This window comes from Hemiscyllium ocellatum, chromosome 11 (assembly GCF_020745735.1).
Source record: "Hemiscyllium ocellatum isolate sHemOce1 chromosome 11, sHemOce1.pat.X.cur, whole genome shotgun sequence".
Classification (NCBI taxonomy): Eukaryota; Metazoa; Chordata; class Chondrichthyes; order Orectolobiformes; family Hemiscylliidae; genus Hemiscyllium; species Hemiscyllium ocellatum.
In genome coordinates this window covers 93,800,135-93,944,313 of record NC_083411.1, presented here as the reverse complement: position 1 = coordinate 93,944,313, position 144,179 = coordinate 93,800,135, and positions in this window count along the sequence as shown.

The window sequence follows — 144,179 nt, the reverse complement described above, 5'->3', positions numbered from 1 at the left end:
GTGCTGAATATGTGGGGAATGAGTAAAAATATCTCAAGCATCACTGAGCTAAGGACCTTCATGTGTTGGGGAGATATAGAGGACCTGGTCAATGCTGACCAACTTTCCAAACCTTCTTACAAGTGAATGCTGCATATTCTCAAGATTGTTTATCCCAGAGAGTAGTAGAGGCTGGTAGCCCTAACTCTTCAGACACAGCTCTGTGTGATGTATATATGCTTGCCTAAAGTGATGAGCACCCTTCATGGCTGGCTGTGAGAGAAATAAAGTGAATCAGAAGCCTTAATGGGGAGAATGACACTATGGTACCATAGCGCAAAGTGCTACATTTGTGACCAGCATCTTGTTTGGCATAACTACACCCACATATCTAAAATAAATCAATGTTCTTTCACTTTTCATTGCCACTGCCACATCTGGGTCCAACTTCAGCAGCAGCAGCAGTGTTGGTTACAGCCAATCACTCTGGTAGTCTGCAGCTCTAAATGACCTGCGGGTACAACCATCAGTGGTTGAGATGCTGCTGACTTACAGAGGGCGAAAGGCTATTTCGGCCACCATATAAATATTCACCTACAAGACACCAAAATTGGAGGTGTAGTGGACAGCGAAGAAAGTTACCTCAAATTACAACAGGATCTTGACCAGATGGGCCAATGGGCTGAGACGTTGCAGATGGAGTTTAATTCAGATAAATGCGAAGTACTGCATTTTGGGAAAGCAAATCTTAGCAGGAATTATACACTTAATGGTAAGGTCCTAGGGTGTGTTGCTGAACAAAGAGACCTTGGAGTGCAGGTTCATAGCTACTTGAAAGTGGAGTCACAGGTAGATAGGATAGTGAAGAAGGCATTTGGTATGCTTTCTTTTATTGGTCAGAGTATTGAGTACAGGAGTTGGGAGGTCATGTTGTGGCTGTACAGGACATTGGTTAGGCCATTGTTGGAATATTGCATGCAAATTTGGTCTCCTTCTTATCAGAAAGATGTTGTGAAACTTGAAAGGGTTCAGAAAAGATTTACAAGGATGTTTCCAGGGTTGGAGGATTTGAGCTACAGGGAGAGGTTGAACAGGCTGGGGCTATTTTCCCTGGAGCGTCAGAGGCTGCGGGGTGACCTTATAGAGGTTTACAAAATTATGAGGGGCATGGAATAGGATAAATAGACAAAGACTTTTCCCTGGGGTGGCGGAGTCCAGAACTAGAGGGCATATGTTTAGGGTGAGAGGGGAAAGATATAAAAGAGACCTAAGGGGCAACCTTTTCATGCAGAAGGTGGTACGTGTATGGAATGAGCTGCCAGAGAAAGTGGTGGAGGCTGGTACAATTGCAACATTTAAGAGACATTTGGATGGGTATATGAATAGGAAGGGTTTGGAGGGGATATAGGCCGGATGCTGGCAGATGGGACTAGATTGGGTTGGGATATCTGGTCGGCATGGACAGGTTGGACTGAAGGGTCTGTTTCCATGCTGTACATCTCTATGACTCTAAGTTGAAGCCTGGGAAGGCCCAGCAGACTTTAAAACTTCCTGCTTGTTCGATTCGGTATTCTATTTTCACATCTATATGCAGTGAGTTAAGAAGAACGAGATCACGTTAGACAACCCATTTCGCCCAGGAGTGGAGCTATCTTCTGAATTTAGGTCAGAAGCTGTACTTAGTCTGAATGAAACAAGATTCTACTCTTGGCGTCCTCTCTTGATCTGGTATAAATGAATTGATGGCAATTGATTACCACGATGACTCAGCAAGCTGTACGTGCAGATCAGCCATGGTTTGTGTTTTGTTTGGTGTTAAAAAGGAAGTACTGGGTTTGGTTTTAAATGTGGAAAACAGTTGGAGGGTCATGCAAATCAAACTCATTGTCCTATGTTTTAGCTCCAAGGGATTTAACATCATGTGCTGCCAGACCCACCTAAGGCAGTGTGTAGTGGCTGGTGTCAGGGAAAGACTGGAGAGCTTTGGCCAATTCCTTGAAGATTCAGAAGGACCCTATGGAAAAGAAGGGTGTATGGCAGGTGTAGCTACTATTTTCCTTTATAGACCAGAAGAACCTAGAAAATATCTTATGCCATAAACTTGCTTCAGCCTGGTGGGAAATCTATGTGATTTTCCCCAATTAGGCACAGATTAAATTTTAATTAGGGTTCTAATGATGTAAAAGAACTGCAACGTGCCTTTATTCAACAATCCTCCTACTTACTTCATCCACTTACAAAGCTCTTCAGTTGAAAATTATAAATGTAGAACTGGGTCAGATTCTGAATGGGAAAGTAACATATTTTGTTTTTAACTCCCACCTCCCCAGCATTAACATGCAGGAAGAGTTAAAATCAACGCTCTGGCTATACTCCACATTCATAAATGAAAAGCACACTAAAAAGCCAAGAACAGCAGAGAAACCTTCTCAGCTTAAAAGTATCAGTATCTATTTCCTCAGTGCCACCCATCTACAGGAAATGTACACCATGAAACTTAGACACAATGAAATAGTATTATAAAAAGACAGAGTTTGGGCAATGGTTGACTTTGGCATTCCAAAGAAAAGCATGTTTCTATTTTGAGCCAAACACTTAAACTGGTGTGGTTATAATCAGAGACTTTTATTTCCAGACCATTTAGAATAATCCCTCAAGGAATGACCAAGTAGTGCAAGGGAATGTATTCAGGCAAATGTTACAAAGTGATTACTCCCATTTACAAATTACAATACCACTATGCATCTACCAAAAACATTAGATGGGAGGTATACTATGGTGAAGGCATAAATACAAAACTGGGAAGCACAAGGGACATTTATTTCCTCCTACTACAGAAATAAACTTCCTCATTTCATAGCTAGGTGTGAGGCAATAGCGTGTCAACATTGACTGAATCAATTATCTTCTTTTATACAACTCATGGCTGGGAATTTAGCTGAGGCTGGACTTCAGCCCTAGGTGGGGTTACTATCCTTGACTAAAAGCCTTAGTGCAGCATTTCAATATACTTTCAAAAGGAACAATATTATGAGCATCTTGATAAATTGAGAGTGGGAAGGGGGACTGGTGTAGGAGTGGGGGATGCAAGCTGGTGGTGTTAGTATTGTTACAAGCATTTGCTGTGATGGAGCCCATTTCTACCTGAGGCACCTCCATACAACACCCCTCAAGGAGGGCCTCTCAGTACAGGAACTCACTGGAAGCTTCCAGATTTACCTGGCAGTTTACCCTCTTGTTTACGGCTGCCCCCATTTGAGCAACTTGCCCATGGAGATGGGAAAATTCGACCACTGGCAAGCTGGCATGGTGGCAAGAAGAATGACAGAATCCCCTTTCCAAATGTCTTCTCCACCAGATTGCCAATCTTCCTGCTTTCCAGCCCATCTCCATTGCACTGGGAAAATTCTGCCCAGAGTTCTCAAGCTTGCAAATTCAGGAGTAGTAACCCTGCTGTTCCTGTTTCAAAAGGAATTTTCTCAAAAAAAGCCATGACTGGGATCTTTCAGTGTAAGTGTATGCTTTTCCCACTGCTGAAAAGGTGGTAAGATATCTGTGTTGATTTTTCCCAGAAATACTTGCCATATTTTCCTCTAATAAAGCACTCAGGAGGGCAGCAACAGGTCTTTCCTTGAAACCAAGACCTTGAAAATAGATGTTTTGCCAGTTGATCAGAAATGGTCGCACTTGATATCGACAGTGCCTTTGCAAAGAGTCTGACAACTGAGGGAACACTCAACGTGCCAAGGACCAAGGTACCAGGTCAGTGCTTTTGTTTGGAGGGATGGATTTCTGAGGTTGGAGGTTGCATGGAGAAGGTGCAGAGGGTTCAGAAGCAAAGGTTTTCAGTGACCACCTCCCTGGCCTATGTACAGTCCCTGAATTGTGTGCAAATTTATGCAACTTGGAAAGCTCTACTTCCCAACTCACCAACAATGACAGCCTGCCTTCACTAGTTTATCAGTTAGGTGGGCCACCTCTTCAGTTTTGTTCCTTCTCGAGATGAGATTATTATAGCCCAGGCAGAAATCAGTCTTTAAATGTTCTTTATTTAGTCATTATGAGATAACTTAAGGACCTTAATTAGCAATGTAGTAGGAAAATCAAGTTTGGGTCTTTCTGCCCAAAGTTTAATTCAGACAAAGTTGGAAAAGCATTATGGTAACGTATAAATAAATTGGATTCCCACTTTCAGGTCTGTCCCTCCCGGGACTGGAAAACTCTGCCTCAATTAGATTTTTATTTTATCTTGAGCTATTTATCTTGGTTGAAATAAATAATGTGAAGACACTCAGTTAAAAACTAAACTGAAAAATATTTTCAAGACAAATTTAGAAGCTGTAATCAGTCGTGCACCAGTGAAACAGTCTCTTCCTATTGGCCAGTTCATGCCACAGGAACTACTACGCTGAAATTGAGAGGCTGAGAAGCCTTTGAAAGCAAAACTAAAGAGCCCCAGCCACAATAACACGAGAGGCTCCTGCTCACACTATCTCTTCTTGGAATGTATTTCAGTGCTTAATAGATGATTACCAACTTACATGTCATGTCACCTAACATGCATTTCATTCACCGACAGTCACATTTTTCTTCTGTTGACCCTCACCATGCATGGAGTTGCTTATGTAGTTCTATATTAGACCTTTGATGAAGGACAGAGAAGCACCAAAACTGAGCCAGTAACAGCAAGAGGAGAAGGTGGTACAACGGCAAAAACACCAGCTCCCTTCTCCTCAGCCATTTGTTGCTTCACAGTGCAAAGGGGATAGAGATAGACCTAGCTTCAAGGACATGAGATTATTGACATGGGATCTCTTGAAATGTCAGAGCACAGATGCCTCAGGAGGCTCTGGCATTTTGGGCAGTTGTGTACTATCTTCTCCAATGAGAGAAAGCAGAGAGTAATGAGTGCCATAAATGGCTTGTGTGGAGAGAAGGGAAGGGAGATGTGAATGTGAGAAAACATAGGATGAGCGAGAGTGTAGTTGTTGGCTGTTGAGATGGTGTTATGAGAAGGCTGTGAGGGATGTGGAGAGAGGGCAATGAGTGCAGTTACAAGGTATAATGCTCTGATGAGTGGTCTGAGGCACAATGTTGGAAAAGTCAGAGTGCCTGCCCACATGAGGAGCTGGATTCTCTTAGTGTACTCTCTCCAGGTTGGAGAGAAAACACTCCTGTTGCTGCTTCCTAAATAAATGATCTATATCTCTTTAATGAGATTAGTTCAGCTGGGTGAATTCTGGTGGAGTCATAAAAGGGCATATCGAGAATATAATGTCTTGTATTATGAGTATAAAGTTCAGACATTTAATGATGTCCCTGCATTCATGTGACACTCATAAATCTAACTTGAACCTATACTAACATGAAACTATTAACTATTTACTTCAATAATGTTGTAATATTTATGAGTGTGCTAATTATATTGGAATGCAGTGTACATAATACCCGTTCCTTAAGAAATGTAAGAATCTGTAACTGCATTCCAATATTATTTTGAAATCCATAAATCTTTCACCTCTGTATTTCTCTTGTGACCAAGGAAACAAGCTAAAACCCTGCTTCACTGTCAGTACTTGTACTGACGCTATTCTGTGGCCCAACACCACGAATCATACAAAATCCTGACAATTTCTTTTGATTATTCTAATTTATTCTGATTATGTTAATAAACCATTTATCAGAAATCAACTGTGTCCCAGCATGTAACAGCTATCTGTACTCCTGCAACAATCATTTTCCTATCAGAAGATCTGGGTTTTTTTTTTGCTAAGCTTTTTTCAAAAGGCTCTTTTATTTATTGGGTTATGGTAACTAACTGGTTGAATGTATAATCTTGTGTAGAATTTCAGAACTGCTGCCAATAAGTTGGAGTTTGGTGCATCAGAAATAAAATTTGAATTTGAATCCTGGTAAATTTCATGATCAGACTGAGTTAGATAGATTGCAAAAGTTACTTAAATAATTTAGCTTGTGGCTACAAACCATTATTTTTTCATCCAAAAGATGTATTTTTTTATAAGATAAAATTCCATCACATGACTGTTTAAATTTGACGTTAACGTAAGGGCAAACAGATTAAATCTCTTCTAGTATTGTATGTTCCTCAGTCCATTTACACAATAGTTTATATTTGCAATACTGTTAAGTCTGTTTCCTGGTGATGGTCCCCAATTTGCTGTGATTCAAGGGTGAGGAGGTCGGAGCTGGTTCCTCTTCTTCATTCAGCTCCCCACTCTGGTGATGCTTCTGACGGCATTGACTCTTGCAGTTGGTTTAGTGATTCTGGGTTCTGCAAATTAGCTGAAAGGAATTGCTCACTTTCCTATTTGACAGTGGTTTTTGACCAGTAACTTCCTTCTAGCAATCAGAGACAGCATGAGAGACTTTCTGTGTGGGTGGTGAACAGCCGAGTTGCTGATTGTGGGATGAACCACAATATTTAGTTCTTGGATGTTTGAGGGTGGTTTGACCCACCTAATCGCAAGCACTGAGAAGATCTAGTGCAAGTCTTTGCATGCCATGCGTGCTTGTTAAAACACACACCAGAACCAAGTGCACCTTACCAATTAAGTTGCCCACAAATCAGAAACACGTGCTCTCAAGTTCATGCTACATGTAGGATCATGCAGCCAGCAAGATGGTGTACCTACTGCATTTTGAGTGAGGAGCAAAATAGGTTTTACTCCCCCTAATTTTTTCTGGCTATCTATTGAAGCCAGTAAGCTGAAATCCTCTGAAGTCTCAAATCCAGCTCACACTTGAGATTTCTTCTGGAAGATTTCTGACATTGGGTAATAGCCAATTGGAAGTTTTAATTTCCCAGTCAATTCTCATGAAATCAACTGTGTTCCAGCATGTAACAGCTATCTGTACTCCTGCAACAATCATTTTCCTATCAGTAGATTAGATTCCCTACAGTGTGGAAACAAGCCCTTCGGCCCAACAAGTCCACACAAACCCTCCGAAGAGCAACCCACCCAGACCCATTTCCGTCTGACTAATGCATCTAACACTATGGGCAAATTAACATGGCCAATTCACCTAACCTGCACATCTTCGGACTGTGGGAGGAAACCCACGCAGACACAGGGAGAATGTGTAAACTCCATACAGACAGTCGCTCGAGGCTGGAATTGAACCCAGGATTCTGATGCTGTGAAGCAGCAGTGCTAACCACTGAGCCACTCTTAAAAGCCTATTGCATCTGGTATTCTCAGGCAGTCTTCCATCCAAGTACTAACTAGACCTAAGTCTCTTAGCTTCCGAGATCAGGCAAGATCAGGCGTCTTCAGACTAGTATGGCTGAAGGCAATTGAGGTATTTTTTTGCTAAGCTTTTTTCAAAAGGCTCTTTTATTTATTGGGTTATGGTAACCAACTGGTTGAATGTATAATCCTGTGTAGAATTTCAGAATTGCTGCCAATAAATTGGGGTTTGATGCAAAATTTGAATTTGAATCCTGGTAGATTAGCTGCTGATACATTGTCTGTGTTCTTCAGGTTTTAACCAGCAGATGGTAGTATGGCACAGCATACCAGTAGTCAGGCAGCTTCCAGTTCCGCCAGGTCAGTCTGTCATTGAGTACAATAAAAAGGAGGTTGGATAATATAGCTCGTAACAGTTAAAGCTTAATTTCTTTTAATTGTGTTTTCTGTATTGGTTTTAACCCATTAATAAGGTAAAAACAATGACTGCAGATGCTGGAAACCAGATTCGGGATCAGTGGTGCTGGAAGAGCACAGCAATTCAAGCAGTATCCAAAGTGCAGCGAAATCGACGTTTCGGGCAAAAGCCCTTCATCAGGAATAAAGGCAGTGAGCCTGAAGAGTGGAGAGATAAGTTAGAGGAGAGTGGGGGTGGGAAGAAAGTAGCATAGTCTCCCCACCCCCACCCTCCTCTAACTTATCTCTCCACTCTTCAGGCTCACTGCCTTTATTCCTGATGAAGGGCTTTTGCCCGAAATGTCGATTTTGCTGCACTTTGGATGCTGCCTGAACTGCTGTGTTCTTCCAGCACCACTAATCCTTAACCCATTAATATTCAACAACAGTCAGCAATTCTGGTGAGCTCCTTGTATTTGTTGGACTTGAGGGTAGAGGTTTAAGAAGGTGGTTGGTTGTTAAATGAGAGTTCTGGGCTTATGTTTGCTGATGATGATCCTGGTATAGGGGCCTGTTTGTCTCAGAGGAGTATGTGGCCCAACAGAATTTGATATAATTCAGCATGAAATTGTGTTTAATGACTAAATCTGCTAACTGCCTGATATCTAAGCTTGTCTTTGTGGACACAAGGAGCTAAGGTAGATTCTGTACCAAGGGTATAATCAGGATGGGAAACACCAAGGGCTTTACTAAAGGAAGTGATGAGGAAGGAATTCAGTAGATTAACAGACTCATAAAATGATAGTAGAAGAGTACGATCAGGTGTACACTCAGGTGAATGAACATTAACAGGATTCATCGAACATAACTATATATACACACACATACATTTATTTATTGTACAAGTACAGGAGGACATCTCACTAGAACTTTCCAGATCCAGGTTCCAGGCCATATGGTCTGACATCATGATGACATCATTCACACATACTCAGTTGTTATTCTAAAAGGTATAGCAAACCATTACTCCAAAACATATGCAAGTTCACTTTTCCCAAAAGCCAATAACCTCATAAACTACTTACATAATGTACAGATTGATGCAGCTCTGTGGCTTTATGTTAGCCTGTGCAATGTTCATGCATGTAGTTGACTTCTTCTTTAGTCAGGTGAATTGGCCATGCTAAATTGCCCGTTGTGTTAGGTAAGGGGAGTATGTAGGAGTATGGGTGGGTTGCGCTTCGGCGGGTCGGTGTGGACTTGTTGGGCCGAAGGGCCTGTTTCCACACTGTAAGTAATCTAATCTAATCAGCTGGCCTTACTTACAGCGCAAGCTATTTATAAGACTATAATCACACAGACTTACAAATTTAGTTTGAGTTTTATGCGTAGTAATGTTACTGTACATTGCATACAAATGGCCAAATAATGGAATACAGTACACTGACTCTGTGACACAGAAAATGACTGAAAGCGAGGTGGTGCCTTTATACCGAATGTCATGTTTTTATATCATGTAATTGTCTTAAAGATACAGGTCTGTCTGTGGTCTGGATTCTATGCCATAAGATAACACAGACTTGCTTCACACTTTCTTTGACCCCAACACAAACTCATTGTGCTTTACAGAGCGAATCAGCAGGGGGTTTCACTAACATCTCTGAAGGAGTGTAGAGTCTCTTTGGAGGTTGTGGCAGATCAAGCTGCTTCTCTGGTGATCTTCCGCCCCCGTCGGTTGGAGTTGCTGGATTGTCACAGTTTCCTCATGAACATACGTAGCAATAGTATGTACCATCTATAAGATACACTGCATAAATTTACCAAGGATCCTTAGACAGCATGACCTTCCCAACATGACCTTCTAAAAGGACAAGGAGAGCAAATACATGGACCACCGCAACCTGCAGCATCCCTGCCAAGCCACTCATCATCCTGACTTGGAAATATGTGATCTTCCTTCGGTGTCACTGGGTGAAATTCCTGGAATTCTTTCCCTGACAGCATTGTGAGTGTACTGACAACAAATGAACTGCAGCAGTTCAAAACAGCTGCTTATTACGACCTTCTGAAGGGAAACTAGGGATAGGCAAAAAAGTTTGGCCCAGCCAGTGATGCCAACATCCCATGAATGAATAAAAAGTAACACTGGCTTCAGCAAACAAAATTATGCTGTTTATAATTTTTATTTCCTAACCAACTTGTTCAGAATTGCTATGACAGACCTCTGGAGCAGGTGGGAGTTGGACTTGGACCTCCTTGTTCAGTGCTATGAACACTGCCACTCATACACCAACCCATAGTGGTAACCAATAGTCCAGTATGCACCAGCAGCAGTCTTAAAACAGCAGGGGACAACTACATCAGAAGTAGTATGCTTTGGGTTAAATTTATGTTGTTAAAAATAACTGCCACAAAAATGTTATTAATTCAAACTTTTCCTGAAAGCAGTTGAGAACAACGCAGCTTCTTAAAGTCTTTTACTGGATGTGTTGAATGTGATAAATCAGGAAAACATTGTTGAGTACAATAACTACTTGAGGAACAGGAGATTCGACGTTTCAGGCATCAGCCCTTCTTCAGGAATTTTGGCTTATGCCCGAAACATCGAATCTCCTGTTCCTTGGATGCTGCCTGACCTGCTGCGCTTTTCCAGCAATACATTTTTCAGCTCTGATCTCCAGCATCTGCAGTCCTCACTTTCTCCTACAATAACTATTTCTACATTACTTACATTTAAGTACTCATTTCATGTTTAAAATTCTATGATTTAATCGGTTTGGAAATATAAAACATATGACTCCTGATGGTACTAGCTTATAGGATTTGAAATAATCAGCTACTGCAGATATGTCAACAGGCTATTTGTTGTGTCTATGTGCGGATCAAGGCCCCTTAGCCCTTTATTGGATTATGTTCATGTAATAGGATTACTTTCACTTGCCCTAACTAATGTCTCACTGTGCTCTTGAAGCTGCATGGTCTTAATTCTGTTGAGAATTTAATGTACTGCATGGGCTAAAATTTCAATTAGGCCTATTAGTGGGCATTAAATTCAAGATGCGTGATAACCCATGTCTTGTCGATGAAAATCAAGTCACCTTCAAACTTTGTGCTACATGCTTCTTTCAACAATTGTGCTTGCAGCCTAGCTTGTTCACTGGCTGCCCATTCAGCAGGAGGGCACAGTTTGCAGCACAGGTAGTACAATTTTTAGCTAGCTAATGAGCAGGTCTTAATGCCCATTTATCTCTCTATCCCATCGGTTCACAAGCCTCATTCCTCATGAAGGGCTCTTGCCCAAAATGTCGCTTCTCCTGCTCCTCGGATGCTGCCTGACCTACTGTACTTTTCCAGTGTCAGACTCTCGAACCTGATCTCCAGCATCTGCAGTCCTTACTTTCTCCTGGGTCTTAATCGTAGCCTGTTATTAATAAAAGGGAAGGTGCATTCAGGTTGCAGCAGCTGGTTAGACATGTGAAAGAACCTGGAGGAAAGGATTCAATTGGTAGAGCATCACAGCAGCAACAGGGCTCTGGACACAGCATTAATATTCCCGGGCGTCAAAAGATGAGAGGCTGTTTCTATTTCAATTGAAAGACAATCCTAGTGATGTGACCTCTGCCGTGAAGCACACATACTGTTGTGGTTCTGTTCGCCGAGCTGGAAGATTTTGTTGCAAACGTTTCGTCCTCTGGCTAGGCGACATCGTCAGTGCTGTGGAGCCTCCTGCGAAGCGCTTCTTTGATGTTTCTTCCGGTATTTATAGTGGTCTGTTCTTGCCGCTTCCGGGTGTCAGTTTCAGCTGTCCGCTGTAGTGGTTGGTATATTGGGTCCAGGTCGATGTGTTTGTTGATGGAGTTTGTGGATGAATGCCATGCCTCTAGGAATTCCCTGGCTGTTCTCTGTCTGGCTTGCCCTATGATAGTAGTGTTTTCCCAGTCGAATTCATGTTGCTTGTTGTCTGAGTGTGTGGCTACTAGGGATAGCTGGTTGTGTCATTTCGTGGCTAGTTGATGTTCATGTATGCGGATTGTTAACTACAGGACTTGTGCCTCACTACACACTTTACATTCAACAATCAGATATACGAACAAATCAACAGAGCACCCATGGGATCACCAATCTCGGGACTCATAGCAGAGGCAGTTATGCAAAGGTTAGAACAAACAGCCCTACCACAAATTCAATCCAAACTCTGGGTCAGATATGTCGATGACACGTTTGTAATCATCAATAACACGGAAATAGAAAAAAACACACCGGATCATCAACGCCACACTCACAGGAATCCGATTCACGAGAGAAGAAGAAAGGGATAGCCAACTCCCATTCCTAGACGTGATAGTACAGAGAACACCGAACGGAGAATTCATCACAAGGGTACACTGGAAAACAACACACACAGACCAAGTCCTAAACTATGAAAGTAACCACCCCAACACACACAAACAAAGCTGCATCAGGACACTATTCAAAAGAGCCACAACACACTGCAGTACACTAGAACTGCGAAAAGAGGAAGAGGAACACCTATACAAGGTATTCGCCAAAAATGGATACCCGCGCAACTTTATCAACAGATGCCTAAGAGATAGACCACGGAACGAGGACATGCCACAACCAAAAGGACTAGCCACACTACCATACGTCAGGAGCGTTTCAGAACTGACAGTCAGACTACTGTGACCCTTAGGACTCATAACGGCACACAAACCAACAGCCACGCTCAGACAACAACTTACTAGAACAAAGGACCCGATACCCAACATGAGCAAAACTAATGTAGTTTACAAAATACCATGCAAGGACTGCACAAAACACTATATAGGACAAACAGGAAGACAGCTAACAATCCGCATACATGAACATCAACTAGCCATGAAACGACACGACCAGCTATCCCTAGTAGCCCCACACTCAGACAACAAGCAACATGAATTCGACTGGGAAAACACTACTATCATAGGACAAGCCAGACAGAGAACAGCCAGAGAATTCCTAGAGGCATGGCATTCATCCACAAACTCCATCAACAAACACATCGACCTGGACCCAATACACCAACCACTACAGCGGACAGCTGAAACTGACACCCGGAAGCGGCAAGGACAGACCACTATAAATACCGGAAGAAACATCAAAGAAGCGCTTCGCAGGAGGCTCCACAGCACTGATGATGTCGCCTAGCCAGGGGACGAAACGTTTGCAACAAAAACTTCCAGCTCGGCGAACAGAACCACAACAAGGAGCACCCGAGCTACAAATCTTCGCACAAACCTTGAACACATACTGTAGGCAGAGTTTACTTAAATAAAACCTCAATGTGCAGTCAAAACATTATGTCAGAAGAGTCACTGGGATTAGTGATGCAAATCCGTATGAAACCACAGCTACTAACTGAGATGCACATGTACACGCAGAGCTGCGAGCTGCCAACAGAAAAAAAAACTTGAAGATCAACAACAGTTAAAACAATGGTTAAATGAAAATGTCTACAGCTTTTCTCATATCCTCTCTTGTTCAAATGACAAGAGATATGAGGCAAAATTGGAAATTATTCCATGAACAATGACAAAATTATAGAATGGCTAGTGATTTGATGAGCAAATCGGAACAAGTTGCAACACCGTCATCATTTTTGTTTATTTCAAAAACACACTTTATTCATAGAAAATACATCTTTGGTACATGGGTAGTTAATGAACCCACTCAGATCTATGCTCTTCCTATGTACAGATGACAAATTAAGTCTTTGATGTCCATTATACACTATATTTACAGACGATCTCTTGACCTATGGCTGAGGTGACAGCAGGGCCCAATTACTGAATGGGCCACCTTATTCTTTGGCAGAGGGACCTTACGCGGTGATCTTTCCCCACTATACCTTGGCGGCAGTTTCCCCAAGCTTCAGCGGGTCCCTCATCACATAGTCCTGGACCTTGGAACGTACCAGTCCGCAACACTCAGTCACCTGGATGTCCAGCAAATTTTGGGCAGTCCAAAGAGTGTCTTTTACTGAGTTGATGATCCTCCAGGTGCAGTTATGTTCATCTCAGTGTGCGTCCTGGAGAACAGACCATAGAGGACAGGGTCCCGAATCATGGAGCTGCTTGGACGAACCTCGACAAACACCACTGCATTCCTCTCCAAACTTCCTTTGCGTAGGCACATTCCAGAAGGAGGTGTGTGACAGTCTCGTCCCCCCCGCAGCCGCTTCGAGGGCAGCGTGTGGTGCGGCAGAGAGTCCGGGCGTGCATAAAGGATCTCACAGGCAGAGCCCTTCTCACCACCAGCCAAGCCATGTCCTGGCACTTGTTTGCAAGTTCTGGTGAAGAGGCATTCTGCCAAATGGCTTTGACAGCCTGCCCGACAGCATCTGCCCTCTCTTTTTCCCGAAGGGTCTCGAGGATGCTACGTGCTGACCACTTCCTGAGGGATTTGTGGTCAAAGGTGTTTTTCTTCACAAATTTCTCCATTAAGGACAGGTGATACAGAGCGGTTCAACCACTTAGAGCGTTCTGCGGCAGCGAGGCCAAGCCCTCCTTCACAACACCAGGGACAAGTAGAACCAGACTACGTAGTGACATTTAGTGTTTGCATTCCAGGGATCCATACACATCTAGATGCAGCTACACACAAAGGTGGCCATCAGGATGAGGGTACCATAGGATTTGTTTTCTCCCCCTTTCTCCAGATCTTTATACATTGTGTCCCTTCAGATATGGTCCATCTTTGATCTTCACATGAAGTGTAAGATGGCCCGGATGACCGCGGCAGTGTAGGTTCAGGGAATAGGCCAGATCTGCGCCAAGTATGACAACACTGAGAGTACTTCACACCGGATGACCAGGATTTACCCGTGATAGAGAGTGACAATTGCTCCTATCTGCCCCAGTTTTTGCTTCACTTTGGTGACACGCTCCTCCCACGTCTTGGCGCATGCCCCAGCCCCTCCAAACCAAATACCCAGCTTCTTCAGGTGGTCTGTCTTGATGGTGAAAGGGATAGAGGATTTATCAGTCCTGTTTCAGAAAAGCATGGCCTTGTTCTTGGCTCGGTTTACCTTGGCCCCCAGGGCCTGTTCAAACTGGTCAAGGATGCACATAAGTCTGTGCATGGATAGTGGATCTCAAGAGGGTTGGAATATAAAAGCACCATTATGCTACTGAGACTTTATAAAGCTCTGGTTAGGCCCCATTTGGAGTACTGTGTCCAGTTTTGGTCCCCACACCTCAGGAAGGACATACTGGCACTGGAGCATGTCCAGCAGAGATTCACACGGATGATCCCTGGAATGGTTGGTCTAACATACGAGGAACGGCTGAGGATCCTGGGATTGTATTCATTGGAGTTTAGAAGATTAAGGGGAGATTTAATAGAAACTTACAAGATAATACATGGCTTGGACGCTAGGAAATTGTTTCCGTTAGGCGAGGAGACTAGGACCCTTGGGCACAGCCTTAGAATTAGAGGGGGTCAATTCAGAACAGAAATGTGGAGACATTTCTTCAGCCAGAGAGTGGTGGGCCTGTGGAATTCATTGCCGCAGAGTGCAGTGGAGGCCGGGACGCTAAATGTCTTCAAGGCAGAGATTGATAGATTCTTGATGTCACAAGGAATTAAGGGCTCCGGGGAGAATGCTGGTAAGTGGAGTTGAAATGTCCATCAGCCATGATTGAATGGCGGAGTGGACTCGATAGGCCAAATGGCCTTACTTCCACTCCTATGTCTTATGGTCTAAGCAGAAAAAGGTAACGTCAGCCATATATAGGGAGGCCTTAATCTGTAGGTCCCTGCTGCCAGGATTACTCAGCCCTTTCAGGTTCCCATCCTTCCTGATGGACTCAGCAAAGGGCGCTATACAACACCCAAACAAGGCAGCAGAGAGTGGGCAACCCTGCCTGACTCCAGATCTGATTGGAAAGCTTTCAGATTCCCACCCATTGATTGAGACTGCACTAAAAATGTTGGTGTAGAGCAGTCGGATCCCATTGCAGATTCCCTCCCCAAAGCCCATTTTGGAGGAAACATCTCTCATGTGCGTGTGTGATAGCCTGTCAAAGGCTTTCTCCTGGTTCAGGCTGATGAGGCATGTGTCCACCCCCCTGTCCTGCACGTAGGCGATCGTATTCCTGAGGATTGTGAGACTTTCAGAGATCATTTGGCCCCTGTACAGAACAGTTTGGTCACAGTGTATCAATTGACAAGATTTTGTAGTCCACATTTAACAGGGAGATTGATCAGCAATATCTAATTTCCTCCCTCTCCCCCTTCCGCTTCTGGATGGGGGTGATGATGCCTTTCCTCATGGATTCACTCGTGGTACCTGCCAGAAGCAAACTGACATACACCTCCAGCAGATCCTGGCCAATCAAGTCCCACAGAGCAGAATAGAGCTTGACCGGTAAACCGTCGCTTCCGGGGGTTTTATTCTTTGCAAAGTATTTGAGGGCCTTGGCCAGCTCATCCTGAGAGAGCAGCTAGTCCAGCCTCTCCCGCGTGCTGTCGTCGAACGCCATCGTAATAGAGGACAGCAACAACTGGGAAGCCGTGCTGTCAGTTAGCTTTGAGTCATACAAACTGGCATAAAAGGATTTGCTGATCCTCATGATGTCAGACTGAGATGATGTTATCGAGCCATCTTCTTCCTTCAGGCTGCTGAGCAGGAAGCCGTCCTTGTGCACCTTCTGGAAGAAGAAACGTGAGCATGTCTCATTCTGCTCCACAGATGTTCAAAGATATATTCCACCCTATATCTCTCAGAGTTAAAAAAACACTTGGCAGAAATTTTAAATGTTTTGAAGACTTGCTTTGCAACTCAAGTGAATGTCACATGATGCGTATGAGTTCAATCCTAAGGAATGGGTGGAAGAGTCTGCTAATCAGTAGTAATGTCATTAACTCTGCCCTCTGAAACCTGTACTTTTGTGCAACTAGACAATCACTATATATATGTGTATGATTTTGATGAAGGAACTAAGGAACTAGATACAATACCACAAAATTTGCAAATGACTCAAAACTGGATAAAGGGTGAGTTGTGAGGAGGATGCATAGATGTTGCAATGAATTGGACAGGCTGAGGGAGGGAGCAAATGCATGGCAGATGCAATATCATGTAGATTAATGTTAGGTTATCCACTTTGTAGCAAAAATTGGAAGGAGCAGATAATTATTTGAATGGCTGTAAATTGAGATGGGGAATGTTCTAGGAGGCTTGGATGTCCTCATACCAGTTGTTGAAAATAAGCGTGCAAGTGCAGCAGACGCAAAGAAGGCAAAGCCTTCATAGCGAGAGGCTTCATGCACAGGAACAAGGGTATCTTGCAGCAATTGGTAAGGCCCATATTCTGTGCAGTTTTGGTCTCCTTACTTGCAGAAGAATGTTTTTGCTATAGAGGGAGTGAAGCAAATTGATTTCTGGGATGGCAGACTGACATATATGGAGAGATTTAGTCAATTTGTATTGTATTCACTGGAGTATATAAAAGATGCAGGGGGGACTTTCATAGAAACCTATAGAACTCTAACAGGATCAGACAGGTTAGATGCAGGCAGGATGTTGTCGATGGTGGGGGATTCCAGAACCAGGGGTCATAGTTTAAGGATAAGGGATAAATCGTTTAAAACTGAGATGAGGAGACATTTTTTTGCATCTCGAAATTGGTGAGTCTGTGGAAGCCGCTACCACAATGATCGAGGCCAAAATATTATGTGTTTTCAAGAAGGAAGTAAATGTAGCTCTTGTAGATCTATAACTACAGGACAAACAAGGGAGAATAGATGGATTTGCCCACAATGTGGATAAGCAGCCCAGACCCATCCACTATTTGAATAGGGACTTAGACCCATCTAATATATTAAAAACTAGCCTACATCTTACATCTGCAGCAATGTGGAGAGAAAAAAAAGTATCTCTAGAACATCCCACACACAATCAAGGTTGAAGGATAAGTTGCCAATATTTTTGAGGTCATCAGATTAAATAAAAGAAAGCTTGTCCAGCATGGAAGCATTCTGGTTTGACTGCCCGAAGCTAAAACATTTTGCATGAAAGTGTGTAACTATGAAACAGACAAACAAGACTTTTTTTTGACAAGTACCAAAAACAGAGAATGCTGGAGAAACTCAGCAGGTCTGGCAGCATCAGTTGAGAGAAAAACGGAGTTAATATTTCAAATCTGGTAGGACTCTTCTTCAGAACTGAAAGATGTCGGCAAGTTTTTTCGGTATGTTTCTGACAGATGCAGAGGCCTAACGCAAAAGGCTACAGAGTTGTTAATGGTGGAGAAACAGAAAAAAAAATGATATGCATGGAAGAGAGGGAATGGCTCCTTTTCACTGAGAGCAAAATACACGAGATACTAAGAAGACAAGGTAGTGATGGTTATTGAATTCAGTGTTGAGACTTCCCGGCTGTAAGGTGATTGTCTGTTGCACTGAGCCTCTGCCTCCATTAAATATGTAATAATACCTATTTTCCAATAGCTTTCAGTTCTGAAGAGGTGTTATACCAGACTCGAAACATTTACTCTGTTTCTCTCACCACAGACACTGCCAGACCGACTGAGATTCTCCAGCATTCTGTGTTTATTCCAAGTCCCATCATCAGCGGTATTTTCCTTTTATCCAAGCTACAATCTACGATTACTACAAATATATCAGACGATTCAGATGAATTAAAAGTGGCTATTAGAGATATGTCAAGTGAAGATTTTAATGATTCAATCTATACCATACTGAAAATTTGAAACCCAAATCTGAAGAATTGGAATTCCAGATAGTAGACAGAAAATTAAAGGTGTTCATCTTAGTAGAAGGAATGCCAAAGCTTGGATTAATTGCCCTAAATGCCCGAGAAGAGAGTTACAGTGTTTCACGGACCTCATCGACTGACAAAGAGACCAGCAAACAGCATTAGACAGAGATAGTTCAACTACAGGAACACAAAAGAATCTTCATTTTAAAGTCACAAAATGAAAAGATTGCCTTGTCAGACACAGCTAATGCAACTTAAAGGAAAGAGGTATAAGACAACAGCACAAATCAGCAGTCTATTGAGAAGATTTTGAATCCAAATCAGACAGCGTGTTAGTCCTACCAAGATGTTGGTAAAAATGCCAACCAATCCATATATGTACTATCAAAATATACCCACAATTTAAAGATCACGTATATCATGCATGTAAATAAATACACAAATTGGGACTAGCTGGAGCAACAAACAATTTTTAACACATGATAACAGTTCTTGCATACAGTTGTAAACTTGCAAACTAAAAATGTGCATCATGTTGCATGCCTTTTTTTGGATCAAAAGAGGGATGAATGGATTGAAAGGCAATGATGTACAAATGTCTAGTCTGCTCTAGTCATGTGATTCTATCATGAGGTGCACAGATGCCTTGAGATTATGTTAATGAAGTTCTTGTGTTAAGACGCTGCTGTGTTGTTACACTCAATATAGGTTCACACAAGGTCAGATGACTTCAAGCATCCTCTACAAACTGAATGGGAGCATGTAGACCTGAGGACATAGCTGAAGAACTTCAAACACTTCCTGTGAATAGTTCAGTGAATGTGTCTTTCAACAGCAGCTCCTACTCACTGCACCACCAATCTTTCATGCTGCTCAATACATCTCAATCCCATCCCTTATCCATCAGCAGTAGGAGTTATTCTCAATGTTTCAATGCTTCACCTCATCCTCATGTGTTTGACAAAGCTCCCAGCCTTCCACAATCATATCTTGAAGCTTCCATGAATTTCCAGTCATTCAAATTTGGCAGGAACATCACCTAACCTGTAACAAAGCACTCATTCAATGAAACGCTTTCCTCTCTTGCATACCACGAAGCTGGAATTGCATGCTGCAACTGAGTGAGGGCATACAAAATAGGTTGAGTGCCCACCCTGCCATCTTCCTGCCCACCCCTGAGATCACTCCCATACTACAAGGTTGGATGATAATTAAAATTGGCAGTGTGCCCAGCATCTATATATCAATAATTATGGACTAATTGAGCTGGTTAAAAGTCCAATTGATACCAACAATGTTTGTCAAATGCAAAATATAACTGGCCTGGGCAGACAGACAGGATTTTTTTCAAATGCCCACAGGAATAAAGGCAGGAAGGAAGAGGGAGCACTTTATTCAGGGAGTACCCTGTGGAAACAACACTCCTTCCCCCAAAAATGGCACCCCACCCTCCTTTCCACACCAACAATGAAGAAACACATTATTTGTCCATAAAAGCTGATTTCTTTTGCATGAATAAACAGCCAATACATAAGAGCAAGTTTTCATGTAATGCGACTCATGCTGTAATTTGTACTTAAATTCTTATTATATATCATGTTGTTAAAAAATAAAGCCCCAGAAATAGGATTAAAGGCAGATTATAGCAGTAAACACCAGGAGGGTTGAGATAGGCGGAGAAATGTCAGGTGGGGTTTAATCCAGACAAATGTGAGGCGATTCATTGTGGAAGATCTAATAAAGGAAGGAGGTATGCTGTAAATACAAAATCCTTCCGAGCATCAATATGCAGAGGGATCTGTGCTGCAAGAGGAGGTAGCTGAGGGAGATACAATAGCAACATTTAAGAGACATCTTGACAAATATGTGAATAGACAGGGAATAGAGGGATACGGACCATGAAGAGGCAAAAGGTTTTCAGCTTACAAATGCATAATGTGTCGGCACAGTCTTGTTCCTAGGCGGTACCGTTCTTTGTGTCTTTGTCACTTGCAACCATGAATTTACACAGAAATGTGTGAAGAGATATATGTTTGCAGGGAGAATGAGGATCGAAAACACACGCTAAACAGTTCAGTTTAAAGAGAATGGAAGAAAAGAGGGACATTGCTGGTGTGCAAAAATTTGAATGTGGTGGGACATGTTAACAAAGAAATGAATAAAGCTGTGAGATCCTGGTCTTTATAAAGTGAGGCATGAATACCAAAGGAAGTTAAACTAAAGCAACATTAAAGACATACAAACTTACAAATCTCAGCTGGAATATTATTTCTAATTGTGGGCACCACGCTTCTGGAAGAATGTGAAACCTTTCAAGGGAGTACAGAAGAGATTTCTCTTAAGGATGAATGATTGCAGTTATACGTAGAGGATTGAGAAGCTGCGTTTGTTTCCCTTGGAGCAGAGAGGGCTAAGAGAAGGTTTAGTGGTGGCTTTTAAAGTCAGGAAAGGTTCCGACCAAGAATTCCAAAACTGTGGATCACATGCTCCATTCGGATATTGGGATGATAATTTGAGGCCATATGGTCTGTGCCAGCAATGATGATTGTCATGATTTTTTCTGGTTTATTAAGGAGACAGCTTTTCAATCCCCTAATTACTCATTCTTTCTGTGTCCTGATTCAGCGTTCTGATTTGCTGATCAGAAATGCCTGTGGATCAATTTGGAATGATGGAGGTCTTTTGAATGTGCATTGTGGTGAATGGCTGGACAGTTCTTAGATCAGTGCCAAACGTTGAAAACTTGTGTGTAAGTGATGTGTAGATCCGAGGCCCCAACAGAGCCATTGAAACAATTGTGGACAAAACCATTGATCCCTGCTGAACAACTTTCCCCCATCACCTAACCCAAACTCTTTCCCCCCACTGCCATTCAAAAACTCCATAACAACTTTCACCTCACTTCTGCAACTTCACCCACATTCTCAATCTCCAGCCACACCAATTTATTAATTAAAATGGGTCACAGTGATACAAAGTTTGGGAAGCATTGGTTCAAATAAATAAATAAAACTGTCCTCACTTCTTGACGGTTTTGTAGCATACAGACACAGATTTAAGGTTGAGATTAGAGTGGTGCTGGCAAAGCAGAGCAGGTCAGGCAGTATCCGAGGAGCAGTCCTCACTTTCACCACAGATTCAAGATGACTGGCAAAAAAAACCAGGAGGTGGTGAGGAACAATTTAAAGAAACAAGTAGTTTGAATTTGAAGCAAAAGTCAAAGTTGCTGATGTAATGGAAAGCGCTAGCGCAACTATGTGGTAGGAAATTCAACTCAGGGTCAAATATTAAAAAATGCTTGTGGAGAGTCCAGTTTAGATTCAGACAGTTGCTGCCGAGAGGATTAGAGATGGGAGTGTGGCAGCAGAAGTTGCGATGGGCTAAAAAAACCAATCACTTCCGTTTTGCCAACATTTAATTGGAGGAAATTTCTTCTTGTCCAGTCATGGATATTGGAGAAGCAGGAGAGCAGGTTAGACACAGGGGAAGGACCGTGACAAGTGGAGTTGGATGTTTACAGTATACATCTGGAAACGGATTCAGAGGGATTTCAAAGGGATCAGCTATTGGGGTAAATAGTAAAAATGATTGAATCTCTTCAGAGCAGAATGGGTTTGCTTGTTTTTTAAGTAAGAAAAGAATTTGCCTGAAACGGCGCATTAAAAGTAACAGAATCGAACTAGAGTTTAATATCAATCCAAAAGCAGAACCTTTCAGGTGTTCGATCTGTCATCTTTATTTGGCTGAGATACTTATTCACATCAGTGCACTCATGAAGGAAGTTGACGTTCTGAGATAGAAATATAAAGAGCTGCGGAAGAAAACAAGCTGGCAGAAGAGAAGAAGGAATGTTGACAAAGGTCAAACAACTCTTAATTCTTAATTCTTTTCTCTGGAAAATGCCAGCCTATCATTTCTCTGGTTAGGAAATGTGTAGTTGCCTCTATCTGTTAAATAAAGGGTGAAATCTCATTCTAGCTAAAAGCATATATGTTCACCGTCATTAGGAAAAAAAAATTGCTTTGAAACAAACCTACTGAAATTAAGAATTCAAATGTGTCTGCAAATTTTTTACAATTTGTGATATGAATGCATTGCCGCCTGCTGTGGATTTGGACAACATTGAGCTGAATCTTACTTTTCTTGTCAGTTTAGTTGAGTTTCATGAAAGTTTCTCTCTGCACCCAGACAAACATTGTCAGTCTGGAGCTGCTCTGACATTTTGCTACAGACATGGGAAAAGCATTACTGGACTTTATGGGCAAAATCTTGGTGGTCCTGCTGGATGGGTTGATAGAGGTGAGGGAATGTCTTTTTCCCACAGGAATGGCAGTAGAAGACATGATGCTAGATCATGCCATCTGATCTGAGGCTATCACCTGGGTCAGTGCATTCTCAGCTGTTTGGAGGAGCGCACAGCAATTGTGTAAAGAGATGGACCTTCTCCATTTCAGTAGCATATGAGGCACCATCCTCTCTTCAATATCTAAAATACTACGATATCCACCTTCCACCAAGGCACATGCATTACCACACTCATTATTCCTGCAACACCTTTCTTCAGTCACTCTTGCTCACTCCCTACATCACTGCACACTTCTACATTTAGGATACCTCTTCACCTGCATCAAAGTAACAGCTGTGCTACGCTTTTTCACTCCCCTTAATATCTGCCCCTTCCTTGTTCCAGAAGGAAAGCAAGCCACAATATGGCAAGAAGAGTCACGATGGGTGGTGGGCTGCTTCACCCCTAATGAAGAGATATCTGCCACCTACAGCAGCTGTCCAACTGTGTCTAAGCCCCTGGACCAGTTTCACAGGCTGCCCTTGATGTATTGGGCTGGGACTCTGTGACTGAAGGCTGTCTATATTGACTGTCAGCTATGCAATAGTGAGTAATAGTGAGCAATAGTAAGCAATAGTAAATGATAGTAAGCCTCTTACCTGATACTAAGGGACAAAGCAAGGCAAGGATGAAGCACTGTGAGCATCTAGGTAGGTTCAAAATGAATGAGCACTGAAAGAGAATGTGAGCAGCCTAGTCCAGAGCATGAGTCCTGTCTATGAATTGGAAGGGTTTAGAGGGATATGGGCCAAATGCTGGCAAATGGGACTACATTTCTGTTGGATATCTGGTCAGCATGGATGAGTTGGACAGAAGGGGCTGTTTTTGTGCTCTATGTCTGAATGACTCTATGTCCCTGAGCACAAAGTGTATGTGTTGAGGCACTACATAATAGTTGACAGTGCAACCCATACTGAAAATGTTTACTAGATATGCTATAGGGATATTTAGAGGGTAATACTTTACAGATGCCAATGCCTGTGGACCTGGAATGCATGTGGTTAAAGCCCGTTGGGATGTGCTCTGAGATGTTGGTGCTTAGTGTTCAACATAGAGGCCTTTTGGAATAGGTGGTGAGTTGAAGTCAACAGATATTCTCTCTGACCTCCTTGCAGGAAATTCTCAGTATTCAATTTATTTGCACTGGGTGGTACAATAGAAAGCTGCAGATTAATCAGGTGAGACGTGCTGTTAATAATGTTATTAACAAGCAGCAATCTTCTTTAATAGGCAATTTTCCTCTATGTAGCAAAAATCTTGCCTCGATGTCCAGATCTTAGTTAAATGATGCAATGTGTAGTTTCCAATGTTGAGGTAGACTTTATTGGTCATCTCATGTGAGTCTATCCCATACTCACCATAGCCTTTATCCTTCAGGCCTTCATAAGATTCCACATTTTTGTTTGTTTTAGACATACGAGCACATCAGTTTGGAGCAGGAGTAGGATATTTAGTCTTTGAGCCAGCTTACCTATTTGATAAGATCATGACTGATCTGTTTGTGACCTCAGATTTCCTGTCTACCTCATACACCCTTTGACTGCCTTTATCAGTCAAGGATTGATACAATTCATGCTTCGAAATGGTCAATGATACTGGCTCCGCTGGGGAATATAATTTCAAAGAATTAGGACATGCTGAGAGGAAATCATTTCTCCTCATTTATATCTTAAAATGGCAGAGCCTTTAAAACAAATGCCCCTAGATTGGCTGTCAATGATGATTACAAATGTGAAAACATTCTGTGTCCAGTAACAATACCGCTAAACTCTTTGATTGTGCTGAGTTAAGACAGGTTGGGAAAAACAAATAAAGCAAAATTCCCATGCCTGATTCCCATTCATTGATGTACTGCAATGTTTATTTAATGGGAACAGATAGGATCAACATTGGTTATGGGGTCCACGGTGGTTCCATCGCATCTAACATGGAGAATAACTATTTGGGCAAAGTCCTGGAAAAATATTCATGCATGTAGAGTATATAACAACAAAGATCAACAATTTTGTAGAGGAGGGTAGAACAACTTCAAAAATTGATAACAAAAGTCATTAGAGAAAACAGTAGACCAATAGTTTTTGTGAAATCAGATTCTGTAGGTCTGCTGCTTTATGCAAATGTGACTTATTTAGTGACTCATGGCCTGTAGAAATAGTTATTGCACTTTAAATATGCTGACTGTGTCACAACACTCCATCTTGAAATACATTGAAAATTATCTCAGACTTTGTCATTGAAAACAAAACTATTTTAAAAGTGTCACAATTTATCTGCTGTACCTGTTGGTGCACATTATTGCCATTTCAAGGACTTATTACATAATCTTAACACAAAACTGGAATTATAGCCGTAAAAATCAGTTATGTGTCTAAATGACCAGCTCATTAAAATCCACTGGGTGGCAGTGCAGAATAAATATTTGTACAGAGTAGATCCACCCATATTATCAGGAAATATGCTGTGAATATCTCTCAGTGTCCTCTAATGGAGGACGATGTCAACCAACTAGCTAACAAAGCCAAAATGTTATAGATTCAGTCTCCTCACCTCATCTCTCCAAAACTGACCAAACTGATCAGAGTTTTCTTATCCTCCATGCTAACATACCACATTTCCAATGCAGGTCTGAGGAAAGGCCAAAGACCTGAAACGTTAACTCGCTTTCTGTTATTATGACCAGACCCCAGGTGAAGTTCCTCACCTCATTACAGTTCCAGGTAGGATACCCAAAACTGGCTTCCTTTCTTTATTCACGTATCCCCTTGGTAGCTTGCAACAATTTAAAAATGATGTCTTCTCTTCCTCCTAGACCCAAATGAACTAAAGTATTTAAAGTAACAAATTTTTACAGGGTGTCTTGCCAAAATGAATGCATTTATTAATCATTGCAGGGGAGAAAAAATATTAATGCAACACCCATACACACAGATTATAAATAAGAGGTAAGTCGGTACTGTACATAAATCAATCTCTGAATCATTTGTGAAGATCAGGAGTTGAAAGTTGCAACCAGCCAATGGAGGTTACTGGTAGTGTTGACATTGATGGTTAACATAAAACAAAGGAGCAGATATAAGGTAATTCAGCCCATTAAGTCTGCTCCACCATTCAATCATGGCTGATAAATTTCTCAACCCCATTCTCCCGCTTTCTCCCCGTAACCCTAGATCTCCTTGACATTCAAGAATCTATCTACCTCAGTCTTAAATATACTCAATGACCTGGCCTCCACAGCTTTCTGTGGTGGTGAATTCCATAGATTGACTACTTCCTGGCTGAAGAAGGTTCTTCTTATCTCCATTCTAAAAGGTGTTCCCCTTACTGTATGGGCTATGCCCTTGGGTCCTAGTCCTACTTACCAATGGAAATATCTTCCCAACATCCCAAGCCATTCAGTATTCTGTATGTTTCAATTAGATCCCCGTCATTCTTCTAAACTCTATCAAATTGAACAATTGGTTTCAAAATCCTAAGCTTTGGAGATTGATTGTGATTCTTTAGTTCTGATTCCTTTATTGAATGTTTTGCAGCCTTTGGAGAAAGAAAAAGCTTTACCTGCAACACAAGGGTGAGTAAGGGATAGTTCATTAACTGTGACCTTCACAGCATACATAAACCCAGGCTGGTACACACAGGAATGTTCAGTTCTACTCGTATATTCCAGTAGAGTTGAAATTGGCACTTATGTATTCTTCAAAGGGAAAATCAGAAACGATGCCTGTAGTTTAGGAGCTAATTGGCAGAAGGTGACTCTGTGAAACATTTATTTGTAGACATTAGAGATTACAGTCCAATCTCTTTTGCTTTGCCTCCCCCTCCATCCCCCACAATCACCACCATCATCTGTTGTTTGATGTTCCCTTTTCATCCATAGTTGTGCTATTCTGTAGGTTTGTTTTTCTCTCTTCAGTCAGCCACTTAATTTACATTTGCATCAGCCTTGTTTTAAAACTTTCAAATGTCCACCTTACTTCTGCATTGTGGTCATGTCTCCAAAATTTCTACCAGACCTGCTGAGCCTTTCAAAAATGTTTTGTGTTTAGTTCATAATTTCACAATCTGCACTTTGTGCATTTGTTAATTACTCCCTGCCCTGCCACGTGTACCATTTAGCCTTCTGCTGTACATTTGGGCCAACCCCCTCTCCCCTCTACCTGGAGATGAAGCTTTAGGTCTTTCCACCCTCGTCCTACTTTTTGATACACATCCCCTAACTTCTCTCATCTTCCTCAAATATTCTTTACTCATCCATCTCCTCTCCCTACTCTTCTGTCTCTCCCCTCTGTTTGGTCTCTTTATTTGAAAAAAATAAATAATTGTGTTAGAAGCAGTTTAGAAAAGATTTTTAAAAAATCTATGCTTGGGATGAGTGGGCTTATCTTTGGTAGAAAGGCTAACAGATTGGGTCCCTATTGAAGTACAGAAAAAGTGAGTGGTGACCTTATTGAAATGTAGAAGTTCTTGAGGGGACTTGACCTGGTGGATTCTGAGAGGGTTTTTCCCATTCTAAGAGAGACTAGAATTGGAGACACAGTTTAAGAATGCGAGGTCACTACTTTTAATCAGTGGTTTTTTTTTATAAGAGTGTTACTAATCTGTGGAATTGTTTTTACCCAGAACAGAGTGGAAGCTGAATCACTGAATTTATTCAAAGCTGAGTTTGATGTTTGAGGGACAAAGGAATCAAGTTTTATAAGGGTCAGACAGGAAGGTGGGAACTGAGGCCACGACTAGATCAGCTATGATTTTGTTGAATGGCAGATAAAGTGCAAAGAGTTGAATAGTAAACTGCTGTTCCTAAGTCCTATGTTCCTATGTTTTCTCTTTTCCATTCACCTTACCCCTCACCTTCACATTTTCTGGTTCCCTTGCTCGTTCTCGGTTTCCTTTCTAAACCACGTTTTCCTTCTTCTTCACACAGCACTTATCCTTCCCCCTCTCCACTCGCCAAGAAATGTAAGAAAGGCACCAATGTTATGATGTATGCAGCCTGCTCTGCTATTCAATCAGGTCATGGTTTATCTGGAAATGGCCTTAACTCCACTTTTCTGCTTGCCTCCTCCTATAACCACCAACACTCTTTTCAATCAAAAACCCATTTAATTTAGTCTTGGTTAGTTCCAAGTACACAGCCTCCACTGAATACTTCTTCTTGAGTTCTCTTCCTGGAAGCAGATCCAATCCACAGTGCCGTCATGGGTAGGGCAAGCAGCTTGGTCTGGAATCTACCCCAACTACTACAAGGATTATGTTGTTGGCACCAAACTGGTCAATATTGGCATCTGACTGACAAAGTCAATGGCCCCCACAATAAGTCCAAGTTGCTGCAGCAATATGTAAGAGAATGAAAGTAGAAGCTCCAATATTCTTACCATCAAATGGCTGCCCAGGAATCTCTCTGGTTATTACCACCTACCATTGACGTATATTGGAAGGAATTGTGGGGTGATACCTACTTGACCATGTTCGAAGCAGACTTCCTTAGTTGAAGAGTGTGGTGCTGGAAAAGCACAGGCAGCATTCGAGGAGCAGGAGAATCGATGTTTCAAGCCTAAGCTCTTTATCAGGATGAAGAGCTTATGCTCGAAATGTCAATTCTCCTTCTCCTTAGATGCTGCCTGACCGGCTGTGCTTTTCCCGCATCATACTCTTCAACTCTGATATCTAGCATCTGTAGTCCCGACTCAGGCGACTGACTGTGTGGAGTTTGCACGTTCTCCCCGTGACTGCTTGGGTTTCCTCCGGGTGCTCCGGTTTCCTCCCACAGTCCAAAGATGTGCGGGTCAGGTGAATTGGCTATGCTAAATTGCCCGTAGTGTTAGGTAAGGGGTAAATGTAGGGGTATGGGTGGGTTGCGCTTCGGCGGGTCGGTGTGGATTTGTTGGGCCGAAGGGCCTGTTTCCACACTGTAAGTAATCTAATCTATCTTTATCCTAGACTTCCTTTGTCATCAAGTTTTTGTATGAGACTTGAAACTTAGGATGTAGGATTTAACTGCAACTAAGAAACTATGCTTTGTCTCTGGATGAATTCACAGATTCATTCACATCAGGTCTGGCACACAATTCTAGTAAAGACAATTTGCATAATAAGATTGTTTTAACATATGCACCTTGAATAACAAAGACAGGCACCAACAGGAGGACTCCAAAGAAGATTTTATATTGGACTTGAAACATTAACTCTGTTTCTCTCTCCACAGATGCTGCCAGACCTGCTGAGTTTCTCCAGCAGTTTCTGTTTTTATTTCAGAGCTCTAGCATCTGCAGTATTTTGCTTTTATTACAAGAGGAGGATTTCCAGTGGAGAAATGTATTGGAATTCAGTACAAGGTAAGTAGCACATACAGATCTCACCCGGTCAGGATTTCTGCCTTCCTAACAGCACTTGGGAATGTGGTTCAGAGTATAAACAGTACAACTCTTTAGGACTCATTCATGAAAGTGCAAACATTTAGCTCATGGGACATTGCTCAGTTAGAGTTCTTGCAGAGTGTTTTAGGCATTTCTTGGGACTGAATACAGAGTTGGAATGTTTCTCCACTTTTCTGCTCAAGAAGTCTCCCACACATTTTGTTTCACTCTGGGCAGGCTTTTTTTTATTATTTCAATTGAATTATTGAGTTCAGATTTAAGGGTTGCATGTGGATTTCCCAATAGAATTTCAATTTCTCGTGATCTAGATGCTACATGAATCGAGCAGCAAATGTTTGCAAAATAGGCTAGATAAATCAGGCATTCCCAGAAGATAGTCATCTCCTGCTATCCTTATGTATATTATACTTGTTGAGTATATCATGCTACAGTTGGTACCTTATACTCCACAGGTTTAAGTCCAATGCCAACAGTCCAGTGCAAGTGCAAATTTGTCATGAATTACTCATCTATCTCTTAGAGTTTACTATACTTAATTTTGAAATACCCTATGGTATGACCTCTAAGAAAATATGATAATTCATGTAAAATATGACCATAATAAGCAAATACCGTGGTATTAGTAAGAAATTTAAAATGCAACTGTTGCTTAGTGTCATAGAGATGCACAGCATGGAAACAGACCCTTCAGTCCTACCCATCCATGCCGACCAGATATTCCAACTCGATCTAGTCCCACCTGCCAGCACCCGGCCCATATCCCTCCAAACCCTTCATGTGCCCATCCAATTGCCTTTTAAATGTTGCAATTGTACCAGCCTCCACCACTTCCTCTGTCAGCTCATTCCATACACGTACCACCCTCTGCATGAAAAAGTTGCCCCTTAGGTCCCTTTTATATCTTTTCCTCTTACCCTAAACCTATGCCCTCTAGTTCTGGACTCGCCCACCCCAAGGAAAAGACCTTGTCAATTTATCCTATTCATGCCCCTCATAATTTTGTAAACCTCTATAAGGTCACCCCTCAGCCTCCGGTGCTCCAGGGAAAACAGCCCCAGCCTATTCAGTCTCTCCCCATAGCTCAAATCCACCAACCCTGGCAACATCCTTGCAAATCTTTTCTGAACACTTTCAAGTTTCACAACATCTTTCCGATAGGAAGGAGACCAGAACTGCACATAATATTCCAACAGTGGCCTAACCAATGTCCTGTACAGCCACAACATGACCTCCCCACTCCTGCACTCAGTACTCTGACCAATAAAGGAAAGCATACCAAACGCTTTCTTCACTATCCTATCTACCTGTGACTCCACTTTCAAGGAGCTATGAACCTGCGCTCCAAGCTCTCTTTGTTCAGCTACACTCCCGAGGACTTTACCATTAAGTGTATAAGTCCTGCTAAGATTTGCTTTCCTAAAGTGCAGCATCTCGCATTTATCTGAATTAAACTTCATCTGTCACTTCTCAGTCCATTGGCCCATCTGGTCAAGATCCTGTTGTAATCTGAGGTAACCCACTTCGCTGTCCACTACACCTCCAATTTTGGTGTCATCTGCAAACTTACTAACTGTACCTCTTATGCTCACATCCAAATCATTTATGTAAATGACAAAAAGTAGAGGACCCAGCACCGATCCTTGTGACACTCCACTGGTCACAGGCCTCCAGTCTGAAAACAACCCTCTACCACCACCCTCTGTCTTCTACCTTTGAGCCAGTTCTGTGTCCAAATGGCTAGTTCTCCCTTTATTCCATGAGATCTAACCTTTCTAACCAGTCTCCAATGGGAACCTTGTTGAACGCCTTACTGAAGTCCATATAGATCACAGTGGTCACTCTGCCCTCATCAATCCTCTTTGTTACTTCTTCAAAAGACTCAATCAATTTTGTGAGACATGACTTCCCACGCACAAAGCCATGATGACTATTCCTAATCAGTCCTTGTCTTTCCAAATACATGTACATCCTGTCCCTCAGGATTCCCTCCAACAACTTGCCCATCTCCAATGTCAGGCTCATTGGTCAATAGTTCCCTGGCTTGTCCTTACCATCCTTATTGAACAGTGGCACCACGTTAGCCAACCTCCAGTCTTCCAGCACCTCACCTGTGACCATCGATGATACAAATATCTCAGCAAGAGGCCCAGCAATCACTTCTCTAGCTTCCCACAGAGATCTAGGGTACACCAGATTGGATCCTGGGTATTTATCCACCATAATGCGTTTCAAGTCATCCAGCCCTTCTCCTCTGTAATCTGTGCATTTTGTAAGGTGGCACCATCTATTTCGCTACTTTCTATATCTTCCATGTCCTTTTCCACAGTAAATACTGATGCAAAATATTCATTTAGTATCTCCCCCATTTTCTGCGGCTTCACACAAAGGCCGCCTTGCTGATCTTTGAGGGGCTCTGTTCTCTCCCTAGTTACCCTTTTGTCCTTAATGTATTTGTAAAAACCCTTTGGATTCTCCTTAACTCTATTTGCCAAAGCTATCTCATGTCCCCTTTTTGCCCACCTGATTTCCCTCTTAAGTACACTCCTACTGCCTTTATACTCTTCTAAGGATTCACTCGATCTATCCTGTCTATATCTTACATATGCTTCCTTCTTTTTCTTAACCAAACCCTCAATTTCTTTAGTCATCCAGCATACCCTATACTTACCAGCCTTTCCTTTCACCCTAACAGGAATATACCTTCTCTGGATTCTTGTTATCTCATTTCTGAAGACTTCCCATTTTCCATCCATCCCTTTACCTGCGAACATCTGCCTCCAATCAGCTTTTGAAAGTTCTTGCCTAATACCGTCAAAATTAGCTTTCTCCAATTTACAAATTCAACTTTTAGATCTGGTCTATCCTTTTCTATCACTATTTTAAAACGAATAGAATTATGGTTGCTGGCCCCAAAGTGCTCCCCCACTAATACCTCAGTCACCTGCCCTGCCTTATTTCCCAAGAGTAAGTCACGTTTTGCACCTTCTCTAGTAGGTACATCCACATACTGAATCAGAAAATTTTCTTTTACACATTAATCAATTCCTCTCCATCTAAACCTTTAACACTATGGCAGTCCCAGTCTATGTGCAGAAAGTTAAAATCCCCTACCATAACCACCCTATTATTCTTACAGATAGCTGAGATCTCCTTACAAGTTTGTTTCTCAATTTCCCTCTGACTATTAGGGGGTCTATAATACAATCCCAATAAGGTTATCATCCCTTTCTTATTTCTCAGTTCCGCCCCAATAACTTCCCTGTCTGCATTTCCAGGAATATCCTCCCTCAGCACAGTTGTAATGCTAAAACTTAACAAAATAGTGAACAGAATAAATTAAATTTTCAGGCACACTTCAAAGTAATTGTAGATTTTGATGACAGTAGATCATACTGGTGTTTCACTGTGACTATAGGGAACTGAACTCACCTAGATGATTTCCAAGTTATTATAGTTGCAACTAATTGGGCGTGTCACTTGTCAATGACAAGTGTAACAAAAAGAAGTAGATTCCTGAGGCAGCCTGTTTATTCTTGAATGAATAATTTCAAAGTATAGTTAAGGGATTTCAGCTAGTGTTCAGACAGAGATTAAGCATTTTGTGACTGGGTGCATTGAATTCCATTGATCAGGGAGGTACATTCCACTGCTCTTTGTAGGCTAAACAATAAGTGAGCCGCACTCAAACATTCCTTGGCCCTGATTTTATTAAAGGAATGTTCTTCCATCCATCCATTCACATGGTGAGTGAATTGAGACCATGAAAAGCCTTCACTATCATTGTCATTACACTACAAAGTCTATTTTATGACCAATAATAAACAACAAGCTACTTTAATTCGAGAATTTGGTTCACATTTGCTTTTCAAATTACACCATTAAAAAAAAGTCAATTGAACAGCAATGAATTTCTAAAGGCTAGATATGCAAGACATGGCTTCATCCCTTAATTTCCAACACAGGTTTAACCTATTTGTGGATCTACAGCTGTAATGCCACTCATTTATTCATTGTGTAACTTCTTTAAAGTTACGGTTAAAATAATTACTTTTATTTTATTTATCATGACGCTGGCCTTATCTGCAAACCTTTCATGTATTTCACTCTTAGTACAGAGTCTTCATTCATTGTGCTTCAGCAAATTAGAAACACAGGAACAGGAATAGGCCATTCAGCCCCTCAAGTCTGTCCCACCTGAATTGAGATCATGGCTGATCATGGCATCCTGGAGTCTTCTAACTTTTTCAACTTCAAAAAAAATCTCTTGAAAACCAATCTTTTCAATAACCTTCCATTTAATATCCAACAATTACTTTCAAACTCACCTAGACACTTCACACTAGGCCTCACCCACCTCAAGCAAAGGTCTAGACAAATGGGGGAAGGCAAGGTCAAGGGAGAAAGACTATCCAGTGAATATTAGAACTTTCCCCCAACAAACATGTGACTGGCTGTTGGAAAATTCTGCCCTGTATTATGAAATGGAAATAGAAACACTTGAGAGAGTGATGGAGATGATTAAAAGGATGATATCAGAAATGCATTGATGTACATATCAGGAAAAGAATGATAGATTGAGTCGCTTTTTTTTGCAAACCAATAAAGAGGCATTACTTAATGGAGCTCTTGAAAACTATGGAAGGTGCTGGTAGAGTGAATACAAATTAAATATTTCATTTTATGGGATGGACAGAACTAGAGTCTGCAATGCAAGATCATAATCAAGAAACCCAATCGGGAATTCAGAAGAAAGGTTTTCTCCCAAAGGATGGTAAAAATATGGAACTCACCACCACGATGAGTGGTTGAAGCAAATAGTATTTGTACCTCAATAGAGAAACTATACAAGTATAAAAGGGAGAAAGGAATACATGATTACAGTGTTCAATGCAGATGAGAAAGGATGGAAGGAGGCTCAAGTGCAACATGACCACTGGCATTGCCTGGTTGGGCTGAATGGCCGGTCTTACTGCTGCACACCCAATTTAATATTATGTAATTATTGAAAAATGAGTTTGCCAATCACAGAGAAAATTATATCCATGCTTAATGTTGTTCCTAGATAATGTCTACACAACTTTCAAGAAGTGGTAGTAACAGACTAATAAAGCATAATGAAATATTGCACCCATCTGCACCTTTGTAACGGAGGGGTGCTGTGACCAGTTGCATTGTCATATGCCCATAATCATCTTAAAGAAAAGAACATGTTGGCAGTAGAAGATAGAAAATGAAACTTCATGTCCAGCAATCAACTTTCTCCAGTGTTTATTATATACAGCTATCAGTTTAATACAATCTTAATGTCCATTTAACCCTGTCTACCACATGGTGGTGTTTTTCTGCAGAATGAATGTGACATAATGCTCTCACAATAAACTGATCCATGCTGACCTGATTCACTGTGTTTAACTGGTATTCATTATACAAAGGGAATGCATTTTTCAATGACCGTTTAATGCGAAAGTATTGAATCTCTTAAAAATTATGGACACTTGTGAACATGCAAACATAGAATTAGGAGCAGGAATAGGCTACTTGGCGTTCGATATGGTTATGACTGATCTTATTATTCTACTCTGATAACCTTTCAATTGTTGTTTATCAAAAATCTATTAACATCTGCCTTAAAAATATTCAAACACTTTGCTTCTACTGACTTTTTAGAAAGTGTGGTTCCAAACACTCATGATCCTTTGTGAGAGAAAAAAAAACCTTTATCCCGATCTTTGAGACTCTACTCACTGGAGTTCAGATGAATGAGAAGTGATCTCATTGAAACATAAAGGATTCTTAAGGGGCTTGACAGGGTAAATACTGAGAGGATGTTTCCCCTTGTGGGAAAGTCTAGGGCTAGTAGACATAGTCTCAGAATAAAAGGGTGGCAATTTAAGACTGGGATGAAGAGGAATTTCTTCTCTCAGAGCATTGTGAGTCTTTGGAATTACTTGCCACAAAGAACTATGGGGGCAGAGTCCTTCTGTATATTTTAGGCTGAGATAGGTAATTTCTTGATCAATCAGGGAATCAAGAGTAAGAGTGAAAACACAGGATAGTCTACGTGAAGAATGTCAGAGCAGCCATGAACCTATTGAGCAGCGGAGCATGCTTGAAGGGCCGAATGGCCAACTCTTGTTGCTCTTTCTTATGATCTTAAATGAGCAACCCCTTATTTTTCAACAATGACCTTATTCCTCGATTTTCCTACTAGAGGGAATGTCCTTTCTGCAAGTACCCTGTAATATGCAAAAATCTTGCATCGAGCCTTTCAGGGAGAATAAGATGATATTTATATCAGTTCAGTAATAAAAATGATATATGTACACTATTTGTGATAAATAGCTGTTACAAAACCTTAGATGCACATCATATGGAATTCGTGTCGGCCATGCCATTTATGAATCGCAGCAACTTATTTCCTACAAATCGCTATCATTGAACAACAAAATTCAAGCAGTTGTGCACTGGTGCCTAGCAGCAAGCAGCCAGCTGTAGCCATGGCAACTTTAACTGGAGAACATCCACTGAGGTTTCTGCATAAACCGAGATAAAACTGGCTCTAAGGCAGCTTTCAGTGTCCAAAACTGCTGCAACCATTATATAAACCATGAGCAAGGAAAACATGACAGAAGGTGGAAACATTCACTAAAAACAATAAAACCGAAACCTCGAGCAGCCAAAATGTTGAAGAGGAAATTGTTGAGTATGATATTTTCTCTTTTTAACTTTTCCCCTGTACCATTTTCCTCTTTTTGTTTGTATTGACTTTTTGAAGTAGGGTCTCAAACATGTTTTAGCCCTCTGATACCTCGCTTAAGTGATCATTGTCAACATATGAACCCAGAGGGTAAGAATCAACAGGCTATTCTACTGAAGGAGCATTACAGCCTAATTCCTTCTGAAAATCACTCACAAGCATTTTACAGTAAGACTTACTGAATGACCATCAAGAAAACTGTGAAGTGCAGGATTTCAACTTAGGACAATTGAAGGTGCTATGATATTCTATTAAATTAAGAAAAAGACCCGTAAAATGCACTTCTGACATTTCTATTCATGACTTATGCAGTCTCCACTAGTACAGTGAATACTATATTCAACAATTTTTTGTATTGTCAATTCTGAATAAGAATAATTTCTGCTTGGCAAGGAACAGTTTTGCTTTCCTCAGGATTTATTTTGTGGATCAACACTATAGTGAGAAAGCTGTTAGCACTCAATTAAAAATTACAGGAGGGATTTAATATTGAAATGTACTGCAGGTCAGGTCTGAAAAAGAAAGATAATTACTGGTTACAGCAGGGCACATCTCAAATGGGAACTTATGTTTCATACATTACACAGACTGGCTAACCTGCTGTATTCCCTGCATTTCTTGTTTTTGTGTAAGAAGAGAAACCAATTACATTTCTAAAGCAGTAGCCATCGAATCAATCCAAATTTTCTTTCTACCTTAGGTTTTCCACTGGATGAACAAGCAGCTTGTAAAAACAACTAGAAGTATCTGATGAGAGTATATGCCTAGAACACTGATGTTTGCTCTAAAGCATACCTTGCCTTTTTTAAAACTACTGACAATAGCCATATAGATATCTAATCATCTACCCATTTACCTGTAGTTTCAATCATCTGATTGAGAACACCATAAAATTAGATCAAGATGTCACTGGTTGATGACAAGTAACAAAAAAAATCTTCTAGTCTTCTCGTGCCGTTCAGAACCTCAGGATACCTCAAAGTATTTACAGTATTTTTTTTAACTCTGTCAATTGAAGTGTAGTCACAGTTTCAGTGAAATGATCATTTTTCTTTAGTGTTGTTGGTTGAGATATAAATATTGGCTTAGATAATTCTTTTGCTGTTCAATTAATTCCATAGTAACTTTCGCATCTACCTGAGAGAACAGATGGAACTCAAAGAACAAAGAAAATGATATCAAAGAACAGGCCCTTCGACCCCCATGAACCTGCGCTGATCCAGATCCTCTATCAATGTCACGTATTTTCTGAGGATCTGTATCCTTCTGCTCCCTGCCCTTTCATGTATCTGTCTAGACACATCTTTAGTGACACCAACTTTACCACCTCCACTGACAACACATTCCAGGCACCTAGCACCCTCTGCATAAAGAACTTTCCACGCATATCTCCCTTAAACTTTTCCCCTCTCATCTTGAACTCATGACCCCTAGTAATTGACTCCCCCACCTTGAGAAAAAGGTTCTTGCTATCCACCCTGTCTACACCTGTCAAGATTTTGTTGGCCTCAATCAGGTCTGCCCTCAACCTCTGTCTTTTTAATGAAAATAATCCTAATCTACTCAATTTCTCTTTATAGCTAGCACCCTCCATACCAGGCAACATCCTGGTGAACCTCCTCTGCACCATCTCCAAGCCATCCACATCTTTTTGGTAATGTGGCGACCAGAACTATATGCAGTATTCCAAATACACTTAATGGTAAAGCCTGAGGGAGTGCTGATGGACAAAGAGACCTTGGAGTGCAGGTTCATAGCTCCTTGAAAGTGGAGTCGCAGGTAGAAAGGATAGTGATGAAGGTGTTTGGTATGCTTTCCTTTATTAGTCAGAGTACTGAGTACAGGAGTTGGGAGGTCATGTTGCAGCTGTACGGGACATTGGTAAGGCCACTGTTGAAATCCTATGTGCAATTCTGGTCTCCTTCCTATCGGAAGAATGTTGTGAAAGTTGAAAGGGTTCAGAAAAGATTTACAAGGATGTTGCCAGGTTTGGAGGATTTGAGCTACAGGGAGAGGTTGAATAGGCTGGGGTACATTTTCATTGGAGTATCAGAGGCTGCGGGGTGACCTTATAGAGGTTTATCAAATCACCAGCAGAATGGATAGGATAAATAGGCAAAGTCTCTTCCCTGGGGTGGTGGGAACTAGAGGGCATAGATTTAGAGTGAGAGGGGAAAGATATAAAAGAAACCTACGGGGCAACTTTTTCACGCAGAAGGTGGTACATGTATGGAATGAGCTGCCAGAGGAAGTGGTGGAGGCTGGTACACTTGCAACATTTTAAAGGCATCTGGATGGGTATATGAATAGGAAGGGTTTGGAGGGATATAAGCCGGGTGCTGGCAGGTGGGACCAGATTGGGTTGGGATATCTGGTTGGCATGGACAAGTTAGACCGAAGGGTTTGTTTCCATGCTGTACATCTCTATGACTCTATGTGGCCGAACCAAAGTCCTGTACAACCATAACATGAACCTGCCAACTCTTGTGCTCAATATCCTGTCCAATGATTATCCCTGCTACCCTTCTTAAACAAGGGAACAACATTGGCAATTCTCCAATCCTAATGTCCAGTGAAGGAAAGCATGCTGTATGCCTTATTGACTACTCTATCGACCAGCATTGCCAACTTCAGGGTACAATAGACCTGAACCTGGACATCATTTTTCTCCAGGGCTTTTCCATTTACCATATAGTCCGCTTTTGAATCGGATCTTCCAAAATGCATCATGTTCTGCAGCCAATCTGAGACATCCTGAACCATGCACCTGGGAGACAACATACCATTTGGGAGTCTCATTTTCGACCATAGAACTGCCTATCTACTCCCCTTACAATTAAATCCCCTATGCCTATAGCCCTTCCATTCTTTTACCTGCCCTTCTGTACAGCAGAGACAGCCACGGTGCCAGGAGCCTGGCTACTGCTGCCTTCTCCTGGTGTGCCATCTCCTGCATCATTATCCAGAACGGTATACCTGTTTTTGGAGAGACATAATTGCAGGGGATACCTGGACTGCCTTCCTGTTCTTTCTCTGCCTTTTGTTCATCCATTCCTCTTCTTCTTCAGCAATCCTAATCTGCGGTGTGACCAGTTTGCTAAACAAGCTATTCACAACCTCCTCAGCATCGTGGATGTTCCAAAGTGAGTTTATCCACAGCTCCACAGGCGTCATGTGGTCTAACAAGAGCTGCAACTGGACACATGTCCTGCACATGAAGGAGTCGGGGGCATCAGCCACGTCCCTGAACTCCCATATGGAGCAAAAGAAGCATAACACAAGTCTGAGAACTCCTGCCATTTTTAATCCTAAGCTTAATTTTGTCTAACTATAATATAAAATAATAGATAAATAAAAAAGAAAAAAAAATGTTTGATCAATTACACAATAAAAAAGAAATTGAAAAATCTTGCTTATCAACATACCATAGTCTTTTTGTTGGTTAGAGGAGGAGGGCATATAGTGTCTTGGGTTCAACCACTGCCCAAATATATCAGTTCACCTACCTTCCCAGAGTGCAATTGGCCTGCTCCCACTCAGCTCCTTGCTCTCACCGCTCCCACTGCTGCTGCAAAATGGAGGCCGCTGACTCTCGAGCTAAGTCCTTTTAGAGGGAAACCCACCTTCCCAGCAGCCCCCTGGTCCTTGCTTTCATTGCTCCTGCTGCTGCAATTTGAAACTCATTTGAAAGATAGCATCTTCAATAATGCATGACTCCCCCAGTTGCACGTGTTGAATGTAGAAACAGGAGTAGGCTGTTCTGCCTATTGAGCCTGCCTATCTTCAATATAATCATAGCTGCTGGAACACTTTTACTCAATCCCATGTACCATTATCATAATCCTGGATGTCACTGGTAATCAGAAATATATCAATCTCCACATTAAACACACTCAAAGATTCATATGCTACAACCCTCTGGGAATGTGAATTCCAAAAGTTCACAGCCCTATGAATGAATTAATTTCTTCTCATCTCCAACTAAGTGCCACCCCTCTTTATTTTATGCTGTGCCCCATATATTTAGATTCCCCAACCAGGGGAAACATCTTTCCTCCATTTACTGTCTCCACCCCTGTAAGATTTTTGCAGGGTCCAATGAAATTATCCCTCGTTTTTCAAAACACTACAGAATATAGGTCCAGTTTACCCAACCTTTTTCATAGGAGAGTCCTGCCATCCCAAGAATAGACCAGGTGAATCTTTGTTGTGCTCCCCCTATATCAATAATAGTTTTCCTGAGATAATGACCAAAATTGCACATAGTATCCAGGTTTGGTCTAACCCAGCTCTTATTCAATTGAAGCAAGACTTCATTACTCCAGGACTCAGCAACCTAGAATCGGAAGTGAACTAGATCTTAAACCCATAACATCTTCAAGAAAGGCTTGTATGACTTGCTCATATCTTTCACAATTGTAGTTCTAGCACACCAACGTGCTGTGCTGCTAATGGCATTTTCCTATTTTTGTGTCAGTCTAGATCATAGGTAATTGCTGTGAAATAATATTGGGAGCAGCCCATTTTTAAAGTGTCCCCTTGTAATCCTTCCTTAGTTAATATATTCTTCATCTAAATGTTCATACTTGCTAGTACAATCATTATAATGGTGACTTTTATGTCTTCATTTTGCTAATGCATATTAATGGAACATCCTGTCTCAGTTCCACTCAGCTATTTGATGGATTTATTTTTACATTCTGGATATTTTGCAGTAAGGAACAAAATCCTAGCAGGGAATATTAAAACAATTCTGTTAGATATACTGATGAAAGAGTAAACTTTGGCTGCTATATGTAAAGAAAAGGAACACATTCATGGTTTTACACTATGGCTGAACTATTGTTTCTCTTGTTATATCTAATACCTTCATATTTATGAATATGTTTCTTATCTTTTACTATAGATCCATGTGTCCCTTCTCCAGAGGATCATCCATGCGCTGAGTGGATTGTATTTACAGTTTTCTCATTGGGTGAGGGAAGGATTAGATTTGCTTGTGACGCCCTCCACATTAATACCTGACAGTATTCACTGCACAGGATTACTGATGATTTGGGGCACTAGGTGCATTTTAATTGTAAAATTATAAGCTAGCATGAGTTCACACTTTCTAAAGAGATGGTCTTACAAGGGATGTATCCCAGCAGTGGGCACTGAGTCATGGACACGGACCCTGACTGATGATAGTTTTCCGCTATCTGGGAGAGTGCTGAGGTTAACCTATTCTCCCTATTTACAATGTGGTGGTGCTTGTGTTGGACTGGGGTGGACAAAGTTAAAAATCACACAACACGAGGTTACAGTCCAACAGGTTTATTTGGAAGCACTCGCTTTTGGAGCATTGCTTCTTCATCAGGTAGCTCGTGGGGCAGGAACATAGGACACAGAATTTGTAGTTAATAATCAAAGTATCATATAACTGATGTGATGTATTGAACAAATCTAGATTGCTGTAAAGTCTTTAATCACTTAGAATGTTTCAATTCATTAATATGTAAACCCCAGATTTTCTTTCAAGCCATATTCCCGAGATAACTTAAGGTTTTATAAGAAAAGGTGACAACTCAGCTCAGACAATGCATTAAAGGTGTGAGGTTAGAGTCTGTCTGTATTCCAACCTTGAGTCAGACTGGTTTTATTTCCAAAGTAGAAATTTATGAAACGTCACATGGACTGACTGCCTACAGACTGTGTGCTCTTTGAACAAAATAGAATGTATCTGCAAATGCAAACCTGCAAATGCAAATTCATCCCATAGACTTAAATGTGTGTGTGCGTGCACGTGAGGGAGAGAGACAGTGTGTGTGTGTGTGTGTGTGTGTGTGTGTGTGTGTGTGTGTGTGTGTGTGTGTGTGTGTGTGATGTGCACGTGTACGCGAATCTGATGGAATATATGCCTGTGAGAGAGTGCGCGCGTGAGTGTGAGCGTGGGGGTATGTGTGTATCTAAGAGAGAGCCTGTATTTACATGAGACAACTTAGTGCAGACCAGGGATTGAAACAAGGAATTTGCTGGGATTTGGATGTTTCTACATTGAATGTACATTGGGAATATAGTTGGGTATAGTCTGCAAACATTACAATCGTCTCTTGATTTCCGTTTGAAGGACTACATCCAGTTTGAGCTCAGATTCCATGCAGGCACGGAGAGATGCCAGTCAAAATGAAGACAACCCCATGAAGGTATGGTAATGGTCAGCGTTAAATTGTTCATGGAACACTTTTGTGAGTGTAAGTCTTGTTTTGTTGCACTTATATTTTAATCATGAATTATTTATTATTGCTTTTGAGAGCTAGGATTAAGAATTATGGGATTTCACTGAATATTTTAGTGTAAGTGATGTTTAGAGAAATTATGCTTTTAAGCAAGTGCAGGAATCATAGCTTACACAGAGGAGGTCTGAATGTCTGAGAAATTGGATTAAATAAACAATGATAATGACCACAATGCCTGAGAGATAATACCAAGTAATCAAAGATTAAAAAAAACTTGTTCTATACATTTGAGTAAGTATCAGAAGTAAAATTAAATCTATGTTCTATGTACATAGGGAATTCTGGAGGAAGTTGTGTAACAGAAATAAGAAATGAATTCGGTGTAATCAGGATGATCAGAAGGAAACCATCGCATAAAGAGAGTTTAAAAAACAGTCTCTCGCGGATTTCCTGGACTCTGAAGTACAAAAACTGCTTAAATTGAGGTTGAAATGATAATTCTCTAAAGACTGGGGATCTAAGAGATGAAATATCAATACACAAGATTGCATCAAACTGACATTTTGGATGACAAATTGCTTGAAGTTCTGTTAATATTTTCAAAGTAAAATGCATTCCACTGAGGTAATAACGTCATGGGTACATTTGTCTCAATACAGGAGTTGTCAAATTGCTACAAAAAAAATCACAGCATGAATCCAGAACAGAAACTACTGCTGTAGTATGATATCTCACTTTTTAAATTAGATTTACTGTATAGGGAGAATGGACTTCAAGTGAACTTTAGTCACCTGGCTATGCCTTTTTCCCTATTTAGTTTCCTAGGTATGGTCTGTCACCAATCACAACCAATTTAAAGCTGCAAGGCAATAGATTCTGGCTAATTCCTTTTCTGGAAACCTAACTATTGATTGCACAACTGATGAAAGTGTAGAAAGTCAGAGTTCCCTCTTCTACATCAGAGAACACCATTCAACCTGGCCACAGCAGGGGTTATCACTGTGGCCACAGCATAACAAAAGCATAGAAGAACTGAGGAGAAACAAATGTGCCAACAAAGCCAGTACCAACAGCAACCTCTAGCAGCCTTCATATGAAGAAGTCACAGCACAAGATCCACTCAGGGTATGGAGGAGGTCCAGAGAGCACAGAGTCTATCAGCCTTAATGGCATTTCCTCCCAATGAATGAGGTGCTCCACAGCTGCACATTGAGGACAACCTTGGGCACCATCACAGAACTGTGTCAATTGCTGGAGAAAGATTGCAATCTATGGATGACTATCCTAACCCAGTAGCTAGCAGTGTGACAACTGCACTAAATTCTTATGTAACTGGCTGCTTCTAAGGATCCACTGGAGTGCTCTCAATCCTTAGCCCCTAAATGTATAAAGGCTGCCACCAAACTAATCCCTATGGGTTATCCTGGACCCTCCTGAAGGTAAAGTTTAAATGCGTAAATCAGTCTGGGTGGGACCTTGCAGCCAGTACAGAATGTGCCACAAAATCTTCCATGCTGCACAAGTGGAGCAGGCAAACTGATGGATGTTAAGAACTGTGGCACCAGTCTTTTAAGGAAAAAAATGAGGACATTGAATAAGAGGAACATGACCTTCACTATGATTGAGCACTGTAATGTCAGGTGCAACAAACCAGACAGGGCTTAATTGACAACTGTTTCTAATAGGTGTGATCTAGGTGAAGCCATCCTTCATTAGCTGTAAATTTGTTACTGATTAAAGGAGCAAGCAGCTCTCATTTAGTCCCATAAGCAAGTGCAGCTTCTTTGTTTGAAGCTTCTTTGCTGTTTTTCTGTTTTCAATAAAAGTTAAGTTTATCAAATGTTCAAAGGCTTTTCAACATGTGATGCCCTGACATTGAACAATGAGAAGATGTCATGCTACTCTAGATATTAAGGAATGTGCAGCACTCCCTCAGACACAGTTCTCACATAGAATGGTGCTAAGGACTAACTGGATAGATTGATTCTTGTTGCTGCATTTACAATGACAGTCAAACAGACAGTTGATATTGTAAAATAGAAATATGTTATGAATTGATCTTCATTGCCATGATGTATTGTTTGTGCCATCTGTGTGCTTTTGTTTCTCATTTCCCTCCCACTACACACACTAAGAAATGTTATTTCTGGCTAGCAGCATTTGACCTGGTGGCAGTTGCATGAATCCTGGAAGGTGCTGGCAATAGTGAGTACTTCTGCCATTGGTGTATAGAGGTATGGCACATACATCATGAGATGAGAACAGAGGGTTGCATGAGATAACTCACGAGAACTCACAGTGATGAAACTCATTGAAATTTTTGTAAAATTCAGCCATAAAGGCTGAATTTCTATATAATCATAAATGTTAAGGTTGACATGTGGTATCATAGATTTGGCCGTTCTATTTGTGAGGAATTAAAGTAATGAGAGACAAATGTTCTGATCAGTGGCATACATTGCACGTCCGCCAAGTTGAAACTCCTGCATGGTTTTATAATGATTAACTTGCTACTTCACTGTCTCTTCAGACTACAGTGCTTAATCAACCAGTTCTTGATGTAGTGAAGTGTGGCAAATGAGATACATTATAAAATCTACTGCTTTACCATCCAATCTTCATCAATTATTCAGTGCTTCCTAACACCTCTCTTTGTACTTGTTGCAATATTTTAAGAACAAATTCATGAGCTGGAAAAAAAACTGCATCTGCTTAATGAGGGTCTAAAGACACATTTGGTTGAGTATGAGGAGCTGATAGGAAAATAAATGTCTCTTCATATTAAAGTAACAGCTCACAGGTGAGAAACCACTGTTCATGTCAGAATGAGACACATTATTTCAAAGGTTACTTTGGGGGAATACTCAAATTATTTGTTGTGATTTTGCTTAAAATCTGTTTTGGAAATTTAGTCTGTTTCTAGCAGGTGTATGAGGGAGAATCAAATTTCCTATCTCTGGTGATCAGCTGACTAAAATATATTCAATCCTTACTGGTCTCATAGTAAACGGTTTTCAATTGGTCCATTTTGCAATTAACTGGAAATAAGTGCTTGTCCTAAGTTCCAAAAGTCATATAATAGTGAAACTTACCCAGCTCCCCAAAGATTGGATTGGCAATAAACAAGGTGTCTACATTTGTTGGGATTTAAGTAAATTACACAGATAAAAAGTGTGACTCAGGTGAAAATAAACCTTCATGCCCCAAGGTATTCCACATTTTGAGTGCAGGAAGTCTGAAGAAGTGCCAATTCTAACACCAAAAGGAGCACCAGCTTCCCATTCATATTTCAACATAAACGTAAAGGTCTTATGCTTCAGTTATACAGAGAATTGGTGAGATTACATCTTAAATACTGTGTACAGTTCTGATTCTGGAAATGCATTGGATGCAGTTCAGAGGACGTCTGTTACATTGGTGTCTAAGTGTGCTGTCCCATACGGACACATTGGACAAACTAGGCTTGTTTTCTACTGGAGTTTTGAAGAATGAGGGGTGACTTGATTAAGTAAATAATATCCTGAATAACTTTGACAAGGTGGACATGGAAGAGATTTTTCCTCTTGTGGATCTCTCTAGAACTGGGAACATTGTTTAAAAATTAGGTCAGATATGAGAATTTTTTTTTCTCTTTCAGTGGACTGTGAAACTCTGTCTCAGAAAGCAGCAAGGGGGAGTTAATTAAATATTTTTGAGACCGAGGTGGATAGATTTTTGTTAGGCAAGGGAATCAAAGTTTATTGGGGGCAGATGGGAAACTCAAAGCACAAACAGATCAGCCACACTCTTATTTATAAAGACAAAAGAGATATAACTGGTGGTAGTTTAACTAGAGGGTCATCTTACCTCAGGTGAAGGTAAAAGGTGAGAGAAGAGTCCTTCAAGGTAACCTTAGCTAGTGCTGGAATTGAAGCCATACTGAGGATGTTACTCTGTATCACAAACTAACTATCCAACCACATGAGCTAACCACCCCATTTTATTGAATGGCAGAGCAGACCAAAGGGCTGAATGAGTTACTCCTGCTGCTGTTTCATATGTTCATGCTTTCTTTAAATTGGCAGAGAAACCAAGCATACATGGAATATTTATCCAATATTACATGGGATGAAGGAAATCATGTATCTAGAATTTCCTTAGTCCAGGATCCCTTATATCTATGATTTGAATGTGGAATGAACTCTCTTAGCAATAATTTGATTCATGACAGAAGGACCTATCCTGGGGTTCAAATACCAAATTTGCTTTGAAGAAAATCTGCCACAAATACTTTTTGTCATGAGTTTCATGATCTTGACTGAACACAGATTGACATGTCTGTTCCTGTCCATTATTATGACTTTTTGACAATAGTTTTTAATAATACAGATTATTAATAATAATACAGATAATAATACATTTAACAATACAGATTGACATGTCTGTTCCTGTCCATTATTATGACTTTTTGACAATAGTTTTTAATAATATAGCCCTGTTAATAATATAGCCCTGTTTTGATCACAGGAGCAGAGGTCACTGGTATATGATTTGTCAGCGCAAGAGAGACGGATTAAGAAATATCTTTGGATGATGATGACAGATTTCACTGCAACTCCAGGAGGTAAATCTGATCTGTTCTTTCTCTTCATCTATCTGTTAAACACCTGTTAATTCTAATTTGACTCCAGCCCAGACAAGCAGATTTGTATGTCATTTGTATGTCATTCACAGCATTAGAGAGGAATAGTTTATACTGAAGTAAAAGATTGCTAACATCAGTTTGCAACTTACACTAAAAAAAATTCCACTGTGAGTTAAAAAAAAGACACAATTGTTGCAGTAATGGATTCTTTTTTATGTGCTTATACTTTGAGGATGACGTTCCATTGCAGTTTAGCATTCCAATCTATCTGTAAAGCATCTTACAAATCAACGTTTAGAAAGTAGTAATACAAAAATGCCTATCTTATGCATCCTTTTATATATTATTTAAGTTTGGATTGTACATTTTGAATTAGTAACATATGGGTTTCTTGTGTGTCCAATGTTAGCAATTAGCTTGTCATTATTTCTGTAGCTATGGTGATTCATTTTAAAACAGTTTATAAGGGCTAGTTTGACAGTGCATTGTATTTGTATTCACTTTAGGATTTTAGGGCTTGACATGGTGAACCATTGTGATTCAAGGATTCTGTTAGAAATTTCTGCATGGAGATTTTTTTAAATAGAAAGGTAACTAGAATAGCCCAGGAGCAGAGACTTTTCTTTCAGTTTTACTTTGAAGGGACAGTCCTATGTAGCCCTTGGAGATGCCAGCAGAGCATGCTCCTGAAAAGGAGAGAGCATAATGAAACTAGATCACCTGATAGTGAGGAGTTAGTGGCAATCCCAGACTGGGACTGTTTGGGTAAAACCATGAAGGGCACTTGAAGCTGACCTTCTTTAAGCTCAGATGTATAATAGCTCCAAGAATGAGCTCTCAGTGATTCAAGTCTAGAAATTAAAGCAATCATGATCTTAACCTATTGGGGTGTATGAGAAGGGATTCTGGTATGAGTGTTATCCAAGATTTGTTGTTGGGCTTTGTAATGGAATTTTTAAAAACTTGTAACTGAGTATTTTGAGATGAATAGAATTACACTTTGTGCATAAAACTCTTTGAATTAGTGTTATAAGTAAATATATTTTATTTTACCTTCATTTCTTTTGCTTAATAAATTACTGTTTTGATGTTAAAACAAAATTTGTAGCTGTGTGTGCACCTTGTTAAAACCAAAACAAAACAAAATATGTTCTATCAGCCCTGATTTCAGTCTGGGATCTGACTTGTTCAGTAATAGTATAAACTGGCATCATTATAGTTTGTTCACAAACTTTGGGCTAGATTTTATGCAACATCATTAGTTGGACACTAATGGTTTCTCTCGACACACCTCTCTCTGCTTCTCTATAAAATTTCAGATAATGTAGGGCCAGGCAGATATGCAGTAGGTAGACCTTTAGATTTGATGTGCCTATCTGCCTTCAGATTTGCTGACAGAGAAGGTTAAAATCCAGCCTTAAAGTTTTATTCTGGTTAAGCTGGTCCATCCTTGCCTCATTAAGACCTTGAAGTAATGTAATGAATAGAGTTGTAATCTATTTAATCATTGACAAATTAATCCTTTCATCCCAGGAATCAGCCTAGTGAATCTCTGTTGAACTGTCTTCAATGCCACTGCTTAAATATGGAGACTGAAATGGGGGCCTGAACAACATCCTGAATAGTTGTAACAAAAGTTCCCTACAGTCGGTTCTGGTGTAAGACAGTAGTTCCATTTGCATGTGTCTTATAATAGCAGCACAGCACCATTTAAACTAATGGAGCCAGAACTGTGTTTAACCCATACATATTTTAAAGGTTCGTGCTTTAAAAAGTGTCTCCAGTTCTTCAATCAGGTTATGGTGAATTCGCATTAACGATATGCAGGTTATAGCAGAACGACCTGTATTTTAAAACTTCAATCCCTGGCAATAACGGCCAAAATTCCATTTGCGTTTTTAATTACTTATTGCAACCGAATGCTAACGTTTTGTGTTTCCTGAACAAGAACACCCAGGTGCTCTGTGCTACACATTTTTCTCCATTTGAACAATAAGCTGGCATTTGATTTTTCCCACTAAACTGCATGACCTCACAATTTCCTGCATTAAACTCCAGCTGCCAAGTTTTTTTGTCATTCAATCTACCTACAGAGGAACCTTGATTATCGGAATGATATGGGTAGGGAGTCTGGATAATTGAATGCCGGATAATGGAATGCCAGATAACACAGTTTAGCCAAGCATCAGGAACTTGCAACCTTGTTCGGATAATCTGAAATTCGGAAAATCACATGCCGGATAAACAAGGTTCCTCTTTGGGCGGCACGGTGGCACAGTGGTTAGCACTGCTGCCTCACAGCGCCAGAGACCTGGGTTCAGTTCCCGCCTCAGGCGACTGTCTGTGTGGAGTTTGCACGTTCTCCCAGTGTCTGCGTGGGTTTCCTCCGGGTGCTCTGGTTTCCTCCCACAGTCCAAAAGATGTGCGGGTCAGGTGAATTGGCCATGCTAAAATTGCCCGTAGTGTTAGCTAAGGGGTAAATGTAGGGGTATGGGTGGGTTGCGCTTCGGCGGGTCGGTGTGGACTTGTTGGGCTGAAAGGCCTGTTTCCACACGGTAAGTAATCTAATCTAATCTCTGCATGTTGCCTTGTACATTTCTTATGTCCCCATCACAGCTAGATCTTCCACTTATTCTTGTGTCTTCTGCAAATTTGGATAAACTCTCTTCTGTGCATTAAGTCACTAATGTAGATAATAAACAATAGAGGCCCTAGAACCAAACCTTTCGACTCCACTAATTAGATCTTTCCAACCTGAAAAAGATACATTATTCCCGACTGTATCTTTTGTGTGTTAACCAATCCTCAATCCATGCTATTACCCATGAGTTCCAACTTGTGTAAAAACTTTTCTTATCGAATGCCTTCTGGAAATCCAAATACAAAACATCTGGGGAAAGATTTACAGGGACCAAAGGGGCAACATTTTCATACAGACCTGAAGCAACAAAATGGCGGCAACTGAAATCAGGAACTAACTGGACAAATCAGAACACAAACAAAAACTTACTTTCTCCACTGGGTCCTAAGCGCACTCTCTCCGGTAAAAAAAACACACAGTGAATTACCTGCTACACTGGGTCCGAAGCAGACCCTCTGCAAAAATACACCAAACTGCAGCCTACCTGCTCCACAGGGTCCTAGGAAGGAACACTTAACTAGAAACAGTCAGAATCCACTCCACCAGACCAATGGACCTCTCAAATGTAAGAAACCAGCGAGGAAGTTGGTAAGCGTGCTGGCCTCCTAGTAAGACTGAGACTACGCGGTTTCAAGACCCCCCTTCCCAGCTTACTCTTAGCAAATGTACAATCCCTGGAGAACAAGATAGATGAACTCAGATCATGGCTCAGCTTCCAGCATGAACTGTGGGACTGATGCACACTCTGCTTCACAGAAACCTGGCTCAACCCATCCATTCCCGACTGCGCACGTCAGGCTGATGGTTTTCAATCCATTGTATGGACTGCACAGCATCCTCGGGTAACACAAAAGGTGTAGAGGTTTGCTTTTTAATCAATAACTTGTGGTGCATGGTCATTGCAACCCTGGGCAGCCATTGCTCCCCAAACCTTGGACTCCTCACCATCAAATGCCACCCCCTTCTATCTACCATGGGAATGTACGGCTGCTATACCAACTGCTGCGTACATACCGCCACAAGCAAAGGTTGAGGAAGCAGAGGATCAACTCCGATGCTGTCTGGAATCGGCTGATTGGGCCAAGTTCAAACAGTCTGCAGATACCTTGAACGATTATACCACCCCCATCACAGACTTTATCAGCAAGTGTGTGGAGGACTGCATACCGAGGAAATCCATCTGGGTGTTCCCTAACAGGAAACCCTGGATGAATCAGGACAAACAGAACCTACTAAAAACCAGACATGAGGCCTTCAGATCAGGAGAGTCACTCAAATATAAAGAATCCAGGTATGCCCTTTACAGAGCCATTAAGACAGCCAAGGACCAATACCGATCCAAACTAGAGACCCAGACAGACACCCAGCGACTATGGAAAGGACTGAATGACATCACAGGTTCTAGCAGGTGATGACATATTGCTCCCAGATTGTCTCAATGCCTTCTATGCTCGCTTTGAGCAAAGTTTTGGTGGAGAGGTAACACCTATTCTGATGAGTCCTGACAAACCTACCCCAACAGTCACTGCATCAGAGGTCAGATCAGTTTTCCTTTTTGTGAATCCAAGGAAAGCGGTTGGACCAGACGGAGTACCAGACCGTTCACTCAGAGCATGCGCAGATCAACTGGCAGAGGTCTTCTCGGACATCTTCAAATGCTCCCTGCAGAATGTCACTGTCCCTGCCTGTTTCAAGAGGACCAACATCATCCCTGTGCCTAAGAAGGCTCATGCAGCTTGTCTCAATGACTGTCACTCAGTGGCCCTAACTTCGGTGGTCATGAAGTGCTTTGAAAGGCTGGTCATGGCATTAATCAACTCCTCCCCACTACTCTTGACCCACTCCAATTTGCCTATCAGACCAACAGGACCACGTCAGATGCCGTATCACTTGCCCTTTCATTCCTCTCTAGAACATCTTGACACAAAGAACAGCTGTGTAAGAATCCTACTCGTTGACTACAGTTCAACCTTCAATACTATTATCCTCTCAAGATTGCTTACTAAACTTAGTGACTAAGCCCCACTCTCTGCAACTAGATCCTGTTTCCTGACCCACAGGCCACAATCAGTGAAGATTGGGGACAATATTTCATCCTCACTAACACTCAACACTGGAACCCCCCAGGGGTGCGTACTCAGCCCCCTACTGTACTCACTGTATACTCATGACTGCATTGCTAAATACCAGACTATTGCCATTTACAAGTACGCTGATGATACCATCATAGTCGGTCAAATCTCAGATGGTGATGAAACAGATGGGAGGTGAAAGACTTGGAAAAATGGTGCACTGAGAACAACCTAGCTCTCAATACCAGCAAAACCAAGGAACTCATTATTGACTTTCTGCGGGATGTTACTCATGCCCCCTGACACATTAACAGCACAGAGGTGGAACGAGTGGAGAATATCAAGCTCCTGGGAGTGGTCACACACAATAACCTTTCTTGGACCCTTCATGTGGATGCACTGGTTACAAAGGCCCAACAATGACTGTTCTCTCTAGGCAGCTGAGGAGATTTGGCATGACGGTGAATACCCTTACCAACTTTTATAGGTGCGCCATCGAGAGCATTCTGTCTGGATGGATCACTACCTGGTATGGCAACTGGACCATTCAAGATCGGAGACGGTTACAGAGAGTGGTGAACACGGCCCGGACAATCACAAAGGCAAACCTCCCATCTATAGAATCCATCTACCAGGCTCATTGTCAAGGAAAGGCTGCCAGAATTCTTAAAAATCCATCCCATCCTGGCGATGTTTTTCTACAACCTTTACCACTGGGGAGAAATCTTCGAGTAAAAAGTGAGGTCTGCAGATGCTGGAGATCAGAGCTGAAAATGTGTTGCTGGTTAAAGCACAGCAGGTTAGGCAGCATCCAAGGAACAGGAAATTTGACGTTTCGGGCCAGAGCCCTTCATCAGGAATGAGGAGAGGGTGCCAGGCAGGCTAAGATAAAAGGTAGGGAGGAGGGACTTGGGGAGGGGCGATGGAGATGTGATAGGTGGAAGGAGGTCAAGGTGAGGGTGATAAGTTGGAGTGGGGTGGGGGCGGAGAGGTCAGAAGAAGATTGCAGGTTAGGAGGGCAGTGCTGAGTTGAGGGAACTGACTGAGACAAGGTGGGGGGAGGGGAAATGAGGAAACTGGAGAAATCTGAGTTGGGGAGAAAGTACAGAAGCCTGAACACATGCACCAGCCGGTTTCGCAACAGTTTCTACCTGACTGTTGTTAGAATATTGAATGGACTCACAAACTCTGAGCATTCGCCTGTACCTGTATCATTGTTTTCCCACTGTTTACCTATTATTTACTTATGTAAGCTACTTTACTGTTTGATCTGCTTGTATTGCTTGCAAGACAAAGCTTTCCACGTGACGATTGTGCCTCAGTACACGTGAGAACAGTGCCTAAATGGAATGAGCTGCTGCAAGAAGTGGTGGAGGCTGGTATAATAACAACATTTAAAAGGCATCTCGATGGATATATGAACAGGAATGGTTTCAAGGATTAAGGGCCAAATATTGGCCAATGGGACAAAATTAATTTAGAATATCTGGTTGAAAGGTTTGTTTTCATGCTGTGCAACTCTATGAATCTACGATTCTCCCTACTGATTCCATTTTACCAATTGCGCTTGTTATATCCTCAAAGAAATCCTGCAAATTTATCAAACACGATTTCCCTTCCACAAAACCATGGAGAGTCAGTTCTTCTCTAATGTGATAATTGCATTTTTGTGCAACCCCACATTATAGAAAAATCATGCTTTAGAAACAGCACTTAAAGTACTGTAATTGTGTTACAGCCAACAAACGTTTTAAAAGATAATCCAATAGAAACAGCGTCCCAATTTGTCAATCACGTTACAGTGAATTCCCTTTGACGAAATATGTGTTATAATAGAATGACTTGTATATTGCGATTGTTTTGAGGTTTTTGAAATGTCCTGCTATCTCTTCCTTAATTATGGACTCCAGCATTTTACCAATTTTCCAGTTTTCCATCTCCCTCCTTTCCTGAATGGTTGTCACATTAGCAGTTTTCCAATCTGCTAATTTCAACCAATGTCTCCATTATCTCTGCAGACAGTTCTCTTAAAACTCTTGGATGCAGGCCATTAGCTCCTGGTAACATGTCAGCCATCAGTTCCATTAGTTTGTTAAATATTTTATCTCTCATAGTATAGACTTTTACAAATCTTTCCTCTAATTATCACCCTGCTTATCTTAATTCTTTGGGATGTTTACCATGTCCTACACCATGAAGATCAATGCAAACTATTGGTTTAAATGACCACTGAATGCTCATGTTTAGATTTTTGCTAAAATCAGCAGAGATGTAAATATATCCCCAGTACATCTAACTTAATTTTCAACATGTTGCAATAAAAATAGAATTTAAAAAATCTTAATTATTTTTCATTGGGGACTCATCAAGGAAGATGAACATTTTGTCATCTTTAAAGGATGCAATTACAATATTACATGCTGGAAAGTGGAGTTCTACATTCTCTGCTTTTAGATACATTCAGTTGCTTTTATTTCAGTAACTAATTCTTCAGTTAATCCTGTACGTTTCAACTTGCCTCCAATTTTATTTTATCTAGCTTCACAACCTTGCTGTTCACTGCATTGTAGTGTGTTCTCCCTTCCTGGCTACTAGATTTGTGGCTGCTATGCCTGTTGTGTACAGTATGTGCACTTTGCCTGAATTGGAAACTGTAAATCGGCATTCATGTTCCAGCATCTCAGAGTTTTAAGTATTCTTATCTAAAGTATTATTTACTCCATAAAATAGTTTGGGCTGTTCGTTCTCCACCTTCCCATCCACCCCAAGCCAAGCCTATAATATGGAAGGTGAGCAGGTGCTGAAACCATCAGTCTGCTCCACATAAACATAAATGATTGAGACACAATTGAGCTTTTTTAAAATCGCAACACAAAGTACATTAAGGGTAAAAGGAAAACTAGGGAAAGAATAGGGCCCATTAAAGTCCATAATGGCAATTTGTGCATGGAGCCAGAGGACTTAGGTCGAGTTTTAAATGAATACTTTGTGTCTGTGTTCACAGTCAGAGGAAAGGTGTGGATGTCGAAATCAGGGAGAAGTACTGTGATATTATTAAATCAGCATAGACAGAGAAGAGGTTCTTATGGTCTGGCAGGCTAAAAGTAACTGAATCTCCAGGGCCAGATGAAATGTATCCCAGGCTAAAGAGTGAGGCAAAGGAGAAAATTGCAGAGGGGCTGGTAATAATTCTTTAATTCATCTCTGGCTGCAGAAGAGGTTCCAGAAGACTGGCGAACAGTCAATGTGGTACTGGTATTCAACAAGGGCACAAAGGATAAACCAGGAAATCACAGGCCAGTCAGCCTAACCTCAATGGTGGGGAAACTGTTGGAAGCAGTCCTGAGGATTTGAGAAGCAGAGGTTAGTCAAGAACAGCCAGCATGGATTTGTTAAGGAGATGCCATGCTTGACCAGGCTGATTGAATTTTTCTAAGTGGTGACCAGGTGTGTAGATGAGGTGTGTGTGCATTTGATATAGTCTACAAGGACTTCAGCAAGGCTTTTGACAATGTCTTGGCTGGGAGATAGAAAGCAAAAGGTGAGAGCCCATGGGATCCAGGGAAATTTAGCTAGTTGGATCCATAATTGGCCGGAAGCGGAGGATGTTTTTGTGACTGGAAGCCCGTGTCAAATGGAATTCTACTGGGTCCTTTGGTGTTTTCATTATAGATAAATAATTTAGTCTTGAAAATAGAAGGGTTGTTCAGCATGTTTGCAGATGATATCAAAGTTCGTGAGGTGGTACATAGTGAGGACAATAGCCTTATATTACAGGAGGATATAAATGGCCAGGTCAGATTGGCTGATCAGTGGCAAATGCAATTCAATCCAGATAAAACTCTGGAAAGCATTGAGGATCAGATGGTGTACGTGTCCACCGGTCCCTTAGGGTGGTGGACAGTAAGGTAAAGTGGTTAAGAATGTATATTGGATAATCACCTTTATTGGGCAGAGGATTTAAGAGCAGGGAGGTAATGCTGGAACTGTATAAAATGTTAGTTAGGCCACAGCTTTTGTGTACAGTTCTGGAATCCACATTGTAGGAGGATGTGATCAAATTGTAGATTAACCAGAATGTTGCTTGGAGTGGAGAGTTTTAGAAATGAAGAGAGATTAGATGGATTGGGGTTATTTTTGTTGGAGTAGAGGAGACAAAGAAGAGACACGATTGAGATGTTTAAAATTATGAGGGACATGGATAGGGAAGAAAAGAAGAAACCTTTCCCCTCAATGGAGGTATCAAAGACTGGGGCAATAGATTAAGGTAAAGGTTTAGAGGATAGATGTTCTTGCTCAGATGGTAGTGAGAATCTGGAATTCACTGCTAGTTTGGGTGGTACAGGTAGAAACCTCATAACATTTAAGAAGTATTTAGATGGAGATTTGTGATGTCAAGGTATATAAGGTTATGAACCAAGTGCTGGAATACGGCATTAGAATAGTTGGGTAATTGTTTTTGACCAGCGCAGACTCAATGAGCTGACAGGTTTTTTCTGAACTGTAAACCTCTATGTGACTTTATGACACAACTGATTTCCAAAAGAAAAAAAAAACTGGCAGGCTTGTGCAGTCTTGTGGGAGAGGACAGAATGTTTTCTAAAGGTCTATGAGAACAAAGGAGGAAAGGATGAGGGGTGGGGGCTGTTGCCCTGTATGTATCTAGGAAAATCCCACCTCAGATGCCATTCCATCTCTCTTTTCATGTCACCTGCCTGAAAAAGCTTTGCCCCACACCCTCTCTCCAATCATCTCAGGGCTTTGTGATCCTTCCCCACCCTAAAACCCCAAGATATACTTTGTCATGGCAACCATAATCCTCTTTGGCCACCCTCTTCCACTCCTGGCAGTACCCTCTACTGACCTCTGGCACTACCACAATCAGATTGGCCAACTGTACCCAAGGTGAAAGTTCTTCTTGAGTGAGGGGTGGAGGTCCTACAATTAACTAATGTAGCCCACTCTTATAGCTGCAGGGCAGGCTTCTTACTGATTCACTGGCCTGTCACTGACTTTTCATTGTGAGTGGTGTACCTCGTGTCCAGTAATTCTCTAGCCAGGAAGATTATCTCCCATATTTTACAATAGCTTGGAGTTGATGCCCATAAAAAATTCCAACAATCCCTATGAGGTGCATTGCATCCTTCCCAACATTAGTTTAATTCTGGAACTGGTTTTAGTGGAGCACTAGCATCCACAAGCAGGCTAACCAGCCAATCGCACTGAGGAATCCTGACAGATAGCAAGCCAAGAAACAACAAGTATGTTTTATTATTCAGTTTCTTAAAGTATTGCAGAAAACAAAATAAAGATTGTGACATTCATATAGGATTAAGGCAGAAGTTTGAAATAGCTTAAAAATATAATTATAAATTGTTGTTTAAAATCTATGCAATTATGACCATAATGGAGAACTTTGACATTCCAAATACGTACAATTAGTTTTCTTAGGCAGAGCCTGAGAGCATTACATCTTTGCTTACTGTTGAAGTCTCAGTTATATCTTATTCAATAAGGCTTAACTTTGTCAAGGGTTTTTGAGTTAACGGTGTGAAAGTGGAAGATTGTGCTAATTCAAGTGATACTCTAGATTTCCATCTGTGAGGACTTCAAAAGACCATTCTATAGAAAATCAGGGCATTGTAGATGGCAAATTCTGGATTTTTGTTTTTAACTGTGCAGGTGGCTATGCCAGATGTTGCTGCCAGTTTACAGCTAGTATAATAACAGCAAACACTGATAGTTTGCTGGAATTACAATATGAAATCTGGGCCGATGTCAGCCGAATCCTTGGGGTGTAATTAATAAGAAGATGCTCACTTCCATTGGGGATTTCTGGGATCAATTAACAATACACAAGTACCGCAGCTAGCTAGTTTTGGGCCATTTTATCTGGGCAGTCATTTATGCAACGTGATGTTCCACGCTATGAATTTAAACTGAACATTCCTGCAATTTTCTCACAACGCTGCTTCAATTTATAGGGTCTGGCAACTTCGTCACTTTCCAATCATGCTTGGCAGGGGAGATGCACGTTATGGATGTTCAAATGATTACTCCATTTCATCAGTCAAAATTCCTTTTCATTTATCAAGTTTCCAATGTTACTGCACACCCCTATCCTGCAATTCAGGATAGATTTCTGGCATTAACATTTCCTAGCTCATGTTCCTTCCTGGAAATTTATTTAATAAGTTGTTTCGGTCTATAATTTCTATCTGACTACTTTTTTTAGGCTGAAGTGAGGACAGCAGACGCTGGAGATCAGAGTCTAAATTAGGGTATGCTGGAAAAGCACAGCAGATCAGGCAGCATCCAAGGAGCAGGAAAATTGATGTTTTGGGCAAAAGCCCTTCATCAGGAATGATTCTTGGATGCTGCCTGACCAGCTGTGCTTTTCCAGCACCACTCTAATCTATTTATTTTCTAATTCTGACTTCCTCAGTTTTAATTGTATACTTGAACATTTCCCCATAGTGAACCGTCTGCTTCAATTCATATTCTCTATTTCTTTCACATCCTTGAAAAATTAGAACTTATTTCAAATTAATACAAATTATTTTGCTCATGTTTGGTATCAGCATCGTGGCCATTTCTTGGCTGGAGATTTTTCACTATTATTCCAGTTCTATTGTCAAGGTGATAGGTTCCTCTCAAAGCAATGTAGTAAAATATAAAATGTCCTGCTCCTGGGTGTCAGTCAGTGATAGAACATCCCTCTGCCCAGGCTGCTTGACTCTCTTTATCATGGGTGAAAATGTGTTGCTGGAAAAGCGCAGCAGGTCAGGCAGCATCCAAGGATGCTGCCTGACCTGCTGCGCTTTTCCAGCAACACATTTTCAGCTCTGATCTCCAGCATCTGCAGTCCTCACTTTCTCCTCTCTTTTTCATGGGGAAAGGATGTAAATGGGTGTAAGCTGGGGAAAAAAAAACTGCATCTGAGACATTGCAGTGGTATTTGTAGGTTAAGATTGGGAGATGTTATACAGATTTCTCAGGTGCTGCACAGAACAAGTAATAAGAACAATTCAGGATAGTTGTGATCTTGAATGGGATGTGCTGGCACCTATTCCTTCAGAGCATAGGTCCTACTCCAGCAGATGATACAATTCAGTGATGATGGCACAAGACATCCATAATCTGAATCTGTGCTGTGTTTCTGAGAGCTGAAAATGACTGCAAATTCAATACATCCAGGGTCTGGGTCTGCTGCCTCTTTAGGAGGTCTTCACTTGCTGCTTCTGCTTCTCCCTCTGGAGACTCTATGGTAGTTGCTGTTTTTGCTGATAACATTGTAATTGTTATCATCTTTGATGTTGTTATCTCATTTTGAATCAAGGCCACAAGGAATCCTACAAGCTCATTTTCATTTCAAATGCGTGAGCTAATAATTTTTGAATAGCATATCAGTCATGGTTCTCCTGATCCCTCACATCAGTGACTGAGAAGGAACATGCCCTGGCACAGTTTGCTATGGAGGCTTTGGAAGGAGGCCAATGGCATGATGTGGGTCTTTGAGCCATGGAACCTTACCTAGATGCATGTTGCAGAACCAAAGTGTTTATGCTTCACTGGGACAGTGAAATTAGGCACTTATCCACCTCCCAAAAAAAAGCCATCCTTGCATATCACAGTTCATATCATTGCACGTTTACATTTAAATACGAGCAGCCCAGAAACACTGTCATCCAGAATCGAGTGTAAAAGCTGATGTAGAAATGGCAAGTCCAGACGAAGCATTTAAATTTGTGTCTGCACAACTTTGCTTATCTGACAAGGATCAACTGATGCAAAATATATAATTATCATGATTACTTCATGCCATAATTTTAATGTTCAATCTTGCAAAAAGAATGACTGTCCAAGGAAAACCAATTTATTGCCAGCTGGCTGGACAGAAGTCCCTGGATTGAGATGGATGAGCAACTTGATTGACTGTGGTTGCACCTCTGATTGACTGTAGTTCTCAATGACACCATGAAAAACTGCACCCCATGACTTTCAGTCATGACAATTTAGGTTGAAGCCATGTAGTGTGTTTGTCCTGTATACTGCTGGGCCATGCTATAAGTGTGACATTGATGCTGTACACTAATCCTCAGCTGCTTAGTTCTCTGAATGGTAAGAAGCTGTCTACCTCTTCTGTGCCAAAACGCATTGCAATCCAGAGAGCTGACAGCCCACACATCAATGCAAAGTGAGTGGACATTAATAAATTAAGCTGAGAGCTATAAGATGCATCCTGGGCAGATACATGTGTGTCCCTGCATGCTAAAGCAACCTGGCAGAAACATGCAAGTCATAAGTGTCCCTGAGCTCCTAAATGAAGTTTTTGAAGAGTTCAAGTGATGTGTGAGACCATTTGAAAGTAGCTATGGTGATGTGATGAGGTTGATAATTTGGTGATATCAACTTCCACGATGAAATATGGAATAGAAAAGTGTCCATGGGACATGAGTAAGACAGAGTTCTCTGAAGACTTGGAGAAGCTCTGATTCCCATCTAGTTTCTTGGGAAAGGAGGAAGAATAGGGAGCTGCTTATAAATGACATGACATTAGCCAAGAATGAGAAACAATTACATAGAAATACGGCAGTCACTTTTCTTTAGCGAAATTCAGAACTAGTTGCTTGAACCTTAAGGAGAAAATCAGAAGTTTTGTACTTGACATTGGGAATCTGATTTATTCATTCTCACTGTATTTTCCCAAATTTCTCAACTATTCCCACTTTGTTCAAAGCAGAGCAAATTCAGATCCAGTATCATACTGACACTGATATAAGTGGAATTATGGTATTCTGATCGTGATGCCAGTACATGCATTGTAATATGATTCTTAATATTGTCATTCTACTAATCTAGTGTAAATTCCTGTACTGTTTGCACCATGCTCATTTGTAACTTATACTGACCAGTCCTTATCTTTTTTCTTCAACACGGTTTTAAGATCTAAATGTTTTTAATGGGCTTTGGAACTTGGAAGTTGTTGAACTGCTTTCAGAGGTATTTGTAAGAGGAAATATAGTAAGTCATTATGAAAATTCAAGGTCAGTAATTCTTAAACTCCCATGTCAGATGCATAGCAACAACTATTTAATTTCCTTACAAGCACAGAAAATTAAAAATAGTGTCACCCTTAGTGATGCAGATTTGCCATCAGCTGCAGCAAATATTGTATTGTTCTCACATACACGACAACCTATGCAATCAAAGAATTTGATGAATAATTCTGCACATTGGCAATTTGTGGATTCACCTGTGTACAAACAAAAACAAGATGTTTGTAGTGACGCACGTATCATGTTTGCATCCTAGTTTAACAGCTGCAAAATAAAAATCACTTCCTTCATGTTAGTCAGACACATAATGGAAAAGATGAGTAGAATTTGCTTGATGAATGCATTTGAAGCAGAGGACAAGTTGTAACTTACTGATGACTGGCAGATTCTTTAGGCATGCAAGCTGGTGTGCTAGTACCAGTGGCACATTTGGACCGTTGGTTACCATGAGAACCTTTCATTCTGTAATAACCTCATAACACAGTGCATTCCAGGCAGTTCCAGACAGACAACTGAATACATGGAGTAAGTGAGAATATAATTTTAAAAATTGATGCTTCAGAATAAATGGGGCAACATGAAGCAGTTATTCTTCACAGAGCGATCAGCACTTGAAATAGGCTTCTGGGCAGAGGACTGAATCAAAACAATCTTTGAATAATTTAAAGGAGAGTTGAATGCTGAGATGGAAGGGCTGTAACTTTTTATTGGTAAAATGAGTTAAAAGGAGTTATTCAGCCTTCTTCGTTTGCATTTATTTTGTGCATTTTAGAAAACAAAATGCACAAAATACATGCAAATGAAGAAGGCTGAATAACTCCTTTTAGTTCATTTGACCAATAAAAAGTTGCAGCTCTTCCATCTCAGCTTTCAACTCTCCTTGATTGGAAAGGAAACCATACATCAGCCATTTTGTATTCAATGTTATGTTGCACTTGTAGAGGTTTAACAACAACCAACACTATGACTAAAAGATCAATGATTTCATTTTGTATTATTTCAAACTCATTTTGAACGGTTCAGTAGTAATTTGATTGGCTCCCAGCCCATTGACACAATACATAATTCTGAGGATCTTTAAAAAAATGATCTATTATCTCCTCCATATCTTGTATTCAATATTTCCAGAGATTGCATTTTCTGGGCTTTGTGATTTTTCTGTTCTTAATCTATTCACTTTTTGATTACTTGTTGCTGGTGGCAGATTTTCACTGTGTTCCAACTTCAAAAGATACCAGAATCTTTTAGACCTGTCTGGCATTTGCTTATTCCCCCATATATAATTTTAGCTCTGTTATTTCTTTGTCTCCAAGATGTCAATGCCCTGGTCTTCAGCCATGCTTTTACTTCTCATGTATTTATAAAAAGCCGGGTAAATGTACAGTCCAGTCAGAAGAGAGCTGGTAATGGAAGAACTTGATGTCAGCTATGGTATGGCTTGCAGATTTTTGAATTAACAGAAGTTTATGGCGAATGGAAGACATCGGCTGACCAGCAGAGCATTGCACTATCAAGGTTTGAAGTAACAAATATCTGTATGAGGGTTTCTCTTCGGATAAATTAACATAGTGATAGTGATAGGCAATGAAATGGAGGTGGGGAGGTTGATGGTTTTGGTGATGGTGTGGATATGTGGTTCGAAGCTCAGTTCAGGATTAATTGTGATACTAATGTTGCAAACAATCTGGTTCAGCTCAACAGTAATCAGAGTGAGGGGTGCATTTGATGGGTAGGGAATAGAATTTTGTGGCACAGATTAAATATAGAGGTTTGGCAATATTTGGGAAGAACAACAATATTTGGGCAGTTGGACAAATACATTCAGCTCAGAATTTGAAAATTGACTTTTCATACAAATACCAGGAAAGGCTTTCTGTTTATTCATTGTATTAGGTATGGCTTATTTAGTAGCACCCTGTCTTCTGTGTCAGAAGGCTCTAGGGTTCAGGTCTCACTCCACAATGTGAATTTAGCAAACCAGGCTGTATTTTGGAAGGTGTACTTCACTGTCACAAATCCCTTTATTTGAATGAGATGTTTAGTCTGAAGTGTGCATAAAAAAACCCTATGATATTATTTTGGATCAATATCCTGGGCAATATTTATCCCTTAAGCAATGTCAGAAGGTAAATCATCTGGTCATTATTGCAGTCCTGTTTGTGAACGTTTGTTACAATGACAACACTTAAAACTGCATCAATTTATGTAAAACTCTGTTATCTCACTTATTAGATTAGAATCAATCTAAACATCAGGTCATAGGCAGAGAACACAGGGGGCCAACACCTTCAACATATTGTCTGGCTATCACCATTGTGAACAGCTCATCTGAGAATGCAACTTTAAAAAAAAAGGGTTTTGTGATTTACACATGAAAGAAGTGAAACTATCACTGTATTCTAACAGATGAAAGGCTTAACAGACAATCAATTTTTCAATGTATAATTTCAGTTACATCACACTGCAAATTTTTGCTATAAATTCTGTGTTACGATCGAGCCCTCCACAATCACCTGATGAAGGAGCGTCGCTCCGAAAGCTAGTGTGCTTCCCATTAAACCTATTGAACTTTAACCTGGTGTTGTGTGATTTTTAACTTTGAACACTTAAAAAGTACTTCTTTGGCAGTAACTTGCTTTGGGACAGCCAGTGGTCATGAAAAGTGCCATAAAAAATCATGTATTTGTTTCCTTTTTTAAAGAATGATCATCACATGGAATGGGCTTCTGAGCTGGGTCATGAAAGCAAAAATACTTGAATTGTTAAGAATAGTTGGACTTTATGGGAGAGTGTTGCAGATGTTTCTAATGGAACAACCAAGATGGATTGAATGCTCTCCATCTTTGCATTTACTTTCTGAAAGAAATTTATCTTATGGGAAATAACTCACATCAGAAAATACATCACGTTCGTCATTTGCTCTTCCCATAACTCTTTGCTCCACTTATTAAAGATTATGTCTAAAATAACTGATTACATTAACATTTTGTAGTTTCACTATTTAGTGTGAATTGAATACTGTTATATACAATATTTATGAAAATGTCTGACTTTTCTTCAGACAAATAATTTCTCAGTGATGAAATGGCTAAAAGAATTTAAAGCATTGTTTCAAACAAGTAGTTCTGGATATCAAAGATTACAAGACAAGTTCCAGGTCACTTACCTTTCAAATTGATTCCTCCTAATTTGAAAATTTTCATCAGCTGTCTTTTATATCTTTGTCACTTCCATCAAGAATCTATTTAGAATCTCTTTCTTTCAGCTCCAAAAGCCAAAAATGAGTATTTCAGAGCTATGCCTTATATTGGGACAACTTTTACTAACAAACTTATTTTGTGCAAACACTTCACAATGAGCAATACAAATCTCTTGAAGTTGAATTTACAATACGAGCAGAGTTGATAGCCTTAAAATATTTGAATCTGCTTTATTGAATAACTTCTTTGATAATTGGCATAATCACCTCTTCAATCCAAAAGCACTAATCCTTAAATTAAACGCTTAGTGTAACAGTAATTCTATGAAAAAAACCTTGTGGTTTTTTATAGATGTTGGAACGGATTGGGAATTAACACACAGGGATTAATCTTTGTATCTCTAGACATTGTTTCAACTTCCTCATTCCTACCATCAGACATAGAGCTGATGTTGAACAATGTTTAATGTTGAAACAAAATCATGTTAAAGTTAACATGCCTTTGTAACTGCTCTGTTTTTCAAGGCATAAAAGATTAAGGGATTCAATTTTTTTTAGTAGAATTCAGCAATAAAGGTTAATTCAGCAAAAAATAACTTAAAGGAAACAAGTTCTTCCTTATGTGAATGGTTTGGACTTATTAACCTTCCTCTGCAGAATGCAATGAATCAGAAAAACCTTTTACCCATCAGCATTTACTACAGATGTAATTTCTATAAATGTAGCGGTAAGACTGCCTTTGTCCAGTTTATCTCTTAATTTTCTTTTCAACACAGGTTCTTTGAATGATGTAATTTGATTAAAGTTGTCTTAATCATTATTAAGCTACCTGATCTTATAATACAAAGGGTATCAATAAAATAGTCAAAACAATTTACTGAGAAAAGCTTTCTGCTCGTTCTTGCACAGTGGTAATTCGGAATGCCAATGATCTCAAGGTCAAAGACCACTTCCATTCCTGGAAGTACCTGCCAAATGTATGGTTGGAGATGTGGCTCCAGGATCAGACTCATCAGCCACACAAGGACCCACAGAACTCATGAGCAGTGACATGAAATTTCTTGGGTGGGCAATCATACTCGCTAGCAAGTTATTGCCAACAGCAAAAATGAAAGAATGGATACTGTCACAAAGCTATAGTCCTGAGTTTGATTGTGGCACATATTAGTCAGAATGAAACAAACTAAAGCTGAAATTGCTAGAGAAACTTACTAGGTCTAACAGTCTCTGCAAAGAGAAAATAGCATTAACAAAGTGTCACTGGACTTGAAACATGTTATTTTGCCTCTCACAGATGATACCAAACCTGTTGAGTTTCTCTAGCATTTTTTTTGTTTGTTTCAGATCTCTAGTAATTGCAGTTCTTTGTTTTATTTTAGTCAGAAGATATCCTGAATTCATGCCCTCAGCAAGAGTCAGGAAATTCCAGAAATATTGTGGATTTTTTAAGCAAATCATTCATGGACACTCACATCAATTACATTGAATAGTGGTGGAACCCTGATTCTTTTGTGTTAACTAGATTGCATCTTATCGACAAAGGAACACATGATTGACGCTATGTAAATCTGTTAAAAATATTTAATCTAAGATTCAGCACCTGGTAAATACAGCTGAATTGCTGGCTCTTTATGAAATTGGGCTGCTGCTGAATTCCAACATTCCAGATTGACACATACATCTCACATAATGAAAACAAGGTCAAGGGATTAACAGAAAGATTTCCTCTTAGTCATAGAACTTTAGAAATCTAATTATGAAGACAGCATTGATGACTTCACTTCAGGGATAGCACAAAGGATCTCTTCCCAATGAAAGACAAAAACTGAAACCTAATTGCTATTTTCATAAACGATGACAGAAAGTAAATTGTCCATGATGTTACAGCAAATTCCCGGATACAGAATAGTTCACTCAGAAACCAAAGTCAACAATATTTTACATACTGTGTAGTTTTATAGCTGCATAATAATAATTTACTGAAGATCACTTGGTTGTCCATCTATTCTCCTGTGAATGGAACTGTCCCTGAATTAAGGAAGTTTAAACTAATGCATTAACCCTGTCTCTAGCCACTTCTTTTAAGATCTCAGGATTAAGTCCATCAAGCTTTAGGTATTTGTCAGCCTGCAGCTTCAGCAATTCACTCAGTATCACTTGTTTGGTGAATGTACTTTTCCTTGTGTTCCTCACTTTCCCTCCATTTCCTGACTTATCACTGTTTCTGAAATGTTACTTCAATCCCCTTTCACGAAGATTCATGCAAAATACTTGTTTAGTTCATTTGCTAATTCCTTATACTGTCCAACTAATTCTCCACATTGACTTGAATGGAAATGATTTTATCTTAGACACCAATTACACCTCCAAATTTCCAATAATCAGACAGGTAAATGCTTTAATTACAGACATACTTAATACTTATTCAGGATTCGCAGTAGGGACATGGAGGTCCTGGGCCTCCTTCACCGCCGCTCCCTCACCACCAGATGCCTGGAGGAAGAACGCCTCATCTTCCGTCTCAGAACACTTCAACCCCAGGGCATCAATGTGGACTTCAACAGCTTCCTCATATCCCTTTCCCCCACCTCATCCTAATTTCAAACTTCCAGCTCAGCACTGTCCCCATGACTTGTCCGGACTTGTCTGACCTGCCTAGCTCCTTTTCCACCTATCCACTCCACCCTCTCCTCCCTGACCTATCACCTTCATCTCCTCCCCCACTCACCCATTGTACTCTATGCTATTCTCTCCCCACCCCCACCCTCCCCTAGCTTATCTCTCCACCCTTCAGGCTCACTGTCTTTATTCCTGATGAAGGGCTTATGCTCGAAACGTCGAATTCTCTATTCCTGGGATGCTGCCTGACCTGCTGTGCTTTGACCAGCAACACATTTGCAGAAGGGCTTTTGCCCGAGACATCGATTTCGCTGCTCGTTGGATGCTGCCTGAACTGCTGTGCTCTTCCAGCACCACTGATCCAGAATCCTTAATGTTTATTCAGTCTGTTTGGTGGACATGAAGAAGTTATATCTGACAATGACTGCAGTAGGTTGTCAGACCTTTCAAGGATATATGTCAAATGAAACATGAACCTCATGATATTCTCACAAATTGTCTTGCCAAGCAAATGCTTCACATCACCAAATTACTTATCCTAAAGCAGAGGACAATAAAACAATATTCTTGGGTCACTACATTATACCTCAGGAGCTTTACCTGTGAATATGGGGTTACCATGAACAACAGAAAAGGGCGGTAAAGCCAAGCCAGGGAACTATAGACCGGTGAGCCTGACCTCAGTGGTGGGCAATTTGTTGGAGGGAATCCTGAGGGACAGGATGTACATGCATTTGGAAAGGCAAGGATTGATTAAGGATAGTCAACATGGCTTTGTGCGTGGGAAATCATGTCTCACAAACTTGATAGGTTTTTTGAAGAAGTAACAAAGAAGATTGACGAGGGCAGAACAGTAGATGTGATCTAAATGGACTTCAGTAAGGTGATCGACAAGGTTCCCCGTGGGAGACTGATTAGCAAGGTTAGATCTCATGGAATACAGGGAGAACTAGCCATTTGGATACAGAACTGGCTCAAAGTTGAAGACAGAGGGTGGTGGTGGAGGGTTGTTTTTCAGACTGGAGGCCTGTGACTAGTGGAGTGCCACAAGGATCGATGTTGGGCCCTCTACGTTTTGTCATTTACATAAATGATTTGGATACGAGCATAAGAGGTACAGTTAGTAAGTTTGCAGATGACACCAAAATTGAAGGTGTAGTGGATAGCGAAGAGGGTTACCTCAGATTACAACAGGATCTGGACCAGATGGGCCAATGGGCTGAGAAGTGGCAGATGGAGTTTAATTCAGATAAATTTGAGGTGCTGCATTTTGGGAAAGCAAATCTTAGCAGGATATACATTTAATAGTAAGGTCCTAGTGAGTGTTGCTGAACAAAGAGACCTTGGAGTGCAGGTTTATAGCTCCTTGAAAGTGGAGTCGCAGGTAGATAGGATAGTGAAAAATGCGTTTGGTATGCTTTCCTGTATTAGTCAGAGTATTGAGTACAGGAGTTGGGAGGTCATGTTGCGGCTGTACAGGACATTGGTTAGGCCACTGTTGGAATATTGTGTGCAATTCTGGTCTCCTTCCTATTGGAAAGATGTTTTGAAACATGAAAGGGTTCAGAAAAGATTTACAAGGATGTTGCCAGGGTTGGAGGATCTGAGCTACAGGGAGAGGCTGAACAGGCTGGGGTTGTTTTCCCTGGAGCGTCGGAGACTGAGGGGTGACCTTATAGAGGTTTACAAAATTATGAGGGGCATGGATAGGATAAATAGACAAAGACTTTTCCCTGGGGTCGGGGAGTCCAGAACTAGAGGGCATAGGTTTAGGGTGAGAGGGGAAAGATATAAAAGAGACCTAAGGAGCAACCTTTTCAAGCAGAAGATGGTACGCACATGGAATGAGCTGCCAGAGGATGTGGTGGAGGCTGGTACAATTGCAACATTTAAGAGGCATTTGGATGGGTATATGAATAGGAAGGGTTTGGAGGGATATGGGCCGGGTGCTGGCAGGTGGGACTAGATTGGGTTGGGATATCTGGTCGGTATGGATGAGTTGGACCGAAGGGTCTGTTTCCATGCTGTACATCTCTATGACTCTACAAAAACATGTCTGGAGACTACTGTCCTTTATATGTTAGTTAGCTATAATTCAACCCACCAGATTTCTTCAAATAAACAGAATCTTTACACTTCATTTATGATGCATGTAGGTAGCTCAAAAATATTATAGTTGAGGTTAATTAATTGAGCACAAGTTTTGCTAGCATCTGAGCTTCTCATCAGTATCCCATTAAGCAATGAACACACATCTTTCATGTTCAGAAACCTCATGGGTTGGATCTTATTTTTTCTCAGCCATGTGCTTGTTGCATTGAGATTTTTGTCTAGCCACAAGGTGTAATGAGATTTCTTGCCATTTCTTACCAAACTTGCCTCATTACCTACCTGTCCCGAGGTCATCCTTCAAATCTAATTTTACCTTCATTCTATTGTACATCATTCCTCCAAACTCACCATGCAGCAGATATCCATCTTCAGGCCAGCACCATCTTTAAAAGCCTGTTATGCACTTGGGCAAGCGCTCTCAGTCTGGACAGGCTCTGCACGGTTCCTGATATTTGTCCTGTACATGGTGGACAAAGGGAAATTGGAGCTGCTGTTTTTAGACTGGACAGGATTAAGCAGATGCAGGACATCCTCTTCCCTCAGGACTGACAGCAGGAGCCTCAACACCAGACCTGGTCCAAGGTAGCCACGCAGGTCAGTGCAGTCTCAGCTATCTGGAGGAATGCCTAGAAGATCAATTGTCTTCTCCATTCTGCCAGCGTAAATGCCACATCTTCGATCTGATATCTCACACCTCCATGTCTGCTATATACCCACCTTCCATCATATTTGCCTGGAGTATCTTCCCCACTTGTAAATGTTTTACAATTATCTTTGAGGCACTCTGTGTTATTATGAAATGCTATTGCAACATAGAGCATTATAAATCAGACAGCAGGTATCAGAAACTGTGCCAGATCCTGTTATATGCAAACAAATTAGAGGATGTTTACCATGATGATCATTATAAAATTCCAGCAAAGAGGATACAGCCATTCCAGAGAGTTTTTATTGTTTAATTACTGGCTGGAAAACTATATTGTTGTAATTTTGGCACAGATACTTTTAGAAAGAAACAACTAATATTGTATAGTGCAAAGTACAAGATATTGTTCCTGATTCTGAGATTATTTTGAATGCTTCCAAAACAGCTGCAAATTTTTTCATTAAGTGATGTATTATGTTCTGGAAACATCTGAAGGGAAAATATCACAGCCTTCGGACAGATTCACCAGATCACTTAGGGTGCAGAAAAGACCCAACCTTATAACAAGAAAAATCAGGGGAAAGTTGCAATTATATTAGAAACCTTACGAAAAATTCTTGAGAATTGAAAATTAACTATGCTTTCAGGGTATCAGATAAGATCTGGCAATTCACTGATATCTGGGATTGTGCAACTCATCAAGATGTAGTAGATAGGTGGCATCATCCTTAGATTTGCAAATTCTCTTATTCACGGGAAGAAGGGAACACACTGTAAGGCAATAAATTTCAGAATTGTGAGCTCTTAGAAAATAACAATTTGGATGAAAATTTGGTCTAGACTGACAGACAATTAAACAACAGCATGAAATCGAAAGGAGCATTGAGCATTTTGTTAAAATATAGAAATACAAATAAGAGTACAAAATAGGGAAATTAGTAAAGAGTTGTTGGAGTGCAATGGAAGTATAGAAGAATGAAATAAATTTTTCAGTTTTAAAATTTGTCCTCTATGTAAGCATTTCAAGTATTTATTGACCATTCAAAATTTATTTTGAGAAGTTGATGGTGCTGCGTGCCTTCTTGAACAGTTACAGTCCATATGGTCTATGAAAGAAGTTCCAGGATTTTGATCCAACAACAGCGAAGCAACAGTGATATAGTTCCAAGTCAGGATTATTGTGGTTCTATGTTTGTTTAACGCAAGCTTATTAATCTCCCACCAGAACTGGGAAACTAGGCATAAATTCTGTTTGTGTGAATATACATTACAGGACGGCTAAGAAGACAGATTTTCCACAAATGTTGGGGAATTGTTACAGGAAAGCACAGCTGTAACTCCCTCACACTACATACTGCAAGCTAGACTATGCATTCCTGAAGAAGGGCTCATGCCTGAAACGTCGATTCTCCTGCTCCTTGGATGCTGCCTGACCTGCTGCGCCTTTCCAGCAACACATTTTCAGACCGTGCAATGGGTATTGGTCGCCAGTTCTACATCCTGATTATTTACTCATTAGGATATTCCCTCTTAAAGTGAGGATGTAGAACAGCTGACCGATATTTTGATCACTCAGGCAAGTGGAGAATGTTCCATCACTCTGTTGCTTTGATCCTTATACCTGGGTGCCAGGTTTGGGAGATTTAGAATGGTCTGTGGCTTTATAGAAATGTCATAAATCAAGAAGGAAAGAAATATTTGATGTAAAGAGAAAATTGAGATGCAACATTAGCAATGGAAGAGATCTGGGAATTCCAAGGAAGCAGGTTGTGAGGTCAAAAGTATCGGCAAGTGAACAGGAAATAAAAGTGATGACATTAAAGACAAGAGCCCACTTTCATTTTGTCCATTGTCCATATCTCCCACCTTCCTCTGCACCAGACATCAAACAGGATTAGTGCACCAAGGTGCCCTGCATGTGCAGCAGCATCAGTCCATTTATTACACATGGCTTATTGCTGTCTTAGCAGGGGATTGATACGTCTCAAGGATTTTATTCCAGGATTAAAAAGCAGAGACAGAAATTTGGCTTCAGAATTGAGAGATGTTTAGAATGGCCTCTGAGTTTTGGAGAATTGGAAAATTATAGGCCAATTAGCCTAACCTCGGTTGTCGGAAAAATTCTAGAATCCATCATTAAGGATGAGATTTCTAAATTCTTGGAAGTGCAAGGTCAAATTAAAACAGGTCAGCATGGATTTAGTAAGGAGAGGTCGTGCCTCAAATCTGTTAGAATTCTTTGATAAGGTAACAAGTAGGTTGGACCAGGGAAACCCATTGGATGTTATCTATCTAGACTTCCAAAAGGCCTTTGATAAGGTGCCTCATGGGAGGTTGCTGAATAAAGTGAGGGCTCATGGTGTCCGAGGTGAGCCACTGGCATGGATTGAGGAGTGGCCGTCTGACAGAAGGCAGAGAGTTGGGATAAAAGGTTCTTTTTTGGAATGGCAGCTGGTGACAAGTGGTGATCTGCAGGGTTCAGTGTTGGGGCCGCAGCTGTTCACTTTATATATTAATGATCTGGATGAAAGGACTGGGGGTATTCTGGCGATGTTCACCGATGATATGAAGCTGGGTGGACAGGCAGGTAGTACTGAAGAAGTGGGGAGGCTGCAGAAAGATTTAGACAGTTTAGGAGAGTGGTCCAGGAAATGGCTGACGAAATTCAACGTGAGCAAATGTGAGGTCTTGCACTTTGGAAAAAAGAATACAGACACGGGCTATTTTCTAAACGGTGAGAAATTCATAAAGCCAAAGTACACATGGGAATGCTAGTCCAGGATTCTCTAAAGGTTGAATTGCAGGTTGAGTCTGTGCCTATGAAAGCAAATGTAACGTTGTCTCAAGAAGGTTGGAATATAAAAGCAGTGCTTCTGAGATGTTATAAAGCTCTAGTTAGGCCACACTTAGAATACCGTGATCAGTTTTGGGCCCCACAACCCCAGGAAGGATATGCTGGCACTGGAGTGTTTCCAGCGGAGATTCACACGGATGATCCCTGGAATGGTAGGCCTAACATATAATGAACAGCTAAGGATCCTGGGATTGTATTCATTAGAGTTTAGAAGGTTGAGCAGAGATCTAATAGAAGCTTACAAGATAATGCATGGCTTAGAAAGGGAGGTTGCTGGGAATTTGTTTCCATTAGGTGGGGAGACTAAGACCCATGGGCACAGCCTTAGAATTAGACGGGGTCAACTTAGAACGGAAATGAGGAGACATTTCTTCAGTCAGAGAGTGGTGGGCCTGTGGAATTCATTACCACAGAGTGCAGTGGAGGCTGGGACGTTAAATGTCTTCGAGGAAGAAATTGATAAATTCTTGATCTCGCAAGTATTAAGCGCTACGGGGAAAGTGCAGGAAAGTAGAGTTGAAATGCCCATCAAATGGCAGAATGGACTTGATGGGCCGAATGACTTTACTTCCACTCCCATGTCCTGTGGTCTTATGAATTTCAAACACAAAGGCCAGTCAGTATCGCGTGCTAAGAGCGAGAAAGGATACACCCAAGATTGGTATGCAGGATTGGTGGGGTAGGGCGCTTGAGTGAAGAAGGGTTGTAAAATTAGAAAATGTTACAGAGATGGTAGGGTTATCAAAATATGAGGATGGGAATATTAAATTTGAGCCTTTGAGGGCTGGCAAGTAATATAGATTATGTCACATCCACTTTGTTGTGCATACAGAAAAGCCCCCACTGAAATTCTTTCTGGGTAGATTGCTCGTTTGTTTAAAAAACACATGGGTAAATGCTAACAGTCAAAAAAATAGTTACTCTGTTTGAAAAATCTAACTTCAGAAAATATTTTCAAACTATGCAGCACCTCGCATTTATCTGAATTAAACTCCATCTGACACCTCTCAGTCCATTGGCCCATTTGGTCCAGATCCTGTTGTAATCTGAGGTAACCCTCTTCGCTGTCCACTATACCTCCAATTTTGGTGTCATCTGCAAACTTACTAACTGTACCTCTTATACTCACATCCAAATCATTTATGTAAATGACAAAAAGTAGAGGACCCAGCCCTGATCCTTGTGGCGTTTGGTATGCTTTCCTTAATTGGTCAGAGTATTGAGTACAGGAGTTGGGAGGCCAAGTTGTGGCTGTACAGGACATTGGTTAGGCCGCTGTTGGAATATTGCATACAATTCTGGTCTCCTTCCGATTGGAAAGATGTTGTAAAACTTGAAAGGGTTCAGAAAAGATTTACAAGGATGTTGCCAGGGTTGGAGGATCTGAGCTACAGCGAGAGAGAGGCTGAACAGGCTGGGGCTGTCTTCCCTGGAGTGTCAGAGGCTGAGGGATGACCTTATAGAGGTTTACAAAATTATGAGGGGCATGGATAGGATAAATAGACAAAGTCTTTTCCCTGGGGTCGGGGAGTCCAGAACTAGAGGGCATAGGTTTAGGGTAAGAGGGGAAAGATATAAAAGAGACCTAAGGAGCAACTTTTTCACGTAGAAGGTGGTACGTGTATGAAATGAGCTGCCAGAGGATGTGGTGGAGTCTGGTACAATTGCAACATTAAAGAGGCATTTGGATGGGTTTATGAATAGGAAGGGTTTGGAGGGATATGGACCGGGTGTTGGCAAGTGGGACTAGATTGGGTTGGGATATCTGGTCGGCATGGACGAGTTGGACCGAAGGGTCTGTTTCCATGCATACATCTCTATGACTCTATTTCAGCATATTGAACGTAATTCAGTTATGAGCTCACCCTGAGTGTGTAACCTCATCCATACATCAGATCCTGTTAAAAGATCTTATGGAGAAGGTCACAGATGAGTCAGGAGCCAATATGTTCTGCATCTGAGGGATTGTAGCCATTTCCCTGAATGTATCCAACTGTAATTCTGAGACAAGGGACAATCCTTATTTTTCGTAACACTTTACTTCAGGCAAACCTATTTGAAAGCAGATTTCAATGAGGAAGAACAGCTCATCAAATGCCTTTTCCACTTGGCTGTATAACCTCTGTACCCTTAAAGATGATTGAATATAAGAAGACTACCTTTTTGTGGGCAGGTACCTGTGGGTGCTTTGGCTGCACAATGATATCTTGGCAGCAATAAAGTCCCAAACTGCAAAGTGTTTATGACAAAGACTTCACGAAATCAGGGGACAGCAAAGATTTGATTGTGAAAAATAATATCAAGAAAAAGAAGGAAGTGTCAACATATGGGATACATAATGCTGTTATTCTGAAATAAAAAATCTGAGGTAGCAAATCAAGATCCTGACACGATGCCATAGGAGTCCAAAAAAATCAGGTCAGTAAAGAATTTCCCGCACAGAAGCTGCAACAGTGTGAAGCACAGAACAGCCCAATTAGTATTTTAATCATGTTCAATCCATCTATTCCTGAAACACCTTGAAATACAGATTTATGTTTGAACAAAGGTGCTATACTTGGACAATCAGCAGGCTGCTCAGAAACAAAAACGTACTAGCAGTGATATGATTTCTGATGCCTGCTGTTTATGCTGGGGGCATTCAAATTAGGTTGCAATAAGTCTGGAAAGCCTGAGAAAAACATTTTACTTGTTTTTAGCATTTGATATGTTTGGTGGCTATTTTCCCAGAGACAAATAAGGCTACATAATAAGATAAAAACACATTGTTGGGGTAATATATTAGCATGGATAGAATATTGGCTACCCAAGAGAAAACAGACAGTTGGGATAAACAGATCATTTTTAGAATGACAAACTAATCTAGTGCACAGAGATCAGTGCTTGGGGCACAATTATTTACAGTATATAATTATGACTTGAATGAATCATTTGCTAATAGTCAATTGCTAATATCAACACATTTGTGAATAATAAGGTAAATAATAAGGGTGACACATGCAGTTTACAAAGGGATATCAGATGGGTTAAGTGACAGGGCAAAAGCTTGGCAGATGGAATATAATGTGGGAAAATGTGAAGTTATGCACCTTGGTAGGAGGAATAGAAGAGCTGAATATTATTTAAATTGATAAAGGTTGCAGAAATCTGTAGCACAGAGAGATCGGGGTTCTCTCCTATGAATTACAGAAAGCTGGCGTATAAATTTAGCGGGTAATTGGAAGGCAAACGGGTTGTTAGCCTTTATTTCAAAGGGAATGAAGGATAAAAATAGAATAGTATTACTAAAACTGAACAAGGCACAAGTCAGACCATACCTGCTGTGAACAGTTTGGGTCCCCTATCCCCTTAAATACATATTGGCATTGGAAGCAGATCAGAGAAGTTTAACTTGGTTCCTTCTGGTTATGAAGGTATTTTCTAATGAGCAGAAGTTGTACTCATTGGCATTTAAGCAAAGAAGAGGAGGCTGTATTGAGACTTTAAAGACTTAGCAGGTTTGACGTGGACGATGCAAAGAAGTTGCTCCACTTGCCGGAGAGTCGAGGAAGAGGAAGGTTAATCTCAGAGTTAGGAATCATCCATTTAAAATAGAAATGAGGATCCCCTTGTTTTTGCTTTGAGTCATCTGTGGAATTCTTTATTGCAGAATGTTGTCAAGGCTGGATCATTAAACATATAGAAAACTAAGATAGATTCTTTTAATCACTAAGGGAAGTAAGGAAAACAAGGGCAAAAGTCATAAAAGTAGAGTTGAGGATTATCAAATCAGCAATGATTTCCTTCAATGGCCTTAAATGACATCCCGGTCGATGGCCTGCTTCTGCTCTCTCTCTTGTAGTCTTATAAACATAAGCAGTTGGTAAAAAATATCAATATTGGATTGTTTCGCCCTTTTCGTAGACTTTCTACTGAGCAAGTCTTTAAATAGTCAATTGCTAAAAACTTAACTTCTACACTGGTGCATCCTCAGTATTGCAGGCCCCATTTTCAACTCAGATTGATCCTTCTAGAATTAATGATTCATGTAGGTGGACTTGTTTCTGGAGATATGGAAATCAATATTTCTGAAAACCTGGGTCCTTGTTTAGTTATAGTCGGTTCTGCTATAACGTGTTTCTTCAATGCAAATTGGCTTTAATGTAATTGAAAAATTTAGACTGTTATTTGTATAATGCAAACTTTCCTAAGCTGTATTGCTATAATGTGATTCTGGTCCCATTTGTTTAAATGGCGCAGCTATTTCTCGATTTTCTTATAACGCGAGATGACATGCGAATGGAACTATCACAATATATCAGTGATTAATCAAACATTAAGTGACACAGCAGACAAACAGAAGGTAAATGGAAGGGATATTAATCTTGCTCTTACCAGGATTTCTCTTTTGAAGTGAGGGGAGAGCTGAAATGCTGTAGAACCAGGATTCAATTTCTTGATCACTCTATTCTGCCAGCCACCATAATCATTCATGACATGTTTCAATGTCTACAGCAATGGGTTTGATAAACCAAATGGTACATTAAGGGCCTGCTTCAGTCTTGGTCTTCATTGTAACACCATTTCTTTCAAATTATGATTAAGTACCACAATACACAGTATTCAGAGTTAGATCAGTCTATAATCACACTGAAAGACTATTGCATAAACCCTACTACCAATTAATCTATCCCACGCTTCTCTACACAAGCTTTCTTCATCTTTTCTGAACTCTGCTCACTCTATACTATTAATGCCCAGTGAGAGGCTTTAAAATAAGGTTGCTTTAGGGTTATGGATTAGAGTGGTGCTGGAAAAGCACAGCCGGTCAGGCAGATTCCGAGGAGTAGGAAAATCAATGTTACGGGCAAAAGTCCTTCATCAGGACTGAAGGCAGGGAGCCTCCAGGGTGGAGAGATAAATGGGAGTGGGTTGGGGCTGGGGAGAAGGTAGCAAAGAGTACAATAGGTGGATAGGGGTGGGGATGAAGGTTGTAAGTCAGAGAGGAGGGTGGGGTAGGGTAAGGTAGCAAAGAGTACAATGGGTGGATGGGGGTGGGGATGAAGGTGATAAGTCAGCGAGAAGGGTGGAGTGGATATGTGGGAAGGAAGATTGGCAGGTAGAACAGGTCATGAGGATGGTGCTAAGCTGGAAGGTTGGAACTGGGGTAAGGTGGGGAGGGGGGAGGGGAAATGAGGAAACTGGTGAAATTCACATTGATGCCCTGGGGTTGAAGTGTTCTGAGGCGGAAGATGAGGTGTCCTTCCTCCAGGCGTCGGGTGGTGAGGAATGGCAGTGGAGGAGGCCCAGGACCTGCATGTCCTCTTAGAGTGGGAGGGGGAGCTGAAATGTTGGGTCACAGGGCAGTGGGGTTGATTGGTGCAGGTGTCCCGGAGATGTTCCCTAAAGCGCTCTGTGAGAAGGCGTCTCGTCTCCCCAATATAGAGGAGACTGCATCGGGAGCAATGGATACAATAAAAGACATTGATGGATGTTCAGGTGAAACTTTGATGGATGTGGAAGGCTTCTTTGAGGCCTTGGATGGAGGTGAGGGGGGAGGTGTGGGTGCAGGTTTTGCAATTCCAGCGGTGGTAGGGGATGGTGCCAGGAGGGGAGGTTGGGTTGTTGGGGAACACGGACCTGACCAGCAGGTCGTCACGGAGGGAATGGTCTTTGTGGAAGGAAATATATCCCTGTTGGTGGGGTCCGTTTGGAGGTTGTGGAAATGTTGGCGGATGATTTTGGTTTATGCGAAGGTTGGTAGGGTGGAAGGTGAGGACCAGGGGGGTTCTGTCCTTGTTACGGTTGGAGGGGGTGGGGTTGAGGGCTGAGGTGCGGGATGCGGATGAGATGCATTGGAAGGCAGCTTCAACCACGTGGGAAGGGAAATTGTGGTCTTTAAAGAAGGAGGCCATCTGGTATGTTCCATGGTGGAACCGGTCCTCCTGGGAACAGATACAGCAGAGGCGGAGGAATTGGGAATAAGGGATAGCATTTTTGCAGGAGGTAGGGTGGGAAGAGGTGTAATCCAGGCAGCTGTGGAGTTGGTGGGTTTGTAAAAAATGTCAGTGTCAAGTCGGTTGTCATTGATGGAGATGGAAAGGGTTCTGAAACCCTTACACAGCACTTGCTTCTGTCATCTATGAGTTCCTAATCCTCTCCTGGCTGGACCCTCATCCTTCCTTCCCCATGGTCTTAAACTCAACCAAAGCTTCGCTGCTCACACACTAACTCACACTAACTTCCATTCTCATGCCACACCTGTGCTACTGATCTGCATTGACTCTTTCTGGTAAAACTTCTGTTCTAAAATTACACATCCATCCAGGGCTTTATTTCTCCCCTTCTCTGTAACCTCCTTGTCACCTAGAATTCTCTGAAATCACAGCAGACCAACAATCTGAATTCAATGCCATCAACAATAGTTACTCCACCATTGGAACCTTGCCATGAACTAGCCCAAGCTTTGGAATTCACCCCAGCTCAACATGGTATAAGATCATCTGGTAGATTTGCTCCTCCATCCTTTTTCCTGGTAAGGATCTTCAGGGCTTGCTTGATCTAATATGGTACAGTCATAGAGTCTTAAAGGTCTACAACACCGAAAAAGGCTGATTAGGCTGCTGTGCCTGCGCCAGTCAAAAACAAACAATATTCTCATCCTATTTCCCAGACTGGACTATAATCTTATATGCCATGACAGGACAAGTGTACATCTAAATATTGCTAAAATGTTGTGAGGGTTCCACCCTCTACCACCCTTACAGGCAGAGTTCCAGACTGCCATCACCCTTTATGTGAAAAACCTTCATCACATCCCCTCCAAAACTCCTCCTCTTAAATCATTGATCCCTCCATCAAGGAGAAAAGTTCCATCCTGTCTACCCCATCTATGCCCCTTATAATTTTGAACATTTCAATTACATTCCCCCTCAGTATCCTCTGCTCTAAAGAAAATGACCCCAATCTATCCAATCTCTTTCTTCATAACTAAAACTCTCCACTCCAGGCACCATCCTGGGAAATCTCCTGTGCACCCTCTCCAGTGCTATCACATCACTCCTATAATGTGGAGGCCAGAACTGTAAACAATGTTCTAGATGTGGCCTAACCAGCGTTTTATACAGTTCCAGCATAACCTCCCTGTTCTATGCCTCAGATAGTAAAAGCAAGTACCCTATATACATTCTTAACCAATTTATCTACCTTGTCCCACTACCTTAAGGGATCAGTGGGTGTGCACACCCCAGTCCCTCTGGTCTACGGTGCTTCCCAGGGTCTTATTATTTCTCATGTAATTTATTGCCTAGTTTGTCCTGTCCATGTGCTTCATCTCACACTTTCTCAATTTAAGTTCCATTTGCCATTTATTAGCCCATCTGACCAGCCCCATTTATATTCTCCTGTAATCTAAGGCGATCCTCCTCACTATTTACCACCATCACTTAATTGGTAGTCTAATGAGAAGAGGTTGTTGTATTAAACAAGAAGTAGGTTATTGCGTGATGGCAATCAGGTTCAAGTTATGTGAAAGTAATGACAGTACAGTTATAGTTTAATGCTGAATATTCTGTACTTAGCGAAAGTCTTAGTTTTATCCCTCTATGCTCCCAGCTCGATGAAGTTCGGCACAACATCACGTTGAACTTTTATTCCATCGCCATCGCCACCATAACTACTTCTTTGGAACCCTTTCCTTATTCCACAGATCCTTCACCCACCTCCAACACTCTCCCTACACCTGGACCCCTCCCTCTGACCTGTTCACCGAGAACTGTCATAGCAGCACAGAGTACCTAGAGTACAGAGGCAGACATTTGGTCGATCGGGTCCACACCAACCCTCCGAAAGGCATTTCACCCAGAGCCATTCCCCAACATTATCCCTGCGACCCTGCATTTCCCATGGCTAATCCACTTAGCCTGATGAAGGGCTTTTGCCTGAAACGCTGATTTCCCTGCTCCTCGGATGCTGCCTAACCTGTTGTGCTTTTCCAGCACCACACTCTTGACTCTAATCTCCAGCATCTGCAGTATTCACTTCCGCCTAATCCACTTAGCCTGCACATCCCTGGACACTATGGTCAACTTAGCATGGCCAATCTACCTAACCTGCATATCTTCAGACTGTGGAAGAAAACTTGAGCACCACGCAAACACAGAAAAAAATGCCCACTTGGAGTCACCCAAGGGTGGAATCGAACACAGGTCCCTAGCAGTGTGAGGCTGCAGAGCTATCCACTGAGCCACCATGCCACCCTGTCAACAAAACATTGGTCACTTTAATTTCTCTGCACCCTACCCTACCTCCATTCAAATATATACTCCTCTGAGGTGACTGCACTCCATACGCTGAGATCCAATCCTGACTTTGTAATCAAGCCTGCTGACCGGGGTGGTGCTGTTATCTGGTGTACTCACCTTTACAATGTGGAGGCTAACTGCCATGAATGATGATTCTAATGATGACCATCAATCCATTGTCGATTGTCAGGAAAACCCATTTGGTTCAGTCATGGCCTCTTGGTAAAGGAACTGCCATCCTTAACTGGTCTGGCCTACCTGTGATTCCAGATTCACAGCAATGTGGTTGACTCTTAACTGCCCTCTGGGCAATTATGAATGGGCAATAAATTCTGGCTTAGCTAGGGGCACCTCATCCTCTGCATAAATAAAAAAAACCTTCTCATATCTTCCCGAACCATGACCCCACCACTGAACGCCAGCTGTTGTGCCCTCAAAAGTCATTAATCACATTTCATCTGGTGGTCCCTCCCCTCCACCAACTTCCTTCAACCTCATAGTCCCTAAACCCTGCACAGCCCACTGAAACCTCCTTCCCAAAATCCTCTATCACAGATGTTCTGGCAGACCCATTGTTTCTGCTTGTTCCTGCCCCACAGAACTCATCTCTTTCTACTTAGACTTGATTCATTTTCCCCTTGTCCAGTCCCTTCCCACTTATATTCACGATTCCTCTGAAACTTTATGTCAGTCTCAGAATTTCCAGTTTGTGGGCTCCATCTGCCTCCTATTCACCATGGATGTGCAATCCCTTTACATGTCCATCCCCTATCAGGATGGTCTCAGTGCTCTCTGCTTCTTTCTGGAGAAAAGGCCAGAACCATCCTCATCAAAACACCCTTCTCCACCTAGCTGAGCTCGTCCTCACTTTGAATAACTTCTCCTTTAACTTCTCCCACTTTCTTCAGCTCAAAGGTGTGGCCATAAGTATCTGCATTGGCCCAAGTTATGCCTGTTTACTTGTAAGGTATGTGGAACATTCTTGTCCTACTCAGGCGTCCACCCACAACTCTTTCTCCAGTACATCAATGACACCATTGGGACTGCTTTCTTCTCTCATCTAGAATAGGAAAGTTTATTAATTTCGTCTCTCAAATTCTCACCTTCATCTGATTCCTCCTTTCTCTTCCTCGACATCTCTGTTTCCAATTCTGGAGATACGCTGGCCACCAAACCCACTGACTCGCACATTAACCTTGATTATGCATCCTCACACCCTGTGACTTATAAAGACTCTATGCCATTCTCCCAGTTTCTTCATCTTTGCCGCATCTGTTCCAACGATGCCATCTTCTAGAAGAGGGCCTATGAAATATCCACCATCTTCTCCAGCCGAGGATTCCTCACCGCTGGACAGAGTTGACAGAGCCCTCAGCCAAATCTGTTCGATCTCCTGCACTTGAGCCCTCACCCCTTCCCTCCCAATACAGTGACAGAGTCCCCCAGTTCCTCACTTACCATCCCACCAGCATCGACATCCACAGGATGTCATTTTTGTTAATTCCAGACTGATGCCATTCCTAGACACATATTCCCATCCCTGAAGCCTCATGGCATCTTCGCATGTAATCACATAAAGTGTAACACCTATCTGTTTATTTCCTCCCTCCTCAATATCCAAGGCACTAAACATACCCTCCATGTGGAGCAGCGATTTACGTGCACTTCACACAATCCAGTACACTCTAATTACTGTTCACAATGTAGTCTGTTTTACTTTAGGAGGCGAAACGTAGACTGGGCATTCACTTTACAGAGCACCTAAGGTCTGTCTGCAAAACTAATTGCTTCTTATTGCCTGCCATTTCAACATACCACCGTTTTTCCCAGCCAACATCTCAGGCTTGCTACAGTGCTCCAGTGGAGCTCAGACCAAGCTGCAAGAACAACAGCTCATTTTCTGCTTGGGAAGACTGCAGCCTTCAGCACTCAATATTGAGTTCAATAATTTTAGGACCTGAGCACCTTCTTTGATGTCCTCACCCAAATCCCCACACATCTAAAACAGGTATAATATTCATTGTTACAGAGACTATGAGGGAGATCTAGATTTAGGTCTCCTGTGATGGAGATTTATGTATGTGTTGCTTAATGCGCTCCTCAGCATAATCTCTTTCAGATCCTTGCACCCTATACAACATAAACTTTTGCATCTCTCATCAATCTCCCATCCTTTACTGAACAGAAAGAATGCTTGAGAAAATCAGGACATATGGCAACAATTAGCAGAATTGTACAAGAGTCATAATAAACTTGAAACATTAATTCTATTTCTCCCTTCTCAGGTAGTGCAAGACCTGATGAGATTTCCCAGCGTTGTCTGTGTTATTCCATTATAATAAGCCACTACTTTACCTCTTGGCTAAATTCTTGGTCATCTGCCTGAATATTTTTCACACACTGTCTGTTGACTTTTATTTGATAACATTCATGTGAAATACTTTGAGGTGCTTTACCATATTAAAGGTGCTATATAAATTATAAATATTAGTTGTTGGAGTGGTTAATTATTTCCCCACTATAATAAATATTTCCATACTGAATGTCTGTTTTGTTGTTTTCACAATAGAGTTCCTAAGTTCAGGAGAATATATCTACTTTAGAGGCCAGTAGGAAGTTTACACTCAGGTTAGTATTTTGGCTGCTCTTCTTTTGAAACAGCTGCACAGAGAAGTATGCCCTTCTGGAATGTGCTGGAAATATGATGGTATTGTCAAAAACAAGCAATAAAAGTTAAATTCCTTTTCCATACAAATAAACAAAAGGAAATTTCCAAAAATCTGCGTTTCATAATTAGAACTTTTGCCAATGCACCATCAAGATTAACATCCTCTTGCGCATATATAATTTCCTGCTAAAAACATTCATGGAATTCCTGCGTCCTCCACCATGAATGCAAAAAACAATTGAGAAATAAAAATAAAAACAAAAATAACTCGCACAAATGCGAGAACCCCAATAGTAAATTTGTGTGATCTTTTCAGTCAACATCACTAACTGGTTCTTTTATTTTTGTTTTTCTTCTGACTTTTTCTGAGATGCAGTCATATAGGCATAACCATTCCATACACGCCTAAATATTGAGTATTGCAGATTATTTGATAATTGTAATTTTATCCTAATTCTATCTCTTTCATAGATGGAAATTTTCAAAGAGGAAGCCATTAAATGCTGACTTCAGCCTAAATTGTGAATAAATCTAGTATTTTATTGTTCTATGTGGTTCAGTTCTACACCAACTATTTTTACCACAAGTAGACCTTTATTTTGAAGGGAAGATTTGAAAACTCATTCAAACTCTACAGGTTAAATCTTGTGAGTTTTTGGCTATGTCCAAGTTGCATTGAAGATTTTGGAGGGATTTCCGTAGTGACGCCTAACAAGGTTTCTTGGCATATCTTACTCAACTCACTTCATTGATTACCTATCCTGCCTCTATGCCGTTCTTTATATCTGGTTCTGGCTCTATCTTACCACATGCTGTTCCTGGAACATCTCACCACCACTGGGGTGCCTTGGAATCAGCTAGCATGTCCCACATTTGTGCCATCATTAAAAGCCTGCGTTGCACCCCAAAAAGCCCCAATAGTCTGGAACTGGCCCTGCACAATTTTAGATATTTGCCCCAGAAATGACAGGGGAGTAGGGGAGAGCAAAATCATCACCCCAGTATATGGTAGCGACCTGGTGAAGCTTCTGGACAGGGTGCTGCAGGAGCAAGGCATCCACTTCTTCCAGGACCAGCCATGGAGACCATAACACCAGGCTGGTTAGATTTTTCTGTAGGGTAAAAATAGTCTCAGTTATCTGGAGGAATGCACAGTCATGTCTCGCAGTTTCTGCAAGATAAACTTCTGCCCTTTGTTTTCTGTTTTTCAGGCAAGAGGCTGCACAAGTGGTCTGCTATTGGGCTTTTGCTGATGCTGTTCAGTTAACTGCTTCGAGGAGGTGTGCAAAAGCAGTTTAGAGTGTCAATTTTTATTTTCTGAGGACAAAAGTATACCTATGTTCAATGAAATGAAAGTTGGTGGAGTTGTGGATAGTGTGGACAGCTGTTATAGGTTTCAACGGGACATTGACAGGATGCAGAACCGGGCTGATAAGTGGCAGATGGAGTTCAACCTGGAGAAGTGTGAAGTGATTCACTTTGGCAGGTTGAATTTGAAAGCAGAATACAAGTTTGAAGACAGGATTCTTGGCAGTGTGGAGGAACAAAGGGATCTTGGGGTCCATGTCCATAGATCCTTCAAAGTTGCCACCCAGGTTGATAGGGTTGTTAGCTTTCATTAGCTGGGGGATTGAGTTTAAGAGTGGCAGGGTTATGCTGCAGCAGTGTAGAGCCCTGGTTAGGCCACAAATAGAATGTTGTGTTCAGTTCTGGTCACCTCATTATAGGAAGGATATGGAAGCTTTAGAGATGGTGAAGAGAAGATTTACCAGGATGCTGGCTGGACTGGAGGGCATGTCTTATTAAGAAAGGTTGAGGTAGCTACGGCTTTTCTCATTGGAGCAAAGAAGGATGAGAGGTGACGTGATCGAGGTGTACAAGATGTTGAGAGGCGTAGATAGAGTGGATAGCCAAATACATTTTTCTATGGCAGAAATGTCTATCATGAAGGGGCATAATTTTAAGGTAATTGGTGGAAGGTTTAGGGAAGATGTCAGAAGTAGGTTCTTTACACAGAGAGTGGTGGGTGTGTGGAATGCACTGCTGGCAGTAGTAGTAGAGTCAAATACATTTAAGTGACTCTTGGATTGGCACATGGAAGTAAGTACACTGAAGGGTATGTAGGTTACTCTGATTTTAGAGTAGGATAAAAGGCCGGCAAAACATCAAGAGCTGAAGAGAGTGTACTGCACTGTATTGTTCTATGTTCTAGGTTCTTTGAAACTGACAGCGGAGACATAGTTCATTGCAACATTCAAACACAAATCCAAAACACAAAACTTCTCATTAGTTCATGACTTCAAGAATTTGGGCTCCAAAATTTACAACTTTTTTCTTCATTTTACCAAAGGGACCACATGAGTGAAAAGAAGCATTAGTAACAGAACAGAAAGAACAATTGAACACTGGAAAGAAAAATCAGTATTATTTCACAGATCTTTGCAAAGTGGCTACCTTTATTTAATGTACTTTATATAATGCACTTTATATATATGAATTAAAATTGGAAAAAAAAGGAGGAATTTACTGATGACATCAAATTGGTAGTGGGGGTAACGACTTGGAATGAGGATTGTGAAAGACTGCAGTACAACATAAATGGGCAGATGTAGTTCAAAGGCAAGAACTTTGAAAAGCATCTTTCATGACCTCACTTTGTCTTGAAGTGCTGTAGTTAATAATATATACTTGTAATCACTTTTATCAGGTAGAACAGAAAGAATATCAGTTTAACACCTCATCTAAAGACAGAACTTTCGTTAATGTAGCAGTCTCATTGTAATTAAATTTTAACCTGAATTGTGATAACAATTGTGAAGGAAGGAAGCTCAATATATAAAGGGGGACAGGACATTGAAAGGATAGGAGTAATGTAAAACTGGGGGGTTATCACCAGTCAGTCAGCCACGTGGCTTCCATTGGTGGACAGTGCATGACCACATCTGGCATGTTGATATGATATAGCCTCTGAGGGTGATGGGGAGGGCTAGCAAAAATGGAATGAGTATGCTTAGGGGTGCACCATTAGTAAGACAGTGATTTGAGACTCACTGTATGTGACTTATGCTTCCTTTCATTGTGCTGCATTACTCACTGCATTCACTTACTGTTTCCGAGATGATGAATGAAAGTGGAAAGTGATGGAACAGAATGAACAAAGTTAGCGTTAGCTGGGTGGGCAAAAGCATAGGATCCACAGTTGTGAAATCATAGAGATGTACAGAACGGAAACAGAATCTTTGGTCCAACTCTTCCATGCCGACTAGATATCCTAAATTAATCTAGTCCCATTTGCCGGCACTTGACCCATTGATCTTTTAACCCTTCCTATTCATATATCCATCCAGGTGCCTTTTAAATGTTGTCATTGTACCAGCCTCCACTACCTCCTCTGGCAGCTCATTCCATACACCCTCTGCATGAAAACGTTGCTCCTTAGGTCCCTTTTAAATCTTTCTCCTCTCACCCTAAACCTAGGCCCTCTCGTTCTGGACTCCCCCACCCCAAGGAAAAGACTTTGTCTATTTTCCAATCCATGACCCTCATGATTTTATAAAGGTAACCTCTATAAGGTAACCCCTCAGTCTCCGAAACTGCAGGGAAAACAGCCCCAGTCTATTCAGCCTCTCCCTGTAACCCAAACCCTCCAACCCTGGCAACATCCTTGTAAATCTTTTCTGAACCCTTTCAAGTCTCACAGCATCCTTCCAATAAGTGGCCTGACCAGTATCCTGTACAGCTGCAATATGACCTCTCAACTCCTATACTCAATGCACTGACCAATAAGGGAAAGCATATCAAAAACCTTCTTCATTACCCTGTCTACCTGTGACTCCATTTTCAAGAAATTATGAACCTGCATGCCAAGGTCTCTTTGTTCAGCAATGCTTCCAAGGACCTTACCATTAAGTATATAAGTCCTGCCCTGACTCACCTTTCCAAAATGCAGCACCTCACATTTATCTAAAATAAACTCCATCTGCCACTCCTCACCCATTGGCCCATCTGAACCAAGATCCCATTGTATTCTGAGGTAACCTTCTTCGCTCTTCACTACACCTCCAATTTTTTTCTGCTGAATGCTAAGACATTGAAGAAACAAATCAAGTATTTGCAAATTCTATCTACAATTAATTTCTAATAATTTCTTCGCCTATTTGCAATTCATACAGAGTGAACACCCTCAGGATTCAAATGGTGGTCAAAAGCAATTTACACCATGTTACTGGTGAAGCAGCTTGGTCTGTGCTGGGAGGAGATTTACTGCAGTGTAGTGTAGGCAGAGTGCGCTGCATCATTCTGGAATACAGTGCTCTGCACAATTGGAACAGGTGATGAGGCGACGTGATAGATGCTGAGGAACTGGGAGAATGGGAACAGGAGGAGGACCATGATCCTGGAGAGGAGAAAGCCGTTCTTGTAGATGACAGAGCTCAGCTATATCCAGTACAACAAGCCATAAGGGAGCAGATTGATACCTGAGTGGGGGTGGGGGGGGTGGTTTGGGGGTATTGGGGGGGGGGGGGTGGTCTCCAGTCGATGAGAGCTGGCTGCAGCAAACTATCATGGAATACAAAATAGTTGTTGATCATGATGCCAGCATTTGTCTGTATTGTGGAGGCACACTGCAGTCTCTATTTAATTTGCTTATGTTTGTTTTTACTGATTGTAAGTAAAAGCTCACATTGCCTGCATGTAATGACATGCTGTGTATTGGGGATGGAGTAGTGCTGACTTACAAGAGTGGTTGGATGGGATATAGTGAAAGCTTGTGTTGTCTGGTGGTTAAACAGTGATTAGGTAAGAGGACTCTATGTGTGAGGGAGTGTCAGCTGTATGCTGTGAGCAGCGTGGCTTTGCAGCTGCTGTGACACTATGCTGCCAGTGAGGGGCAACACAGAATTGTCACCACAATACCTGTTTGAATGCACCACAACCCTTTAAAGATGGCATGGCCACCAGGGATACTGGTCTTTGGTTGATACCTGGTGAGTGGCAATTTATCGCAGGAACAGTGAATAGTAAAGTGGACTATACTTGGACAAGAGGTATACCATAGAAGTAGAGTAGGTGGTTAATGAGGTAAACTTACTAAAATATGGTGAGATGTCTTACCTTTCTTTAAAGTCTGAAAACCTCCAAAAAATTCTATGGCACTAATTCAAAAACAAAGTAAGGTTCAGTCCAGAGAAAACCACAAACTGTATCTGTTCTGCTGAGCCACTGCCCCCACCTATCTAAAAAAATTGAAAACATTCATCTTGGAAATTAGAAGAGGGAAGTAAATTACCATGAAATGGGAAGATTTGAATAGAGTAGAGGAGGACAGAGACCTGACTTTGCAAATATACAGATCATTAAAGAAGCAAAACAAGTAGATAAGTTTACAAAAATTTTAATTAACTAGTTAATTTCTCCAAGGAAGAGTAATTGTTTCTCTCTATCTTGTGGAGTTTATTCTGGTTAATCCTAAATATTCTAAAGAAGGTCCATCTCAGTCCAACTGTACTTGTTCACCTCATTGACTTGTTCTGCAATTCCAGCAATGATATGTTCGAGAACAGTAATTTAATCATTCTACATAGAAAGATGAAAATGAAATTTGTCCATGGCTAAAAGACTTCACAGTAACTCTCAAAGTCATCTAAGCCCTACTGTTTTTCATTATACTGTTTATGTTTTTTTTAACATAAACATCCCACAATATTCTACTTTAATTAGGCTATTGCGACATTAAAGAACATCTCTCAGAAAAGGTTATGTACTGTCTCAAAGACAAGAAAATCAAATTACTGTCCCGACAGAACACTGCATTTCCAACCCAGGTATTGACAAGGTATTGCATCCTTTCAACATATTTCAGGCTGGGAGTTTTGGTGCGTGATCTGCTAACACAGTATGAGACAATAATTGCAAATGATGTGAATTGCAACAGCTGGTTAGGATATGTTTCCTGTTGGCTTCAATGTTTATTTTCTGTCAATAACATGTGGTGGATTGCAAAAGGAAAAGGGACTGTCTAGTGATAATGAAGCAGCATGCAACAATCCGTCACCATTTCCCAACGGATATCACGGACCTTGATATTTTTAGTGAGGTCAACATGCATAACTACAAAGGAATGAAAGAGAAGAATTTCCTGTTAAAAGTAATATTTTGGAATACTAGTTAGTGCTTCGTCTTCAACACAAGTGTTTCCATGAAATCAGAAGTTCCCATTATTAACTCATCTCCTTAGAATACAATCACATCTCAGTCAGGTTGACAGCTGATATAAGATGTGCCACTGTTTAAAATATCAGCTCTCAACAAGAAAGTGAATTACTTTCGCATCATCTCACTGACCTGCATGACATAATACATTAGAAAGGTACGTAAGACCGAAAAGAAGCTGCCAGCTCACTTTATCCATCTTGGAAAGATAATTGTCAAAGAAGAAATAACTGAGACATGAAAGGAAATGATTGATAGCAACAGAGAAATGTCACATCTCTGAGAAATTGGGCAATACATTTCACATGCTGTAAATTACGTTGAGGTGCAGTCACCATTTCTGCACATTGAACACAGTCATCATTTCTCATACAGTAACATCTCATAAATAATGATGAGCTATACAGCTAGATAATATTTTTATGTGGTTTTGGTAGAGAGAAAAATGTTCAAGAGAAGTTTCAGCCTGGTCATTAAAGAAGTCATTAAAATATATCATCTTCGAATGAAGTGTCTAATATCAGCATCTGCAATATTCAGGAATCTCAAAAAGCCAAACACAATGGTCTCTGTGATAAAGAGATGTTATCCCAATTGTATGTACAGCACATTGATTTGTGTCACAGATCTCCAGCAGAATTTGCTATGAGATATGAGCAATTGTTATATTGTTACAGAATTGTTATATTGTTATAGAAGTATGATTTGTCCCGAATTAGCCTATTTAAATTCATGTCCTTGATCTAAATGCTAAATGCGATGGGCAACAAATCCATTATCTAAACACTTATTCTTCAAATTCCTTTGTATTGGTATAATCTAATATTCATTATTCCTCCATCATATTGCATTGAAACACTATTTAACAACCTATTGAAAAGTTTGGCAATATCCAGCAGAAGAAGTGTTTGAGAGAAGATCTGAAATTTTGTTGTTACAAAATCAATCAAGAATGCACTACTGGGAAACGTGTAAGTAGGTCAAATTCACTCTGGAATTGTTTCTAAGAGCAGAATCAGCCACTGTAGGACCTGTGACCTCGAACTGGATAGTGCATCATTTAAGTGTTATTCTGGAGCATATCCACCTATTGGTTACTAGCCCTACAATCCATGCATCCAGTTTGACAATTGTGAGACAATGATATTTGTGCAGAAGATCACAGACTCTGTGTTCAGTAATTTCTTAGACAACTTTCTTAGTTTTTCATATTTACCACCTGGCTCTTGGTTAGTCTTCAATCTTTGTGTCAATGATTTCCAATGACAGGCACAAATATATTTCTCAATGGGAATTCCTCTTTTGAGGCACTTGGAATGATAACCAAATCAATAAAAGGATGACAGGCACTACAGTTGGCAGCAGAGTTGTTCCATGGTCCATTCAAATTATTTGGCATGTGTACACAAATTTTTTGCCTTGGCTAAAGGTTAATGCAGACAATAGCCTCTATTCCCAAGGAAAGTGAAGCCACAGGTCTGATGCTGTCATTAAGGTGTGTGAATTCCTAAGAAAGCATACTTTAGGATTCTTCCTTACAAGCATACCAATTTCAGTACATCATGCTTTCAATAGCACCAGGTGAAAAATATCAAGCTACTGGATCCTTATTGACTACATCAATCAAGATGCCAGAAACTATGCTTGAATTGAATTGAAGTTATTGCCACATGTACCAAGACACAGTGAAGAGCTTTGTCTTGCGAGCAATAAAGGCAGATCACAGAGTTAAATAGCATACATAAGTAAATAATAGGTAAACAGGGGCAAAACCAAAACACAGGTACAGGCGAATGCTCAGTGTTTGTGAGTCCATTCAGTACTCTACTAACAGTAGTAGAAACTGTTTCAAAACTGGCTAGTGCATGTGTTCAGGCTTCTGTACCTTCTCTGTGATGGTAGAGGCTGTAGAATAACATTTCCAGGGTGGGATGGACCTTTGAGAATGCTGGTGGCCTTTCTTCGACAGCGGGCCTGGTAGATGGATTCTATAGATGGGAGGTTGGCCTTTGTGATTGTCCGGGCCGAGTTCATCACTCTCTGTAATCGTCTCCGATCTTGAATGATACAGTAGCCATACCAGGTAGTGATACATCCAGACAGAATGTTCTTGATGGTGCAGCTATAAAAGTTGGCAAGGGTATTCGGCGTCATGCCAAAATTCTTCAGCTGCCTTGAGGAAAAAGAGACGTTGTTGGGTCTTTGTAACCAGCGCGTCCACATGAAGAGTCCAAGAAATCTTGCTGTTGATGACCACTCCCAGGAGCTTGACATTCTCTACTCTTTCCACCTCTGTGCTGTTAATGTGTAGGGGGGCATGAGTAACGTCCTGCCGAAAGTCAATAATGAGTTCCTTGATTTTGTTGGCATTGAAAGCTAGGTTGTTCTCAGTGCACCATTTTTCCCATCTATAGTCTGTTTCATCACCATCTGATATTTGACCGACTGTGGCGGTGTCATTAGCAAACTTGTAAATGGCATTGGTCTGGTATTTGGTGACACAGTCGTGGATATACAGTGAGTTGTAGGACTTGGCAGGTCTGTGTGAACATGAATGTGGGGTCTTCATGTAACTTAAATTAATGAACAGCGAGATACAGGGCTGAACTATCTCCTGCATAAGGTACCATGCACCATTGGCCTGACAGATCTGTGATGTATTGTATCGGTATGAAAGTTCTTGGAGACACAATCAATATTAAATAATGAGGATGTTTCCAATGACTGTCCAGAACTATACAGTCCTCCTGATACAAAGGGGGGCAGGAACATAAGTTGCAGAAAGAAAATTAAGGGGCTACAAAGAGATGTAGGCATCTGAAGTGGATGGTTAATATTGGGAGTGTAATATTGAAAAATGTAGAATTATCCATTTTGACAGGAGAATAAAAAAGCACATATTATCTATATGGAGAGAGAAATTGCAGAACTCTAAGATACAGAGGAATTTGAATACCTGAGTTCATGAATTGCAAAGTGTTAGCTTGCAAGTGCAACAGATAATTAGTATTGCTAAAAGAATATTAGTGTTTATTGCAAGGGGAATTAAATAGAAAGGGAGGGAGGCTATGTTTCAGTTATTTAGGGCATTGGTGAGAATGCATTTTGAGTACAATATTAAATAATAATTTAAGGAAGGATTTAAATGCGTTGGAATCAGTTCAGAGAAGCTTCACTAGACTAATCACTAGAATGGGCAGGTTATCTTATGAGGAAAGGTTAGATAGTCTAGGTTTGATTAGAAGATTTAGAGGCAACTTGATTCAATTTTCAAGATTGTGAGGCGTCTTTAGAAGTTGGATATGGAGAACATATTTCCTCTTGTGGGAGAATCTAGAACTCGGGGTCACTGTTTAAAAATAAGGAATCGCATTGTTTCAATAGAGATAAGGAGAATTTCTTTACTCATGGAGTGATGTAAACCTTTGGAACTCTCTTTCAAAAACGATGGAAGAAGAGTCTTTAAATATTATTAAGGCAGAGGAGATAGATTCTTGATATGTAATGGGGTGTAAGGCTTTTGGAGGTAGACAGGAATGAAGAGTAATCAAATCAGACATGATCTTCTTGAAAGGAAGAGCAGTTTGAAGGGCTGAGTGGTCCATTTGCACTTAATTCATGCATTCTTATATGAATGAAAGTTTAGGTCTGTGATTAATTAGAATTCACAAGTATTTCAATTTAATTCTGGGAAAACTGTCATAGCAACTGCTAGAATAAAAATATAATCCAATTATTACGTAAATAATAGTCCAAGATTACACTGAGTGCTCCTGTAGTCAATGACAGAGTTAAATGGCTCTGCAATATATTTTGATCAGATTCCATCATAAAAGATGAATTGCTGTTCCTTTCAGACCCAGCAGCCAATGGTTCTGTGCCAATCAAAAAATCATTTGATGATGTCCTACAAGGGATTGACTTTAATATAATTTAGCTTAGAGAAAAGAGTCATTAGAACTGTCATCAATTTGCAATGTAGAGGTACTGATATTTGGAGGAAAACTCTCTGGAGCATAACATAAATGGAAATTACATCAACTTTTAACTTGAAAATCCAGGGAATCTACATTTTAAGAAAAACTGATCTTAAGAACTATCTGACATTGTATTGCAAGCATTGTTAGTGGAAATGTTTAATATTTGACTATCGCTGAAAATGTGTTGCTGGTCAAAGTACAGCAGGCCAGGCAGCATCTCAGGAATAGGGAATTCGACGTTTTGAGCATAAGCCCTTCATCAGGAATGAGCAAGGGCTTATGCTCGAAACGTCGAATTCCCTATTCCTGAGATGCTGCCTGGCCTGCTGTGCTTTGACCAGCAACACATTTTCAGCTGTGATCTCCAGCATCTGCAGACCTCATTTTTTACTCTAATATTTGACTATCACCAAGTTTACCTTTAGGTTAATTACTCCCCTAATATTCCCTACAGATTTTCACATCGTCTCCTGAAAGGAAGTGCTAGATGGTGCCATGGAACTGGGTACATCATCTGAGTGGCTAACAGGGTGGGAAGAAAGCTGTCAATACAGTTACTGTTAGGAAGTGATCAACACAATTTCTACTTAAGGCTGCCAAATCTGATTCAGTCCTTGCAAAGCATTTACACGCATACTATTGCCAGCAGGAGTCACTGGATTGGAATTAACAGCAGACAACCTTGCTTTTTCTTCCATTTCTTAGCTAAACCAGCTGAGACTGAAAGCACATAGTACCCAAACTTCTCACCTCATTCTTCTTTTGCTGCCATCTAACCACCTTTTATCTTATATTGCATCAAATCGGGCCTCATTTGCTTTTTTAAGCCATGGACTATGAAACAGCTAGGTTTTGCAAGGGACAGGCACTGTCATGTTACTTTTATTGCATTGCTAAATATCTGTGCAGCTGTTTATAGATTTTGAAGTTGAATACTTATTCACCTCTTTTCACTAGTTTCCATGTGACAATGCATTTGTAGAAACTGTTGATTTTTTTTGATATTAAAATACAGGAAAGTGATTATTTTTGACAAACGGCTTTGCTGAAGCATTTTTGCAGCTCAACTAAAAGTGTCAAATCACTTTTAGAACATACCATCAGACGCAGTCTTAAGCAAATCTAAAATAGCTCTGGAGTATTGGTAGAATACATGCAAGTATGAGTGAAACACATGAAGGCATTTGGTTGGATGTATCCATGGAATAAGGAAGTAAGCTTAAATAATAATCTAATACTTGAGACATCTAATGAATCTTTAGATTGTTGCAAATGATAAATAAAGATCAAGGATAGCTTTTAGAAGATTGGAGGAAAGGGAGGAGAGGATTAGCATAAGAGTGAGTTAGAGAGGACACAGGAAAGAAAGGAAAATGAGGACCTTTCTATTCTTTTCTATTCTATTCTAAAGATCAGAAAGAGGGTGAGGAGGATAGAAGAGGAGAGTGATCAGGAAAAAGGAGTGATAGAGAGGAGCAAAAAGGAGACAAGAGATGGGAAAGATGTACAGATAGGAAGAGAAAGAAATGGATGAAATGGGGTAAAGAGAGATAAATTGGAGAGGGTGAGAGGAAGAAAAGTGAAGAGAGACGCAGAAAAAGGAGGAGACCTGTAAAGTAGGAAGTAGGCAAAGAAAAAAGGAGGACACATGGAGAGGAAAGAGTTAGCAGCTCAAATGAAAAGGGGCAGAGGAGGAGAAGAAGAGACAACCGTGGAGCAGATGGCAGGAGAAAGAAGGTGGTTGGGAAGTATGAAAAGGAGTAAAAGGGTGAGTTGAGAGAATGAGAACGAACATGGAAAGAGGGGAATGGTTGCAGAGGGAAAGAAAAAGAACGATGCAGTAAAGGAGAATTGAGAGGCGATTAGCAACAAGGAAGAAGTGTTTCCAGTAATGACTGCTCAGAATGAAAAAGAACAAGCAGCCTACAAGAGGTAGAGATCACATGACAACAGCAAATCACTATGTACAAGTACACTTCTCCAAACATCCACCTTTTTCTAAAATAAATTGTACACAGTATAATTTACACCCAATATAATTTGCATGGTTGTCAAAGAAAATTATTATTTATTAACAAGACTGTGTGTTAATTCCAGTCTGTCCTACTTTCATCAGTCACTGCATCTACATTTCATCCATCATTCGAAAGTATTCAGGTTTTCTAATGATGCGCGGGCAGATGTTCTTGTCAGTTTGTCTGGTAGCTGCTCATTCTTGGGGGTGTTACTCCTTCCTTGGGGAGTGTTGTTCCTGTGGTGAGTTCTTGAGCAAAGCAAGATGCTTGTCTTTCAGGTCTAATGCTTCTGTTGGATTGATGACAGAATGTTGAACTATATTGTGGAATTTGAGCGAAAGCTGATTCTCGTTATGTCCCTAATACTGTTGCATCCTTAGCCATAGCTTGAAAATCTGTTCACGCACTGACAAAAAATTAGGCTAGAGTTCTGTTAAATAGGCCATGTATCCAACAAATCACTGCATTACGTTGACATCTTTTAGATGCTGCGTTATTTCAGCAGCTGTCATCCTGTCAGTATCTGGGGAAAGTCATTTTGTAGATCAGTATGTGACCTACGTACTCAATTTCAGGCAACTTAGCGTTGAATCATAGGATCCCAACAGTGCAGTAAAAGGCCAATCAGCCTATTGTGTCTGCACTAATCCTCCAAAAAACATCCCACACAGACCCACCTAAACCCCACTCAATCCTGTAACCCTGCATGGGGTTTGTCCCCATGGATAATCCACCTAATCTGCACATTCTAAGACTGTGGGAGGAAACTGGAGCACTAGGAGAAAGCCCATGCAGATATGAGAGAAAATGTAGACTCCATACAGACTGTCACCCAGGGCTAGAATCATTCAAACATTTGTACTGCAGTGGTTTGGTTTTCAGACAGTTTTACCTCTGACTTCTAAGTGGTTTGAATCATTCCCAGCCCCTGGTTTGAGATACTGGATATATTAATCAGGTTACAATGAAAAGGCAGCAGACAGAAGTTTTAGGGCAAAATAATCTCTGTGTTTATTGATATAAATAAAAGTTAAACACAACAACACAAAGGTAACACAACAATACAAGGACTCTGGGGCCTGGGGATTATGCTCACTTGCGCACCTTGGACACGGTAGGGGACTTGATTGGTTTAATTGGATTTCTGATGCTTGACTGATATTGGATATTGTGTGATTTTTATAGGAGCCCTCTTGGTTCCACACTGTCTCCATGAGTCAGTATCTTATATGGGCTATGTGTCCAGAGATGTGGAGACTATCTCGGGACTGGACCCCTTTGGTTTCAGGGTAAAAAATGAGGTCTGCAGATGCTGGAGATCACAGTTGAAAATATGTTGCTGGTTAAAGCACAGCAGGTCAGGCAGCATCCAAGGAATAGGAAATTCGACGTTTCGGGCATAAGCCCTTCATCAGGATAATATTCTTGGATGCAAGGTTTTATTTGTTAATGCAAATTGTTTGGTTGAGTCAATGATCCCCACAAGATATTCCTTTGTTGTTGCCTCTGGAATACCCCAATCTGTTTACAGGTTGATTTCACCACCTACTCCTCTGCAAACTATCATAGCTTTTATTAAAAAAAAGATTTTTAAGAAGTCCTTTACTCTGACAATATATTTTTTAACACTGGGGATTGCTGTGAAATATTACAGGACTAGATTATTTTCACTGTCTGCTTCCATCATGTCTCTACATCCATTTCCTTGTGAATCATCTATAATAGATTTCTCTCTGAAAAGATCATTGACGATCTCATCTGGAGCAGTGGAAATGCCAAAAGACATGCACAGCCATCTGTATCTCCCAAATGGCAACCAGAATGCAGTTATAAAATTGTTACTTTTATCTAACTTCACTTACCAGTAACCATCCTTTCATTTCATAGGAACAAAGACCACAGCCTTGGCAAATTGCTGTAATATTTCTTCAATGGCTGTAGTTGTAGATCTTTTTAAAACTTCATTGAAATCTTTTGGCACAATACACACTCTTGGTTTTCAAGGGTTTTGCTTTCACTGTCAGCTTGTTACTAATCTGATTTTTAAAAATTGTCACTTTCTTGATTACACTCTTTAATTTGGTGAGTTATTGAATTGTCTCTTTTTCATAGCACACAATGCTGTCACTATGCACTATTAGTGGAAAGATTAAATGTCTGTAATGTTGGTATAGTGTCATTCATGTGGGCTGCTCTGTCCTGGATTATGTCAAGTTTCTTGTGGGTTGTTGAGGTGAACTCATCCAGGCAAGTGGAGAGTATTCCATCACAATTACATCTTGTGCTTTTTAGATGATGGACTAGCTTTGGGGAGAGAGGATGTGGGTTACTTGCCACAGAATTTCCAGTTTATGACTTCTTTCTTTTTGCCACTATACATATATAGATGATCCAGTTTAGTTTCTGGCCAATGTAAACTTGAGGATGTCAGCAATGGTAATGCCATTAAATGTGCCCATACCTTAGGAAGGATGTTTTGACCCTGGAGGGCGTTCAATGCTGGTTTTTCAAGGATGATACCTGGAATTCATGGGTTAAGAAATGAGAAGAGATTAAGCAAATTAGGCTTTTATTCTCTAGAAATTAGAAGGTTAAGGGATGATCCCATTGAGTTTTTCAGGATTCTCACAGAGAAAAATAGGGTAGATAAAAATAAACTATTTCCATTGATTGAAGATTCTAGAATCAGGGCTATGGTCTAAGAATTAGGGCCAGGAGACATTGGTGAAAGTGAGGACTGCAGATGCTGGAGATCAGAGTCAAGATTAGAGTGGTGCTGGAAAAGCACAGCAGGTCAGGCAGCATCTGAGGAAAAGGAAAATCAATGTTTCGGGAAAAAGCCTTTCATCAGGAATGCCTTAGACCAACCAGGAGAGATGTCAGAAAACAGTCCTACACATAAAGTAGTGGAGATTTGGAACTTGCTTCCTAAAACGACAGGCAATACTAATACAATTGCTAAATTTAAATCTGAGATAGACAAATTTTTATCAGGTAAGGATATCAAGGGATATTAGCCCAATACAGGCATATGAAGTTAGGCCATAGATCAGTCATGATCTTATTGAATGGCAGAGCAGCTGAATGGCCTACTGCTGTTCCATGTTCCTAAATATTTTTTCACATGTTGTATGAATATATATCCATAAATCATGATAGAATAAGATAAAGCACATGTTCTATTTACATTTTAACAAACACAGATGAAGCAAATAATCAACTAGGACAAAGTAAGGACTGCAGATGCTGGAGATCGGAATCAAAAAGTGTGGCATCTGTTCCTTGGATGCTGCCTGACCGACTGTGTTTTTCCAGTCTCACACTTTCTGAACAGATGAAGTAAATGTCTAATTTAATGGGACAAAGATTATTTATTGTATGGTTCCTCTTCTACTGTAATCTCAATTGGATTGTGTGACTACGTGCTGTGGATAAATAAGTGATATTTCACATAACTATTATTTCACATGCATGAAATACAGTCATAATTAGTATCAAAGCCCTGTAGTGGTAAATTTAAATATGCATAGAATAAAGGGCAAGAATGAAAGAGTGAGACACCAGAAAATGCAAGCTGTTAAGTGAACTGTTATGGAAAAATATAACATTTTACAAAAAAAATCATGACAAAAACATAATTTTAAAAGCAAAGGATTGAATTTCTGAAGGCATTCTGCTCATCATCAAACATATTATTGGTGGAAACAGAAAAAATTGTCTCCACAATTTTCAATGCAACGTTCACCAATCTTCCATCATGGTTGCAGATGATCAGGAAACCTTCCACTCAAATTTATTTGATCATTTTTTTGAAAGAGGAAACGGCCATTTGGCTCAACATAAGTCGCAAACTCAACTCACTTCTTCACCGTATATTTCTCTGGTAATTTATTCTACACATGTATTACCAATTGTGTAAAAACAATACTGACTAACTTCCTTTCTTGTTCCCAACTTCCTTTCTTGTTTCCCTTTGGTTGCTCTTTGCCTCCATTATCATAACCTTGGAAACATCTATTAGATCACCACAGAGTGTCATTCCTTTTATTTAAGTAAACAAACCCAACTTCCTGGTTCTTTAATCATAACTTACATTCCTGTCAAATGGAATCATCTATGTTGCCTGCGGTTGTATTGTCTCAAGGGTACTAATATCCTTCCTGGATTTGATGGGCATAACTTCACATTATAGTTTCAACTTGACCTACACATTATATTGAAATCATAGAAACACTTTTGGTTTCCATTCTATCCTTCTATTAATAATATCTATATGATTCCCATGTTAATATTTTCTTCACATTAAGGATGCTTGCCACTGCAAAAAATATTTTGGAATTATTCTTTGATCAAAAGCAGCATTAAAAATATATGAAAATTGCAGTGATGGTGTTGATTCTTACACAGATATTGAGCTAAATTTGTCTAAAAAGCATCACTTGTTTTTGGATGAATTGAGTCAATTAAATTATGCAAATAAGATAGTAAAAGTGATTATTAATTGCCTGTGGACAAAATGCGATGAGATAAAAGAGACCTATCTGTTCTCAGCATGTGATAAGACTGATAGAAGTGTGTATGTTGAAATTTACGCCTACTTGCTGAACGTTTCAGAGAACACCTCTGGGACACCCGGACCAACCAACCCAACCACCCAGTGGCTCAACACTTTAACTCCCCCTCCCACTCCACCAAGGACATGCAGGTCCTTGGACTCCTCCATCGCCAGACCATAACAAAACGACAGTTGGAGGAAGAGCGCCTCATCTTCCGTCTGGGAACCCTCCAACCACAAGGGATGAACTCAGATTTCTCCAGTTTCCTCATTTCCCCTCCCTCCACCTTGTCTCAGTCGAATCCCTCGAACTCAGCACCACATTCCTAACCTGCAATCTTCTTCCTGACCTCTCCGCCCCCACCCCACTCTGGCCTATCACCCTCACCTTGACCTCCTTCCACCTATCACATCTCCATCGCCCCTCCCCCAAGTCCCTCCTCCCTACCTTTTATCTTAGCCTGCTGGACACACTTTCCTCATTCCTGATGAAGGGCTTATGCCCAAAACATCGAATTTCCTGTTCCTTGGATGCTGCCTGACCTGCTGTGCTTTTCCAGCAACACATTTTCAGCTCTGATCTCCAGCATCTGCAGACCTCACTTTCAGCTTGAAACTTCTAAAAGGAATGGAAAAGTGGAAGATTACAAACCAAGTTAACACCCCCTAACTACTAACTAGATCCCCAAAATCAAACTCTTTTACCCCAAGTACATCTTCCCTGAAGCCCTGACAACTTTCCAAACATTCCTGCAACCCACATTCCCACTCCCCTCATGACCTGATCCCCCTTGCCAGCAGCCTCAACCTTCATATCCAATAACCTCCTGCTCCGCTGGACCCAACACCGTCTCACTCCGGACCTGATACCAATCTCACCATTCTGGATCTGACATCATTCCTCACCTCCAGGCCTGACACCCTCTTGCACTCCACTCTTCAGACCTAAGTCCTGAAACCCTCTCCACACCTAATACCACCCCCCTCTCCAGACCTAACACCCGACTCCACACCTTATGCTTACTCTACTAAGTCTTGGGCACTGCACCACAATATGTTTATTCTTCACGATTTATTCATATTGTACCAGTTTCCTCTATAACTTGAAATATTGGAATGATTTAAATATTCTCTATTTCTGCTTCCTGAACTGTTTCACTGCTTTCTTTTTGGAGAATATATTTTTAATGGATAAGGAAAGCAGCTTTCCTTATGGGCGGCACGGTGGCACAGTGGTTAGCACTGCTGCCTCACAGCGCCAGGGACCTGGGTTCAATTCCCACCTCAGGCGACTGACTGTGTGGAGTTTGCACGTTCTCCCCGTGTCTGCGTGGGTTTCCTCCGGGTGCTCCGGTTTCCTCCCACAGTCCAAAGATGTGCGGGTCAGGTGAATTGGCCATGCTAAATTGCCCATAGTGTTAGGTAAGGGGTATATGTAGGGGTTGGGGTATGGGTGGGTGGCGGGTCGGTGTGGACTTGTTGGGCCGAAGGGCCTGTTTCCACACTGTAAGTAATCTAATCTAATCTTTCAGTAGTGTAACTGATGACATCATCAGCAGTCACATCAGGTCACATGATGTGCTGTGTTTCCATGTCTTATTTCAAAATGGCATCCCTGCTATGTACATATTGTACACACTTCAAAAAAACATGTTCTGGATACAAAGATTAGCTCCATATCCATTTTTGAATACATTTCCAAAATGATGACAGCAGTAAAGCTGGAAAAGCTTTCCTCAAAACAATTTGAATGGCACTCACTGACTACAGGCACTGATATGAACACTGAAACAAAGGCAAACAGTAGTCATGTTCTCTTCCAGTGTTAAATTGGGACTGAAGAAATGCCGCAGTCAGATGAAAGAGGCAAATAAAACTAAGCACAGAACAGACAGGCTCAGGTAGGAAACAGAAGAAAACAGCAGAATGTAGAACGGACAGATTTGAGCAGTAAACAAAACTGTGCAGCAGTCAGTGTCCAGTGGTAAGCAATATCAGCAGTACACACAGCAGAAAGATCCCGGTGGAAAGGCTGATCAGCAGGCGTGAGAACAGGCAGAGACCAACTGCAAGCCCAAATGACTGAAATTGTGTCATTCAGCCTCAGCAAAAGAGAGTTTAAACTGACACCTATACAATGTGCTTCACAGTAACCTCATTATGGAGAAAACCCTTTCTCCTTCCCAAGCCACTTCATCATATGGAGGGCCTGGACTAGGCTGCACAATGGTGCTGCTGGCCCTGAAGTTTCCAATGCTTCAGAGCTGTCTCAAAGCTGTCACATAAACCAGACAGAAAGCAGGCCAGCTTCTTGTTGTATTCAGTAGGAATCCAGGCTGACAAGACAGAGCAAGCAATTAACTAAAGAGGAGTTAAATCCTTTATCTGACAAGACTGTATAGTCCATCATCACAGGGGCTTCAGAATAGCTGCTGACATGCAGGCACCAGGCAGGAGAAGGCGTCACAGGTACCAGTACCTATTATTCCAGATGTAGCGTCAAAAAGGATCCACTGACATAATGTCCCGGTTTCCATTTCTGAAGCACAGGATTCCAGTAGGACTGTACAGATCCAGTAACACATCAGAAGTATAAGACTCCCAGGTATTTGGAGAGGCTTTCTTAGGAGAACTGGTCCAGGTCACGGAGGATTTCAGAGCACAGAGCTCTTTGTCAATGCAGACAAAACAAAAGTCAAGCAACATGTTTTCATTCTATTGATGTTGTGAAGTGCCTGAGACCAGAGCTCCTCTAGTTCTGCCTTGATTGTCCAAGGGATATCTCACTGTAGGGCTGAGGTGAAACGACTGTGAGACTCCAGTACAGGGAACAAAATGTTTTCCAGATCTTCCATATAGTCCAAAATCAGCATTACATTAAATCTCGTTCAACTGAAAGTATTTTATGACTGCTCTTATCAACAACATTCCACAACTATAGCCACAGCAAGGTGCCTGAGACCATATGAAGCAGACAGTGAACATGCATAAATGAAGCACCACTATACACAACAATAAGCCAGAGTATTAGACTGTGGCTGAAATGTGTTGCTGGAAAAGCACAGCAGGTCAGGAAGCATCCAAGGAACAGGAAATTCAACATTTCGGGTATAAGCCCTTCATCAGGAATGAGGAAAGTGTGTCCAGCAGGCTAAGATAAAAGTTGGGAGGAGGGACTTGGGGGAGGGGCGATGGAGATGTGATAGGTGGAAGGAGGTCAAGGTGAGGGTGATAGGCCGGAGTGGGGTGGGGGCGGAGAGGTCAGGAAGAAGATTGCAGGTTAGGAGGGTGGTGCTGAGTTCGAGGGAATCGACTGAGACAAGGTGGGGGGAGGGAAATGAGGAAACTGGAGAAATCTGAGTTCATCCCTTGTGGTTGGAGGGTTCCCAGGCGGAAGATGAGGCGCTCTTCCTCCAACTGTCATTTTGTTATGGTCTGGCGATGGAGGAGTCCAAGGACCTGTATGCCCTTGGTGGAGTGGGAAGGGGAGTTAAAATGTTGAGCCACGGGGTGGTTGGGTTGGTTGGTCCGGGTGTCCCAGAGGTGTTCTCTGAAACGTTCCGCAAGTAGGTGGCCTGTCTCCCCAATATAGAGGAGGCCACATTGGGTGCAGCGGATGCAATAGATGATGTGTGTGGAGGTGGAGGTGAATTTGTGGTGGATATGGAAGGATCCCTTGGGGCCTTGGAGAGAAGTAAGGGAGGAGGTGTGGGCGCAAGTTTTGCATTTCTTATGGTTGCAGGGGAAGGTGCCGGGAGTGGAGGTTGGGTTGGTGGGGGGTGTGGACCTGACGAGGGAGTCACGGAGGGAGTGGTCTTTTCGGAACGCTGATAGGGGAGGGGAGGGAAATATATCCCTGGTGGTGGGGTCCGTTTGGAGGTAGCGGAAATGACGGCGGATGATACGCTGTATATGGAGGTTGGTGGGGTGGTAGGTGAGAACCAATGGGGTTCTGTCCTGGTGGCGGTTAGAGGGACGGGGCTCAAGGGTGGAGGAGTGGGAAGTGGAGGAGATGCGGTGGAGGGCATCGTCGATCACGTCTGGGGGGAATCTGCGGTCCTTGAAGAAGGAGGCCATCTGGGCTGTACGGTATTGGAACTGATCCTCCTGGGAGCAGATGCGGCGGAGACGAAGGAATTGGGAATATGGGATGGCATTTTTACAGGGGCAGGGTGGGAGGAGGTGTAGTCTAGGTAGCTGTGGGAGTCACAGCCGTGTGTCGCTATCCTATTAGACTGTGGACCTTGCACTGCTCTTCAAGGAGGGACTGGAGGGGCATGACCACCAAGACACCACAGCAAAAATGGCAATAAGCTGAAAACTCCAGACTTGCATAGCTGTTCAGGGAGAGCATGGACATGAGGCACCTGACATGACACAGAAATAATATAACCTGATACAGCAACAGCTCTTCCAGAGAGCCTGAGAATAAATTTCTTTGTAACAAGGCTACTGGAGAAGATAATTCCTGGAAATTGATAGAAACAGAACCCAACTCCACTCCAGGTATTGACCTGAGGATTGAAACTACCAGAGATGTCAAAGCTAAGGAGAAGCAAAGAACAAACTGGGGTGAACAGCAGTGGTTGTGCCAAATACAGAGACCCATGAGGAACTACTTTCAGATATCAGAACAAAAAGACTGGGAAAGTATGTCAACTGGAAAATCCAGCTGAGAAACAGGAGAAAACGTGAAGGACTTTGCAGAAAATGATGACTACTCCAGGGTGAAGCTAGAACATAGAACATAGAACAGTACAGCACAGAACAGGCTCTTCAGCCCACAATGTTGTTCCGACCATTGATCCTCATCTATGCACCCTCAAATTTCTGTGACCATATGCATGTCCAGCAGTCTCTTATTGTCCCCAATGACCTCGCTTCCACAACTGCTGCTGGCGACGCGTTCCATGCTCTCACAACTCTCTGTGTAAATAACCCGCCTCTCACATCCCCTCTATACTTTCCTCCAACTAGCTTAAAACTATGATCCCTTGTGTTAGCCATTTCTGCCCTGGGAAATAGTCTCTGGCTATCGACGCTATCTATGCCTCTCATTATCTTGTATACCTCAATTAGGTCCCCTCTCCTCCTCCTTTTCTCCAATGAAAAAGGTCCGAGCTCAGTCAACCTCTCTTCATAAGATATGCCCTCCAGTCCAGGCAGCATCCTGGTAAACCTCGTCTGAACCCTCTCCAAAGCATGCACATCTTTCCTATAATAGGGCGACCAGAACTGGACGCAATATTCCAAGTGCGGTCTAACCAAAGTTTTATAGAGCTGCAACAAGATCTCACAACTCTTAAACTCAATCCCCCTGTTAATGAAAGCCAAAACACCATCTGCTTTCTTAATAACCCTGTCCACTTAGGTGGCCATTTTAAGAGATCTATGTACCTGCACACCAAGATCCCTCTGTTCCTCTACACTGCCAAGAATCCTAGCCTTAATCCTGTACTCAGCTTTCAAATTCGACCTTCCAAAATGCACCACCTCGCATTTATCCAGATTGAACTCCATCTGCCACATCTCAACCCATCTCTGCATCCTGTCAATGTCCTGCTACAGCCTACAACAGCCCTCTATACTGTCAATGACACCATCAACCTTTGTGTCGTCTGCAAACTTGCTGACCCAACCTCCAATCCCCTCATTCAAGTCATTAATAAAAATTACATACAGTAGAGGCCCAAGGACAGAGCCCTATGGAACACCACTCACCACTGACTTCCAGGCAGAATATTTTCCTTCTACTACACTCGCTGTCTTCTGTTGGTCAGCCAATTCTGTATCCAGAAGTCTTCAGAGACAAGCCTGGAAAAAGACTGGGGATAATTTCTGCAGAACTCATGCACCAACCATGAGAAAAGCAAGAACTAGGTTCCCTACAATGTTGTTTGGGGGAGAATATTGGAGGAGCCTCCACTCCATACATAAGCCAGACCAGAAGGGGCCAGGCCAGGTGCAGCGGAACAACATTGTGGGAACACAAACAAAATGATTTGTTCCACTAGCATGAGCCATTGACAACATTTTGCTGTGGGACACTTCCCCTAAGAAAAAGCGACAGACAATATTCATCTTTGTTCTCATGAGAAATCACACACCCAGCACCAGTTCCACATATGCTCCAGGAGCACCAAGAAAATGGTTGGTGATTGAAGTCTCACCACATGAGACTTGATCACAAAGAGGGTGGGTCACAGGACAATGAATAGAATTGTTAATATATTAGCATTGAAGTTAATGATAGAAAACATTAAAATTCTAGGGCAAAATCTATTACTTAGTGGAATAGTGAAGCAGCTATCTTTAGAGCAGCCGAGAACAACATCACTAAATTGACAGCAGATTATATATTGTACAGTGTATGGATGGTCTTACTGTAAGATGGTCATGCAGTGTCCTCCCCCTATGTATTGTGTATAGTTTGATAAAAAGTTCTGGTTAAAAGACCTATTCCATGTCCAATTCTGAGCATGTTTACACCATTTTCCTTTATGGTCCTTGATCATGCATTGTGTACCAGCTGTGGCTAACCTGGTGTTTTGTTTCCAGGTATTAAAAAAAATTCTTTCACAGCACTGAGGCATCGTTGGCCAGGGCAGCACTTATTGTCCATTCTTAAGCTTGTGGTGAACCATCTTCTTGTTGCAGCCCATGCTGTGTAGGTACACCAACATCAGTAGCACTCTGAGCTGGCTGCTGTGGGTTGTGGAAGTCCATAAGACCATAAGAAGTCAGAACAAGAGTATGTCACTAGGCCTCTCAAGCCTTCAATAGGATCATGGCTGATCTGACATTACTCATGTCTACGTTCTTGTGTTTTCCTTGTCACCCTTTATTCCCCAACTGGTTGAGAAGCAATAGTTTCATTATTTGATAAGCTTTCCTTCCTTTCATTTTGTAAATGATCACAGATTGGCTCAATGACCAGGTTGTGTCAAGAGATCAAACATCAGCTTAATAACTTTTCACAGTTTACCTTCTTCCTACATTCTCACTGCATTCAAGTCAAGATTGATCACATTGTCTTTTATTCAAATCAACTATTTTCCCCAAAATCTCAGAATTATGGAACTCTTCACCTTTGCCAATTGCAAAGTGTTTTGATGAAACATACTAACTACTTTGCTGCTATTCTCACTTCATCCTTGGAAGTGTCCTGATTTCTGCTTTGTTGCCTTCGCATTAAGTTAACAAATGTGAATTGCTGTGATGCTGGAGCTTGCTGTTCCAACATGTACCTGTCACACTGGCCTACATCAACTATAATAAAGAGTAAGCTATAAAAGTACTTCAAAGAGGTAAATTGTTGACTCCACTCCATAACTGAAGACACTGTAAGTTGCTTCTCTGAAGGATTGCTTACCAGTGTCATGGGCCATGCTTATTTGTGGTATTGTTATTATTAGAAACTTGGAATGATGCAGAAACTTTTCAACAGCGTCTGAATCATAAAATTGGATCATTGTTAAATACTCTACCTTTCCAAGTCCAGTATAGTACAACTACCTTGAACTGTTTACATGGAATATGTTTATATTTGGTTTTAAACAGCTGTCTACTGTCGATCTCTTAGTGTTTGAGGCATAAAGTTGGAGGTCAATAGTTTCTGTGACCATAATACACTTTGCTTATCAAATTAGACAATGCTGACACTGGGGAATAGAACAGAATAGTTCAGGCACTTTGTGTCATCATTAAGATCTGCTGATCATCTTTGCAAACAATGAAATATTTTAAAAATATAATTAATGCATTTTCTATCTTTTCTGGCCAAGCTGTTCCTTCATTCCCAATGCTTCTGGTGAAGCCAAACACAGTTATTCCACAGTAAAATAAATTGATGTCTACTTAATGTTGCTAGGCTTCCAGCTTTTGACCGGCAAGAGTCCTATTCCAAGTGACGTGCGTTTAATGGCTACCATAGACAGCACACAAAATGCACTTACAACAGGTGTGGGTATCACATGACTACAGCAAGTGAGCCAGCACACAAAAGGTACAATTGCATTTCTCCAAACATCCTCTTTTCATAAAAAAGCTTGAGCTTTAGTTACAGTTACTCAATACACATTATCACAAAAAAGTTATCATTCAGTTACAAAACAGTGTGCTAACTGTGGTCAGTTCTATCTTCATTGGTCTTTGCATGTTTTGTTATGAAATCATGCAGTTTTCCAAATGATCCACATGCACATTGTCATTGGCTGTTCCTCTGGTATCTGCTAATTCCTGGAGTAATATTCCTTTTCTGAGGTGCTTAGCTCTTGTGGTGAGTGCATTTGCAATGAAAACTGTTATTGCTTCTCCATTTCTGCTGCTGTAGAACAGCGGACCTCTGAGACTAATGGTCATTGTGCACTTTATGATGGTGGTGAAATCAGAACTTCCTGATCAATTTCTGTAATGGAAGAAGATTCTGTAATTATATGTGTAGGTCTATAGTTATAACAATAGATCTGGGAGTTTATATTCATGGCACATGACAGAGATGGCAACTGTTCCACAAATGCCCAAGTTGCCATGTGGGCTGAATTTTGTTGAGAGTGTTGAGTGTTAAATGTTTGGATTCTCATTGGTTCTCCATTGTTCAGGCCTGTCAATGACACAGTTTTATCAATGTGAAATTTGACTTTTGTATTTTTACTTTCATTTTATCATTTACCACTGTTACTGCATCGAACTTCAGTAGATTTTTTTTCCACAATTGAAAGAACGGTATGATATTAATCTTCAGACTGGTCTCCTTTCCATGTCTTTTGTTGGTGTATTTCTTCATTGAAAGATTACTTGATCGATGACCTTGTCTGGACTAGATTGTTCAATTTCTTTCTGATCCCTTTGGCAATTTTCACTGCCACTTCAGCCTGCGTATTAGAATGGGGATAGAGTAGAGGTAATGTGTTATTACAGAATTTCCCAATTCCTTTACGAAGCAGCAGAATTCTTTAATGATAAATTGAGGGCAATTGTCATCATCACAATATTTGGAATGCTGTAATAAGTGATTCTAAAATCTCAATGGTAGTCATTGATTTTAACTGGTGTACCTCCCAGTAGTCAGAATAAGTATTTAATTGTGACAAGATAATCAGTTCCTATGAGAGTGAAGAGGTCTACTTCATTTTTATCCATAATCTAGAATGACATGTGTCATAAGCAGCTCTTTAGCTTGCTTGGCTGATATTCATTTCATGCACTGCGCAGGTTGATGTGCTCCTTAATCTCAATTGTCTAGTAGATCATTTGTCTTCACTTCCTTAGATGAGAATCAATTCCCTTGACAGTTACATGGAAATACTACCACCTACAAGTTTCCCTACAAGTTACTCACCGTCCTGACTTGGAAATATATTGCAGTTCCTTTAGTGTCATTGGGTCAATATCTTGGAACTCCCTCACTAACAGCATTGTGGGTCTACCTATAGCACAAGGACTGCAGTTGTTCAAGTTCATCACCATTTTCTCAAAGGCAACTTGAGAGCGACAATAAATGCTGACCCAGTCAATGATATCCAAATCCCATGAAGGAATTCAAAATAATAATAAATTGCCCTTCAATTATTAACCTATTATTTTTGTGCTTCTCTGAGGTTAGCCTTCATATCTCAACTTCACTGTTTTGGAGTCCACTGTACATTCCAAACAACATAATTGTGTACTTATGGTTTTTAAGTTCTACCTTTACGCCCTCAATTGCAGTCATAGTCTCATACAGCATGGAAGCAGACTCCTCGGTCCAACTCATCCATGCTGACCAGCTATTCAAAACTGATCTAGTCCCATTTGCCAGTCTGAACATGTTCTATTCATATACCCATTTAGATGTCTTTTAAATGACATATTTGTACCCAGTACTACCACTTCCCCGGCAGCTCATTCCATACACACCTCTCTCTGTGTGAAAAAGTTGCCACTTAGGTCTCTTTCAAATCTTTCTCCTCTCACCTTTAACTTAAACCCTCTAGTTTTGGACTGTCCTACATTGGGAAAAAGCCCTTGGCTATTCAGTTGAGAGTGTGGTGCTCGAAAAGTACAGCAGGTCTGGCAGCATCCGAGGACCAGAAAAATTGACGTTTCAGGCTTTTGCTCGAAATGTTGATTTGCCTGCTCCTTAGATGCTGCCTGACCTGCTGTGCTTTTCCAGCATCACACTCTCAATTCTAATCTCCAGCGTCTGAGGTCCTCACTTTTGCCCTTGGCTATTCACCCTATCAATGCCCCTCATGATTACATAAACCTCTCTATGATCATCTCATTGCTTCTGATGTTCCAGGGATAAAAGCTTCAGCCTATTCAGTCTCTCCCTTTGGATGAAACTCTCCAATCCTGGCAACATTCTTATAAATCTTTTCCGAACCCTTTCACGTTTAACAACTTCCTTCCTATGTCAAAGAAACCAGAATTGAATGCAATATTCTAAAAGTGGCCTAACCTATGTCCTGTACAGCTGCAACATGACATCCCAACTCCTGTACTCAATGTACTGACCAATGAAGGCATGTGTGCCAAATGCCTTCTTCACTGCCCTGACTCCAATTTCAAGGAACTATGAACCTGCACTCCTAGGTCTCTTTGTTCAGCAACACTCCCCAGGACCCTACCTTTAACTTTATAAGTCTTGCTCTGATTTGCCTTAACAAAATGCAACACCTCATATTTATCTAAATTAAACTCTATCTGCCTCTCCTCTACTGTTCTGATCAAGGTGCCATTGTAGTCTGCGATAACATTCTTCACTGTCCACTACATTTCCAATTTTGAGGTCATTTGCAACTTACTAACGATACCTCCTATATTCACATCCAAATCATTTCTATAAGTGATGAAAAGCATGGACCCAGCATCGATTCTTGCAGCACACCACTGGTCACAGACCCCCAATCCGAAAAGCAACCCTTCATCACCATCCTTTATCTCCTACTTTCAAGCCAATTTTGCTTTCAATTGGCTAGCTCCCTGGATTCCTCATGATCTAACTTTACTAACCAATGTACCATGTGGAATCCTGTTGAATGCCTTGCTGATGTCTATACAGACAATATCTATCGCTCTGTTTTCATCAATCTTTTTTGTCACTTCTTCAAAAATGTCAATCAAGTTAGTGAGGCATAACTTCCCATGCACAAAGCCAAGTTGACTATCCCTTGTCATTCTCAATGCATGTAAATTCTATGCTCAGAAACCCTTCCAACAACTTACCCACTACTGATGCCAAGATCACTGGTCTATAGCTCCTTATATGCTTCACCTTTAACACAGGAACATTGTTCTTGAGTGAGATGTATTCTGGGACTTCCCAGTCTGCCTCCGTTTTTCTGGCTGGTGGTCACCCACTCGTTCCCTGACTGCCCTTTCTTAAGCTACAGGGTGACCACATCTAAAAATGTGCTATCCATGTAACTGTCAGTCTTGCAGATGCCTCCTAATATTGTTCAGGGTGGAGAAAGTGAGGACTCAGATGCTGTAGATCAGAGTCAAGAGGTACAGGAAGAGCACAGCAGGTCAGGCAGCATCCAACGAGCAGGAAAATTGACATTTTTAGGCATAAGCCTGTCATCAGGAATGGAAGCCCTGATGAAGGGCTTATGCCCGAAATGTTGATTCTCCTGCTCCTCGGATGCTGCCTGACCTGCTGTGCTTTTCCAGGACTGCACACTAATATTGTTCAAGCCAGTGACACTTGCTGCAGGTGTGGTCATTTGGACTGCCAAGACTATTGAAGATTTCCCACATTCTGTAGGCCATCCAACATGCAAGACTGAGCTCTCCTGCCTTACCATTGTTAACAAAAAACTCTTACCCTAAATTTAAGCCAACTAGAAATTAAATTAAATTTTCAAGACTGTCATGGAGAGATGGTTAGATCCAGTTTTGTTGTACCTGGTAATTCTCTGATGTTTTTGTGACACAAATGTTATTTGCCTTGTCGGACCCTAAGTTTGATTGTTGTCCATTTTCTCTTACACACAGGCACTGAGTGTTTCAATTTCTCACCCAGCAACATTGTTCTGGAGGGCCGGAATACTGTGATCATCAGCAAAGGTCACCAGTTTTGATGTTATTATTGAGGGAAATTTTTTGATGAAGGAGCTCAAGATTTTTGAGCTACAGCATGACCCTGAAGAACTCTGACAAAAAAGTGTATTGGGGCTGAAATGATTGACCTATAGCAAACACAATCATCATTTTTTTGTACTAGGTGTGACTCACACCACTGGAGACTTTTGTCTCTGATTCACATTGGTTTCAAGTTTCATAAGGCCCTTGACACCTCTTCCTGGCCAAACATGGATGTCTGAAGCTGAGTTGCTTTCATAGAACCCGAAGTGAGTGTCAGTGAGCAGGTTATTACAGAGTAAGTATCATGTGGTAGCACTGTCATTGAAGCGTTCTTTCATTTTGCCGCTGATTGAGAGTGCACAGATGGAATGTTGTTTTGCTGGATTGATATACCTAAGATATTTTGCACAATATTGGGTCAATGTTGGTATTACCTGCACTGGAACAGCTTGACAGAGGGGATGACTAGGTCTGGATTAGAATTCTACAACAGTGCAGCAATCATGTTGTCAGTATTCAAAGCTTGAAGAGCCTGCTTGAATAGCCTCTGGCTGTTTCTTTATATCATATTGAGTTAATCAAATTGACTGAAGACTGGCTTCTGAAATGCTGCTGAGCTCAGAAGGAAGCCAAAGGTCACCAACTGACATTTCTGGCTGAATTCTAGAGGTAATGAAGAAAAACTATAAAATATCAAACCAACTTCATAAGTAATTCAGAAAGCTCTCACCAGCTGTATTTGTTCCACAGAATTCAAACTGAGGTTCCAACAATATATTGTGTTCTTGCAGTATCCAATTTTCATATCTTCAATCTTGTAAGTTTGCAGATCTTTGATTTTCATAGGATTTTGCACATACATTTAATAATCTGAGGGACGCAGAGTCTGCATTCTTTGCTTCTTATTGTTTGTTACTTTTATATCATGTTCCTTTTCCCTTAAATCTAAAGGCTTCTCAACCTTTGTGTTTCTCCAAAGCAGCATATTTAGCTCATGTGCATCTTTATTAAAGTCCTATGTTCATAATTATCCTTATCACATTTCTCTGAACCCTTTCCATCAAAATGCTAACCTTTTGAAATTGGGATGGTCTAAGTATTTTAAATGTAGCCTTACTAATTACATAATAACTTTACATTGATCACGTACTTTCAACAAATTGTCAGTAATCACACCAAAGTTTCTCTGTTTAAATGGACTGCAATTGATTTGACCAAGCTTTTGGCCATGAGCCCTAATCGTGGCTTATGTTGGCTTGCTTCTCTGCAATGCTTATGTGAAGCATCTTGGGATTTTACCATATTAAGCTCACTGTATGAATATATATTGTTGTTATTCTCGTGGCAGAAGTGTTCTGTTTTCTGTTCCAATGTGCAGTATCATACATTTAACCATTCAGCTAATTTTTCTGTTGTCATCACTGGAATACCATCAGCAAGTTTATTAATTCTTTCTCCAAATCACTCTTGAGCAATATGCAATACTCCTGGATATACTGTAAGAATAGATTACTGTCTGAACTAATTTCCTATCTGAACTTCCCACTATTCTTGCTAATCTAAAAATATCATTCTGTTTTTGTAATGCCACTGTGAAATAATCAAGTTTTACAGCGCAATCTCTAGTTCTATTTCAAAGACATCGAAACTATAGAAATCCCTATACTCTCAGTGTTTCCTCTTCCTGAGATTATAGGTGGCCAATTTTCTGAATGTAAACTACTGATGAAGTTCTCCACCTGTAAAATGGTCAGCTAATATTTAATATTCATAGTGATTTGATTTAGCTTTTATTTTGCCTCATCCTCAATTTTAGGAGTGAAACGAACCATAGATCTTCAGATGATATTCTAACATAATTTGAAATTGGCCAAATATCATCATATTTTGGTATTGTCAAATTAATTTCAACTAACTAATTAAATTGCTATTAATTTAATCTATTTTTAGTTTCTTTGAAATCCTTGCATGCAGGCACTCTTTTTGAAATTGTTTCCACACTTGTCATCTAATTAAGTTACTTCACCAAAAAAATTCGTATCGCATTGTGATGCATGATTAATCCTATTAAAACTATGCTGTTACATTTTATGCTTTATGCATGCTTTTAGATCAATATTGACAGGGTTATATTTCATGTCTTCAAAAACAATACATGAGAGTCAGTATTGTTTCCTGATTCTGAACTCAGCCTTCCCTGCAGCAGTATGGTCTTCTGAAAGACAACTAATTAATAGGCCTCCTTTACAACCACTCTCTAAATAAGGATGATCAAGGCTCTTGAGGCTTCATGCCCAATCAGAAGGCCTGCAGATTTGGGAAGATAACAGCCCTACAGGTGGCAGCTGGCAATTCAGGGTTAGAACCTCAAAAACACCTCCATTATCATGTGTCCTCTAAAGAGGTCTTAAAGCTTTAAATTAAATTGTGGTCATGGTTTCCAAGTCCCAACCCCCCCCAGCCCCACCCCCCTCCCCTCCCCCCCCCTCCAGCCCCACCCCCCCTCCCCTCCCCCCCCCCTCCCCCCCCTCCAGCCCCACCCCCCCTCCCCTCCTTGTTGAGGGATGGCCTGTAATTGGGACCCCACCCCTGCATGTGTATGTAAAAAAGTTGGTTGGCAGGAGGATGGAGATCAGGTATTGAAAATACTAACTAAATCCTCCCAACTTTATTTTACTTATAAGATCCTAGGCAGCATATTAATTAATCTAGTTGGGTATTTACTTTCCTAACTTTCATTTTAACAATCTCTCTTTAACTTAAGGGTTAACTCTTGAACCCTAAATTACAGTCTCTTATATTTTTCAATAATCTTCTGTGCAAACAGATATGGTGAACCAGTTTATTAAATCTAACATTTCTTAACCTTCTGTAATATTTTTGCCAAATATCTTATAGCCGATATGGACTTTAATGATCTGCCAACTTATAGTCATCTGCAAAGAAATGCTTTAGTCTTGTTACCTGAAATCTGACATTCATTTGTCCTTTTGCTCCTTCTAATGTACTTCTGAATTATTCTTAGCCACTGTTTGGGTCAAAGTCATAATCACATTTTGTTTACATATGTCCTCTCAATTTGTATTTAATAATTGAACCACTTTAATCTTCAAAGTTGTTCCTGACTTGTTTATTCAGTCATTGCAGTCATGCCTTCTGCAAGGTATATTTCCTTTCTGCCTAATCCTTGGAAGGTCGTTAAATAAAAGCAAGTTCAATTTTTCTTCTGTTGTTTTTCCCAGCACATATAATTTCTTTTGTTATTTAATATCAAGGTGAGGAATGACCATTAGCAATTATCTCTTCTCAGTGCTGCAATTAGATGATTTATTCTCTTTTTCTCATTTTGGTAAAGACTGTTATATTGTAACTCCCTGAGTGAAGGACCCATTTCACAGAAGCACGTTGTGCCTGTCAATATCCCCTAACCGATAGAATTCTCAAATGGTTTCATAGGTTCCAAGAGAAAACATGAATGAGAGTGCATTTCTCATTTCTAACCTTCAGGTTCCTTTCCTGTGTCTTTTTTTCTAGCCACTAATTTTACATATCCTGCTTTTTCTCATACTAAATTTAAAATGCATTGCTTTCTATCTTTTTGCTCCTTCCTGCAGAGTTTCACTTTAATTAAATCGAGACTTAGCTTCCACTCCAATTTGTTTCCCCAGGATCATGGAGTCTCCGTTACTTCAGCCTTCTTCTTAGATTCTCTTTTTAAAACCGGGACTACCTCAATATAGTTACACCTTTATCCTTCCTAGCCATCTTAAATGTTGTACTGCATTATTAGTTCATAGTTGTTATCTTTCAAATAAGTTATCCAGCACTTTACTGACTTGAGCATGTAAACAAATCAGAGCAAATACTATTTTAGATTTTGAAAATCTGGATTGTCCTGTATCTTGTAGATCAAAAGAAAACTATTTTTGTCTCGCTAATGATTGAATACAATTTACACCATAGAACCGGTGGATCTGGTTTAATTAATCAGTTCTTTGCTCAAATGAGAAACACCTGAGCTCCCTTGACCTTTCTTCATAAAACACAGATTCCAGTCCTGGCAGCATCTTGATAAATCTCCTCTGCACCCTCTCTAAGACTTCCACATCCTCCTTATAATGAGATGACCAGAACTGAACACAATATTCCAAGTGTGGTCTAACCAGGGCTTTAAAAAGCTGTAGCATAACCTTGTAGGTCCTGAACTCAATCCCCCTGTTAATGAAAGCCAACAAGCCATATGCCTTCTTAACAAACCTATCAACTTGGGTGGCAATTTTGAGGGATCAACGGACATGGACCCCTAGATCCCTCTGTTCCTCCGTGCTGCCAAGTATCCTGCCTTTAACTCTGAAATCTGCATTCAAATTCAACCTTCCAAAATGAATACTTCACATGTTTCCAGGTTGAATTCCATCTGCAACTTATCAGTCCAGCTCTGCATTCTGCCTATCTCCCATTGTAATCTACAATAGACCCTCCACAGAATCCACAACTCCACCAGCTTTTGCGTCATCAGCAAACCTAATAACCCACCCTTCCACTTTCTCATCCAAATCATTTATAAATATCACAAAGAGCAGAGGTCCAAGAACAGATCCCTGCAGAACACCACAGGTCACTGAGCTCCAGGCTGAATACTTTCCATCTACCACCACCCTCTTTTCTATGAGCCAACCAATTCTGTATCCAGGCAGGCAAATTTCCCATGCCTCCTTCCTGTCTGAATCAGCTTACCATGGGGCACCTTATCAAATGCCTTGCTGTAATCCATCTACATCGCATTCACTGCTTGAACTTCAACATATTTTGTCACATCCTCAAATAATTCAATAAGTCTTGTGAGGCATGACCTGACCCCCTCAAAAGCATGCTGACTATCTCTAATCAAGCTATGCTTTTGCAAATAATTATAAATCCTGTCTCTCAGAATCCTCTCCAATAATTTGCCCACCACCAATGTAAGATTGACTGGTCTGTAATTCCCAGGGTTATCCCTATTCCGTTTCTTGAACAAGGGAATAACCTTTTCCACCCTCCAATCATCTGGTACTACTCCAGTGGACAGTGAGGGCATAAAGATCATTGCCAAAAGTGCAGCAATCTCATCCCTTGCTTCCTGTAGTAACCAAGGCTATATCCAATTTGGCCCAGGGGTCTTATCTACCCTCACGATTTTCAAAATTTCCAGCACATCCTCCTTCTTTACATTAATGTTTTTGAGCATGTCAGCCTGTTTCATGCTGTCCTCACAAATGTCAAGGTCCCTGTCATTGGTGAATGCTGAAGCAAAGTGTTAATTAAGGATCTCCCCTACCACCTCCTATACCAGGCACAAGTTCCCTCCGCTATCTGTGATCAGCCCTACCCTCACTTTGGCCATCTTATTGTTCCTCACAAGTTTAGAACACATTAGGTATTCCTTGGGTGGCACAGTGGTTAGCACTGCTGCCTCACAGTGCCTGAGACCCGGGTTCAATTTCCGACTCAGGCGACTGACTGTGTGGAGTTCGCACCTTCTCCCCGTGTCTGCGTGGGTTTCCTCCCACAGTCCAAAGATGTGCGGGTCAGGTGAATTGGCCATGCTAAATTGCCCGTAGTGTTAGGTTAGGGGTATGGATGGGTTGCGCTTCGGCGGGTTGGTGTGGACTTGTTGGGCCGAAGGGCCTGTTTCCACACTGTAAGTAATCTCATTTTTTTTTTAATCACTAAAGATTTTTCATGCCTGTTTCTAGCTCTCCGAAGTTCATTCTTCAGTTCCTTCCTGGCTACCTTGTAACCCTCTAGAGCCCTGTCTGATACTTGCTTCCTCAATATTAAGTAAGCTTCCCTCTTCCTCTTGACTAGATGTTCCACATCTCTTGTCATCCAAAGTTCCTTCCCTCTACCATCCCTTCCTTAACTTAGTGGGAGAAACCTATCCAGCACTCACAGCAAGTGCTCCCTAAACCACCTCCACATTTCCCTGAGATTATTTGTTCCCAAATTATGCTCCACAGTTCCTGCCGAATAGCCTTGTAATTCCCTTTCCCCCAATTAAGTATTTTCCCATGCTGTCTGCTCCTATCCGTCTCCATGACTACAGTAACGGTAAGACAATTGTGATCACTATCACCGAAGTGCTCTCGCACCAAGAGATCTGACCCCTGACCTGTTTTTTTTTGCCAAATATCAAATCCAATATGGCCTCCCCTCTAGTTGGCTGATTTACATAATTGAGTCAGGAATCCATCCACCTGATAAAATCTGCTCCATTCAAATATTTGACTAAGGAGGTTCCATCAATGTTAGCGAAATTGAAGTCACCCATGACAAAAGCCCTGTTGCTTCTGCACCTTTTCAAAATCTGCCTCCCAATCTGCTCCTCCAAGTCCCTGTTGCTTTTGAGGATTCTATAGGAAACTCCCAGTAAAGTGACTGCTCCTTTCCTGTCTATGACTTCCACCCATACTGACTGTGTAGATGAACCCTCCTCGATGACCTCCCTTTCTCCAGCTGTGATAATATGCATGATTAGGAATGCCTTTCGTCCACCTCTGTTTACCTTCCTCCCTACTCTTTTTGAAAAATCTAAACCCTGAAGCATCCAACAATCATTCCTGCCCCTGTGATATCCATTCCATTCCACATTACATTCCATTCCAATTCTAGGGTGGAATATTTGTGCATCATGGTTTGCACCACAAAGCTTTTAATGCTTACTGGGTTGGATTTTGTCATTAGTGGTGGTGACAGGACTCATTACTAAACGTAGGAGCTGCTCATTACAACCCAGTGATTTTCTTAGCTTGGATTTCACCTTTACCCGATGTCAGTTTGAATCTGGAACCAATTCAATGGGATATTCAACTTCAACAACAGTGATAAGCAGGTTATGTAGCCAGTCACACTGAATAATGCTCACATACAGAAAACGAGAAAGTCGAGAATATCTGTTTATCCGTCACTTTTAAAATAATATTAGAGAGCAAAATAAAGTTTGCAAATTACACATGGAATCAAGGTAGAAGCTGTATTATTAACATATATTTCTTCAAAAGATTAAAAACTGTAGATATTTTTTAGACAAGGAAGAAATTTAGCATTCTGCAAACATGAACTAAGAATGCAAAGATCAAAGAACAAAGAAAATCTACAGCCCAGAACATGCCCTTCTGCCCTCCAAGCCTGAGCTGATCCAAATCCACTGTCTAAACCTGTCGCCCAATTTCTAAGCATCTGTATCCTCCCCCACCTACTCATGCATCTGTCCTGACACATCTTGAGTGAATCTATCGTGTCTGCTTCTACTATCATTGCTGGCAACGCGTTCCAGGCACCTAACACCCTCTGTGTGAAGTACTTGCCGTGTGTATCCCCCTTAAACTTTTTACCACTCACCTTGAAAGCATGACCTCTCGTTATTGAATCCTTCACCCTGGGAAAAAGCTTATCTCTATCTATCCTGTCTATACCCTTCACGATTTTATAGACCTTAATCAGGGCCCCCCTCAATCTCCTTTTTTCTAATGAAAACAATCCTAACCTACTCAACCTCTCTTCATAGCTAGCACCTTCAATACCAGGCAATATCCTCATAAATCTTCTCTGCACCGTCTTCAAAGCGTCCACATCCTTTTGGTGATGGGGCAGACCGGAACTGTACACAGTATTCTAAATGCAGCCAAACCAAAGTCTTGTACAATTTTAACATGACCTACCAACTCTTATACTCAATACCCTGTCCAATGAAGGCAAGCATACCATATGCCTTCTTGACCATGCTATCCAACTGTGCAGCAACCTTCAGGGTAGAATGGACCTGAACTCCCAGATCTCTCTGCTCATCAACTTTTCCCAAGGCCCTTCCGTTCACTGTATAATTCGCTTTAGAATTAGACTTCCCAAATTTGAATCTGAACCTTAAATTGGCAATAATTATGAACTTTGCGTGTGAATATTAAAAATCTAATCTAACTTTATTCAACAATATAGTTTTTCAAGATTTTTTTATAAAAAGACTAATTACATAAAAATAGAAGTTCTCATCAGTTCAGTGATTGCTAATTATCGCAGTCTGTGACAACTTCAGAAATAGACCCTACAGCGAAGATCACTAGCTGTAACTTTCAAATTTCTGCATTTCACTGGGGTTTATGTGGCCTCCTGAAGTTACAGTCAATTTTAAAGGAGTATTGGTGGTGGCCGTGACACTGTTCTCATTGCTGAAAAATCTGGGGGGATATAACGTAATATTTTCCTGGTTCATATAACATGCTGCCTTATACAAATGCACAGATTCCCTCACAAACTAATTATATTTCTTATTTTGTGAATAATATTTGATGAACATAGTAGCTGCTGGCATGAACAGAAGACATCAGAAGGTCATATCCATGTTTTATTGCTCCCAAAGGAATATTCTGGCTCTTAGTAAAGGACAAGTCAAACATTGCATACAATCACTGCCACAGTAATAGTTGATCTACGTGCAAGCTTGCAGGATTTGGTATCACTGGCTGTAACATGACCGTACCTAACACGACGAAGTTGTTATTGCATTTGGTGCATTTTCTCACATTTGATAGTAAACCTTTTATATGTACATAAACATTTCCTGATATGGATTTTGTTTCATATGAAAGAATGTTCTGACTAAGCTGGATGGTGAATTATGTAAATAGTGACCATCTATTATTAAGCAAATGATGTAATTGTCAGCCTTAAAGTTGCCGCTGTTCATATCAGAACAATGTTTCTCTGTCCATTCTTTTAATGCTGACATTAACAGTGTTTTTATCTGGTAAAAGTACCTCAGTTAAAATAATGAACAAAGGAATACTATTGGAGCATATCACGCCAATATCAATTGAAATAAATTGCTAGGTTTGGGTTTCACATAGAAGCACTGATAATGTAAAAAGAGTTCTGTTGAAACGTGATCAACCTGAAATTCTGTTATACTCCACTGAATGTTTCCAGCAGTTTCTATCCCTAATTTAAGACTTACATTTATCTAGTGCCTTTCATGGCCATATAATGCATCAAAGTCCCTTACAGTCAATTAATTATTTTTGTAGTGTAATTATCTTTGGAAAGTAAGGTACATAAATTCAGCATGGCAAACTTCCTTGAATAGCATATTAAAATATGAATTTAGAGCAGGAGTAGACATAGCCCTTCAGTCTGCCCTGATACTCAATAAGATAGCAATATGAAAAGGACCTGATTAGTGCTTTGGGAAAGGAATGGCCAAAACACAGGGGACATGATGTGTTTGAAATCCAACTGAATGAACATGTTGGGTTTTATGTACACAACAATGCATCACTCCATTGTCACATAATACCAATATGTCTACACGAGGTTACTGCCTCAGTCCTGTTGACTTTGAGACAATAATTATAAATAGGAATGCTCAGTGTATTCCTATTTACACACTACCACAGCAGCAGGCGAAATATGGATGGGATAAAGGAAGTATTATTGGTTTTATTAATTGAAAACATAAAAGGGAAGCATTGAGTGACAGTGATACAAACAGCTAATCCTTCTCAGTTCAGTTAAGAAATAATAAAACAATACGAACGGTATCATGTTATATTATGGAGCATTGAACAATGGAAAAAAATGCTGTGATTGGGATTTTATGAGTAATTCAGTTGAGTTTGCAAAATAGTTGTAATGAAGTGGCAATAGCTGTTTTAAGGTTGAATGGGATATATTGAAAGTCAGTGGATGCTGTACAATGAGTTAATACTGAGGAGTGGTAAGCAACTATCCCCTTCATCAATTTTCTACAGAATGGATGTTTAAAGGTCTGTGCAATGAGTTCTGGAATTAAAAGGCAGAATGCCGATTGATGCTTGTAGAACTGCTGTGTGGCTGCTTAGAGGTAACGTTGGATATAAACACTGATTCCAACACTCATACTGTCACATGGACTTTCCCAGAATAACCTAATTATCTGGTGCTCCTCAAAGTCTCTGTCTATCGTATCGTACCACTGTAACCTGTAACCAGTTGCAAACATGAAATGAGCTATATCTTTTTAACTATAAGAAACTCTTCAAGTTAGACAAAGAAGTCTTTATCTTCTAGCATACCAACCAAACAGGCCCTGTATTTTCCTACACTTAATGAAGATGCTGGCAGCAAAACTCCAGTATGAGTAGAAGTTCATACAGGGTGGTTATCCAACATGCCTATACAATAGTGTTCAGAATGAGGTAGTATTCCTATACATACTCCGGTTCTTTCCTGACTCAGTAGGTTGCATGGCAAACAATGAAGAACACAGTACTAGAGCTATTTCTGGGTGAAGAAGCTCAAAACTGAGATAAGAAAATGATTCAAAAATAATGACCATATACATATTAGACTCATATTGAGAATATATAGACAAAGAATGCCCAGAATAAATATGCTGAACTAGAAATGAGTTTTGCCTGGACTTTAATTTAGAATTAGAATGCCCCTCATGATTTTGTAAACCTCTATAAGGTCACCCCTCAACCTCCAATGCTCCAGCCTATTCAACCTCTCCCTGTAGCTCAAATCCTCCAACCTTGGTAACATGCTTGTTAATCTTTTCTAAACCCTTTCAAGTTTCACAACATCTTTCCAATTAGAAGGAGACCAGAATTGCACGCTATATTCCAACAGTGGCCTAACCAATTCCTGAACAGCAGCAACATGACCTCCCAACTCCTGTACTCAATACTCTGACCAATAATGAAAAACATACAAAACGCCTTCTTCACTATCCTATCTACCAGTGACTCCACTTTCAAGGAGCTTTGCACGTGCACGCCAAGGTCCTACTTAGATTTGCTTTCCAAAAATGGAGCATTTCGCATTTATCTAAATTAAATTCCATCTGCCACTTCTCAGCCCACTGGCCCATCTGATCAAGATCCTGTTGTAATCTGAGATAACCTTCTTTGCTGTCCACTACACCTCCAATTTTGGCGTCATCTGCAAACTTACTCCAGTTTGAAAAACAATCCTCCACCACCACCCTCTGTCTTCTATCTTTGAGCCAGTTCTGAATCCAAATGGCTACTTCTCCCTGTATTCCGTGAGATCTAACCTTGCTTACCAGTCTCCCATGGGGAACTGTGTTGAACACCTTCCTGAAGTCCACATAGATCTCATCCACCACTCTGCCTTCATCAATCCTCTTTGTTACTACTTCAAAAAATTCAATCAAGTTTGTGAGACATGATTTCCTATGCAGAAAAGCCATGATGACTATCCCTAATCAGTCCATGCCTTCCCAAATACATGTACATCCTGTCCCTCAGGATTCCCTCAAACAACCTGCCCACCACTGACATCAGGTTCACTGGTCTATAGTTCCCTAGCTTGTCCTTACCATCTTTCTTAAATAGTGTGGCCACTAATTGCCACTCCAATTCTTTTTTATGAACCTAGGAGATACACATTTTTAATGGGAAGTTCCAAAAAAAGGTTCCTTCAGGAATGTGGCATCTTAATTTCATTCTGAATGGCTCTAGACAATGTACAACTGTCATGAGAAGGCAAACCATGCCCATTGCAAAGCAATCTGTGATTTAAAGGTCCAGCATTACAGACAGTGACTTTGACAGCTCCTGTTAAAAGGAGATTGAGAGCGGTAGGGTGTCAGAGATAGTGTCAGTTCAGCAGGGTGCCAGCTGGGAGAAGATAGGGTACCAGGTGGGTAAGAATAAATTGCCAAGTGAAGAGGGTACCAAATAGGTAGATTGCTACATGAGTAGGATGCCACATAGGTTGGGAATGGGTGCCAGATGAGTAAGCAGGAAGGTAAATAGAACACTAGATGAGATATCAAACCTGGCAGTGCCAGGAAGGGACCTGGGTCCAGCAGCTGGAAGGGCATTTGGGAACAAAGGAGGCAGGAAAAGGGTGTTCGGACAGGTGATAGAAGGAGGTTGTCAGGTCTTGAGAGTGAAGGCAAGGGTAAAGGGTGCCATCTTTGGAAGTCAGGCTGGGAGATGTGGAGGGGCTACCAGCAGCCCAGCTAGTATGAGGGTCTTCTCCTGTAAGAGATGGTGGGGGCGTGACAACTGTTGTCAGATCTGGGAATAAAGGAGGGGGTCTTAGGTCAAGTTCAGTGGGATGTGTAGTTTGGGTGTATGTGATAAGTTGCGGGGTCACTTGAATCGTTACTCAGGATTTACATCAGGTATTTAAATAGTGTAAAGTTTTCTAACTACAGTGTGACCCTCCATATTCTCTGAATTAAATGGATATTTTCAAAAAGTTCCTAGCATTGAAGAACTGCCCATCACAATCTTCAAACTCCTGGGCAATTCTGTTGGAGAGTGCTATGCCAGGGATTCCACAGAGTCCTCATACACAATTCCCATCTATGCTGTAGGAACAACTGTCTGGCCATTAAAAAACTCAAGCCAATGCATCAACTCCAAATAATTATTTTGTATTAGCTAGAATAAATCCCCAAGAGTTGCAGAGGTTGGATTTACTGTTCATAAAAACACTCCTTTTGGCTAAAGATAAGCATATTTTTAGGTATATCAAACTATAACATCTCTCTGAGAAATACTTATAAGTTACAAGTATTGATTTCAGTTTCTTGTTGGAATATTTTGTTAGTGACAGGAGCCAGCATTCTTTACTTGCTGTTTATTGTGATTTAATCTGTTTAGTTTGCACAGGAGAGAGAAAAAAAACAACGGAGCTAGCTTAATGTATTGCTAAACTATGACACTTGAACTCTGCTCTTAAGTTTTGAATCAGTCACATTTTTGAATGTAGCCAAAGATTCAGAGGTGTTTGTTATTTCTCAATGAGCCCTTTAAAATGATTGTCTCTAGGTTTCGAGTGACAAGTGTGTTTTAGCACAAACTTAGACAACAAACTTTAGTTATGCCTCAAGCAAAAGTTCAATTTATCAGCTCTCTTGACTATGGCCTCCCAGCAGCATCATGTTACCCATGACATATAGCATGTTGTGCTGAAACATTTTTGCAGTTCAGTCTCTGTAACAGAATACTCCTTTTACAGTATATAATGGCTACGATACAGCAGTGCTAGAACCGACTCTATCCAGCAGCCTCCTGTATTTACATTTGTTTCTACTGCAGACCTCTCCTAGCCATGTTGAAAGCTCACAAACCTTTCTGTGGTTGCAATTGTTCTCAGTAACATTATGGGGAGCAGCACAATAGAACAACGTAAAATATTTGTATTCCAATTTTTTTAAAAAATTGTGTTGTTGACCTAGGGAAGCCCAATGAGCTATCCTTGTACATTGCATGTGATTAAATTACTTACAGTGTGGAAACAGGCCCTTCGGCCCAACAAGTCCACACCGACCCGCCACCCACCCACACCCCTACCCCTACATTTACCAATTCACCTGACCTGCACATCTTTGGACTGTGGGAGGAAACCGGAGCACCCGGAGGAAACCCACACAGACACGGGGAGAACGTGCAAACTCCACACAGTCAGTCTGAGGCGGGAAATGAACCCGGGTCTCAGGCGCTGTGAGACAGCAGTGCTAACCGCTGTGCCACCGTGCCGCCCAAATGTGCTTGCATCATAATGCAAATTTACAACTCAACACAAATATGGCTCTGTGTGTTTACTAACATGTGATTAGAAAAGCAAGGAAAGTGAGTGTGGAATTTCCCAAAGAAATGCATACCATCTGCAACTTTAAAATACTGATTGGTGACTTTTGGTAATGATAGCTGCTGTGTAAGAACAATCTTCAAATAAATAAAAGTATAATGACATTTTATAATGTTACTATTCAAGGTTCTGGGCAAAACACAAAAGTCAAAATAAGAGTTAAAATGTAGTTAACAAGTCAGTGGAGAGTTGTACGTGTGGAAGGAATGTGTGGCAGTTTAGAAAGCAGATTCTCAATTTTGATTATAAAAGTCTAAAGTTAGTAACAACTGGTTTAAAATGTATTTACATTTCTGTGTTTAGAAATATCTCTCTTATGAGAGTGCAAGTCCTGTTTGCACACAAGATCTCAGTTCAGAATAGGATGAAAACACCCTATAATTTTATGCGACAAATCATTCATCCTTTTGTTTATCTTAATAGGAACATTATCTAACATAGAGCATTGAATGTGTACGTGTCTGGTTAACTAATGGCAATGATAAAAGTAGATATCAAATGCAACAAAAGAAAATGCATCACCAAAACTCCTGTCCTTTTATTCTCTCTTCTTTTCTAATCCTTGCTTTCAAATCCTAAATACAGAAGATGTGACATTTGTCATGTAGGCAAGATTTTTCAGAATTCCTAATGTTGTTCTTCCTTTTCCAGTTGATGCATTCTGTCGGCTTATGGAAGGATTCATGTTTGGATCATCTGGTATGATGCAGTGAGCCAAGTCAGAACTTCGTCACACATTTAAACCTCATGACCCAGGACTGATTTTCCGTGTGTGTTTGTGCATCATCCAAATGTAACTCTATGCCGTTTACTCTTACGTTGACCTTGTGTGGTAATAGAAAGGAGCACCCATAACCTTTTGCCACCTAATTTTTGGATGCTTTATTCACTGGGTTCCTGAGAAATCATTAGGCTCTGAATTTGCTGAGGAACAAGTATGGGAATTTAAAGCCACAATAAACTGCCATTTACACACAAGTATTTATGTACTGATATCAACATTGTTCCAAATAAATATTTTAAAAGTTGATGCAGCATGAAGATCAGGAGCTTTTGGTGAAAAAGCAATGAGATTAAGTTTGTATTTCAGCAACAATGTGTGGCACAGGCAAAATAAACTGAAATGACTCTTGCCAGTTTAAGTTTTTACATTAAATTGAAGCCGAGAACTGTGGCTGCCAGTTCAAAGACTGAAATTTCTGGAGAATCTCAGCAGGTCTGTCAGCACCTGTGGAGAGAGAGCAAAGTCAATACTTTTTGTTTAGTGACTTCGGACTTTGGATCCTACATCAGAACTAGTAGTAGAGAGAAAAAGGTTGAAGGTATGCTGAAGACAGGGGTTTGTGGGGGAGCTAAAGGAGTGAGATAATAGTAGGTGGAGAAGGAGGCAAGAGGATATATCATGGAAGGGAAAAGGCTCATAATATGGGGCATAAGTGGGTGAAAATGGGTTGACTGCACTGAAAGGAGTCCATGTGATGACAAGGCCTATGGTGCGGAGATGTGTAAGAACATGGTAGTAGTAGTTCAGGCCTTAAGTTTATTGAATTCAACATTACGTCCTGAAGGCTACAGGGTTCTCAAGTGAAAAATGAGATGCTGTTCTTCCAGCTTGCATCGAGATTCACTGGAGCGCTGTGGCAGGCCCAAGACAGAGGTGTTGGCAGGGCAACATGGCGGAGTTGAAGCTCTAGCTTCCAGTTGCCTGGGCTTATACTAGCCTCTCCACGTCATCATGGCATATCGCTGATCCACTTGTAATACAGCTCTCCACTTCAATGCTGCACTTTGAAGTGCACCAGCACCTTTAGTTGGAATGCTGCCATTAGGACAAGTTACAGGCACCTCCCTTGCATTTGATTAGGAAGTATATTAGGGGTCCTCATTGGTTCTCTTAGGGTCCTTCATTTTATTGCTACTTGGTTGTTCACTTTATCTCTGCCTTACTTTACCTTTTGTGCTTTGCCCATTTTTCAAAATGTAAGAGCTCAGTGTTTCTGTCTTACTTTGCCTTGCACCATGGACACAAAACCAGGCAACTTGACATAGCTGTGATCAATCAAGGATGTCAACATGTTGCTCCATGGCAGTACTACATCAGTGTTACCCATATACCACGTACCACAAATTAGACAACAAACACACTGCACATGCTTCAGCCAAATGGCCATCTCTCAGATTCTAAGCGGGAGTAGGCCTTGATCAAATCAAGGGAGACAGCTTTTATTCTGGGGGTCCCAGTGCAGCAAATCAAAGGCAGTGTCCGATCTCAATCCTGGGGCTTGGAGACAGTCTGCTGCTTGGGGTGGTAAGGACTGGGAGTCTGTATTTTTACTATCTGAGGAGTGGGTCATAGTTACTGCAGATCCAGTACATTCAGTCTACGGAGTCAAGATAATCCATTTGGGGAGACGAATGAAGGTCAGTCAGGAAACTACTCCCATGTTAGTTGGGGCTGTATGACAGGGGGTTAGATCATGATAAGCCTGGGATATCAGCTCAATTAATGTTAAATGGGAGGTAACAGGGATCACTGATATGTTAGGGAAGCAGGGAAAGTAAATTGTGGAGATTGGAAGGCACTTTGCTGGAATATAAAAGATCTACAGTTATGAACAATGGCAATTCAACATATAAAAGGAGAGACAATATTATATTGGAGGACCTGGGTTGCTGCATTGGAGGTGGGGACTTCGATGGGGTACAGTGCAACACAATGATTGCCATGACTGAGCTGTAGGATTACTGTTCAAAGGGTGATGTTGAAGATTTGAAGAGATGTCTGGAAGCTCAGTACTGGTGAGTTCGCTGGTGAGTGCAAGGAAGGAAAAGACATAGAGGTTCAGTGATTCACACTGCCAAATGTTGCTATTTGTACTCATGTAGATTACAAATGCCCAATGGATTGGAAAATGGCTGTGGCCACATTTAGAGTGTTTGGAGCACAGACTCTTTTAGTACACGTTATGAGGCCAGAACAATATAATGCAACTACATTAATCAAGTCCCTTCATAGTACTCATTGATGTTATGTGTAATCACTGAACCCTGCATGTGAAATACATGCAGTGTCCAACTGCGTGGGATACAAATCTTGATCACAAGTAGTCTTTACAGACAGATCACGGTCCCCTCTGCAAAGCAGAAGTAATTACAGATGTCTAATAGTTGCTCCTGTGGATTATAAAGACAATCCAAGATTTAATAGGCTGCACAAAGCACAGAGCCAATTTGCTCTCAGCTTGAACTGTAAGTATTCATCACCGTGCTCTGATATGGATTGCTGCCTGTCTTGGATGCTAGGAGTGGTGGGATTTGGGGTCAAGGCATCAGTAATCATGGAGAACTTACAATCTGCAACTGTATTTGAATGATATGACTTGTGCTGTATTCAGCAGAATACAGTTCCAATGGCAAACATCCATGAAGAGGCATTCAAGACCATCCTTGTTGGTGAACTTCTAATGAAGAGCAATATTAGACTCAAAATGTTAACTCTCCTTTCTATCTTCACGAATGCTTCCAGACCTGCTGAGCTTCTTCAGCATTTACTGTCTTCATTTGCTCCTCCTGTTCCTTTCTAATAAATGATGAATGTTTACAGCTTGGAAGAGAGTGCCTTAGTAACATCTTATGCAACAGCATAGGGTGAACTGGAAGATGTTGCAAATGTCACTGCCTCTAGCCTCCAGCTGCACTTCGGATGTTAAGAGAACGTGTTAGCTAGAGCTTCAAGATTGAATTTGGCAACAGCAGAGCCAAATCACTGTCTAAATGCTGACTAATATCACAATCTGGATCAGTGGTGCTGCAAGAGCACAGCAGTTCAGGCAGCATCCGAGGAGCAGCAAAATCGACGTTTCGGGCAAAAGCCCTTCATCAGGAATACAGGTAGAGAGCCTGAAGGATGGAGAGATAAGTGAGAGGAGGGTGGGGGTGGGGAGAAAGTAGCATAGAGTCACAGAGTACAATAGGTGAGTGGGGGTGGGGATGAAGGTGGTAGGTCGGGGGCGGGGGGAGGGTGGAGTGGATAGGTAGAAAAGAAGATAGGCAGGTAGGACAAGTCATGGAGACAGTGCTGAGCTGGAAATTTGGAACTGGGGTGAGGTGGGGGAAGGGGAAATGAGGAAACTGTTGAAGTCCACATTGATGCCCTGGGGTTGAAGTGTTCCGAGGCAGAAGATGAGGCGTTCTTCCTCCAGGCGTCTGGTGGTGAGGGAGCGGTGGTGACGGAGGCCCACGACCTCCATGTCCTCGGCAGAGTGGGAGGGGGAGTTGAAATGTTGGGCCACGGGGCGGTGTGGTTGATTGGTGCGGTTGTCCCTGAGATGTTCGCTAAAGCGCTCTGCTAGGAGGCATCCAGTCTCCCCAATGTAGAGGAGACCGCATCGGGAGCAACGGATACAATAAATGATATCGGTGGATGTGCAGGTAAAACTTTGCACGTAGCAGGCTCCTTTAGGGCCAGAACGCCCCTGGTGCTAACGTTGTACCCTACCAACCTTCGCAAAAACCAAATCACCTGCCAACATTTCTGCCACTTTTTTTTATGTCAAAAATATACTTTATTCATAAAATAACTTGATGGTCAGTACAGTTGGTCATGCCATACATAAGTAAACATTTACATACAGATAGCAGAATTTATCATTTTTATACACAGGTTTGTACATTTATCAATCATATGTCCATATATTTAGCTGAGGCATCTGTAGAACCCAAATAACTGCATGGGCCCCCTGTTCTTCTTAGGTAGGCAGATGTTACACGGTGGTCTTTCCCCACCGCGTCTTGGCAGCAGCTGGCCCAAGCTTCAGCGTGTCCCTCAACACGTAGTCCTGGACCTTGGGAGGTGCCAGTCTGCAACACTCAGTCGGGGTCAACTCCTTTAGCTGGAAGATCAATAGGTTTTGGATCGCCCAGAGAGTGTCCTTCACTGAGTTGATGATCCTCCAGCCGCAGTTGATGTTTGTCTCGGTGTGCGTCCCAGGGAACAGACTGTAGAGCACGGAGTCCCGCGTCACGGCGCTGCTCGGGACGAACCTCGACAAACACCACTGCATTCCTCTCCAGACTTCCTCCGCATTGGCACATTGCAGAAGGAGGTGTGTGACAGTCTCGTTCAAGGGCAGCGTGCAGTGCGGCTGAGAGTCCGGGCGTGCATAAAGGATCTCTCAGGCAGAACCCTTCTCATCACCAGGCAAGCCATAGTCTTGGTGCTTGTTGGAAAGTTCTGGCGATGAGGCATTCTGCCAAATGGCTTTGACAGTCTGCTCAGGGAACCGCTCGATAGGATCCGCCCTCTCCTTTTCCCGAAGGGTCTCAAGGACACCATGTGCTGACCATTTCCTGATGGACTCGTGGTCAAAGGTGTTTTTCTTCATAAACTTCTCCATGAAGGACAGGTGATACGGAACGGTCCAACTACTCGGAGCGTTTCGCGGCAGCGAGGCCAGGCCTATCCTTCGCAACACTGGGGACAGGTAGAACCTCAGTACGTAGTGACACTTGGTGTGTGCGTACCAGGGATCCACGCACAGCTTGATGCAGCCACACACAAGGGTGGCCATCAGGGTGAGGATGGCATTGGGTGTATTTTTTCCTCCGTTGCCCAGGTCTTTGTACAGCGAATCCCTTCGGACCCGGTCCATCTTTGACCTCCATATAAACTGGAAGATGGCCCAGGTGACAGCAGCGGCACAGGTTCTGGGAATAGGCCAGACACATGCCACGAGCAATGACAGTGCCTCACACCTGATGACCAGATTTTTTCACGCGATAGAGAGCGACCGTAACTTCCATCTGCCCAGTTTCTGCCTCACTTTGCTGATATGCTCCTCCCAAGACTTGGCACACACCCCAGCACCCCTGAACCAGGTGGTCAGTCCTGACGGTGAAGGGGATCGAGGATTGGTTGGCCCAGTTCCCGAAGAGCATAGCCTCGCTCTTGCCTCAGTTTATCTTGGCCCCCGAGGCCCATTCGAACTGGTCACAAATGCACATGAGTTTGCGCATGGACAGTGGATCCGAGCAGAAAATGGTGACGTCATCCATGTACAAGGAGGCCTTGACGTGCAGGCCCCCGCTGCCAGGAATAGTCACCCCTCTCAGGCTCGCATCCTTCCTGATGGACTCAGCAAATGGCTCTATGCAGCACACAAACAAGGCAGGAGAGAGGGCAGCCCTGCCTGACTCCAGATCTGACTGGGAAGCTATCTGATTCCCATCCATTGATTGAGACTGCACTGACAATGTTGGTGTAGATCAGTCTGATCCAATCGCAGATTCCCTCCCCAAAGCCCATTTTGGAGAGAACATCTCTCATATACCTGTGTGATATCCTGTCAAAGGCTTTCTCCTGGTCCAGGCTGATCAGGTAGCTGATCTGTCCTGCACGTAGGAAGCTCGTATCTTCCTGCCCGGTACAGCACAGGTTTGGTCAGGGTGAATCACCGACCCCAGAGCAGACCTGACCCGGTTGGTGATAACCTTTGACAGAATTTTGTAATCTGCATTCAACAGTGAGATTGGTCTCCAATTTTTGAGTATTTCCCTCTCCCCCTTCCGCTTGTAGATGAGGATGATGATGCTGACATTTCTGCCACCTCCAAACAGACCCCACCACCAGGGATACATTTCCCTTCCCACCCCTTTCCGCCTTCCGCAAAGACCGTTCCCTCCGTGACATCCTGGTCAGGTCCACGCCCCCCAACAACCCACCCTCCCCTCCTGGCACCTTCCCCTGCTACCGCAGGAATTGCAAAACCTACGCCCAAACCTCCTCCCTCACCTCCATCCAAGGCCATAAAGGAGCCTTCTACATCCATCAAAGTTTTATCTGCACATCCACCAATATCATTTATTGTATCCATTGCTCCCGGTGCGGTCTCCTCTACATTGGAGAGATTGGACGCCTCCTAGCAGAGCGCTTTAGGGAACATCTCCGAGACACCCGCACCAATCAACCACACTGCCCCGTGGCCCAACATTTCAACTCCCCCTCCCACTCTGCCGAGGACATGGAGGTCCTGGGCCTCCTTAACCACTGCTCCCTCACCACCAGACACCTGGAGGAAGAACGCCTCATCTTCCGCCTCGGAACACTTCAACCCCAGGGCATCAATGTGGACTTCACAAGTTTCCTCATTTCACCTTCCCCCACCTCACCCCAGCTCTAAACTTCCAGCTCAGCACTGTCCCCATGACTTGGTCTACCTGGCTATCTTCTTTTCCACATATCCACTCCACCCTCCCCCCGCCCCCGACCTACCACCTTCATCCCCACCCCCACTCACCTATTGTACTCTGTGACTCTATGCTACTTTCACCCCACCCCAACCCTCCTCTCACTTATCTCTCTACCCTTCAGACTCTCTGCCTCTATTTTTGATGAATGGCTTTTGCCCGAAACGTCGATTTTACTGCTCCTCAGATGTTGCTGAACTGCTGTGCTCTTCCAGCACCACTAATCCAGAATCCGGTTTCCAGCATCTTCAGTCATTGTTTTTACCGGATATCACAATCCCCTATTCTGCATTCTACTGACACACACACACCCCATGCCACGCTAACTTCTTTATTGAAATGGTATCTGGAAGGCCAGCCCAAGAAGTGGGTGTGTGTATATGTGTCTTGATCACCATTTTGGATCCAAACAGAACACTGTGCTCTGAAAATACAGGCACTATGAAACTGAACTTTGTAGGGTTTTTTTAAAAAAAAATTTCTAATGGGAATAAAAGTCAGTATCTGCTGGTGAACAGGCAAGAAAATTGAAAAACAAAGCCAAAATACACTGGAGTTTTTCTAATGTTACATTCAGTTGACAGGACACAATTATAATGCTATGTGTACCACAACAATAGGTAAACTTATGGCATTAACAGTTAGAAACATTTCCAGATTGTGCTATGTCATTTATAATTTCATGAAAGTGAGTGTTTTAGAAAAAGATCCAAGTTTTTAATTTAATTGCAGTGTAGCAGAAGTTATTTATTTAACAAAATAAGTTGGAAGCATTTTATCTTTGAAACTGAATTAGTGATGATTATTTCTTCATTTGTTGCTAGGCAGCAAAGATTTTTAACTCCACTAAGTGCTTAGGTGGGCGTTGCAGATGCAGTAATTGAGACAGGCTGCTGGACCTAAAAGATCAGGAGCAACACCATTATCCAAATTCTCACTCTGTTTATAATTTCATTCATTTGATTGAAGGCTTCCCTGAATCTGGTGATTAGTCCTGCATGTTTAAAGTGCTTCATTACTCTGCAATTCAGGGTCAATGTGATTGTCTTCAAGCTTCTAGAATGACAATGAGGTGAAAGCAATTGCAACATTGCTCTGAGTCACAACATCTCAAAGAAATTTAAACAAATTTAGCAACCTGATTCAAATTTCAGACTAAACCTCATATGTGGCGAATCTTTTCCTCAGAAAATCTATTAATCATGATTTTCAGAAACCTGACTAACTCTAGCGTTCACCAGCTGAAACACAACAGTGATACTGTTTGGAAGATGGACAAGTTCCAGAGTCATTCGGCATGAAATCGGAATGTGCTCGGTATGTGCTTCTAGTCAAAACTCAATTTCTTTCCACCAATCAAATATATTCCCCATAAATTGTAGAAGCCATCTCACATGATGAAATGCTAAAATGATGGCTCCTAGGAAGTCAAATATCAAAGTGAAAACTGCTCAGATTTGGCCAAACAGGAGAGTTATGTTTTCTCATTGAGAAAGACAAAGCTGTTCCCAACATTCCCCTGAATTTGTTTCCAGGATAGTCCTGGCTCATTGTGATTAATTGCATCAATGATGTGTAATTTTGAAGGAATGAAGGAAGAGGTTATGAAGACCATCAGCTTGTTATTTCAGAGGCATTTCAATGGTATCTCCAACATTGTTTTGCAAATTACCACAGAATCACAGAAGTGTTATAGTGCAGACGGAGGCCAATCAGCCCATCGTGCTTGTACCAGTTCGTTAAATGAACATCATTCCCTAATGGTAACTACCTGCTTCATTCCCATACCCTTGCACATTATTTTTGTCGAATACTCATCCAATTCACTCTTGAACATGCTTCAACTGAACCTGGCTTCATGATATTTTCAGGTACTGCGTTCCATTACCAAAATATTTGCTGTGTGGAAACATTTTTCCTCACTTCACTTTCGCTTCTTTTTTGCATTGTTCTTTTTTTCTTGTTCCTTTTACAAGCAGGAAGGATTTCTCTGTATCCATTCCATTCAGTCCGCTCATGATTTATGGCATGAACATCTTTCTGATCTATTTCAAATCCGTTGTAGTGGGATTGCTAAACCTAACCCCGTCTGCAACCTTTGTGGATTTTGTCAACAAAATATGTTTTGATAGCCCGTGCTAATGATTAATCACCCTACACTTTCAAGTGGTTCAGTTCCAGTTTAGAAGTGCAAAACTATTTCACATCATTTCTGAAATCTTTGCTTGTCAGCTGTTTTAAGACAGTGTTCTTTGTTCTTTTTAGAAGTTACTAATAGCCACCTGAATAGAATTGTATTATTTTACAAACTCAGTCACTGACTTTAACTCTTCCCAGAACAGTGATAATTTTGTACTTGTGACATGGTTTCAGAATTTTACCCTATGGGCATTAAAGTTCAATCTATTTTCGATAACCACTTCTTACTCTTGTAGATGGTGAAGAAAACTATCTGTTCAGGTCCTGCTGTGATCAAGTCAATCAGTGTTTCTTTGTATATGTGATCAAAACTTCAGATAATTACACACTAAGATGAAGAAAAAACAACTATTTCTGAACAGGACAGCTCCACATTAAAGACAGAAATAAAACAAGGGAGCAAACTCCACACAGGGAAAGATAACTACATATTGACCATGAGACAGAGATTTACAATAATAGAACTATATAGAAACTAAAGGATAAACAACAAGAGCCTTTAACCAATAATCTTGCAGAAAATTAAGATCACATCTGGATTAGTGATTTTGTCCATTCAGCTTGCATTAATGAAAGAAACTCACTATCAAAGAACAATTTTATCTGAATTTGTGGGCTCTGCTTTGAGGAACGTATTCATGGTTGGCAAACTATGGACTGAAAGTTGTAATATTTATTATAGTGTATAGGTATCAAGTGAACTGAAAGTGTTTGATCCATCGTCTACAAGACATTCAGAATAAGGAAAACACCGATTGTTTATGACAAAAGTATTGTCCTTTTAATTCCCACCATCTAAGTTTGTTTTTTTGTATTTTGCTCTTCTATAACATTATTTGATCTTAATTAAAGTTGTAAGTATGAATGATATTAGATAATATTAAAAATATATGGCTATAACAATATTGTTATGACAAGTTGGGAGGGGTGATCTGATTCCTTTCTTGGTGCCACTTCTCCACTAGTCAGAACAAAGTTTTAATTTAAAAAGGGAATTGCAGTCAGACTGTATATAGTGCAGTATAAGAAGCAAGCCAGACAAGTTTCTTTAGCAACAAATAAGGAATTAGTTTCATACAAATAAAACTTATTTCAGGAAGCTACAGAGGTGATAAACAAAGTATTTACACTATGTAAATATAATCAGATCTTCTTGAAAATTAACACATCCATCTTCCAAATCTGGGGGCAAAAGGAAGTTATCTTAAAAGTATTTTGGCAGGTTATGAATTAAATTTAGGAAAATTAATAGTTCACATTTTGGCTTTTCAAATCATTTTGCATAAAAGTTACCGGAACTAAAATATTTTCCTGGATCATTTAGGACGAGTTGAAACTTTTGGTATTGATTTTGAATTCTTCTTAATGAACCACTCCATTTGTAGTGATGAAATTTTCCAATAGCTTTACAACTCAAAACTTTGAGGAGGTGTCAAAGAAGGAGATAAAGGGCAACAGCTGCTTGGTCAAGCAAGCTCTTTCATTGCCCATCTGGGTTCAAATCCAATGTTTTTCTTAACTCCATAAACTGGGTCATGTGATCTCTTTCTTAAAACACTTAGGACTTGGTGACTCCAGTTGAGCAGCTTGTGTTCTTCTAAAATCCAATTTTTTTTTGCTGTAGCAGTCTCATATGATTTGTAAAGTGTTCTACATTAATATTTCAGATAACACAACAATATGAAAACTCATGTGTGCAAACCAAATCAAGCTCATCCCACCAAGAACTCCATGAATATCCTCTTTCGTGATACACATGGTCACATGGGACAAACAACTTCAAACTGTTCTGAGATTTTAGCTTATAGCTGGGTCTTTAAGGTTGAGACCATCCGATCTTGTTTATGTGAAATGTCATCAATAGGAACTAAGCAGTATTCCACCTGACAAGCATTAGTAGCTGAGGATAGACTTTAGAGGAGCACCAGGATATAATGAGGGCACAGAATGTGACCAAGGTGATTTTTATTTACAGCTATTACAAATATTATTACAGAAGTGCATTTCATGTCCGTGTCCTTCTCCAGTTCCTTGAGTTACCACTTATTTCAATACAGAAGGAACCAACAGAAAACTGAGCAGAGCATGACCAGTATGTGTTTCACTCAGTTTATGACCAATTTTGAATAAAGACACTTAAACAAATGTTAGGGCAATTGCAAATCTTTCTTTAAGGTAAAAGTTAGCAACAATTCAATATTTCCTGGGCCAATATGGTGTCAGATAAATTTAAAATATTCTTGTAGTATGGGATTTAGTCCTGAAAAAATTGACTTTTTTTTGTCCTGATATTTTGACTAAGAAACAATGAAACTAGATGCAGTTTTACCTGTTTACTTCAAGTTCTTATTTAATAACTTGCCTCAGCTTCTCCTACAGGTATAAAAGCATTAGTTAATCTGGAGAAAGTTAAAAATCATACAGCACCAAGTTATAGTCCAACAGGTTTATTTGGAAGTACAAGCTTTTGGAGTGCTGTTGCTTTGTCAGGTAGCTTCATCAGGGAGCAGTCCTCCAAAAGCTTGTACTTCCAAATAAACTTGTTGGACTATAACTTGGTGTTGTGTAATTTTTAAACTTTTATCCACCCTAGTCCAACACCAGCACCTCCACATCTAAGTTAATCTGCACTATGAGCTCTGCGTATGTCTTTGGCTTTAAACCTTTTGATATTGTACTAGAGGCAAAGAAAGTAATATTGTGCTAGTTAAACAAAGATTTAAATTTTTTCATTGCTAACAAAAATAATAGTGAAGCTTTTCATTAATATATCAAGTGAAAGAATTGGAAAAGTATGGGACTGGGCAGTTTTTTTTAAAAGAAGAGATTTAGTTGTTACAGTAGAGAGAAAGGAGATAGGCAAACTTCAAATGTATGGTCTAGACAGCTGGAAGCTCACATTGAAAGGATTAAATCTCAGTCTTCAACATCACTGTAACCTACTTGTCATGATTAAAACAATCAAATGTATGGGACAGTTCCATTTAACCAAGGCCAACATATTAATTTTTGAAAATGTTTGAAATGTTTTGGAAAGTTTTTTTTCAAAATTTCCTAATTCCAACACCAAAAGCTTTGTTGAGTTCCACAACCTTTAAAAAACATCAAAAGAGTCTCAGATATTCTCTAAGTGTAATGGACTTGATGATTTGTCAGTAGCTTTTATTACATTAAAAATGGTGGGCTAATTTTTTATTCTAAAATAGATCATGTTTCATATTAGACCTGCACAATGCTTTCCTTCAATCCCACAGGATGGCCTGCAATCAAATTCACTTCCTGACATGTTTGAGCAAATGAACATTTCTCAAAACGATTTGTCAAATTAACAGAAACCAGCTATATAAACATCTATGCCAGTCACAGTACTTTGTAGATATGGGGTGGTCTGATCAAATTAATTTTTAAAAATATTGAGTTGGGTATTTAGATAAAGCATTGTTGAATAATTAATTGGAACATTAAGGTTTGTTTGAAATTTGCATCATTCTGGATACTTAGTCTGACATGGAGCACTATCACTTCCATCTAAAAATAATATTTTAAATTGTTATTGATATATTATCAACATTTTTTGTTTATGGCAAATATTTGTTGTTGCAAACATGCCACCACAAATAAGTCTTAAGATCAGAGATAAAATGAATGAAGCAGAAAATTTAAATTAATTGAATAACAGCCAATATTACTTTATTATTGCAAAGTTAAAAATCACACAACACCAGGTTATAATCCAGCTATTGCTTCCAATTAAACCTGTCTGACTATAACCTGGTGTTGTGTGATTTTTAACTTTGTACACCTCAGTCTAACACCAGCATCTCCAAATCTTCATTATTGCATCACACATTTGATCACTACTTGCTGAATTGGACACCATACAGGCCATGCTTAGCGATCTTTGAGGCTAGTAATACTATGGATTGAAATTTCCCAGTCTTTAAACTGTAGATATTTCATGCTTGCATATTCCTTCCTAGAAATAGGTCTAAGAATTCTTAGCGAGATGGTCATTTTGCTTAACTATTGTAATCAGTATTTGTCCAAAGCGCATGTTAGACAATGCTTCCAGGTATCCAATGGAATACTTTGCAACACATGGTAGATTTTTAGGTGCATATATGCCGGTTTAAAACGGTAGCAGGGTACCGAGTAGTCAGTATAAGGAAGAAAACATGTTATGCAGGCCAGGGACAGACGAAGATCTAATACTGAGCTACGTTTTGCAGTAATGTTGATTGACATCAGCCAGCAGCAAGACAACCAAATTGTCAAATAAATGTAGCAGGGAGCAATGTGAACCTTTTTCCAGTTAGATATATGATCACCAGATCAGGGCAAGTTGTCAAACCTGCAAAGTATTACATTGAAATTTGAAATGTCAATCTTGCAAACTTCTGCTTTATCTGTTTGTATCAATATTGAATTGACAACACCACCCAAGTCTATCTCCAACCAAGCCATCAGCTCAGACTTCTTTTACTATTACTGGTCCATATTATGAAGCTGCACCAGTGGATTTTTCAACTTTTGAAAATAAAAAGCTGTCTATCATCACTGGCAGCATACAACTAGCCTGTCAGTAGAATGTAAATGAAGTTCAACAATCAAAATAGTTAGAGTGTTTCACTGGTAACATAGGTAACTGTTCTGATTGCTTTGCGTTATGTCCACCAAATAAATGTTGAAAATTAAAAATGAGCCAAATGTTTTTTACACTTGGAATAAATTCTGTCACCATTCTCAAAATTATGCAAGGTTATTTTATTTTGAGCACTAGCCTTCTGTTCAATGAAAGAATTGGAAGGGCACGGTTGAAGGTAGACTTATGATAATATTAGCATCAGAAATATCTACTCTATGTAGTCTCTAGAAAATGATCCATTACACACCAGTCTGTATTATTATAAATCATCATCATATGCAACAGTAGTCACGACCAAGTCTGATAGAGAGGAAGGCATATGAAAGCAAACATTAATTAATTATCTCAGGGCACTAAATGATTAAGGATTTAAACAAAATATCAAAAAAAATCTGAATTATAACTTTAACAACGGAGGCCAAAATAATCTTTTCTTGTTGTTTTCACCAAAGTTTCAATTATTTTAAAAGATTTTTAAAAAGTGTATCACACCAAGCACAACCACTCCATGGGCAAACAAATTAAACAGCTAAGTTTAAATGAAACAACTTCATTATAAAAATAATGTTTACATCCAAGCAATCTAATTTTATTTGGTGCAAGTTTAATGTTATGTACAGAGCTAATCAGATTTTTGCATCTGTATTTACTGCTTTCATAATCAAAGATTTCAAATTATAAATATACATTTGAAAACCTTCAACTAACATTGCTTCCAGAGATCTAATCTTTCAAAGGGTTATGTAAGTGCATATATAAAAAAACTACCATAACAGAGGCTCATACTGTGGTGAGAAGTGGTCTGCTTTCAATTATGCTGAACAACTGTGAGATTGATGAACAAGATTTGCAAAGTGCCACAATCAATTGTGTGTTGGGTCACATCCCCAAAAAGTCAAATCAGTCTTTCCTGCAATGCATCCCTAATTGGCCTCACTCCCCCACCTTTCATTTGGAATGGTGGAGCCATGCTTGACAAGAGTTAAAAGCAATATTACTTCAATAAATTGTAATGTTTCCCACATTTTAAAAAAAATGAAGGTCTTTATTTTAGTCCTCCCCTACCCTGCCACACTTCTGTCTGGATGAAACCACTTGAGGGCAGTTAAAGTGAATCAGGGAGTGCATCCATTGCACCCTGATCTAACTGACTGCAATGTTTTTGGAGGCAGTGATGGCATCTATCCCAAACTGGTGGGATCTTCTTTAAATATGCAGGTTGGCATTCCATTACATAACCAGGGTTCCAGCTGCTATTATACCCTGAGGCCTGAGGACGAGGAGAAGTGGAAGCTTCCTTACCAAACCAACTAGGAAAAACAGGCAGAGCATAATCTACATGACACTCTGCCTATGAAACCAATCTCTATCCAAACAGGAACATGCACAACTTCTCATACTTTTTTTGAAATAGTTCTAATCTTTTAGCCGCTGTTTACTATATTATTGTTTAGGGTGATTTTCACTCTGTGTTTAAAATGGGCATAATGTAAGCAATGCATATAGCATCTGCTCAATGACAGAGGCCTGGTCCAGACTGAACTTTGTATTTTATTATAAAATGAATAGTTAGTGCTGGTCACACTGATATGTTGAGCCGTGGAGTTGAGACAACAAATGTTTTCTATCTTTGGGTGTTCATCAGCCATGACGATACTGTGCAGCATATTCATAAATGTTAAGATTACAAATGTGCACAAACAAGAAGTACTGTGTGCAATAAAAACTGGGTATGACAGATGAGCAAACTACTTCATCAGTTTACCATTTAAGTAAAGAAGGTGATAAGGATCAAACCCCAACAAGATATGGTGAACCATTCTTTTGTCCCAAACAGTTTTTGCAAAGGTGGAAATTTGTTTTTAAAATATTCACAGGCACATTGTTGTCTGCTAACTTTGGAATTCAGCAAAACTTTCACTCTATCACTCCATATATTACCCTCTTATTTGTATTTTTGTTAAAATGTTAAACAGACGTTCAGACATATCAGTGAGATGTAGCAGCTGCTATTAATTAATCTCAATTGCAGAAAGCATGATACACAAACAGACGGACTGACATTGCAGCAATTAGTCTTTCAGAAAAATAATTTGTTCAGAAGAATATGATTTTCCTTGAAGGCTAACAACTTCTTTTCAAAGCAGATAGCAAACAGTTTCAGAACTTTTCTACAGATGGTCATTTACAGCAAATATGTAATTGACTGACCAGCATCTCCTTACAATTTGTTCTCATTAAGAGCTAAGCTTTAGATATTGTAAATACAGACTAGTGTCAACAGTTAGAAATAATTTGCAGAAATGCTGCAGGGGTGAACAATTTTATTAAATTTAGAAAAGGTAGCTACAATTAAGCTAATTTATTTACATCTTCAATTTTTCCAATATTATTTTCAAGATGCTCGTCTTCCTTGTTCTTTAGATGTAACGATAATTTGCATTTTTATAGCATCTTAACATTGTATAATGTCACAATGCAGTTTACAACAGTACTAAAAAGACACTGTGCCATATTAGAATCCTGGACACGTTTTAAGAACCATCATAATTGAGCAAAGAGAGTTGGAGAGATTGAGAGATTTAGAAAGGGAATTTGGTGTTGAAGGACTTAAAACAGGTAATGTGCGAAAGGCAAAGAATGATAGACAGCAGTGATCTTTGAGAGTTATATGGGATGGACATGGAAGGGAAAGACCTGGTTATACACTGGACATGGGAAGCCTTTAGAAATGTGGAGAGGTGAGGCAATGGAGAGGTTTGGAAACAGGAATGAGAAATTTTAAATTGAAATTTTGAACTGGGAGTTAATATTGGCCAGCAAACACGGACATCAAAAATTCAGATGTTTACATAACTGTTTCTGATACCACACTGTGATTAGTTTATGGAAATCTTTCTCTGGAAGACGAGACAAAATATGATAGATATTTTAGTAAAGTTAAGATGTGTTGCATGGCATGCAGAATTAAATTATTCGACCATCTGATTGCATTGCACGAGCCTGCTACAGTGAATTCTTTAATTGGGGCAGAGCTTTAGTTTGTAGTTCAAAGGTGTAGCCTGCAATGATGACAACACTACAGTAATCAGTGATATAATCAACTCTTTCAGAACATCAATGTCGATACTGTTACAAAGTGAGGAGGGAGGAATTGTCTTTTTTGACCCTCTCAGATAGCCACAACAAATATTTTAATTATTTTTAGTACACAGCAGTTTCATAATTCGATTGAATATAGTAAGTTATGGACCTGACTCCCTCAAAATATTTTAATAAGGTATCCTAAACCTTAACATTTTCTTATTTTGCATTTTGCATTTCTTATTTTAAAGGTAGATGTGAAGTGAATATTCCAGGTCTGATGCAGCTGGTCAAACCACTTGGCTTTAAGCAAAACAGAATTTATTTAAACACTATAGTTGAAACATGAACACAAGAAAACAGAATTTAGAGTATCTTGAAAAACTTAATTGACTCGATACAGCAACTTAATGAAGGAGCGGTTCCAATTACAGTAACATCCCATAAGCACACCTCTTGGCAAAAGGTCAATTCACACAAAGGGTTCATCCAGCAGCAGAGATTTCAGAGAGAAAAGTCATCCAAGGATCATTTGCCAAAGCATAGAATCTTTTTGCACTGCAGCGGCTTCTGTAAAGGCTACAAATAAACCAAACTAGAAAAGAATCTGAACTGGAAGAACAGGCCACTCCTCTGTTATTGCTAAAGTAGACATTTCAAGACATTTTGGCACCTCTGCCTTTACGACCTCTCTTGAAAAACAATCCAAGGGCAAAATAACCTTGTCAAAGTGACAGCATTGTCACAAATGCTAGTCAAAATCAAAGAGCCAGGTCCAAGATTTTCTTGTGAAAGAAAGAGGAATTTTATTATTTTCTAATCCCAAGAAAATTATTAAATGCAAAATCCAATCAATACACAAGTACAGGTGTGAAGTTTAAATAGGAGAGAGGGTTGACTATAATTAGAAGATTTAGAATATATATTTAAATAGTTCCTAGAGTCCCTTCAATTGTTATAGTTGAAACTGAGATCATGGCTATTGCTAAATTCATAGGATCCTTGAATTTTTAAATTTGTTTTATTACTATTGTTGACATTTGAGATGACAAGAAGGAGACAGAGAGATAGAGAAGCCTTGGTTACCAATCCATTTTCTTTCTCTCAGTCAGCTGTTCTACCATTTAGCTAGTGAAATATGGGACTAAATCATATAATTTGGATTTTGGAGGCATCCTTGTTTCTAGGCCCTGACAGATCTCTGGCTGTAGTTTACCAAATGCACCTTATTAACTACCTATCCCATTTAATGGCACCCCTCATGTCTGATTACCACCCGACTTTACCATGAGGATGTTACTAGAGAAGCTGTCTACTCAGTGGATAGCCACTGAAATACCAGCATCCCTTGTCCCCATTTGATATTTGAGAGACAGCAGTGCACTCGGACTAGAGTTGGCAATCTAGAATTGCCCCTCATCAGCAGCACAAGCGCACAGCAGTCACAAAGTCACACTGCTCATGACACAGAACTGGAATGTTTGACAGTCCCTCACACACAAAACCCCTTTCTTACATCCTATTTGCTGATTAACCATCAGGCCACATAGTTTACCTGTCCTTTGCTACATCTATCTGAAGACTCTCTGAGTCCCCAGTCATCTTTCCTGAATTCCTTGGTCAGCGATTTTCACTGCCTATTAGAGGAATATCAAATGCAGGCAAGTAATCAGACAAGTCCAAAAATGAGCTCTTTTATCAGAAAGCAAAACGTG